The 115434-nt window shown below is 32.5% G+C and overlaps 11 protein-coding genes across 15 annotated transcripts; 8 read left to right on the forward strand and 3 right to left on the reverse strand.

Annotated features, from left to right (window-relative positions):
- Window positions 1-10579: 10579 nt before the first annotated feature.
- On the forward strand, window positions 10580-11679 carry LOC7470385 (glycine-rich protein 2). The gene has a single exon (XM_002305466.4). The coding sequence runs from the start codon at window positions 10664-10666 to the stop codon at window positions 11285-11287; it is 624 nt and encodes a 207-aa protein (XP_002305502.1). The 5' UTR covers window positions 10580-10663; the 3' UTR covers window positions 11288-11679.
- A 5994-nt stretch (window positions 11680-17673) lies between these two features.
- On the forward strand, window positions 17674-19759 carry LOC7470386 (7-deoxyloganetin glucosyltransferase). Of its 2 annotated transcripts, none has more exons than XM_002305467.4 (2): window positions 17674-18405; window positions 18485-19759. In XM_002305467.4, the coding sequence occupies exons 1-2, from the start codon at window positions 17877-17879 to the stop codon at window positions 19399-19401; spliced, it is 1446 nt and encodes a 481-aa protein (XP_002305503.2). In that variant the 5' UTR covers window positions 17674-17876; the 3' UTR covers window positions 19402-19759. The 2 variants fall into 2 exon arrangements, with proteins under 2 accessions (XP_002305503.2, XP_024454938.1); XM_024599170.2 differs by having other exon boundaries at window positions 17676-18405; window positions 18488-19759.
- Window positions 19760-28535: 8776 nt separating this feature from the next.
- Window positions 28536-32961, reverse strand: LOC7470387 (auxin transporter-like protein 5). The gene is made up of 8 exons (XM_002306139.4): window positions 32567-32961; window positions 32273-32458; window positions 32012-32124; window positions 31703-31886; window positions 31361-31458; window positions 30234-30441; window positions 29860-30117; window positions 28536-29129 (listed from the first exon to the last, which is right to left on the reverse strand). The coding sequence occupies exons 1-8, from the start codon at window positions 32720-32722 to the stop codon at window positions 28857-28859; spliced, it is 1476 nt and encodes a 491-aa protein (XP_002306175.1). The 5' UTR covers window positions 32723-32961; the 3' UTR covers window positions 28536-28856.
- Window positions 32962-40390: 7429 nt separating this feature from the next.
- On the forward strand, window positions 40391-42566 carry LOC7453638 (uncharacterized protein At2g29880). Its single transcript, XM_002305468.4, has 4 exons — window positions 40391-40510; window positions 41234-41578; window positions 41652-41724; window positions 41801-42566. The coding sequence occupies exons 2-4, from the start codon at window positions 41246-41248 to the stop codon at window positions 42283-42285; spliced, it is 891 nt and encodes a 296-aa protein (XP_002305504.4). The 5' UTR covers window positions 40391-40510; window positions 41234-41245; the 3' UTR covers window positions 42286-42566.
- An 18477-nt stretch (window positions 42567-61043) lies between these two features.
- On the forward strand, window positions 61044-64008 carry LOC7470389 (thaumatin-like protein 1). The gene is made up of 3 exons (XM_006384506.3): window positions 61044-61517; window positions 62083-62755; window positions 63519-64008. The coding sequence occupies exons 1-3, from the start codon at window positions 61445-61447 to the stop codon at window positions 63799-63801; spliced, it is 1029 nt and encodes a 342-aa protein (XP_006384568.2). The 5' UTR covers window positions 61044-61444; the 3' UTR covers window positions 63802-64008.
- Window positions 64009-65375: 1367 nt separating this feature from the next.
- Window positions 65376-68478, reverse strand: LOC7470390 (endo-1,4-beta-xylanase 5). Of its 2 annotated transcripts, XM_024599118.2 has the most exons (9): window positions 68323-68478; window positions 68156-68246; window positions 68012-68046; window positions 67766-67922; window positions 67328-67503; window positions 67082-67183; window positions 66805-66951; window positions 66048-66686; window positions 65376-65953 (listed from the first exon to the last, which is right to left on the reverse strand). In XM_024599118.2, exons 2-9 carry the CDS (start codon window positions 68241-68243, stop codon window positions 65615-65617), a joined length of 1683 nt encoding a protein of 560 aa, XP_024454886.1. In that variant the 5' UTR covers window positions 68244-68246; window positions 68323-68478; the 3' UTR covers window positions 65376-65614. The 2 variants fall into 2 exon arrangements, with proteins under 2 accessions (XP_024454886.1, XP_024454885.2); XM_024599117.2 differs by lacking the exon at window positions 68323-68478 and having other exon boundaries at window positions 68156-68316.
- A 4389-nt stretch (window positions 68479-72867) lies between these two features.
- LOC7453639 (protein NUCLEAR FUSION DEFECTIVE 4) lies at window positions 72868-76800 on the reverse strand. Its single transcript, XM_002306141.4, has 3 exons — window positions 76307-76800; window positions 75269-76149; window positions 72868-73591 (listed from the first exon to the last, which is right to left on the reverse strand). Exons 1-3 carry the CDS (start codon window positions 76640-76642, stop codon window positions 73114-73116), a joined length of 1695 nt encoding a protein of 564 aa, XP_002306177.1. The 5' UTR covers window positions 76643-76800; the 3' UTR covers window positions 72868-73113.
- Window positions 76801-95441: 18641 nt separating this feature from the next.
- On the forward strand, window positions 95442-99095 carry LOC7453640 (peptidyl-prolyl cis-trans isomerase CYP21-1). 2 transcript variants are annotated; one of them, XM_024598592.2, is made up of 7 exons: window positions 95442-95762; window positions 96396-96477; window positions 96693-96740; window positions 97432-97455; window positions 97576-97758; window positions 98291-98366; window positions 98641-99095. In XM_024598592.2, the coding sequence occupies exons 1-7, from the start codon at window positions 95661-95663 to the stop codon at window positions 98693-98695; spliced, it is 570 nt and encodes a 189-aa protein (XP_024454360.2). In that variant the 5' UTR covers window positions 95442-95660; the 3' UTR covers window positions 98696-99095. The 2 variants fall into 2 exon arrangements, with proteins under 2 accessions (XP_024454360.2, XP_002305507.3); XM_002305471.4 differs by having other exon boundaries at window positions 95453-95762; window positions 98725-99095.
- Window positions 99096-101933: 2838 nt separating this feature from the next.
- Window positions 101934-104938, forward strand: LOC7470391 (uncharacterized). Its single transcript, XM_002305472.4, has 3 exons — window positions 101934-103161; window positions 104003-104348; window positions 104544-104938. The coding sequence occupies exons 1-3, from the start codon at window positions 102122-102124 to the stop codon at window positions 104802-104804; spliced, it is 1647 nt and encodes a 548-aa protein (XP_002305508.2). The 5' UTR covers window positions 101934-102121; the 3' UTR covers window positions 104805-104938.
- Window positions 104939-106020: 1082 nt separating this feature from the next.
- LOC7470392 (26S proteasome non-ATPase regulatory subunit 4 homolog) lies at window positions 106021-109697 on the forward strand. Of its 2 annotated transcripts, none has more exons than XM_024598653.2 (10): window positions 106021-106189; window positions 106273-106386; window positions 106462-106567; window positions 107068-107182; window positions 107271-107480; window positions 107843-108134; window positions 108265-108388; window positions 109013-109116; window positions 109208-109276; window positions 109358-109697. In XM_024598653.2, the coding sequence occupies exons 1-10, from the start codon at window positions 106178-106180 to the stop codon at window positions 109406-109408; spliced, it is 1197 nt and encodes a 398-aa protein (XP_024454421.1). In that variant the 5' UTR covers window positions 106021-106177; the 3' UTR covers window positions 109409-109697. The 2 variants fall into 2 exon arrangements, with proteins under 2 accessions (XP_024454421.1, XP_024454422.1); XM_024598654.2 differs by having other exon boundaries at window positions 109361-109697.
- Window positions 109698-113863: 4166 nt separating this feature from the next.
- On the forward strand, window positions 113864-115210 carry LOC7470393 (actin-depolymerizing factor 5). Its single transcript, XM_002305474.4, has 3 exons — window positions 113864-114004; window positions 114110-114369; window positions 114898-115210. The coding sequence occupies exons 1-3, from the start codon at window positions 113984-113986 to the stop codon at window positions 115046-115048; spliced, it is 432 nt and encodes a 143-aa protein (XP_002305510.1). The 5' UTR covers window positions 113864-113983; the 3' UTR covers window positions 115049-115210.
- Window positions 115211-115434: the final 224 nt, after the last annotated feature.

The following is a 115434-nucleotide window of genomic DNA, read 5'->3' on the forward strand; positions in this document are numbered from 1 at the left end:
CTTGCAATGTAGGTTTCATCTCATAGATACGAAGGTGAAAAATATGAGTCTGATGTATTAACATGAATTATAGGATAATTGGCACAATAATTAGCCATCCTTGTCAAATGAAAAACAAACATACATTCACATTCCATATGGCCTTTGATTTATGTAGCTCCTGCAAATGTAGAACATAAAGATTAACCGAACCAGGATCCATGTACTGAGAAACTCTACGTGTATATGAAAATGACGCACCTTACATTTATGGCATTCTAACCATGTATACCTATAAAATTAAAAATATAATTAAAAATTAGAAAATAAATAATAGAAACAAACAATTAAAATTAAATTACAAGTAATAATAAATACACATGTAGTTGTCTATCTTATCACATACATTATTTGTATTCAAAAGTTTTTTTTGATATGCCCTATCAGACCACATATGTCATATATATGTTGTGAATGCCCCTCTCTTGCGTCCATCTCATTATGTAATTAAGTTGACTTTTATCAACTCCGGCTATGTTTTAATCTTGAAAGGTTTGAATGTGATAATTGTCTAAGTGGCTAAGCAGATATGGGTATATAAATATATTATTATATCCATGCTTCACATTATATGAGTTACTAAGTTTAAACCGTCTACTCGCATATAACTCCATTATGTTCGTTTCATTTTGGACAAACATTCCCATCACATTTCTAAAATCCACATCACATGTAATTGGTATTGAAAAACATTAATGTTCTCAAACAAGACACCTTTAAGTGATGCATATTTCAATATCATTATAATTCAACTCAAATCTTCCATATATAACTTTTTTGATATCTTCAAATAACATGCCTTTAGTACCATTTAAGAATACAATATTTTAGTCAATATAAGTAATACTATTATTTGTATCAGAAACAATAATACCTCCATAAGGACACGACATAAAGAAGTTTGAAGACGTATTTTGTAGAATAAAAATACTTATTTCATCATAAACAAATTATCTCACAATTCAACAAAAAAGATAATTGTTATTACTTTGAGCATAATAATAGCAATAAAAAATAATTAATTAATTGCAAAAATTCAATTACAATAATTTTAGTATTAAAAATATCAATCACAACAATTGAATATTAATTAAAAAGTAAATGATCTCATTGAACAAAATCTTCAACATAAATTTTTTTATGAAAATTCAACGCAAACTCTAGTTGCTATAATTTCGACCATAACTTTATTAATAACATCAATTAATTAAAATCCTATCTAATTGCATTAATTAAAATAAAACTTATATCAATTCAAACAATATAATTAAATATGAAAAATAATCCAATAATCAATTTAACCCTTAATTTCTCTAATTCAAATCTAATTGATTCCATAAACAAGATTAATTGTATTAAAAACACATAATTACAACATTCAAAACCTAAAATTATCTAATTATCAAACACAACACGAATATCTAATTATCAAACACAACACGGTACATAATTAAATCAAAATATAAAATTTATCAATTCAATAATAAAACTCATCAAACAAAGAGACAATGCAAATGTTGTACATTGATTTTTTGATGTCTTGATGACAATTCCACTAATTGTGGCGGCTATCAAAGAAAGCTTGGGTTAGCGGTCTACAACAAAAAATTTTTTGTAGAAAGTCTCATGGAAACAAGGAGAAGATAATTCTAGTGTTTTGCTGGAAGATTGGATAGTGTTTTAGATGATTGGAGGCTTGTATTTTCGGTTTCTAGGGTTTTTTATTTTGCAGGAGCGGTGGTCTTGATGAAAGAAAAGGGGGATTATATATGCATCATAACTGGGATTCAAAATAGCAGGAATATCAATGTTTTATAATCTTACCATATTTCCCCAAAACTTTTTTAAAATATATAATTCTCTGGTAACTTTCTCACGAATGGCGAATCCTAAACATCAATCCAAATATTAATTTTAATATTTTATAGATTAAATACACCTGCGACCATCTTATCAAGTAAATACTGATCTTATTCTTGCTTCCGTGTCAGTTTGAAATTAACGTTTTCCGTTGAACTTGAAGGTTTCTTAATCACATTTTATTAGTGCTTAATTACAATCAAAATAAAAGGCAATGCGCCATAATCATTTCACTCTAAAAACCCATCAATAAACTACTTGATGACAGTGCTGGGGCCAGATAGTACACTGCCACTTTAACTTTCCTTTAACCCTTCTTTGAAAAGAACAGAGATGGGAATGGAGAACCCTTTGATTTAATATTATTAATTATTAAATATTTTCTGTGAAAGGGAAAAAGCTGTTTCTGATAGCTTTTTGCTCTTCTGTGGCTCTGTTACCCAGACTGGCTCTCTTAAATAGTACATTTTGACCACTCTCTGTCCTGGTCCTGGACAAGGTTTGAAACTTGCAGCCAAATATCTGCCTCCTCAATTATTCATCACTAGCATAGTTTATGACTACCATTTGGGCTCGTGCTTCGCTGCCGGTACACCGGGAAGCTAATAATTGTATAAAAATACGAGCATTGCTATTTTTACCTCAATGGGGTAAAATAAAACGACGATTAAAAACTCAGATTAATTTATTAAATAAAATTAATTAATTACTATAAGTATTAATAAATAAATAGTAAGTTAGTGTATTTTTTTTCCATGAGTGAATTGATCAACCCATTTAAATGGTGTCACAATTCACACCGTCGTTGTTTTAACATTATTTAACTCTAGTTAAAATGTAAAACAATAAAATGCGATGGGATTAAATGAAAAAACTCAAGAAAATAAAATGAAAAAATAATATATTATATTGATCAAGATTAACATATGAAATTCAAAACATGAATATATTGACCAAGATTATGATGAGTTAACCTGTATGGATAATATTTCTCTTCTCTTTTTCTTCCTTTATTTTTTTTATGGATGGGCCTTGTTTGAGTCTTAATTTATCATGAATTGGATTAAATTTAGAAGTAAATTGAAGAGTTGTAAAAGAATTGAAGATGAAATTTAAAAAAATATATCATATTATATTGGCTTTGGTCAACTTAAATTGATCGACAAAATTTACAACCCTAGTCATTGACATAATCTCAACTAGGAATAATTTCTTTAAGCTAGATGATTAAAAAAAAATTGTATTTTTTAATTTTAAGTTAAGTAAAAAATAAAAATGATAGCAAAAGGTTAGATTGCATCTTAAAAAAAAAAGGAAAATGAATTGAACAAAAAAAAAAAAAGGGTTTGGCTGTTGTGTATTGACTTGTCAAAACTTTGATTTGTGTTACGGGCCAAACCGGGTCTAATGATTTATTTTTCTTAAATTTACTATGCATAAAAAAGAATGAAAAAAAAAAAAACAAAGCCCTAAGAAGAGCCTAGGAGTGCGAGCTTGGTGGCTCAACATGTCCGGGGCATTAAAAAAAGAACTTAGGTTACAACCCTAGTCATTGACATAATCTCAACTAGGAATAATTTCTTTAAGCTAGATGATTAAAAAAAATTGTATTTTTTAATTTTAAGTTAAGTAAAAAAAAAAATGATAGCAAAAGGTTAGATTGCATCTTAAAAAAAAAAGGAAAATGAATTGAACAAAAAAAAAAAGGGTTTGGTTGTTGTGTATTGACTTGTCAAAACTTTGATTTGTGTTACGGGCCAAACCGGGTCTAATGATTTATTTTTCTTAAATTTACTATGCATAAAAAAGAATGAAAAAAAAAAAAAACAAAGCCCTAAGAAGAGCCTAGGAGTGCGAGCTTGGTGGCTCAACACGTCCGGGGCATTAAAAAAAGAACTTAGGTTACAACCCTAGTCATTGACATAATCTCAACTAGGAATAATTTCTTTAAGCTAGATGATTAAAAAAAAATTGTATTTTTTAATTTTAAGTTAAGTAAAAAATAAAAATGATAGCAAAAGGTTAGATTGCATCTTAAAAAAAAAGGAAAATGAATTGAACAAAAAAAAAAGGGTTTGGCTGTTGTGTATTGACTTGTCAAAACTTTGATTTGTGTTACGGGCCAAATCGGGTCTAATGATTTATTTTTCTTAAATTTACTATGCATAAAAAAGAATGAAAAAAAAAAAACAAAGCCCTAAGAAGAGCCTAGGAGTGCGAGCTTGGTGGCTCAACATGTCCGGGGCATTAAAAAAAGAACTTAGGTGCACTTGACTGGTTGCCTGCATCCGCTCGCTTGAGCCTTGTATTTATTTTTTTTCCTTTTTAAAGGGTAGATAACTTATCGTCCACCTCTATTTTTAAAAAATAAATAATAATCAAAGGACATATCGCCTGTTAAAACAGATGACATGTCGTTTGCCTGTTTAGATTTCGGCCACCACAGTGGTGGCTGGAAAATCAGGGCAGGCCCATTTCCTCGCCTAACAATCCATTTAAACCAAGCAACACCTCACAAACACCCTCAAAACACCTATAAACTAATTTATCAACCTAACAAACCTTGGAAACTATCATAAAACGTAAAATCAAACCGAAGTAGATTTTTATTCCTCAACTTCAATCTAGTTTTTTAGTTTATATTGAGATTTTAAACAATTATTATCGAGCTACTCTCTTAAAATAAAACCCGTGAACACCATGATAAACCAATTTAGTGGCAAGAATAAGCAAAAATAATAAATTTTTCTCTCTACATCGGAATCCGACAAAACTCTCTTTCCTTCACAAAACAGGGACTTGAAAATAATAAAAATAAAATCTTGTATCAAAATTGAATCTTGAAAAGAATAAAGGACCGAACATTTATAATTTTAAAAATTTAAGGACTAAGTTGTACTTTTCACACTAAATTTAAACATACCGCCTGTATTCAATATGTTTTCTATGCTTGGCCCTCCTCCTTTCAATTTTGCGACACAACCAATGGTTTGCCCCCAATTAGTGTTTTATAGTGTTTGATAAACATTCAAACCTCAGTTTGGAAGTGGCATGGGCCATCAAATCTAAGGTTGAACCTAAGTTTTTTGTGCTTTTGGATTAAGACCCCACTTCCAACATATCGAGGAGTGTGATAATTTTTTAGTGTGATAAAAAACAGTTTGTAAAATAAATTAAAAAACAGTTTTAACTAAATAAATAATTTTTAAAATCTAATTTTCCAAACCAAACAAACCCTAGTTTGTAAAATTAATTAATCACGCTATTCCATCGCCACATGATGCTTAGAAGTTTGAAGTCTACCTTGATGGAATAGAGGGACAAGACCTCATCGATAAGTCCAATCCAACAGATGCTTTGACTTTGAATTGACCGCCTTTGACTAGTCTTCTAGCATTCACAGTTAAAAAAAAATAAAAAATCTACTGCTACAGAAGTGGTAAGATTAGAAAATGCAAATGACGACAAACAACGGTTGTTTCAATCACTACCCGACAAAGGTCTAGATTGTCACAACCGAACTGACTTGAATGTAGCCCTCTCGAGAGGAAGGCACCTTCGGCCTGGTGCTGTAGACGTGCAGAAATTGAAAAATGAATTTCGAGACACACTTAAGAAGATGAATTTCGAGATACACTTCCTGGCCGAAATACTGTAAAGAAAAAAAAAATTTAGATTTTAATCTTTTAACATTTGAATGGAATATAATTGCAAAGGAAAAGGTATATCTCATAAACTTGCTAACGTGAAAGAATTCGGTATGTTATCCTGTGCAGGTTTTCTTGACGTAAAAAAATAAAATCAAAACTTGTTAACGTGTTTTTTATTAAAACAATTAATTATAAATTTAAAATATAATGCATATTAAATGATATATTTTTTTAAATATTGCCTTAACTATATATTAGATAATATTTTTTTAAAATATCAAGACTGCAACGTGCTAGTTTGATCTTGGTTAATCTGTTAAATTTACAACCCGGATCATGATACCATAATAACATTTGTAAAAAAACAAATTAAAATAAATTATGAAGTTCAATTCCTAATCATTTCAATAATAAAAAAAGAATTGAAAAAAAAATATTAAATCAAATAAAGGACAAAAAACCAAATGAATTGACCCGAGTTAACCTGCTAAAGCCTCAACCCAAGTCATGAAATTGAAATAACCCTATAAAAAACAAATCTAAAACAATTATGAAGCCCAACATTCCAAACCAACCCAATGTTCAAAGATGAGATCGCAAAAATAAAATTAATAAAAAATAACAAAAAAAATCCAAGTCAATCGGAGCTAACATGCTAAACTCGTGACCTAAATCATGAGATTGTGATAACTTTATAAAAAAATTAAATAAGATACGAAGCTTCCTTTCCAATAGATTTGAAGTTGATGGTTGAAACCGAGCAAAAAAAAAGAAAAGATTCCATTGGACCAAGATAATTGAAAAGAATTATGAAATTCAATTTCCAAACAACTTAATATTGAAATATTAAATTGAAAAATTAAAAATATAAAAAAGAAGGTTGAGTTGTTGGAGGGTAAAATTGAATAAAATATATTCAATTAAAAATATAAAAAACATAACGGAGTTAACTCGTTTCAACTTATCAAACCGTGATCCAGATCATGAGATCAAGATAACCTCATGATAATCAAATTGAAAAAATTATGAAGCCCAATTAAGAAAATATTTAATTAAAAAGACAAAAAAAATAAACAAACAAACCTGTCAACGTCGCGGCTCGGTGATGAGATCGAGATAATCCTATATAAAACAAATCAAAAAAGATTACAAAGTCCAGTTTCTAACTAACTCAATATTGAAGTATGGAAAAAATTTAGAAAAAGCAGAGGGAATGACTTTAGACGACCCGGGTTAACTTGTAAAACCTGAGACTTGGATCATGAGATCGAGATAAATTCATAGACATCAAATAAAAAAATATAAAGCCCTACTTCTAACATATGTAATGTTGGAGGTTGAAATCGAGAAAAAAAAAAACTAAATCCATAAAACTGATTTATAACCTAGTAAGATAAAAGTGAGAAAAAATTATTATGAATAATTCATAAAACAATTTAATATTAAAAAAAAAAAAATATTACGTTGTTGAAGGGTAATTAAAAAATATATAATTTTAATGAATAATATTTTAGCCATGTTGCTCTAGTATTTTACCGCAACTTTTAGTGATTTTCTTTTAATTTAATTTATACTTGATTTCTTCGGTCATGCTATTTATTTAATGATGTGCAATAACAGGGAGGAGAGGGAACAAGAAACCAACTTAAGGTAACCTCATCAGAGCATCTGTAACGAGAGAGCTATATGGACAACCAAAAAAAATTAACTGCCAAGATGGATTTTTATCTATTGATTTTGGGTCTCCAGCGAGATAGCTGTATGGGATACTAAAATCTTCTTTGTCAAAAGCAGAGTATTTCCTACCAATCTAATGTTCTAAAAAAAAATTAAAATTAAAAGATGATTAAAAAAAATATGTCAAGCTAATCTTATCTATTAAACTCGTAACTTGAATCATGAGTCTGAGTTAACTTCATAAAAAAAAAGATTAATGACTCTTTATTTACAACATATTCAATGTTTAAAGTTGAAATCCAAAAGAAAAAAATAAGAATTCATGAGACCAGTATAAACTACACATAAAATAAATTAAAAATAAATAAAAAGTCTGATTCTCATAGATCTAATATTAAAAGTTGAAATTGAAAAAAAAACTGGATAAAAAGAAGAAGATTGAATTTTGAGGGTAAAATTAAAAAAAAATTAAATTAAAAAATGACAAAAAAAAGAAATCAACTTAGGTTAACTTTTCAAACTCATGACCCAAGAGGATAACCCCATGAAAAGAAAATAAAAAAAAATACTACAAGGCCCGATTAAGAAAATATTCAATTAAAAATGAATCCATGAAAATGAACAAAGTCAACTTGGATCAATTTGTCAGCCCTGCAATCCAGTCATGAGATCAAAATAATCTCATAGAAAGCGAATTAAAAAAAAAGTCCAATTTCCAATCTGAAAGTCTCATAGAAAGCAAATAAAAAAAATTATAAAACCTGGTTTCTAACCAACCTAATGTTGAAAGATGAAATAAAAAAATCAATTAGAAAAAATAACAAAAAAATATCTTGAGTTGACTCGGGTTAATTTGTTAAACTTGCAACCCGGGTCATGAGATTGAAATAAATTCATACAATGCAAATAAAAAAATTACGAAGCCTCACTCCCAACACATCTAATATTGAAGGTTGAAATCGAGAAAAAAACCCAAAAATCATGTGACCAGTATAAACCAACAAAAAGAAATAAAAACAAGTACATAGTATAATTTTCAAGATAATCTAATGATGAATAATAAAATTAAATAATAAAAATAATAAAAATTAAGTTGTTTTTAGGGTTAATCGGAAAAAAACTACAAAAAAACATAAAATATTATTTCAATAGTGTTTTATAGGTGTTGTTATGGTAATATAGCTACATTTTCTAGTATTTTTTTTTTAATTTAAATTTTTTTTTATATCTTCGGTCATGCTATTTGTTTAATGATGTACAATACCGGGAGGAGAGGAAACACAAAGGGAAACTAATTTATTAACCTTTGACACGTAAAAAAACTTCAAAGGAGACGAAATTGGTTCTTTTAACCATGGATATAAAACCGATTTGATTTTGTGGGTCAACGTTATCAGAACACCTACAATAAAAGAGCTATATAGACAACCAAAAAATATTAACTACCAAAATAGCTTTTTATTTAAAATAGCTTTTTATTTATTGATTCAGAGTCTCCAACGAGATAGCTATATTATACAATATACTAAAAAAGATCAATATTTCACTGTTTATCAATTTATTATTCATCAAGACACAAATTACTGTGAATTGAAGCAGTGTAATGATGTAATTGTTCTTGCTCAAAAAACTTGCTAAGCATGCAGTTGGAGGTGAGATTGTCTTTTCCATGAGATATATTTGGTATTAAAAAAATAATTGGAGATAAAATGATCAATTCAGGTTTTTTGAGCTGCAATATAGATACTGATTAGCTTTTCAGGACAAAAAAATTTTAACCTTTGAGTTGGATGCTTCTTTTGTCTTTTCAAGAAAAATAAACAGTGTAGATACATCCATTCCACAAAGAAAGGGAAAATATATAACTTTGTTGAGGGGCTTATGGAGAAATGCAAAAAATGGAGGAAATTTTTGAACTCCCTTTTCTCTTCAAACTCCTCCCTTTCTCTCATGTTCTATGTCAAATATAAAATTACTTGTTAATATGTCATTTTCTAGGAAAAAAGCTAAATTACACTATTTGAAAATGCTATATTGATAATCTGTCTCTTCCAAATGGTTTTTGCCATTAATTTAAGATGCCCTAGCATATTTACATGTTCATCCAGTATCTTATTCTAGTGAATGAGTGAAAAAACCGAATTTTTTTTTATTTTTAAAAATAATTTCAAACAAAATCATTTTATTATTATTTTTTTAAATATTTAAATTAATCTGAATCAACATCTTTATCCACAATTTAAATCCTTAAGGTTTCATGGTTATGCTTTTAAACCATGAAACCTTAAATGAAGGCAATAAATATATAATTACATGTTTTCTTTTCCTTTTCATTTTTTAAAAATTAGCTATCATGAAGATAATAAATTCCCTTCATAAATTTTGGATTACTCTACTAATTATATTTTTTTTTCTTACCTGGGTATCCTTACATCCTTTTAAAAGGTGAGACTAATCCCGTTCGGAGTTCGTGGCTGTCCCTCTCAATAAGTACGCTTCCTGGGGATCGAACTTGTATTTTCACCCTTATAGGAATATAGTAGTGCCTTAACCGTTAGACCAATACTTCATTGGTCTCAACCGATTATACCTACATGTTTTTTTTTTTTTATTTCTTTTCAATAATAAATGTGTAATCTTAGTGCTTTTTGATCTTGAAATTATACATGCATATAATCTTAGTTTTTATTTTATTTTATAAAAAACATTAAAATGATGTCTTAAAACACAGGTTGAAACGTATCATAGGTGCAATATTTATTTAATATTGATTTTTTTCCCTTCACAATCTCGTTTTGAAACCAACCGTTAGAATCATTTTTATTTAATACCACTCATTTTACTCTCATACAGGTAAAGAAAAATAAGTTGATTTCCATTATCTCTTAAAAATTCAAAACTTTTTTTTAAAAAATTAATTTTTTTGATGTGTTTTGGATCGTTTTGATGCGCGGATCTCAAAAATAATTTTTTAAAAAATAAAAAAATATTATTTTAATATATTTTAATATAAAAAATACTTTAAAAAACAACCGTAATTATAATTCTAAGCTTATTGATGTAAACAAATAAAGGTTTCCTGCCTTCCCTTTTCCTTTCCCTCTCCGTTGAATCGAACCTGTGATCGTCCTAACTTTCCCTCCGCTTGGAATTTTCCAAACCCACTGTAAAAAAACAGAAAAAATTACTTATCAATTACCATAATAAATACACATTAATTATTAATCCAACGGTCACAAACTCACCACCCCAAAAATCCCCAACCATTAGATCTCCTCCAATAGCCGTCTCTTTGTTATTCTCAAAACAATCGGACGTGTCACTCACACCCCTCCCCCCCTATATATATACGCCTTCACCCACATCCCAAAGGCCACGCAACCCTTTCTTGTATCTCTTCTTTTCAAGATTAGGGTTTTTGTTTTCAAGAAAACGGCATGGGTGAGAGGCAAACTGGGAAGGTCAAGTGGTTTAGTGACCAAAAGGGTTTTGGTTTCATAAGCCCAGATGATGGCAGCGACGATCTTTTTGTCCACCAATCTTCCATCAAATCCGAAGGGTATCGCAGTCTCGGAGATGGTGAAGAGGTTGAGTTTGTGATTGAAAACTCTGATGATGGCCGTACTAAGGCTGTTGATGTCACTGCCCCTGGTGGAAACCCAGTTCAGGGTATCAGATCCGGAGGCGGCTTTGGCGGTGGCTCTGGGGGCCGCGGAGGAGGCCGCGGCGGCGGCGGATATGGAGGTGGAGGAGGATATGGAGGAGGAGGTGGTGGGTATGGAGGTGGAGGTTATGGTGGAGGTAGGAGGGGTGGTGGTGGTGGCGGGTACGGAGGAGGCGGCGGGTATGGCGGAGGCGGAGGCGGCGGTGGAGGGTGTTATAGTTGTGGGGAGTCGGGGCATATGGCTAGAGATTGTCCACAAGGTGGTAGTGGTGGTGGAGGCGGCGGTGGAAGGTATGGTGGTGGAAACGGTGGTGGAGGAGGTGGAGGAGGTGGAGGGTGTTATAATTGTGGTGGGTCTGGTCATTTTGCTAGGGACTGTCCTAATAGTGGACGTTGATTTTAGTGTGAGGATTGGAAATAGTAAAAGAAGATGTGATTTATATCATGTTTTCTTTTACTAATTTATTTCTACCTCTTTTTTTACCATTGTTTTTTAGTTCTGTTGTCTTCTAGGTGGTCTTATCGTGGTCGCTCATTTTGGTTTCCATTGCTGTTTTTCTAAGATTTTAATGAATGCTTTATGGTGGTGATTTCTGCATGTGTTTGGGTGCTTCTGGTTTAATTTGTTTTGCGGTTTCAAATCGGTATGATGGTGATAGGCCTTAAGTAGTAGAGAGGGATTGGATCTTGTTGAAGGAAAGAGTATCTTGCTTCAAGCTGTAATCTCTCACTCTTTTTCTAAAGTGTTTATACACAACATATATGAATATACATGCTGGTTTGATTCAATGTTCGCTCCTTTAATTACTGTTATTCATGCTCGAGAATGCGATGCTTCTCGGGGTGATTGCGATCTTTGCATCTGTTGATGAATAGTTTTTAGACTGTTGAGAGTCAAGAGCCATGAGGATGAATCTATTCTTTATTGACCAACTTTTTACGCTGGATTGGTCCTGTGGGGGCAAATTGCAGATCTGAAGGTGCTATTAGTCTATGAGCCATTTCCCTTTCTCTCTTTTGGAAAGGATGGAACGCGTCGGTTCATAAAGCTCATGAATAATGCACAGCTTAAAGCCATCGCCAATTATGGAGCTCCCTGTTTTGTTGTACCTTCTTCTGTGCGTCCCCATTTCAACTGGCGGTCCACTGCTTTTGAGACCCTCTACTTATTCGTTTGATTAGTGGTTAATCCTAGATATATGCTCTCTTCATTAGTTTCATTGGATAATGTTTGTGTTGAAAACGGGCTCTATGAACAATGTTGGCCCGCTTGGCTCTCTAACATGACAAGAATGGCCTTCCAAGTCCACCTGAGAACTGGCTCATTTAGGTGGTCTTGGAAGTTCTGCAATCCATGGCTTTATTTTCTACGTCGGTGAAATAATTTTGCGTAATTAACATGCCATCTTGGATTCAAAAAATGCCTCCCATAACAGGTATGGGGTTGTAATGGGAGCAATTCAGGGAGGTTTGTGGCGGAATTGCCCGTGAACTGCTGTGCCTTGTTTGGCTTCCTCTAAAATTGAAATGGGACCGAAGGAGGCTGTCCACTGACATGAAATAAATGTGCTCTGACCAATCTTGAGTGGCATGTAGAAGCATCCTTCCAAATGGTGGACATGCTACAAAAAACTACGAACATTTGCTGAGGCTGTCAAGTACTAACCATTTATATCTGAGCTGTTTAGCTTTTATTTCTCTGTGTCGAGTAATGCTCTCCTTCTCATTGTTGTGGCGAGGGGAAAATTCTGCTTTTTTTTTTCCACCTCCGTCAATTTCAAAAAGAAAAATTGACTTTAAGGTGGACCTGGGACCGTTCTCAAATTATTGTGGGCCTCACCAGTGAGGTCTCCTTTTTGATAAGCTTGATCCACGATGAATCCATGTCGATTTTTTTATTTTCCTTTTTGAGCTTTTTGATATTTTAGAACAAGTTCATGTTGTATTTTTTCATGGGCCCAAGTCCGCTCTCCAAAAACTCATTCTGGGCCTTTTGGTTTTGAGTACTGGGTTCCCATAAACCGAACAACAGAACATTTGTATAATTGCCATGACACTTGCCCATTAGTCAATGCTTATTTCGAGAGATCAAATTTCTGGTTATTTGGGCTGGCCGTTAGCTCTGCGTGCACGTCTTGACATATGTCTTGGTATAGTTTTGAAACCCGGCTTGGTAGGCCGACTTAGAGTTGGAATTGGACCAGGTTTAAAAAAAATAAGGAAAAGAAAAACCCGGAGTGACCCGGCTAAAAAGCCGTTTACAATCCGTTGTTTTTTGTTTTTTATTAAAACAACGTCGTTTTGATTTAAAAAGAAAAAAATTGACCCGGGCGATCCGGTAACCCGGTCAAAACCCGAAACCTGAACCTTGAACCGGGTTGAATTTAAAAACTATGCCTCTTGGCTTGACTGTCATGGTAGCCACCAGACACTTCAGAATACACGAGTTTCCAAATTTGATGTGATGATAAAACTTGTAAATGATGGCATTTTTAGAACCCTTAATTCCATGTTCTTGGTTGCTGATGAATTAACGTGTTATTTTTGTAAAATCCAAGTTTAAAATAATCAAAAGAAAGGTGAACACCTAACATGTGCGAGCCCAGCACAAATATATTTGAGTTTAGCAAGCTATCAGATTCAATATCCTAGAACTTAGTATCTTGCTGAGCCTAAATGGATGTAAAACTAATAATTTTTTCAGGCTTCATATTAAGCCACAAGACCACTTGTTTTTTTTCGTGACCCTTAATGTTAAGGTCAAAGATATTAATCTCTATATATCTTTAGGTGTATAAAAGTCTTTAAAAAGCTCAACAACTTATCCCTAATTAATTATATGTAAGAGATATTTATCACTCTTTAATGTTTATGTCATGGATATTTTTCTTCGTTAATGTTATCAGGGCAATATAACACTCCACCCCTTCCTTTTCATAAAATAGAAAGATTCATGGACTATAAAAATCTTATTGATCCTTCAATCAACATGTTCACAATCTTCATTATTTACTGTATATTTATTTTTAAAGTATCTTTAAAATATTATTATCTTCTCTCAAAAATATACTTTCTTAAGCATTGCAGAGTCCTCAAATTTATAAATTTTTTTTTTCAGATATCATGATCAATAAAAATAAATCAAATTTTTAGAACTAATAAATTAGTCAATAATCCAAAGCATAAACCTTATTTCTTGGATAATTGAATTTTTTAAAATATCCTCATTTACTAGCCTCAGAGTTTTCATGACATTATTAGCATGTCATTTCAGTAACTTATCAGTAAAGTTTTTTTTTCCCCATGAAAACTGATGATGATGTATGTTATATAGCCTTTCCATCAAACTAACTTTAGCTACTCAATAAATAATTCCCCAAAACAATTGCAGCAGGTGCATTTTGATTTAGAGATCGAGTGTTTTTATTTCATCCATTCAAAGTTCAGGTTTTTACTGGATTGGTGCTCACAGTAAGTTGTTCGTCCGTATTATTTTTCAATAAAATATTTAGCCATCATCAACATATATTTTTTTAAAAATCTAATACCTCATGTTATAGTCTAAACCAACCAAATAAATTGGCTTTATTTGAGTTATATGAAAAAAAAAAAAAAAGATGTCGATGGTAAACAAGAAAATATATATATAAAAAACCAACAAATAATGAACAAAATAAATAAAAAAAACAATACATTATCAACTTGAATTGAAGGCTGATATTAAAAATAGTAAAACTTTTATAAAAAAGTTAAGGAAAAAAATCATAAGAATAAGCATCAAATTAAAAATACCAATACGTGATAAAAAACTTAAACACATAGAATTTTTCAATGTTTTATTTTACATAAAAAATCATAAATGTAAATCAAAATATTTATGCACATATCAAAGTAAATAAATCACAAACCATTGTGTAAATCAATGAAAAAAAGTAAATAATGATAAATAAAAGCATAATTGGAAAAATAAAGAGATCAATGTAGATCAAGATATTTAATATCATAACATGGATCATTTATCTGATTGTGTTTAATGAATTTGTTTATGAAAATTAATTTGTAATAGACATTGACACACACATAAAATTTATTGAATAAAATAAAAGGAAAAAAAATATTATGCAAGGTTGTACTTATTAAAAATATTATAACATATAAATATTTAATCTACATGATATATACAAAAATAATTTACAGATGAATCATACTAACCTATAAAAAATTAAACATGCTCAATATAATTAAAAAATAATTGTTATTCAATGAAAGCTAAAAAGCCTGAAAACATCGTAGAGAATGGATATTAATTAAAACATAAATTTTAAAATTGTTTTTAAAAAGCACATAAAAATCCATTAATATAAAAAATAAAAATTTTGAAAAAGGAAAAAACGATTAGGCCAGGCGCTACCAAGTCTAGCGCCTGGCCCAATCAAGCAAAGGCCTGCGCGCGAGCCTTTATTTTTTTTTAAAGTTTAACCTTGGTTGCCTGAAATCCCAGAATTGAGCCCTTAGTGTGACTAGTAAAACAAGGTTTTTTTTTTACCAAAAAAGAACCTTGTTAAGGCAATCTATGGCTTCTAAAAAAAAAAAAAAACTGTCTCAAAACCCGAAATTAAAAACCTTCTCAAACCCAAAAATCTTCAAGGGCTCAAATATGTTTTATTATGTGTTTTCATGGTATAAAAATACCTAATCTTAACCATCTCATCATTTGAAACCTTTTGACATGAAAAACGACGGTTTAGGTGGCCAAAATCTTCCCAAACAATAATTTTATCTCTTTAAACCAGAATCTAGCGACGCCCTCTCTCTCCTCCACCAAAAAAAAAACTAAAAAAAAGAGGAAATAAAGTTTTGATACGAAAATGTATTTTTTAAAAATTATAAGGACTAATCACCTAACGGCTAAAAAAGACGAGGGACGAAAAAAACTTTCAAAACATATTTCAAATCAATCATCTATGTTATATGTGTTTTTCACTTCTTTCAATTCAACCCTCCCTCCCAAAAAAATACAATTGGGTGTTGATTTGGGTTCAAAGGGGCTCACTTGTGGAAAGAAAGTGTTTCTGGACCAAAATGAAATTTTTTGAAAAAAAACAATATTACAATCAACTGTAAATTGTGAGAGGGTGAACAATAAAATGGCTACAATACTTTACCCACCAGCTTTAGTTTCTGTTAACTATCCTTTTAAACCGGGATTCGCCGCGGGTTATAATTTTATTTTTAAAAAAATACACGGTATGCATGTTACTTGAATGTGTCTTTTTATATAAAAAAATTTAAAGTTAAAATTGAAAAGCCTATGTAAGAAAGATTAAGATATTCAATAACATAAAATGAGACATGCATTCGATTGTGTTTACTGAACTTATTTATTTTAATAAATAAAAGATAAATCTACATTCTAAAAAACTCATGACTTAAAAGATAAATACAAATAAAACTGAATAAATAAACTCACACCATAAAAAAATATGACACAAGGCTGAACACATCAACAATATAATTTAAAAACAAATGTTTTTTATTTTTTAAAAATAAACTTCAGTTGTATAAAAAAAAATATAGATGAATTAGAATAATACCTTGAAAAAAGAAATAGAAACAAAACAACTAAAAAAAACTTATATTACAAAAGGTATGTAAAAATCATGACTTAAATCATGAGACTGAGATAAACCTATAGAAAGAACTTGAAGATAATCACAAAACTAATATTAAAAAAAATACTAATATAGAACAATAAGATTGTACGAAGCTGAATTCCCAACAAATTAAATGTTGAAAGATAAAATCAGGAAAAAAAATTAATTACACAAAAGTATTGAAAAAATGAGGGTGAGAAAAAACATAATTAGAGGGATAAAAATTTTCAATTGGAGGGTTTAATTGAATTGAAAGAACAAAAAACTTTAACAAAAGTGTTAAGGAAAAAATTAGAAATTAAAAAAAAACAAGGATTGAAATGAAAAACCAAACACATGAGAAATTGTAATTGAATGACTAAATTGAAAAGAATAAAAACTTCTATAAATAAAAAAGGAACGAAACAAGAAATTCATAGAATGAAAAATGAAATTGAAAAGTAAGAAATGAAAAGGACAATAATGTACATTACCTGTGAGGAGAGAGAAAAGAAAAGAAAAAAATCAAACAACCATCGACAACAATTCACAACCGTCAGTTGCCACACATCACTCCAAAAGAAAAAGAACACGACAACGCATCTAGAAAAACGAAGGAATGCCAATTACATCAACCGGGTGAATGGCGTGGACGCTACCTACATGTTGGGGCATGCCGAGCATGCGCCTAAGCATTAAAAAATTTGAAAAAACCAAAATACCCCACTACCTCAACAATCACACAAAATATCCATATGAAAGTATAAAATTACCTTCAAATGCTAAGCTTATATTTTGTCTATTTAAAGTTAAAGATGTAATTGCATTATATATTAAAATTTGAACTCTCTAAAATATCATTATCGAGCAGCACAATAATTTTTTAATTCTAGGGATAAATATATATTTTTTCTATTAAAAAACTTATGATTCTATATTTTGTTGCTTTTAAGGGTGAAAGAATATCTTCGCAGTGAAAAAAAGAAGAAGACATCGACACTCATAGTCTATACGTTTATTTTTTAAAAACTAAAAGGCACAAAAGTGATTTTACTGTGCCCATGACATATTTTAATGTGTATTGGGTGTTTTAAGTAATTTTCACTCTTTTCAAACTAATTATAAATCAGGAAAAAATAATTTCATCATCAGATCTCTCAACTTTTGAAGTTCATTTTATTTTGTGTTGGCCCGATTGCAAGTAACCATACGGCCAGTTTGAAGTTAGGGTGCTCTATATATGTGCGTGTGTGAGAGAGAGTTGAAAACTTTCAACATTTCTATAAATCTCTCCTCTTCTTCTTTCATTCTGTCATTACTGTTGCATTTTGATTTACCCATATTACCAGCACAATGGAATCCAAGACAGGAGCTTATAATAGGCCTCATGCTGTGGTCATTCCAATTCCATTTCAAAGCCACATAAAAGCAATGCTTAAATTGGCAAAACTACTTCATCACAAAGGTTTTTACATAACCTTCGTCAACACAGAATTCAATCACAACCTTTTCCTGAGGTCAAGAGGCCCTCGTTCTCTAGATGGTTTGCCTGATTTTCGTTTTGAAACCATTCCTGATGGGCTCCCTCCTTCAGATGTTGAGGCCATGACCCAAGATGAAGCTTCTCTTTTCAACTCCATTACCAAAAATTTCCTGGCTTTCTTTCAACATCTTCTTGCCAAACTCAGAAAGAATAGCTTGTCTTCGAACTCTCCTTCAGTAACTTGTATTGTTTCTGATGGTTTCATGTCGTCATTCACCATCAAAGCTGCTGAAGAAATTGGAGTTCCTGTGGTCATGTCTTTTACCATGTCTGCCTGTGGCGTTATGGCATTTAAACAACTCAATACTCTAAGGGTCAAAGGGTTAACTCCACTTAAAGGTACTTACTTTGCAGCTGAAAATGTGTTTTTGAATTGGGGAGCTTGCTCTAAACTACAGTTTCATGTGTTTTTCTATAGCAGATGAGAGCTATCTTCACACAACTATTGACTGGATTCCAGGTATGAAAGATACATGCCTTATGGACTTTCCATTTGCTCGAAATACGAATCCAGATAACTATGCATTTAGATTCTTGATGGATAGTGTTGAGGGTGCCGTTAGGGCTTCTGCAATTATTGTTCATACCTTTGATGCATTAGAGCCAGATGTTTTGGATGGCCTGTCATCCATATTTCCTCATGTTTACGCCATTGGCCCTTACCAGTTACTTCTTAATCAAATTCCTGAAGATGGTTTAAGGTCTATTGGCTACAGTTTGAGGAAAGAGGAAGGAGATTGTCTCCAATGGCTAGACACTAAGGAACCCAAATCGGTGGTTTATGTGAATTTCGGCAGTTTAATAGTAATAAAAGCGGAACAGCTAGTTGAGTTTGCAATGGGACTGGCTAATAGCAAGCATCCATTCCTTTGGATAATAAGGTCAGATTTGGTTATCGGTGATGCTGCAATTTTGGCAGCTGAATTTGCAGGAAAAAATCAAGAACAATGTTATATTGCCAGTTGGTGTCAACAAGAAGAAGTACTAAATCATCCATCAGTGGGGGTTTTTTTAACTCATAGTGGTTGGAATTCAACTATTGAGAGCTTAGCTGCTGGAGTCCCAATGATTTGTTGGCCATTCTTTGCAGACCAACCAATGAATTGTAGATATACTTGCAAGGAATGGGGAATTGGCATGAAGATTGATGATATTGTCAAGAGGGAAGAAGTGGAGAAGCTTGTAAGAGAGCTAATGGAAGGAGAGAAGGGTGTGAAGATGAGGGAAAAGGCCACGGACTGGAAAAAATTGGCTGAAGAGGCAGCTGGACCAGATGGTTCATCATCCATTAGTATAGAGAAGTTGGTCAATGAAGTGCTTTTGTCAAACAATTAGTTTCTGACTTTTGACAGAGCTGGAAAAGTCAGGGAGGAATAGTTATGTATCTTGCTAGACTCTACTTTATAGTATAGATGCCCGCGCTTCGCAGCGGCCGTCTTTCTGGAGCCTCGGCGGAGTTTTGCAAATGGGCAAAATGACAAATGGTGTGTGTTTAGTTAGCGTACACAAAATTGTGTACGCCTCGTTTCAAATCAAGCAATGAGGACTGCAAGTAAAAAATGACAGAACATGTCTCGCTTGCTAGATCAACAATAACAGTGACAGAGTTGGAAAAGTCAGGGAGGAATAGTCATGTATCTTGCTGGTTTCTATTTGCTATAGGAAAAGAATAAAAAGAAAAGGAATTTTATTTTCTTGTCATGTCCTTAGATACAAAGATAGAATTGATTCAATCTTGAAGTTTCTTTCTGTCGATCTTGCTGTTATTTCCATATCTTGAGAATGGGATGCTTCTCTGTGTGATTTTGATTCGATTGAGAAAGCAAGGCAGAAGGTGAACTTGACGAACAGTACTAGGACTCTTAAAAGTCAAGGGCCACGACAAAATGTGATTACTGGTGACCCACTTCTGATTTTCCGAGCTCCATTTTAGTATTGTTGTGACAAATTGATTGGAGGATATTATCATTTTTGACCTTCGCTTTCTCCGAAGATTGAGACACGTAGAGATCATACAGGAGATATTTTTAAAAATAGCTAGACTAATAAAAATAATTTATAAATTAGTTGCATTGCTTATCAATTAGATTGTGATTCTCCCGTATCTTATTGAAATTTTGGAATTAAAGGTAGAGTTAAAAGAACTAGATCATTTTACGTGTAAGCTGCGGGTTAAATAAAAAAAAATTTAATGGAAAAAATATTTATATGTTGTTAATGTGTCTTTTAACTAAAAAAATAAAATTAAACTATAAGAGGATTGATCTTATATGATCCGGTTGATTTGATAGATTAAAAAACAACTCACACCATCCATAAAAAAATAATTTAACTTTAAAAATATCAAGACGACATTTATTTTAAAAAATTAACAAGACAATATATTAGTTCAACTTGGATTAACTTTGATTAACATGTCAAATACGCTACCTATGATAACCCTATAAAAAAAAATAAAAAAATATTAAACTTAATTCTCAATCAACCCAATATTGAAGGATGAAATTTAAAACAAAATTCAACAAAAAAAAATGAGTTGAATCAACTCGGGTTAACCTGTCAAATATATGTCATAAAACTGAGATAACTTTATAGAAAAAAAATAATTTTTTTTTATAAAACTCAATCCTCAATCAACTCAATGCTGAAGGGTGAAATTAAAAAGAAATAATTAAAAAAAAAGACATAAAAAAACAACCTAGTCAATCGACCAAACTCTTGACCCGGGTTATGAGATCAAGGTAATCTCATAGAATACAAATTGAAACAAATTATGAAGTCTAATTCCTAATCAACCCAATATTGAAGGATAAAGTTCAAAAAAATACAACTAAAAAACGGACAAAAAAACCCTAAGTCAAATGGCCTAAGCAGTCACTCGGGTCATAAGACTGTAATAACTGCATATAAAGCAAATAAGAAGATTATAAATCTCAATTCCTAATCAACCCAGTTTTGAAGAATTAAATTGAAAAAACAATAACAAAAAAATAACCCAAGTCAACCCGGGTTAATCTGTCAAACTCAGGTTAGAAGACTGAGATAATTTCATAGAAAACAATTCTAAAACAATTATAGAATTTAATTCCAAATCAACCCAATGTTAAATATAAATATGTCACATAAATATAATTTATTTATATAAAATATAAACGTAAAAAATTAAAAATATTTACAATAATCTCTTTGAAGTATTATAAAATTAAAATTAAATATTAAAAAATGAATTATTATTTTAAGAAATTTAACCAAACAATATAAAAAATAAGTGATAAGGTATTAATTAAAATTTAAATAAAAACATTAATTAAAAGTATTAGGCAAACTCGCTTGGCTAGGACCACATAACCTAGGTCCGTGCACTTGTATCTTTTATCTTTTAGGTTCTAAACGGATTCATCTGCTCCAATTATTTTTTTGTAAATGAACGAGAGGTCGTCCACTGGAATATATGATGCTTCATCATCTACACCAATTTATGGTTACCTCTAGTGATTAAAAAATTCAAGTTTGAGTTTTGGGACCTTAAAAACTTATTTTCAACCTTTTTAATCTAAAAAACCTTTGCAAATCTATTTTTAATCTCAAAATAACCTTTAATCTCTCTAGAAAATAAAAATTAAACAAATAAAAATACATAAACAATCCCAATCTACCTTTTCTATTATGATTAGAGGGTAATATCACCTTCATCGAACTTTCCTAAAAAAAACAAACCAATTAACACCAAGATTATCCTTTGTTGTGACTAGAATGTTCACACCCAACCACTTTCTCTTCCTTAATATTTTTTGATTATTTTTTCTCTTATCTCTTAACATCCAGAAATTGAAATGGAAAACAAATTAAGCTTGAGACCAAAATTTGAAATGCTAAAATAACAGGAGATTAATGAAAAACTACACAAAGAAAATATAAGTTTTCCATGCCAATATCCAAATGGGATTTGTTTTGTTACATTTTATCATTGTTATTTTAATTTCTATATTTAGCTACAAGATTTATTTTGCAAAATTGGTATTTAAGCCATAACGAAAATATCCTTGGAATACCCTTCGACACTTTGTATATGTAAGAAAATACAAATTGAAATAAATATCAACATATAAAACCAAGCTAATATAATTTGAGAGGATAAAATTGCAATTAAAAAAATTCAATGACTGAAATGCAAGAAATAAAATGGGGTTTTACTGTTTATATTAATAATAAAACCTCCTTTTGTTTTAGTACTAGATCATTACTTGCGCTACGCTACAAGTTTGATCAAATTTTTTTTTTAATGTGAAAAGAATATTTAGGTGTTGTTAATGTGTTTTTTTTTTTAAAAAAAAAACTATATAAGGATTGATCTTATATGATCTGGTCGACTTGACAAGCTCAAAGATAATACACATGATTGATAAAAAAGCAATTTGACTTAAAAAAATCAGGTTGATATTTTTTAAAAAACATTGAAATGAAAACATATTAGATCGATCTGAATCAACTTTAATCTATCAAACCCTCTACCCAGGTCATGAGATCATGATAACCCTATAGAAATCAAATAAAATTTTTTTATTAAATCCAATTCTCAATCAATACATTGTTGAATGATGAAATTTAAAACAAAATTCAACTAAAAAAATGAGTCGAGTCAACTAGTGTTAACTTACCAAACATGGATCATAAGATAAGGATAACCCCATAGAAAACAAGTCAAAAAAAATTATAAAACTTAATCACTAATTAACCCAATGTTAAAGGGTAAAATTAAAAAATAATCAATTAAAAAAAGGACATAAAAAACCACATGAGATAAGCGACCAAACCAGCAACTCGGGTTAAGAGACTAGGATAATCTCATAGAATGCAAGCCGAAGTAAATTATGAAGCTTAATGCACAATCAACCCAGCATTAAAGGATAATTTTTTTTTAAAAAAAAATCTACTAAAAAAAGAACAAAAAAACTCAAGTCAACCTGCCTAACCTGTGACCTAGGTTATGAGACTTTAATAACCATATAGAAAGAGAATAAATAAGAAAAAAATAATCTAAATTCTCAATTAATCCAATTTTAAAGGATTAAATTGAAAAAAATGACCCGAGTCAACTGGGTTAACTTGTCAAATCCGAGTCAGAATATTGAGATAACTTTATAGAAAGGGTTTTGAAAAATAAATTATAGAGTCCGATTTTCAATCAACCCAATATTAAATGATGAAATTAAAAAAAATAATTAAAAAATAATTCATATCAACATGGTTAACCCGCAAAATTCGCTACCAGTGTTATAAGACTGAAATCATTCCATAAAAATAAAATCAAAACAAATTATAAAACTCTATACATTGGTTTAGGATAAAACTAATATATATATATATATATATATATATATATATATATATATATATATATATATATATATATTTGAAATAAAAAAAGGCCTCAAATATTTGAGGACAAAAAAATTTCCTTATGAGGAGCTTATGAATCATGCAACTTATAATCTCAAATTAGAGGAACTCACTGTTTTGAAGTAGTTGTCTCGCATATGGTTTTACTTTTACCTGGTGATGCATTCCTTTAAAGATCCCTGCTTGTTTTTTTTTTTTTTTTTTTTTTTTTTTTTTTTTTTTATGAGCAGCAATTAATCCTTGATACTCTCAATTATCTCCAGTAAATTATGTTGATGAAACAGGAAGAGCTTAAGTTATTAAACTTTGGTTCGGTCCAAAATCACGGTCATAAATTAGATATATTAATCTAAGTTAACTAGAATAAATTCATAATAATCTAGTTTTAAAAATAAATTAAAAAGTTAAAATTAAGTTTTGACCGACTTTAATCGTCGAATTGACTAGAATACACCAACTTGATTCTTACTCCATATAATTTCAAACTCAGCTCGTACTCATGATCTGGTTGATGGGTTACCGGATTAACTTGTTGGATAGGTTGGGTTTAACAACAATGGACCCAACAAGGCCTAACATAACAAGAAGAATGAGCTTACTTGATACACCTGAGATGTTTGAATCATTTATTATTATTTTTTTGTTTTTTAGTTTAATGTGGGTGTCCGGGTTAGCTTGCGCGCACCTCGACTAATCCCACGGGCCCTGAAGTTAACGACCATATAAGCCTCCAGTGGCCATCATATGAGCAACCACAAGGCTCGAACCTGAGACCACAGAGAGAGCAAACCTCTTGATCCCAAGTTCTTATCACTGGACCACCACCTAGATGGTTATTTGAATCATTTATTTGGTTTTACAAGTTCTGGCTTCTGCCACGCTTTATCATATTTTTCCTTTTCAATTGCCTACAAAAGGAATGATACGCCATCTCGGATTCACTGATATTTGTTTGATTTGAGCAGAATAGAGCTTAATACTACCTTAGTCAATCTGAATTGGACCTTGAAAAATCGAACCGAAACTGATGGTTGATTGCCCATGAAAGTTAGGCTTTGAAGACTGGGCTTGTAATTTCCATGAACCAGACAAAACCAATTGAAGTTTTTCGATAGAACCTCTTAATGATCATCTAATTCTATTACAAACAGCCTTTACCCACTACTAGTTTTTGTGTAGACTGTTCTGGGTAATTTGGTCTCTGACTCTCTGGGCCAATCCAACTAGTAGACTTATCAGTGCTGTCACTATTAACTAAAGCTTACCTAGCTAATTAAAGATATACACAGCGAATTATGGACCTTCATTAACGGGCATGCATTTATTTAATGCTTCTGTAAGTGCTGCAGGCTCCTTCATTGCGAAGGTAAAGCGGGAGTGTGCAGAGCGCAACAGTTTCATCACCCATCAAGTCCCCGTCGTGGCTGGTTAGCTAGGTTTACAGTCATGTTAGCACGTACGTATGATATGTATCAACGCAAATTGATATATATTTTTTTGGTTAAAAGGTAAAAGAAAGGGAAGTTTTTTCTTTCTTTCTTTCTTTGTGAAATGAAATCTATATACTTTTTATTGTGATCTATCTCTAATTAAAACAATCGAACATTTTTTTTTTGTATTATTTTTTACTTATTTTGGCACATCAACTAATATGTTGGTTCGTGTTCTGCCGTGATTAAATATATTAAAAATATGTAAAGTTTTTTTTTTGATAATATCATTAAACATAGCTAATTGGGTTAGTTTTAAAACCTCATGTCAAGTTCAATTAAAAAAAAAAGGAAAAAAAACACTCTATCAGACCCGTAAAACAAGGCAACTTGGGTTATTCTAGTAAATCTATAAACCATTTTAACCATTATAATTCATAGTGTAATGAGTATAAGTAAATAATAATTTTAAAAAATTAAAAAAATAATACACTGAAGATTACTAATGTAATTTAAAATTTATAGCTTTTATGTTAATGGAAAGGTTTGATCTGATGCTTTCCAGGCCTCTGGCGGTGGATGATGAATACGTATAACTAAATTAAGTCTTGAAATATAATCATCTCTTATACAGGGCTTGGTGATTGACTCTAAAGTGGCTAATCTGTTTCTTGGAAACAAAGTGGATAAATGTACCAGGAAACAATTCCAAAGTTATAGGAGACGGTGCTATCTTTCACCTAGCCCCGGCTCAATCCTCTATCACAGCGTTTTTATTTCAGGACATCTTCAACCTAGTCTAGATCAACTCCGAGCGTCCTGGTCTTAGCCTTCAATCCCATTCTTGGTTCAAGACGTACCGAATATATCTCTATTTCTTCAATCCTTCAATCCCATTCTTGGTCTTGGGTCCATTGAAGCCCGAGTTTCCCCGCACCTGAGACTCTAGTCCGCCCTCACCTTTGGACTTTGGAGTGGCTTGTATCCAATCCCTCACCAACCCGAGTGTCTCAGATTCAGTCTCGACCAAAGTACCAGATTAAAATTGTAAAAACAAGCTTTGAAAACCAATTCTTTTAGTTTTCAAGTGATTTGCAAAAGTTTGTTGTCAATTTTTATCCATTGAAAACAACATTTTTTTATATCTTGGTTTCAATTCCTAAATAATAATAATAATAATAATAAAATAGAAAACAAAATTAATACAAAACAACAATAAATTTTATGGTGTCTATAGACCTTTGGTTTGTTGTCAATTTACATCCTGTTAGTTATCTCTTGGGGTCATTTTATTTTTTAAAATAGATATAAATAGAAAAGAAAAATTTTAGATAAAGATATTTTTATTATTTTTTGGGGGTCATTAATTTTATTTTACCTCTTATTTTTATCTCTGTTTTTTTTTTTTAAGGTGAGTATCAAGAGTAACTAATAGGATGTTACTAATAACTCATTAAATACAATAATATTTTCCTAAAAAATAGTTAAATTAACAAAGTTTATTATGAAAAATAACAAAATATTTTTTCCAGCTGCATTACAGAGCCTGTAGCATTTTAATTAAATGCAACTTTAGCCCCTGAAAATCACAAAAATATAGATTCTGATTTAGAAATCAAGAATGTTTTTACTCCATCCTTGTTCAAGAAATTTAAAATTCACTTTTCATCACCACCTTCAACCAGTTGTCAATTAAACTAGATCATTTTTAAAACTTCGTTTGAGAATGTAGTACAAATCATATTTTCTAAAAATTAATTTTTTTTGTTTTAATAAAAATTAATATTTTTTATGTTTTAGATCGTTTTAATGCGCTTATCTCATAAATGATTTTTAAAATATAAAAAAAATATTATTTTAATACATTTTGACACTAAAAGTACTTTGAAAAATAACTGCAACCATACTTTAAACTTTAAAGTAGCTTTCTGCATATGCATAAACGAAATCATCTTGTTGGATATTGTTAATGCAATTCTTAAATTCTCTCTGGTTTTTTTATTTTACTATGAATTTGAGAAGCAAAAGACATTTTAACAGAACTTGATTACTCGCTAATTGAACAAGGTACGATTAGAGTTCTGGTTTTTCAATCGCTTGATTCGAAACAACTAAAACCAAGAAGAATGTCTCCCTCACATATATTATTGTCTTCTTCTCTGTCGAATGAAGGAGGGAACCATGTAAGAACCTAACCAATCTTTACAGAAAAGATTCGAAGCTTTGTTTTTTCATGGGCTCGCATGCTCTTATAAAGGGATCTTGGTCTGTCATAAAAGGTAACTTTGAGCAACTTTGTGACTGTGCTGTTATAAGCTTTATAAAATCGATGGCAGATTATAATTACATTCCTGCATCACACACTACATGGTATCCAGTTCTAGCAGCCTTTTGCTATCAAAAAATTGAGCTACAGTTAGCTTTCAATCCTTGCGTCATCCATCCATCTTATCATCAAGTCAAGTCACCCTCTCCTATCATGGAACGAGCTCGGTGTAGTTTGCATAGAAAGTAACAAGGTCGTGACTTTGCTGCATGACATATCATTTTCAAGATCGATCTCAACACCCCCGTGGCTTGTTCCGGGGGGGAAACCGGAGGTAATTTAAGGCAACGTGAAAAACTGATTAGTCATTCTCAGTCCGTGAAAAATCGATACACTAATTGTCATGAAAATTCAGAGAAATAAACTAATTAATTTGACGAGGCATCGTGGAGAATAGATGAGGAAAAGAACAATTCCAGTTCTACGCTGTAGATTGAAGAAGAACGTTCTATTTAATCCTCAATTTACAAGTCTCAGCGGCCCGAATTGATGGTTATATGAGATGATGGATTTCCTTCTTGGCCACCGGAATTTCAATATTTCATCATATCATGGGTAGTAAAATTAGGAATTTTTTTTTGAAAAATAGCATAGTTTGCTAAAAGTTTTGGGAAATAACATAAATTAAAAAAACATTTGGAAAATAGCACAGTGTAAACATATTCACATTTTAAAATATTATTTTTGTATATAATCGCTATTTTAAATAGTACTTGTTTAATTAATCAAAATATACAGGGGCATGGCTAGAGTGAAATAGGGAGGAGCTAGGGGCACAGGGGAAAAAAAAGAGGGTAAAAAATAGAAATAAAGGAAAAGGGACCTGGCCACGAATCAACATAAACTATATGTAGTGTCTTATTGAACAAACCCTTAAATATAAGGATAAAATTGTGTGTTTTAGGAGGGCCTTGATTAAAAGTATTCTTAAATAGAAGGATGAAAATGCACAATATAAAAGGCAGGGGGGGGAGCTGACCCTTTAGAATAAGTGTAACTCAGCCCTTCGAAACATATATAGTTTTGACTAGACCAAATACATGAAAATTAGCCCGAAAACTCTACCTGACAGCAAACAAAAAAAAACAAGTCTTCGCTGATCAGTCGTCTTTATTTCCATGTAGTCTCTGTTATAACTTATTTGGCATCATTATTCATTCTCACAAATTAAGACCTCTAATTAGGTGAGACAACCTTAAGTTTTTAGAGGGTCTATTCAAAGATATCCCCTTTAATGACTGTTTCTTGACTCCTGCAGAAGGATGCTGGAGGAGAATGACAATGGTTGGAGGTAGGATCTTGGCTAAGGGAGGTGCGAAACATTTTGGCATCTCATATCTAAATTTAAAAAATGTTAAAAACTTTCTTGCTACTGCTTTTTTTCCCTCCTTGTAGAACACAAAACAACTCTCTAAGCAGATTAAAGACAGAGAATGATTACAAAAACAGGATGGAACGTGTTTGTTTTATGAGTACATGACAAATTTGACTAGCCAACCACGTTATGAGTTTTCTACCCTCTCTGTCCACGGCCTATCGAGCAAGCTGATTAAGATGGCAAGGCCCTTGATCAAAGGGTGGAGTGGAGATGAATATGGGAACTTCGGAGTAAGCAATTTCTTATGCGGCCAAAATCAAGGGGTGCGAGTATGGTTTTGTGGGTGGTGAAGGGGCGGAGGAGCTGCTGTGGCATTGAGGTGTGGCAATGGTGGTGGCAGTGTCTGAGGTGGGCATTGGTAACACTTTGTGAAGAGCCCAAAAGTATCAATTTGGTGTATGAAATTTGTCATGCTAGCCCATCCACCGAATCCGAACCCAACAATCAGCACCCACACCACCACAAATGTATTGATCATGTACGCTCCTACCCATCTTCCCGTGTACTTTGATGGCTGCTCCACTGCATTCTGCAATCACAACGATTAATCACAAAAACAGAAAGTCACACAGTGTCCAAATTGAAATTTCGAGTCCAGTATGAACGTATTGAGACTTCCTGTTCTTGTGGGACTTCTATTTATATGTTACTGCTTGTAGTTGTACAGAAGAAAAAGGTGCATCAAGAGAGACAATTTAATAGAGTAGAAACAACAAGATATGAAGAATCTCAGGTACGAATAGATACTCTGAGACGCCTGCGTTTTTGCAAGCCGATTCCCAAAACAATCGTTAACCATATTTTGCTTCTCCCTTTCCAATTATTAAATTTAAATCTAGTAAATGATAAAATATACTTTTCATCCTTTTAAATTCATCAATAATTCAACATATAATTATATATGACTTCGCAATATGATCATAATCATATCATTATCCGTTTAGGAGAAAGATCCGGGTCTGGTCTGCTAGGAAGTGACCACACGCTACCACTCTGCATTTCTTGATGTTTACTCATCGCCATCATCCCTAGTTAATAAAAAGATTTGGACAGGCTTAAATATTGAATTTTAATTCTTTCACTAGCTACTACTGTTCAGTCAAGCTTCGACATCATTTGGAGTCTGACAAAAGCAGGCATTTCAGCCTGCTAGCATCCTCTGGCTAATTTGCTGGCTTCTCCATGTTTAGGTTTAGTTCTAAGAGATGAGTGGACAGCAAAGTAAAGCAGTACCATTAGGAGTGAAGAAGGTGGAGTACCTCTCTTGCAGCAGATGATTTGAAGGTGAACATGTGGGCTAGGGCAGGGATGATATAGACCGTGAAGCTAACAAGGAGTGATCCAACAGAGGAATTGATAGGTCCAAAGAATGGGAAGATGATAGCTAAAAACCAAATGGGAATAACCACAGGCAATCTAGCGGCAGCCCTTTTGCACAAGCTCTTGCATTCATGCATCCCTATCGCTTTCTCCCACACAAAGTACAACGGTGTGCATGCAAACCCAAATGTAATAAACTGCAAACACATGAAAGAAACACTACTTCGTTATTTATGTATGTGTGTGTGTGTGTGTGTGTGTACACTTAAGTATAAATATACGTATACATAAATGCATGTGTACAGGTGCGTGCCTGGTGGATGAGCATTAAAATGACAGCCATGTCTCTGGAGGAAGATCTTGGGAGGAGAGCAAAGGCATTGGAGTGATTGAGAAGCATGTCACCAAATGCCCAGTATACTGCTGCTCCTGAGGGAAGTGTCAAAGTCAGAACATACAGAGTAGCCAGTAAGTATATGGCCTTGAATTTCTGAGGCTTCCACATAGCGTGCATGATTTCCCTGTCACACCAAAATTCATTTCTTTAGTTAATTTAATTGTTTTGTAATACTTTAGTTAAATTAATAAAATTTCTATTATTTTTTCCTTCTGGTACATCTCTGAGCCAGATCCAAATTTCTTTTGAGTCTGAGTAAATTTGAATTGGGACTAATTGAGTGGTAATTTTTTCTGTACTTCACCTCATCCCATTTTGTTCCTAGCTTATTAGCTATTGAAAAGCCCATTTACAAAATCTAGCAATGATCTTAGTTCCCAACAGTAATCAGCTTTTAGGACAAATTCCAGGACAACTAAAACATTTGAAATCAAAAGATCAGGAATTTAATGAAGTTCTTGCATTAATTGAGCAGTAAAGGAGTCACTGGACAGTTGTCTTTTTCCTTCTCAGCCAGAAATCTAGCACAGGAATCCCTGCTAAAACTGGACCCCTCCTGGCATCTTCTAGTGATAAAAGCAAAAGAAACAAGTAGAAAAGATGATTGGCTTCGGTAGATGTAAAGTTTTTTTTTTTTACTGTAACATATTAAAATAATATTTTTTTTTTATTTTTAGTTTACTGTAACATAAATAAGTAAAGTTATTAAACCTGCTATAATAGGTTCAGGGAAACAGAGAGCCTCCACGTCTAAGAAGGGCAATTTGAGCATTAAAAAATTAGCCATAAAAGCTCATACTCAGAGGTTGGCCATTAGATGATCACTCGAACAGATAATGTCCTGGCAATCGAAGGATCAGTCATTTTCACAGTGACGTTAAGCCCTTCATTTTATCCTCTTAAATTTTATCCCTTTTTCCCGTTTACTTTTATGACCAAGTTCAAAAGAAAAGACATTAATTAACACAATTCATAGAAATTCAGAAACATTAATTCTGTAAATAACGTAGAAGACACGAACTATAAATCTCGGTTTGTCTTACACAGTAACGGCATGTCCCCCAAATGTGTAGAGAATGTTTGTGGCCCCAGTGAAATATAGCACCATTTTTGTTGGACCCGAATGCTTAACACCCTCCACCTACACATGATGATTCCATTCATTACCATCATCAACACATTATAATATCAATTAAGAGCTTAATATAACAAAACATTATTCTAATTCTTGACAAGAAAGGATTTGGTTTAACAGAGTTCAAAGACAAATAGCATGTGAAGGGCACGTTGTCCTAATGTGATGGGAAACGTGTCATATATGGCTCTATTGCATGCAATCTTAGCTCGGTGCTTAAAATAATAAAATGGTGGGAGAAAATAGCTACCTGGCCATGAAGGAGGGAAGCAATGGTGAGGTACCAAGCGGTGTAAGTAGTCATAATAAGACCAAGAAATGACCAGATTCTGTAATTGTGAAATGAAGGGATGAACACTGTGGTAGCGCAACAAGCCCCAAAGATGTAAGTCCAGGTCCTCTTGTCTAGATTATCATTTATGTAATATATGTTGCTGCAACAAAATTAAAGAAACCCAATGGTCAGGCTGGTGATTCTTTGCCGTGGAGAGTTCCATATTTAACTATTGAAATGATGATAAAGATGATTAAAGAAGGGGTAGGTTTTTGTAGCCCGAACCTTGCACAGGCTATGAGTTGAATGACAGATCCAAACAGAAGAAAAGTGCAGTTAAATGCCAAACCCACGTTCCTCCAATATTTTCCAAGGAGTCCATCAAGAACTTCAAACCACTGCTTGGTTGATGATAATAAAATTAATACACAGAAAAACATGGTAACCCATGTTAAGACATGGATTTGATCAACAAGTTGAAAGAGTTTAAGAAAACTTTGTCTTGTATTCTCTGTATGTGTAGAGAGTGAAAATTAATTTACTAACCTGGATGACATGGTTCCTGAAATCAACCTTCTCTCTTTCTTTTCTTGTTCTGTATTCTACATAGAGTATGCTGATTAGATAAGCTGTCCAACTGCCCAGCAATCCATAGAAGAGCTGAAAGCAGATGCCTGATACCATCCCTAGTTGAGAAAACGAGTATGGTAATGTAAGCAATACTTGAGCCACCTGGGAAAAAGAATTAAGAACAAGCAAGCAAGCAAACTGATTAACAAAAAACTTACTATGCTAAAATAAAATTAATGAAAGATTGTAAGTAGGAAATGCATATAAAACCTGGTTTGAAGCACAGCTAAACCAGGCATCATAAACAGAACCACCATGCCATAAGAACTTAGAAAATCGTGTTTTCATGTCGTTAGGCTTCCCTTCAGTCTCCATCTCCACATAGTTACCTACTATCGCTGTCTCCACAACCTTATCAGCAGCCATTGCTCTCTCTATCTCTCTCTCACACACACTTGTTATTAGTTCAAGTGGTGACTATGTAGATATAGCAGTAGTAACTGCGATAGATAGTGTGTCAATAGTAGTAAAGAAGGTTTCTGAGATTAGAAATGGAAGTGAAGAGAAGCATGTCTTAGTAGTGGCATATATAGATAAGACAGGAGAGGTATTCTTGAAGGTTGGGAAAGGCTGAGTTGAAAGGTATTTTAGATAATCGGGGTTTTGGGAAGAGATCGTCCTATCAACTTTTTGGAGCTTAAAGTTAATGTTTTTTTTAAGAGATATTATGTTTTTAAGCACCCTTTTCTGAGTATGGTTTTGCTAGTGATTTTTATTAGGTTGTTCAAGTTGGTTCGTGGATATATCAAATTCTCATCATGTAGAATTAGATTTGTGTGTTTATTGTTTTTGTGAAACAGAGTATATTTTAGAAATATATTTTTATTTTAAAATATATTACAATGTTTTTTTATGAATAAATAATTTTTTATATTAACATGTTAAAATCATAAAAAACAATAATTTAATTATTTTTATAAATAAAATACTTTAAAAAACAAAATTACTACAATATTCATGATAAAGTTGCAAGTACTTTCGGTTGAGTAATTAAAAACAAGTTGAGTCAAAAGTAAGTGTTTAATAACCTTTTCAAAAATAAAGTTTTGAAAACTTATTACACTTAAAATATTGGTTTTGATAAAGCTAAAATTTGATTTTTTTTTAATTCATGTTTTTGAAAACATATTTTCAAACGGAGCCTAAGAATTCATAATATTAAACCCAACTTAAATTAATAAATTAACTTGAATTAAATTTTAAATTAAATCAGGTGATAGTTAACTTAAGATGTCACGACCCGAATCCTAAGTTTATAACCAGCAATGCAGGAGCGGTGTTATAAAAACACCTCATATCTACGCTCAATCCCAAAACATTCATATCATAAAATAAATTATATAAAGATTTCGCAGCATTTCAATATTTTTCATAATATTATATTCTTCAAAACTAATAAAATTGAATAACACTTAAAAAATTCTCATCATTAAATAAAGCAAAACAAATAATCCATAATACTTAGAGACAAAAGCATAACTATAAAGTCAAAATCATACACTTGATTGATCCCTAACATAACCTAAACTGATCGAATCTAATAAACTCGATAAAATGTTATTGTTGGGTCAACTGATTGACTACTATCACAAGCCAACCGATCAGCCAAATTGGACCAACCGGTCGAGCGGTAGCATTAAACCAACCCGTAGATCAGTTTGGACCAATCGATCAATTGGGATTTCTAGAATCCTGAATTGCTCTTCAAAATTATAGACCCCAAAAATTAAGTTGTTCCTCTAAAACTCATAATTTCAATCTGTAATCAGTTTGTTTTAAGCCAAAATTAACACCTTAAACACTAATAAAAACATTTAAATCATTCATATATCAAATCAATATATTAAACATCATAAAAACCCTAAAACACTTCTTTAATCCACCAATATCAAGTCCCTAATCGAAACAACAGAAACGGAAGTTATGATACTTGCCTTTTCAACCCTTCTTAATATCAAAAAACTTAAGTTTAAAACTGAATCTCTTCGTGAATATGAGAGGGAAGTCACCACAAGGAAGGAATAGAGGAGAAGCGATAAATATCAATTTCCTGGCAAAAATCCTTTTTAAATACATAGGTTATGTTGGTTTTTTAAGTTTTGAGCTAAATACAGGCTTGGGTTTGATAAGCCAAAAAATAGGTCTTACATAAGATAAGTAGATAATTTGACCGATTCAACATGTTAATCCATAATCTAATTAAAACTTAATTTAACTTAAAAAAAATGATATCATTTAACATCTTAAAAAAAATATAGAAACAACATTGTTTTAAATTTAAATTAACTTAAATCAATAAACCTACTTCCTTCAATAGTTGAATTATAAATCAGGCTAGGATTAAGACTTTGATGAGAATGTAATTTTTCATAGTTTTTATTGCCTAACATTGATAATAATTGATTTTTAAATGTATTTGGACTCTGGAAAAATATTAAATTAATACTTTTTTCAAGTGATTTTAAATAGTTGTTATATATTGATTATCAAATAGTTAACAATAGATTTTTTGCTCATATTGTGCCACGATTCGAGTCAATTTTTTTTTTAATCTAAAAAAAATATTCAAATAATGATAACCTTAGCAAACCTAGGTTAACTTGACTGATTTGCAACCTAGGATAATCCTAGAGAGAGGAAAGGGGGGGAAATAGGAAGCTCAAGGCCCAACAAAATTAATTTTAAAGGATAAAATTATAAAAAGAAATTTCAAAAAATAAACTTGAAAGAAGAAATCTTGAGTTAACTCGGGTTCACTCTACCAATCAACAACCCATAACATGAGATTGATATAAGAAAATTATTTTTTTAAAATGACCAAGAAAAAAAATCAGAGCTATATACATAAAAAAACATATTGAAAAAAACTTGATTCACACTTAGTTAACCTAACAAACCTGCAATCCAAGATAACCCTATTAAAGGAAAATCAAAAAAATAAGAAATCTCAAGACCTAATAGCCCAACATCAAAGGATAAAATTAAAAAAAAAATATTGAAAAAAAATCCAAAGCAACTGTGTTAACTTAACTAACCCGCGACCCGAGATAACCTCAGAGGAAGAAAAGAGAAAAAAAAAATAAATCTCAAGGTTTAATAGCCTAATGTCAAATGATTGAATATATATATAAAGACAGAATTTAAATTTGACTAATCTTTGAAACCAATAACTTTGGTCATGAGACCGAAATGACCCTATAAAAGACAAAAAAAAAATTGAACAAGATTTTTAGCCATGAAAAAAAACAAGAAGTAATCAAAACAATGAGGATCTATTCTAATATAAAAACTAATAAAATAAAAGAAAATAATAAAAAAAATAATAAAAAAAAGGCAATGAAAAGAATGAAGATCAAAATTAGACAAAAAAACAAATGAAATAAAATGTTAAGGAACTAATTAAAAGAAAATAATAAAAAAAAAGAAAAGGATAAAAAAAAAAAGCAATGAAGAATGAGGACTGAAATTAGATAAAAAAAAATTGAAATAAAATGTCAAGGGACTAATTAAAAGAAGAAAGACAAGTTAAGAAAAGGGTAAAAATACAATAAAGAGAATGAGTATGATATTTGATATAAAAACAAAATAAAATTATATGGAAATGAATGAAATTTTAAAGAAATCTAAAAAGAATCCAAAACAATAAAAAAAGGATCATAATTGAATGACAAAATAAATGGGAGGATAACTCTAATTTTTGGTTGACTTGACATGAATTTCAAGGGGTTGAGAGAGAAAATAAGGGGAGAAAAAAAAATCAATCGTCGCTAAACTGTCATGATTTGAGCAACACGTGCCGCCCAATAAATTTCATCTCCAATAGACACTTTGAACGACACAGTGATTAGAAAATTTTGATCGCAGTATGCATTGCTTGAAGGGCATGAATGACCTCCACTCGAGTCACGTGTTTTTTAACTGTGAGGAGTTTTTTATTATTTTTATTTTATTTTTAATCCAAATATAGTATAATTCAATAATTAATATAATCAAGGTACATCAGTACAGGGGGGATAATTCAATAATTAATATTGAAATTAAAAAACCTCCCGAAAATTTTTTTTGTTTTCTAGCTCTTAATTGAAAATTAATGGTGTAAAGTAATCGCTTTTCTCCAAAGCTTAATTATTTAGAGAGCGTGGGTGGCTTCTCCGCACGAGTGGGTCTCCACGCTTCCCAAGTTGATGATTACTGCAGTAATTTTGTATATGTCTAACTTGCCCTTGTTTAATCTTTATAACTCCACACTTTGCGTTTCATTATTTAATTGATTAATTTCAATATCCATGTACAAGGAAGGGGACAAATAATTTCTAGTTCTTGATGGCATGATAATTACTCGATCACGAAAGGTCTTTCTGGTAAGAGTTGTGAGGTAAAAAGCAAGCAAGTGTGATTTAAACAAAAATATTTGTATAAGAACAAGGCACATAGGGGGGTGAAAGAAGATTAAAAAATAATAATTATTATAAAATTAATAATAATAATAATAAGCAAGGGAATGTGTGAAGAGAAATTATAACAAAGGAGACCGCATGATTGCAGCGAAACGGGCGTTGTCGCTTGACAAGAAGAAGAAAGCTGCTTTTATCACATGGCCTAAGCTTTGTGAACTCGAGAATCCTACCCTCCCCATCTTTCCAAGCCCAAAACCCAAAATTCCTTCTTCATTTGCATGTTGTTACTAAAATAATCAAGAACACTAGCACAGATATATAGACCACATAAGAAACCAGTGGAGACTTCGCTAGATCATGCGTCCTAGGAAACTTGCTTCTTTTAGTATTTTATTGTTTTAATTCTTTGGATATTTGCCAATGTGCTTGACTGTTTGCGTTCTTCTTTACATTTCTCCTGTTTTCTCATCATTTGGATTCTCTTCACTTCTTCCTATATAGTTGAGGACAGCAAGATGTGCTCCTCGAACTATTTTTGCTACAGCATAACCACATTTTGTATGACCATGGATTAATGGTTGGGAAAAAAGAAGGTAAAGAAAAGGAAGAAAAACAAGAGTGTGCCGAACCACAGTACTGCTTTTTTAAAAGAGAGACAGGAGGTGATATCAGAAAAATCCGAAGAGAGAAATTTTATGAGACCTACCACAGAAATTATGCTCAAGATCCCTACTGTACATTTTCCACATTTCCTTGAGACTGCTCGGTGTATTTTCTTCAACAGCCCCTTCTTTTTGAATTTGAAGGACTCGCCTCGAGAGATTATTGATTACCTATCATCTCATGATTATACATCACAATGATTTTGTCTTTTTATAAATTATTTAGAAAAGAAATATCCATCTACCTGTTGCTGAAATTATTAAGAAAAGGCATGACATCTCCAGGTGTAAAAAAAAAAAAAACCTTTATTGTGTTGATGTTGTGGAACATATTCATGGGGTTTGTTGGGGCTCCATGTTTATACACTCCTTAGTATAAGTCATGCTTGCAACTTGCAAGCCACTGGGACCAGAAACATTCTCTGTGAGAATTGTGTCTCCTTTGACCAATTGTAGTTAGTGCAAAGCACCGCATATTGTTGCCTGCTTGTTTGCATCTGTCCTCCATCAGAACATACAAGCATTTCGACTGTGTAGAGGCTAGCTATAATCTCTGATATGTCTATCAATCTGTCTTGGTTCACATGAATTTGGATGCTCATTGTCTGTGGGAGCTACAGTGGAGGTTTTTAGCCATTTGTTGGCATCATTTCTCAAGGTTAATTACGAGCTAGTTAATATTTACATCTCACTGTCTACCAGAAGTAATTTTGTTTAATCCCATGATGCCATCAAAATATAATGTTACTTTATGACCATTCCCAGCAGTTGAGGCAGGTGAATTCAGTATTGCTCGTATGTTAAATAATCTTCATCTCATGAGCTGCTTCAGGGCTCTCTCAAACAGCTAGATTGTGCAGCTGAGACAGAGAAAGATGGAGGGTCCTAATCTCTTATGATTGAAACTAACATCGATGATATGGACATGACAGGCTAAAACTGTGTCTTTGAACTGTATTTTGGAGTCCTTAAAACGGGGAACCATATATTAGACAAGAGATACATGTCGGATTTTCTGTGATAATTTTGGTTAAGAGACAATAATTCTTTTCCAAAATTGTGCCTCAAGCTCAAGCCATACTTACAATGGACACAAAGACAAAACCTAACTAATGATATAAGATTAGCATGTTGTGGGATCTAGCACGCCATGCCTGCAGAAAGAAATGAATCACAATTGTGATAGGTCATGCTAAAGTTATAGCTTATGATGAACAATAATCATCCCTTGCTATGATTTTAATTGCAAGAACCAACAAGTAAGAACACAAAACATGTTGGCTATGACGGATTTGTTTCTCCTTGAAGGAAAATTAATCATCATAATCATGAATTAACTTGCAACATTAATCCTCTCTCAATGATGTGAATGCCACCTGAGACAAGATATTGGCTAGGTTTTATGAGTAACTCCCTAGATTAACATTTTATGTCCTTTCTCAGAGTTCCTTTTTTTTCCGGCCAGATCCGGAGAGATTTTCATTGAAGAATTTGCACATAGTTTCTCTTCAGCAATCATTAAGGTCCCCAACCGTATCAAACTTTAGGCATTTGTTCAACTCCTTTTACGATGAACAATTTTTATGAGTCTTGTCTATCTCTTATCAGAGCAGCACGCCCATGTTTGCCTTTCTGCACTCAAAAGAGGGATGAAATTAGAAACTACAAGCTTCATTTCATACTATCGTTGTTTTTTAAAAATATTTTATATTTAAAAATGCTTTAAAATAAAATTTATTTTTAATATTTGTATATTAAAACAATTTAAAAATATATAAAAAATAATTTTTTTTAAAACACTTTTAAATAACAAAAACAAACGGGTTCCGCATGTACTTGACTTAGAATGCAATAATAGTGGGTGAGTCTTTAAGAGAATGTTTGAGAGTGTGATAACAGTTATTTTTCAAAGTGTTTTTTACTTAAAAATACATCAAAATAATATATATTTTTAAAAAAATTATTTTTGATATCAGCATATCAAAATGATCTGAAAATACTAAAAAAATATTAATTTAAAGTAAAACAAAATAAAAAAAATTAAATTCTTTAAAAAATACTTTTAAAATACATAAACAAATATTCCCTTGAAAATCTTATATGCTGTCCTCATTGATTTTCAATTGTAGTCAACTCCATCACTTATCATCAGCTGCCCATATTGATTTTGAATCCTTTTATCAACAAACACCATCATGCAAACTTCCCTTTATGGTCACCGTATTGGAAGCAATTTTTGGAATCAAAGAATCCTCCATTGAAAGAGCATAAGCTGCATTTTTTTAATGCAGACTATATATTTGCCATTTTTTTGCTGTACCTTTTCAAATGTAATTGCCAAAACATTAATAAAATTATTTTCTCCCTTTAATCATTATAATGTTTTTCTTTTCATATTTTTTTTTCATTTAATCATCTAAGTATTCTTAAGTTATCCATGTCGATTTCTCGAACTAGTATATTCATAATAAATCTCTTCATTACAAGTTTCACCTAGATTTAAATCTAAAAATTTATATGTTTAGCAAACTTATTTAAATCTTGTTTAGAGCCTGTTTGATACTGTAATAATAGTTATTTTTCAAAGTTTTTTTATTTAAAAATATATAAAAATAATATTATTTTTATTTTTTAAAATTTATTTTAATATCATTAAGTAAAAACAATTTATTAATTTTATCAATTATAAATAACTTGAACAGCTCAATTAATTTGCAGTCTAAAATGTAGTTTGAACTCAAATGTTCAAAGAAAAAGAGATCGGCCTAAACTTAACGTCAGAGTAGTAAAGAGAAGTGCTCATTGCCCACTTTATAGCCAGGCCCAGTTATATTAATTTCCAAACTTAAATGGGCTATTATTAGTGGCCCATTTAACCACGGGTCTATTTTTTTAAGCCCAAACATGAGATTCTGACTTGGCAACATTAATTTACTTTTTACTTTATCCTCTCTTTACTTAAACCATTATTTAGCTATCCTCTAAACTGCCCACTTAAAACTAAAACCATTTCAGTTAACACCGTTTCGGTACTTCCCGGTCACCGGAGTCACGGTTTCCGATCTCTACTCCGTCATAGGTTATTGAAATTACAGGTACTTTAGCTGCCTCTATGTCCATATAGCTCTTACAAGAATTAACGTTATCTTTTCGTGTCTGCCGAGGAAAAGTTTGCGTAGGTAGGAAAAACTGAGTGCTGAACCTTAATTGAACAAAGAATCTAGTATAGTGTCTTTAACTGTGCCTGTATGAATGTTTTTGATACAAATGAAATATTTTTAATGTGGGTTTTTGCTTGTGTGTACAGTCATGGACTTATTAGTTTTCTTTCCATTGCTTGAACTAATCACTGCTTAGATCGTCATCTGAGTTTTAGGGGTATTTAGGAGATTTTAGATACTTGGTCGGCAATACTGTGTTGATGTAATGATCTGGAAATCTCTATTTGGCGACACAACTCTGCATATGAGCTGTAACAAAGCACTGATATTAGTGTGTGTAGTAGTTTTGTTGTCATAAATCAATAGGACAAAATGTGAACGAATTTGAAGCAGTTAGTTTGGTGATAAATCATTAGTTGTCTACATTTAATCGTTTAAAATGAGGTTCTTAACAGCACCTTGGGTTGTGAAATGTGGAGTTCAATTTGTGTAAAAAGTCTTGAGGAAATGGTTGTCAACGACAAATTAAGTCACTGTCATCTAATCCAAGGCTAGCTGTAGTCCTTAATCGTGTCGGGTTTGATTGTGTTTGTTATTATTGTTCCATTTGTATTAGATATTTTTTTTAATAACTTGATTGTGTTTTTTCCTTTTCAGCTGAGAGATAGGATGTCTGCCACACAAGATGTGATATTAGGTCGGCCGAAGGCAGAATGGACTCCAACTCGTGATGCATATCTGGTTGAGCTTTTCATCGATCAACATAATTGTGGAAGAACTGCTTACAATGAGTTTAAAAATGAAATGATTAGATCTGTCACCCGAGATTTTAACAAGAGGTTTAGCATGAATTTAGAGGAAAGCCAAGTTAAAAACCGCTACAATGTGATGAAGAAAGATTATGGTGTTGTGAAAACCTTGCTGACTCATACTGGATTTGGCTGGGATGAAAGTCGGCAAATGGTCGTGGCTGATGATAAAGTTTGGGACAGCTACATTGCAGTATGTAACTATTTCTGCAGATTGCTTTTAATGCATTGATAGAAAGTCACAGCTTGTTAAGTTTTTGTTGCAGGTGAAATGTGAAGCCAGACCTTTTAGACGAAAGAGCTTTCCACTGTACAAACAGATGTCCATCATATTTGAAGGTAAATTTCATATCTTTGTTGTTATTATTTGTTTATCTTTTTGAAGTTTTGATGTATTTGGTAATGTGTGGTATAGGAGAAAGAGTTGCTGGCAAATTTCAGTTACCGAATGGAGTTCCCGTTGAAATCGAAGAGGGAAATAGCAACACTGAAACAGTGCAGTCATCGGAACCTGCCAACCTGCCTACTCATCTAGTTGATGGCACTCTCGATTCTGATTCAACAGTCCGTGTCAATGACAGACACCTTAAGAAGCGAAAATCTATCGGTCCATCGGCATCAGGTCATAAGAAAAGGGCATGCGAGAACATTGGAGAGACATTAGAGAATGCATTATATGAAATGTTCTCTGCATTTACATTCAAAGCCATACAAAGGAATGCATCAAACGAGAAAGCCATGTATCAGAAATGCCTGGAGGAGCTGCAGAAATTGGACGAGTTTGGTGATACAGAATTTGTAAAGGCAGTTAATGTTCTCAGAGATGATAAGAACGCAATTGCTTTCATGACAATCAAAGGGCCTAGACGTTTGATGTGGCTAAGGTCTCTATGGCAGTGACCGCAGTTCATATTCCACAGGATAGGAAACCTCTTATGATCTATAACACACAGATTGTTCTAGTGTTTCTGTAGTTTGTAGATGCTACTCTCAGTACCCGGCTAGTGTTTGTTCTTTTCGAGTCTGGTGTGACTTTCTTGTTTAATGCATGGTTAAATGTGTGACCTAACTACTTTGCAAAAATTATTGCGGTCCATATGAATCAATTTTTCACTGTTGTATTATCTATTTATTTTATATTTTGTATAATGTATATGAATCAAAACAATCTGATTGGCTAATGTGATGGATTTCCTTTATTGTTGGCAGGTACTAAATTCTTTCTTTCCCGTATGATTCTCTATTCTTTCAATAAATTCACTAAATCTAGTAACTTAATTATATTCATTATCTAATAAAGCGTATTCATTGTTTTTTATATATATATATTGGTTTCCAAAAATGGAAGGCAAATCTTCGGGAAATTTTTTTAACCAAAAATCCAATGAAAAAAATTAAAAATCAAAAGATCAAGAACTAAATTGAAAAAAATAATCAATGACAAATTATAATTAAATGAATAAATTAAAAACAAACAAAAATTTTATAAAAACACCAAGATCAAAAATAAAAAATCAAAAGAATAAAAATTAAAATTAAAATACAAAAAACAAAGAGGGTCAAGGTATGTCTTTTGAGGTAGGAGAGAAAAAAGAAAAGCACAAACGATCAGTAGCAACAAATCACTCATCAATCGTCATCGCGTGTCGTAAAGTGTGGCAGTGCTTCCAACAACACAATTGAATAGCAGATTTGGCTAATAGAAAGTGTCACGCACGCTGTCCAAAAGATATGGATGCCTCCCACACGCTAGCAACTTTTTTATTTAAAAATTAATTATTAAGTGAAAAAATTCCAAAATACCCTTCATGAAGAGTCTTTCCCCCTATACTAAATTGATCAAAAATCAGTCTTCACAAAAAACCTATGTAAAAAGATAAAAACACTCTGTTGCCCACATCCCTAAGTTTTTTTTAAAAATCTAAGGTAAAAAAAATCATTTAAATGTTTTTGTAAAAAAAAGATAGAAATACCCTTGGTTAGTAGTTCTAATTTTTATTTTATTTTAGAATAAATAAATCATTTTACTGTTTTAAAAATATTCAAAATAAAAAAAAATAATCGCTAATAATTTTTTAATGACCAATAAATCATGGGAAAAAATCAAATTACCCTCCACACCAAAGATGTTATATTTTTTTTTTAAAGAAAAAAATCATAATTTAACTGTAACAATGAATAGTTTTTTTGTGTTTGTGTGGAAAATGTTTTCTACAATAATTTTAGCTACATGTTTTATTGTTTTGTTTAATATTTTTAAGATCCATAAGGCCCAAATTTAAAGGAGCCTATCTCAGCTCAATATTAACAGTTTTCAAAGGCCCCAACAACACCACAGAAGGCAAAATAAACCGCCGAATATAAAACGGTTAACAGTCAACTTCCATGACCACACAGCTTACACACTTAACAAGAAAATAGTAAAGTTCTTTTTAGTCACTCTCTAACGCAAAAACCTCTCCTTTCTCCAATCTTCTTGATCTTTCATTCATCTATCATCTCTGTCTCTCCATCACTCTTTGAACTCTCATCTCCCACTCTTCATTCTCAGGTAATGAACGAACCGTATTCAAGAACCCATGATTAATTTTTTTCAAATTTAAAACTAAGCCAGTTTCTTGATTTTCTTGATTCTTCTTCTTGGAGAAGAACCAATTACTTTCAAGTTTAATAACAATTGTAGGGTCACGACATGGCCTGGTTTGATCTGGCGTCCGGACGGCACAGCTCCCTACCACTGGGTTTTACCTCGAGTGGTGAATCAAGAACATTGAGGATTCCAAGGCCGGGTCTGGCCTGGGGTCGGATCTTTTGTACTCAGGACCCGACTGGTAAAAAAATTCATGTCTTACAGGTGACTGCGGGTCTGCTAAAGTAGAGTTTTTAGGCAGTGGGCCAGCCAGCTGCCACGTTGGCAGAGTTTACCTTGAACGTTGCTGGAGGATTAGTTTTCATGAGGGCAGATTAGTTGACGGTTAAAATTTAGCTATGCTGGTGAGGATGTCCGCCGCGTCTTCTGGTTGTGTTGGTGGTGGGAAGGGTGAGGTGGTGTGTTGGAGCGCGTGTGAAGTGTTTGTTGATCCGAGTTTTTCCGTATTCTACGCCCAACACATGTGGACCATCTCTCTATCAGAATGATTTTGGGACGACTGATTAATTTAAGAAAAAATTGCTATGGTCAAGTGATTGTATCACCCCGAATATTGAAAAAGAAGGCTGTTTTGCTTTTGATATTACAGCAGAAGTTGGGATTATTTAAGTCGGCAGCGCCAAATTGAGGTGTTTTCTTCCTTCTCCTTGAATACTTTGAATTGTCCCATGAAGTTTGAAAAGCACTAGCAGCAGATCAGTAAGATACTATTCGCTCCATCAGAATCATTGCCAATGAGGTTGGAGAGTTGGAAGATTTTGCTATCTTCGACTCTCACTAATAAGCTTCACACCATGATCATCTAGGAGATCGATACTCGAGAGTTATATTGCCTGAATTTCACACTGTGAAAGGTCAGCCTAGAAAGAGTGGAGCTGGGGATTGGATTGAGATCATAAGAGTCCTAGAGTGGCATAAAACTAAAGCTGTTGCATCACTAGAGATGGGCATTTTGTGTATTCGTCTGAAACTGGTGTAGGTCACTAAAGGAGGGCAATTGGCAAGACTTTTATGGTATCCTATATGTTCATGTGGAGATTGACCGATGATTCCCACCTCTCCGCTTGGGATATTTCACGAGGTGAACGTGAGAAATACGAGTAAGCACGCCGCGTCATTATTGTTTGGGTGGAAAAATACTGCCTTTGGAGTGAACCGACTCAGTGTTGCAACGCTAACATGGCGATTGTCAGGGTCCTTGAAGATCATACTGTTAAAGAAGAACTTTCCTATCAAGATCATTAATCTACTCTCATAGTCCTTGAGCTCCTTAACACTCGCATTATCATCCTCAAATGGTTCCATAACGCAAAAATCCTTGGAATACCCCGATCGAGACATTCACTACGGTTGATCTAATAGTCTGGTAGAGTCCGTGCGAGTGCAGTTTCAGATCCATAGATGGAAATGGCTATGGCTGGACAATCATTAAAGGGACCATATATAGACTTCAACATAATTACTGTTGTACCAATACAACTTCGCATTATACGCAACAACAATGAGGAGGTTGCGAATGGCAGTAGGGTTCCCTCCTCCTAAGAGATCTGAGCCTCTCTTCGTAATAATAATAATAAAAAAAAAACAACAGTACTGAGGAAAGAGTCCTACTCTGAACCGGACAGGAGATTTTCATTCCATTGTCCAGTCTCGGAACAATAAACATCCATATAAGCATCAGGAAATTAATAACGGAGTTGTACAGCATTAATCATGAAGATTACCTCAAATGTTGGGGTTTTTTAGAGTCCGAAATGCGGTGACTGGTTCTCTATTTTTTTATTTTTTATTTTGTTAATTAATATGAATACTCAGGTTTGTTTGTGCGTAACTCGATTAATTTTACGGGCTTGAAATTAACAACCATGTAAGTTTCTAATGATCTTGAAATTTATAAGATTCGAACTAGTAATTTTTAAAAAACAAACTTATAACCTAACTAATTAAGCTAATTTTGTAATTAAATAATAGGCTGGAGTTGCTCGTTTTGCATCATGTATCAAGATATTAGGCCCTTTACTGGCTTATCAATCCGAAGTTTTTTTTCTTTTCCTTCATTGGAGAAATTGCAAAGAAAGTTTGGAAAACATGGAAGATTTAACTCCTTCCATCTCTTGATCTCATCTGGGAAAAAATGTGAAATTAAGATCAGACTCGTTGTACATAGCATAAATCAATCTGTTGTGATGATCATCTTTAGGATATTCATGTTTATCGGAATCTTTATTGGGCTGTAAACTTTCCAGCCCATTGAGCCACTGAGAAGTTTTTTTCGTTTCGTCTGATGCCTACACACCTGTTCTTGGGCCGGCTGCTTTCAACGGTTTCCAGGTGGGCTTAGCTTAAAGCCTGGGAAATTTACATCTGCATAAAGCCCATAAGTTTTTTCCTTCTTTTTAGAGGATAGCTCACGGATATACTTGGTACTGGTATTTTTTTTATCAGATTGTAATGTATTTTTTTTATACCATTTAGTGTTTATTGAGATTAAGTATGTGTTAGTATTGTGGGTTTCTATTAAAAATATATATATTTTTAGTTATGATTTAAAAATATATATATTTTATTAAAACTATTATGTGATAAATTTTTACCTGCAAAATAAATTTTAAAAAATAGATCTCTATGAATAAAACCAAATTATTTTAATTTATAAAAAACTAAAATTTAAAATGCAATTATATGCAGGAATCATTGTAAAAATAAAAGTTTAATAGCTAAACAAAATGTTTTTTCTACATTATTTTATAAAAAATAAAAGTTATTATAAAAACAAAGGGTTACTAAATCTTCTTTTTAACCATACTAATCTAATTTAAGGGTTTTCTTTATATTTTTTCATGGAAAAGAAGTAAATTCGTAAGTTTAATTTACCAACAATATATTTTGTAGTGCATAATTGGAATCGCATCACATCTGCTAAAATTGAAGTTGAAGTCTTGGGCTAAACATGATATCCAGTTGATGCGACCTTAGCAATTGTCCCTGTCAAATTGCACGGCTCTACGAGAAGAATTGGAAGGCGTTAGCCGACCTGGTGTTGGTCACGAAAAGCAAGTGATGTATCATTCAATTGGAATTGTACTATCAAGTCCCCGTAACTTAGAGGAACACAATTATTAAAATCATAGGTTTAGTTAATTTGTGTTTAGTGTACAAAATCAAATAAAAAACTTAAAAAATAATAAAATTAAACTCCACTTGCATAAAATCAGTATTAAAATATTGTAAACTAGTGATTTTGTATTAATTTTATAAGTTTTAATGGAGTATCTTAATTAATTCTTTTTCTTCCAAATCTAGCACACTCATCCCCCCCTCCCCTCCTTTTTTTTTTTGTTGTTCTAGGATCAAAAGGCTTGGTAAAAGACAAGTCTGAGGGTTATTACTAGTAATAATCTTTTTTGTTTATGTGATTTCTTAATTTTGTTAATTATTTTATTGGTGTGTACTTTTTAGATGTTCATATAAATGCCAACTTTTGTGCAGGTATTTTAAGATCTAAAGCGTTTTGTATGCCGAATCATCCATCAACTGGTACTGGTTTGTGTTTTGTTGCTGTGCTAACTCGCTATTCATAATATAATCTGACTTTAAAACAACCTTGTCAAGTTATCCTTATGTTTTAGACTATTTTCTCTATCAAGTCTCTAAAATTATGATTTCATCTTTAAATAAAGGAATTATATCCAAATATCATGTTATACTTCATTCCATCACCCGTTGTTGTTAAAGTTCACATGATTGTATCACATGTAAAAGACACATATAGTCTGTTTATTTTTTTAATGGAAAGAATGTCCTTTAAATTAGGAAACTCAAGACGTGCTTATTAATATTTTGTAGTTATATATATGAAATATTGTTGATGCAAGATAAAAACTTCAACTCCACGTAAATCTTCATAAAATAGCTTGTTACTTCAATCCTCATTATCATTATAATCTCAATTATAACGCCAGCATTAAAATTGAATTATATCAATGCTCTGGAATGATGGTGATTGATGTAAGTGAGATGTGTAAAATTGACTTATAACTTGACTCATTTAAGGATGAAAAAGGGTTATTTGGCATTGAATTTACCAAGACAACGAGGAATAAAACTCTAGCTAAATGGTTGGATTCTTATGGAGATGAATGTCTAGAATTACAAAGGTTTGCAATCCAATTCTAAGCTAGACTTGTAGTTCATCTAGATATGAGCGTATCTGGAATGCATTTTAGATAGTAAGTGTTTTATTTTTAATGTTTTTATATTTGATAAAAATCTTATAAGTTATAAATTTAAATTGCTTGCTTAGGTTCATACAAAATGAAAAAATCATTTGCACCAGAAAAATAAATGACTTAGTGTTTGTAACGTGCAATTTGAAATTAAATGGCAACCAAGTCAAAATGCATGCTAATAATTTTAATGAAGTTATAGATGATCTCTCATTTGATGATAATTGGATAACTAAAGAAAAAAATCATGGTAATTCATTAAACTTTGCTTTAATTAGTGTCTTTGATAATACACTACGAAGAAAAAATAGTAAAAATGATAAAAAATGATGAAGAAGAATTTTCTAATGATATTGAAATATAGAGTTATGGAGATGGAGATGATCTAGAGATTCAAATTGATGTCAATGCAAAGAATTCATAATAATTCATCAAACTTTGATTTGATTAGTGTTATTAATAGTGCAACACAAAAAAAAAATGGTAAAGAAGATAAAAGTGATTAAAAAAAAATTCTAATGATGTTGAAATGGAGAGTTATGGTATGATTTAGAGATTCTAATTGATGCTAATTCAAAAAATTCAAGGATTTTTGGGTTAAATACTATTGACAATATTGATGTTGGTACTAGTAATAACATTAATGTTCAAAATATTGGTGTTGCTACTAGTAATTCTTTGTATGATAATGTTCTTCATGAATGTCTTAGGAATAATGAGGAAGATGAAAACAATGATGTTGATCTTAGTTTACATGACAGACCAGCAAATTATTTGTTTTAAATTTGTTTACTGTTAAGTAATGAAATTTTATGGACATAATTGTATTGTAAGGGATTTTTAAGTTAAATTAGAATTTTTATTTGGACTATGTATTTTAGAGTGATTGTTATTTTATTTTTGTTTTAATTGTATTATACTTTTATTTATTATTTGGCTAAAATTATCTATATAACTAATTAAAAAATATATTTATAATTTTATAATATGAGTCTACACTGTAGTTTTCGTGTCGTATTCAATTTAAAAAGATAAACGTTTTTAGCAATAATTAATGACCACAAGCATTAAAATAGTAACCACCACGATAATAAGCACCAATCAAGAAACATACCTTAGGTGAAAATGAGAGAGGCACATATACTTGATAGTCCCTAAACAGCGGAGAACCACCGTTTACACATGATTTCCCGGGCGGCGCAATTGTTCCTCTTCATACAGAGTTCCAGGAGGTGAAGATATCAATTGGCACAAAGCCACACAACCCATAAGCTGCCCATGCTTTGACCAAAGCAGAAATAGAGTCAGACTGTGGTGCTGACTTGCAAAATCTCCCATATAACATGATATGTTTTTTTACGTTGAAACTAAAATGCTCAACTTATTTATTTATTTATTTTGTAAAGAACACGTAGCTCGAAGTTACAGCAATAAGCATCAACAGATTGCATTGAGGTTATATTTTACAGTGTGGTTGTGGGTGCTTTTTAAATAATTTTTCATGCGAAAATGCATATTAATAATATTTTTTTATTTTTAAAAAATTATTTTTGATATCAGCATATCAAAACAATCTAAAATGTACAAACCATATTAAATTTTAATAAAAAAATAAAATAAAATTCAAATATTTTAAAAACACAGCTTCAAACACGTTTCCAAACATTACCTGAATCACCAAACCGTACAAAAACCCTTATGAAGTGGGAGTTCTCTATTTGTCTTATCATCCACGCTTTGTGTTTAAATTCAAAGAAAAACCAAAAAAATATATTATTTTTCCTCCCCGATCCGTGATCGGAAAGGGGCTTAATTTCAGTTATTGGGAATAGGCTTAATCTATTTTAAAAAAGGACTGGGTTTCCTTCTTTTTTTTAGGAACAGGTTTGATTTCAGTGAATAAACGTTGATGTAAACACGTTCATACAGACCATGTTCTAAAAGAAAACCATCATAAGAAAGCATGCTTCAATGTTCATACAGACCATTAAAACCATGGATACGAGTTTCTTTCTTCTTTTTTTCAAAAGGAAGATGAATGACTGAAAAGGGTTTTTTGAGAAAACGGAGAGAGGAATGGGTCCAAGAAGGAATGTCTTCATTCTTGACACTAATTACCGCTACAGTTGATGCTTTTGCTGGGTTCTTTTGACAAAACGAAAGTTACAGAAAGGAGGAAAAGGAGGAATTCAAAAGCTTTGTTCGTCTCGAGAAATGCATAAAAAGCAAAGCCTGATCCACAATTCAACATTTCAAATTTTTAATAATTTACAGGCACTGCTGGGGTGGCCCTGGGGCCTCCCTTCCAAAGTTTCACTGGCCCCAGGAAGGATGAGACAAGCTAGATCATCAAAAACAGTTCCACGTAAAGCATAGAAAGAATTATACAGTTCAAGTGCATAGCTTATGCCGAATATCTCTTGGAAAATGCGTAGAAAATATACTCCATTGTGAAATTTATTCATACTAGTTAGAGATTGCTATCAGAACTTCAGTTTTAGAAATTCATGTTTTTTCATTTAAAAATTATTGTTCCTCCTAATTTCTTATAAAGTCTAGATTTTAATTTGAGGAATTTATTTTATTCTTCCACTGCTTATTATAATGATTTTTGTATATGAATATTTATTAAAGAATATTATTGTTTTTATTTTCATAATTGATGTTGGATTAGAAAAAGCTACCTGTAAATTTCAAAAACTACTGCCATGCATACAAAATTTAAAAATGTTTTGATGTGAACCATTTAATAGATGGTTTAGTGATAAGAGTTTGGGACTAAAGGGTTTGCTTCCCCTATAGTTTCAGATTCAAGCTCTGTGGTTGCTAATATGATGGTCACTGAAGACTTACATAGTCGTTAACTTCAGGGCCTGTGAGATTAGTCGAGATACGTGCAAACTGGTCCGGACACTAACGTTAATAATAATAATAATAATAATAATAAAAGAATGCTTTGGTGTGGCCCAAACCGAGGTCGTGACACTGCTAATTGATCATGATTTTTTTGGCATTGTCCAATTGATTTATAATAGCCGATTGATTTTTATTTTTTTTGGAATAGTTAATTCTTAAATTTGAATACTTCTAGAGAATGAAGTCACCGTGAGTTGAATCTAGATGGTTAAGTTGAGAGATTAAAGTATTGATTCAAGATTAATCATAAGTTCTCCAATAATAGGGGAGTATTTGTATAGGAATGGAGACTTTAAAATAATTAGTATTTTAGTCTATTTTCTAATATATAATAATTATTGTTTATATGTTCTTAAGCATGATTAAAATTAAAGTTAAGAGCATAATATATTTATGACTATATGTTAGAATATTCATGTTTAAGTACTATGTTTACAATTTGAAATTTATATTATGTCTGGTTTGTTAATCATCAAAGTTGTCAAATCATTAAGACAAATGAGTTTTGAATTGTATAATGTTTTTTCTTTTCAATGACCCATGAATTTTATGTTTCTAAATGTCATGATAATTGTTTATTTATGCGTAAATTAAAGTTCATTGTTATAAAGTATTTTAGGATCACCTAAAGATCGACTAGTTGTTTTTATAATTAATGAATATAATTAATGCTAATCAATATGTGTGGTTAGTTATGTTTATATATCCAAAGATAGTAAATTCATCTAATTAGTGCATATATAATTATCAAATCAAGTTAAATTTTATTATTATCATTATGATTATTTTTTTGTATATTGTTGCATCACCTAAAGAAGATTATATATATATATATATATATATATATATATATATATATATTTGGATTTGTATAATATATTTAAGTTTTGGTTCAAAGCATTAATGTTTCAGTATTTTTATAAATCTTTGCAGTAAATGTTCTTATTTCCCTTTATTTGCATGCTTCATATGTTCTAATATTTAATTTATTTGATTGGTGTGAACAAGTTCAATCTTAGATGTTGATTTAGAACTTTAAGTTAAGAGACCCGCTGCTATTACTAATATTAGTAGTGCCGAAGAAGAATCTTTCTATAAAACTTGGGAAATATCAAAGAGACAACCTAATGTTACTGCGAATGAGTATAGCTAGTGACATCAAGTTTTTTCTTCCCAAAACTAAAAATACTAGGGGATTTATGATTTATGGTTCTCCTATCATGCATGAGCATGTCATTTAAATGACAAATATTGCATCAAAACTTAAGTCATTAGGAATGAATGTGGATGTGAATTTTCTTGTGCCATTTATTATCAACTGGTTACCTCATAGGTATGGTCCTTTTCAAATGAACTATAATACAATGAAGGACAAATGAAATGTACATGAGTTGCAGAGCATGCTTGTTCAAGAGGAAACGAGACTTAAAAGTCTACACGAGACCAAAAATTTTCTCTGTAATACCTTTGAGATGAAAGACATGGGAGAGGGAACATATGTGATTGGGATAAAACTATTCTGAAATAGATCACAAGAATTGTTTAGGTTGTCTCAAAAAGCTTATATCAATAAAGTTTAAGAGAGATTTAGAATAAATAAATTCTTAGCAAATGTTGTTTTCATTCAAAAGAGAGATGAGTTTAATCACATTCAATGCCCAAATAATGAATTGGAACACAAAAAAATAGAAAGACTTTCATATGCATAAATTATTGAGAGCTTGATGTATGCTTAAACTCGTACCAGGCTAAACATTAATTTTGATGTTGGAATGCTAAGCATGTACCAAAGTGATCTAGGTTTAGATCACTGAAAGGTTATAAATAAAGTAATGAGATGCTTGTAAGGACAAAAGATTACATGCTCATTTACAGAAAATTTGATCATATTAAGGTGATTGAATATTCAGATTTAGATTTTATTGGATATATGGATATAAGAAAATCCATATTTGGTTATTTATTCCTTTTAGCCGGAGGAACAATCTCATAAAAGAGTGCAAAGTAATATACTATTGTTGCATCCATTATGAAAGCTGAATTTGTGGCATGCTTTTAGGCTATAATTCAAACAAATTGGTTGCGAACTTTATTTCAGGACTTCAGTCAACAATATTGCCAAGCCACTGAAAACTTATTGTGATAATTTTGCAGTTTTTTTTTTTTTAAGAACAACATGTATTCAAAAGGTACAAAACACATGAAATTGAAATACTTGTCGTTAAAGAAATTGTTCAAGAACAAAAATTATCAATTGAACATATTAGCATAGTTATTATGATTGTTAATCCATTAACAAAAGGAATGTCACCCAAGATTTTCAATAATCATGTTGAAATAATAGGTACCATGGAATATAATTGTTGATATTATGTCATGATTTTATAATGATTATGTATTTGATACTAAGAGCTCATTTATAAAGATGTTTCTTGTATTTATTGTTTTCTATTTGGTATACATGATTGAATTAGAATAATGATTACATAAATTGTTTTTGATAGAGATATTATTATTGGACCGATTAAGGGCTTCTCATTTATAAATTATATTAAGTAAAGACTAATATTGTAGTACATAAAAAGAACTATGTCGAATAAATGATGTATAACTGTCACGACTCTTATTAGTTCTTACTTAATTATAATACATGCGAGACCATTATATGAATCTTGCTTGTATTAAAAATAAAAGTTCCCTTGGTCATGCGATACAAAGCTCATGGAGGGGGGAAAAAGGGTGATGGAAAAAAAAATACAAGAGTGGAAACAAGAGACTGTGATTAGAAAACAAAGGTAGACTAGACAATATTGTACATGTCCAGGAAGACTGTGAGCTGCCTTCACGGTCTCTTATGCATTGATGTTCGTGATCTCACAAACAAATGTTGCAATCATGAATAAATTACAAGAAAGGGAGAATAAAACGCATATGGATTTGCTCGCCCTTGACAGATATGGCCATGGCAATTGCACATTTGCTGTTCCTCCCGTAACTTTCTGGTTGGCTTTTCTCCCATACTGAAGGCATAAAACAAAATTGTGGGAATTTAATATTCTTTTCTCGGCTGGGAATATCAAAGAGGAAATAATCTGATTGTCTTGATAACAAAGAAGGTCACGAACTCAATATACTTGCATCTGCCCATGATTCGGAGAGTTTATTTAGTACTGTGGTAGTAATTATTTTATAAAATATATTAAAATAATATAATTTTTTATTTTATAAACTGTCGATTTCTCCCAGACCTGCAGATAATTGGATTTATTCATTTCCAATCCCTCGAGTTTGCACATCGGATGCATCCAGCATTTCCTGAAGTAGCTCATGGTTTCATATTTGATGAGCGGTTTTGTTGCATCTCATTTCACCAACCTGAGTTCTCGGGCCAGTCAGCACATAATTATAAGTGGGGGGTTGGAGGGATTCTACAAAATCTTACATGTAAGCCAAAAAACTTTCGATGTTCAGCATTTTTCACGACCAAGCCTGTTCCGAATCAATTAAAGCACATCTTTTATAACTATACAACACATAATAAAAGCTGGGAATTTTGGAATCCGTACATCCAAATTAACTGGCATGAAATATTATGTCCATGAAATAATTATGAAAAGTTATTTTTAAATTATTTTGATGCGCTGATATCAAAAATAATTTTTAAAAAATAAAAAATATATTATTTTAATATATTTTTAAATAAAAAATATTTTAAAAAACAACCGCAACCATACTTCCACGTTGATGACTGAGTTATTAAAATTAATGGGAAATAAAAGTATGCTACATGTGTGATCTCATGTATGATTTGTAGTAAGGCTTTCTCTGCTCATTAATATTAATTTCATGGATCGTGAGGTATAAATTTTGTTTCGTAAGCTTTATTTAGGATATAAAAATCTAATTTGTTACGTGTAAGAGTGTAAACCGACCAATATACCTTATATATATATAAAATAAATAAATAAATAAATAATACATGGTGACAAAAGCAAAGAATCACTCATCTTTTATTATGTTTTTGTTTAAACCCTTAATTATTCGTATGGGGAGGGGAACAATGAAGCGGTACGCTTTTTATCATGGAAAGTGGTTTGAATGGTCTTCAAAATCCTGTGGCGTGGACCTACGAATGATGCGAGTTTTCTGCCACTACCATATTTATAAAGCTAATCTCTATTTGTTTACAGAAAAATTGTTTTTTTTTAAATAATAAATTTCGGGAAAAGTAAATTACTGAAAAGTAAATTTCAAAAAAATATTTTTTAATATTTGGTAGTGTTATGAAAAATAAACTGAAAAACTTTCCAGTGTTTGGTTATGTTATGAAAAATAAACTAGAAAATAATTTATTAATGAATTAATTTTTTTTTCAAGTTTATCTAATATATATAAAATATTTAATATAAATATTTAATCACTTACAATAAAAAAATAAAATCTAAAAAGTATAATGATGAATTTTTTTTATTATATCTTATATTCATACATAGCTTATTTTATAAAATATAACTATATACGTCATATCAGAAATAAGCTTGTGAAATATTTTTTAAGTTAAATCTATTATTTTTTTTTCAATTTTAAAAGCTTAAAATAAGTTTTTTTTTTTCATATGAAGAAAGCCAAATTAGTTTATGGTAAGAGTTATATATTTGGTTTTTTTTTGTATGAAGAATTCTCTCATTCCGTTGTCATTCCCTCCTCATTCCCCTTTCATTCCACTATCATTCCCCTCATTCCCCTTTCATTCCACTATCATTCCCCTCATTCCCCTCATTCGGTTTCCCCTCATTTCCCCTCTCATTCCCCTATCATTCCCCAGTTCATTCGGTTTCCCCTCATTTCCCTCTCATTCCACTGTCATTTGGTTTCCTCTCATTCCCCTGTCATTCCCCTTATTTGGTTTCTCAAATTCCCCTGGGTTTCCCCTCATTCGGTTTCCCCTCCTGCATACCCAGTTCTCTCTCGGCTGTTCTCTCTCGGCTCTCTTTCTCTTTCCCTGTTCTCTCTCGGTTCTCTCTCGCCATTCCCCTGTTCTCTGAAGAAGCAGGACAACATCACAGATTCAAGGGGCAAGGGGCAGGAGGGCTAGACCTCAAGGATCTGCTCCTCATTCCTAGTTCTCATCCCTCTCTCCCCCGGCAGTTTCCCCTCCTGTTTGCGTCTCTCTCTTTGTTCTGGATCCGGTGACGGGGAAACCGGGTAGAGACTGGTTGGGGAAGTTGCCGAATGTGCAAGAAAAATTGTGTTTTTTATGGCTTGCTTGTGATGAATTTGGTTGGGTTTTTGTGTGAGCTTGTTTGAATGTGACGAGGAGATGAAGAAGAAAACTGGGTATGGGAAAAAAATTGATAGGCAGCTTCCCCAACCATGATGGATTGTTTGCACAGCAAATACAAATACAGAGAAATAGTTTTTTTCGAAACAGACAACAAATTAAACAAGATCAAGGATTTTTTGCTATAATTCTTACAGATCTAAAAAATACGAAGAAGAAAAAAACATAAAGAGAAATAATAGAGAAATTTGAGGGAAAAAATATATGAAATGTAAGTGTGATTCTCCAGATCTTCTTTGCTTTTCAACTGTTTTCGGAAAGAAACACAGAGAGGGGGAAATATGTGTTTTATCAATAAAGGAAAGTGTTTTCCTTTTGAAAAGGAAAGGAAAACACTTCTCTGCGGGTAAAGGTTGTTTTTTTGTTGACCGGAATTAACTTTCCTTTGACTAACTTTCAAGATGGTTGCCAAACATGAGAAAACGAGGAAAATGAATTCCTGGAATTTGGTTTCCTTGAAACAAACAAGGCAAAAGTTTCACTAGGCCCACACCTGCTCACAGAACCAAAAACATTGTGTATAAGCTATGTATTTTTTAATAAATTATTTTAGTCTTTAAATTTTTATTTTATGCTATTTAATTTTTTAGGAAATAATAGAATTGAATGGAGAGGAACTGAAATTAAAAAGGAGTTAAACATGGTGGGTGTGCTATAAATTTTTTTAAAATACATCTAGGTTCTCAAACTTTAAAAATAACACAAATTAGACAATTTAGATCATTTTAGATTTCAAAAAAATCAATTTTGGTACAGAAATTTATTTATAATGTTTTTCAATCCCTGGTTAGAGAAAGGAAAGAGAGAAAAGTCGTTGGATTTTGGTGATGAGAGAGAATGTAGTCATTCAGGTCATTTTTTACCACCAAAATAAGTTTTTTTTTATCAACGGGTTCTATTAGATGAGAGATGCTAGATCATGGTTGTTTAGTACCTCGATGTTGCCTGAAAAAACATATTTAAGTCGATGAATATAAACTTAACCAACTTTGATTTCGTGTTTTTTGACCCTTTTTAGGTGTTTTGAGTTAATATATTGATTTATGGGTGTATCAATGATGTTGGTGGTGTGTTTTTGGGTTGAAATGACTTTAAAATTAGGTTTTTTGGACAAAAAACACTGACTTGATTTTTTAGCCATCATTGGATGAAATCTAGAATTGCAGATGACACGACATTATCATCTGCATATTTTGTTTCAAAAAAATAGGGGCAAGTCATCCACCCCATTAAAATGGTCTCTGCGTCATTCAGGTGGCGCATGAGGTCCCTTCTGGTTGTCAAAATTCTACCCTCGTGGCGGCATTGGGAGACGAGTCATTCTCTTTCCAGTGATGTGACGCATGCTTGTATAGGAGGTTCAGTTGGGTTGCGTTGGAGGGTTTTTTTTACTTTCTTCTCTATTTTCTCTCTCATTTCCTAGAAATTCTCACATGACTTTCAAAAAACAATCGTGTCCTCTAGTTTATGATTTTGTTGATTTTGACCCTCCTTTTGATTATTGTTTATTTGACTTTTGATTCTTTTTGAAGTTTTTTTTCTTTCAATTTCTTACCTAAGCATTTTATTCAATTTGATTTCTTATCCGATTTGGTCCCTCTATTTTTGATGGCTCTATTTTTGTGTTTTATACTTTTCTTGATTGTTGTTATTTTATACAATATCATTCTTTTCAATTTTATTGCATTTTTTTTCTTGATCTATTTTTTATTCTCATTCTTTTGATTTCTATATTTTTATCCTTTTCTTAATTTGTTTTTTTTTTAATTTTATCCCTCAACATTTAATTTAATTTTTTTTATCTAGTTATAGTCCCCATTCTTTTGATTATTTTTTAATCATTTTCTTAGTTTTTTTAATCACCTTCTTAGTTTATTTTTTTTATTTCAATCTCATGTCGCGAGTGATGGGTTAATCGATTCAACCCAGGTTGGCTTTATTTTTTTTTCCTTGATTTTTTTATGAGTTTTTTTTCCCAGTTTCATCATTTTGTATCAAGTTATCTGCACTTGAACTTTGTTATTTTTTCACTTTTCTTTCTATTTGGTTATTTCAGGAGCGGGTTGGTAAATTAACTCTAGTTAACTCAGTTTTTTTATGTTTTTTTATTGAACTTTGGTCTTTTTTACTAGGTCTTTTTTTTAAATTATTTTTTTATCTTGATTTCATATCGCGGGCTGTGGGTTCGTTAAGTTGGCTTGGTTTTTTTTTTTTTTACATTTTTGTACTGAACTTTTATCTTTTTTACTAGGTCATTCTTTTGAAAAATTTTTTTATCACGATCTTATATCGCGGGTTATGAATTCATCAAGTTAGCTCGAGTTGAACTCAGATTCTTCTTCAACGTTATATTTTTTGATTTTTTTTTTGTTTTTATTTTTGATATTAGAATATTAAATCTTGAATTTTATAATTTTTTAAACTTTTTTTTCCATAAATTATTTTAATCTCTTATTACAGATCACGTTTTAATAAAATGAATATGATTTTTCTAGAATTATTATATCATTTGAGAAAATTTGGTCGCATCCTCGGAGGAGCGCGGACGACATATTTGATGTTCTTGAACATTTGTATAAAAACCATTAGAACGAGGACTGAGGAAATATCTTGCTCAGACGGGTAACAAACAAGATTGATTGTCAGTATACTTCTTGATAGTTCCAATTAATTACACTCTTAATTTTTAAATAATTAAAGTAAATAATATTTTCAGCTTCCAAAGAATCAACAGTAAATCATGAAAAGACGAGAGAGTATACAGTCAAGAATCCTATGCTCTTCCCATAATTGCACTGCAAAAGCGAGGACCCCAAATCAGGACTTACCACGTGGCACAAATCAACCGTCATATTACTCGTCGTGGCAGTTTATGAGCCGATGATCGGATGGACACACATCTAAATAGTCTCCATCCCAGCCTTGTCAGAGCTACATGGTACTGAATCAATATTTTTTTTTTCTAGTTTTAAGCAACTGTTGCTGATGTGAAAAATAAAGTGGTGGCAAAATGTGATTGGTGGGGCCTCTAATCTTAAAAGTTTTGCTTCTTTTTGACTTTCTTTTTGTATACGAATCAAACGGTTCCCCGTTATTTATGCTATGGGGTTTCACGTACTGGAACAGCCATTGTCCCATGGGAAACCCACTAAAATTTTTAATTAATTAATTTAGTTTTTTCAAGTAATGAAAAGTTATTTTTGCAGGATGTTGAAATAGTTGAATTTTAAGGGCTTCTTTCTGACCTTCTTTTGAAAATTTCATAACTTTATTATTCTGACGTTGAAAAAAAATCAAGAATAATTTTTTGGGGTGTTAAATCATAAATTCTGTAAATTAGGGGCTTGGATCTAATATATTGTAGGAGAAGAGCATTCTCGTTAGGAGAAGTAGGAACACAATAAAAGGTGATTGATTTTCTAGTAACGTGGTTGTTATTGTTTTTTAAAGTATTTTTTATGTTAAAATGTATTAAAATGATATTTTTTTATTTTTTAAAAATTATTTTTAAAATCAGCACATAAAAACGATAAAAAACATATAAAAAAATTAAATTTTTTAAAAATACAAGTAAAATCACAGTTATTCTAGACATTTTGTTAGTCACGTTTGTTATTCAACATTACAAAATATATAAGGTAATATTGAAAAATTTAAATTAATAAGGGCTGACATGGAGCATTCAAAAATTAAAACATCTAAACATAATTCATAAAAAATCTAAAGTATAACCACAAAATCCTATTAATTATATATAGGTTAATAATAATTATTAATTTTTAAAGTATTTTTTTTATTTAAAAATATATTTAAATAATATTTTTTATTTTTTAAAATTAACACATCAAAATAATATAAAAATATTAATTTCAGGTAAATAAAAAATAAAATAAAATAAAATTTAAACTTTTTCAAAATTATTTTTTTCAAATTTTTTTTAAAACATAAAAATAAACCTCCTATTAGCTGTCCACTCCTTCTAGAATTGCCAAAAACCACAGGTGATTTGGACACTAATTGGATCAAAGTACTGTTAAATGAAAAAAAAAACAAGAATAATAATTTAATTCAAACTCATAAATATTAATTCAAACAAACATGAATGAAAGAATTTTTTTATAATTATATTATTTAATAAGGGGTTTTTTGTGTTTTAAAAGTGTTTTAAAAAATTAATTTTTTTTACTTTAAATTAATTTTTTTTGGTATTTTTAAATAATTTTGATTTGCTGATGTTAAAAATAATTTAAAAAATAATAAAAAATATTATTTAATATATTTTTGAGAAAAAAATATTTTTTAAAAAAACTGTAGTTAAACTTTCAAATAATTTTTAAAATATAAGTAATATATAAACAGTATCAGGTGCACATATGTAGTGTGTGTATATATAGATAACATTTCATATATATAATAATAATAAAAGGTAGTCTCCATTGAGAAAAAAAGGTAAAAACTACAATATGCTGTTAGAAAAGCTAAGCAAGATTTTCCCTGAACTGATGATAAGAAATTGAGACCTTAGCTGCAATCACTTTCTTTTACAGTGTCCCTGACAACAGTGAGATAGAGAGGGCCAGTCTGTCTGTCTCAGAGAGAAAGAGGCTCTATTATACCTGTGAGCCAACACTCATTCACCGTCTCTCCTGCTTTTTTCTCCTCTCTGGTTCTTCCCAGAAGCTCATTTGTCTGTTTATGGGGCATTGAACCCTCAATCACACCACTCCCTTTCTTCACTCTTTACTCCTCACCACTTTCAGGGCATCATCAGTCCCTTCATTGTCTTCTCCATTGCCATTACCTCAATGCGCCATCACCTTCATCCTTATCACTTCCTCTAACTTAAGCTGCAATTGTGCCAACTAAACCAGTACTCAAAGTAAAAAGAGAATCCCAAAAGCCATAAAAAAGAGACAAACAAACCTCATGGGTTACTACTCTTGCTGCTTCCCCACTCTTATTTCCAGCTTTGTTCTTCTTCTTCTTGTGAGTTATAAAGGTAATGATCCCACAAAAAATGCTCTCTCCATTGTTACTTTCTAGTCCCTCTCTCACATTTATATTCACATTAACAAAGCAACAGCCCTTTACTAGGCTCATTTTGTGGTTAAGCACTCATTTCTTTGTTAGGCTTAAAGAGTTTTTGAATTTTAACTTCATTTTGCCTAAAAGTCCCAATCTTTACACCAAGAAACCAAATCTCAACAACATTTTCATGTTTGTATGTAGTTACTAATTAACATTCTGATCCTATTTTCTCATCAAGTCACCATTTTTTCTCTTCTAAGAACAACCTAAAAGAATGCCGGAGGAATTCTTGCTATTGTCTGGATTTTCCTTCAAGGGTTTTGCATTTCGTGCTTCTGTTTGTTATTACGGTCCAATCATGTCTTAAATTTTTTAATTTTATTTTAGTTTTAAATTAATCTTTTTGTTTATGTTTCTAGATCGTTTAATATAAAAAATAAATCTTAAAAAATAAAATAAAATATTATTTTAATACTTTTCCAACCAATAAACACTATCATTATCACATTCTCAAATAGACCTCCATGTTTTTACAGGTTGTGTATTAGCTGCTACGTTCACATTTGTAAACAAATGTGAGCACACAGTTTGGCCTGGAATTCTTGCCAATGCGGGCAGTCCTAGACTTGACAGCACCGGATTTGAGCTTCAACAAGACTCTTCTCGTTCTTTTATAGCCCCAACTGGCTGGTCTGGTCGTTTTTGGGCTCGAACTGGGTGTAATTTCGACGAATCCGGAGCCGGGTTATGCTCAACAGGTGACTGCGGGTCGGGTCAAGTTGAATGTAACGGATTTGGAGCTGCTCCACCTGCTACATTAGCAGAGTTCACACTCGGGTCGGGTGGGCAGGATTTTTACGATGTTAGTCTTGTAGATGGGTACAATTTGCCCATGGTTGTGGAAGGTAGTGGGGGGTCGGGCATGTGCGCTTCAACGGGCTGTATATCGGATCTTAACATACAGTGTCCACAAGAACTGAGGGTTGGTGAAGGCGACGCGTGTAAGAGCGCGTGTGAAGCTTTTGGGAGCCCGGAGTACTGTTGCAGTGGCGCGTTCAATACACCCGCCACTTGTAAACCTTCTGTTTATTCAGAGATGTTCAAGGCTGCTTGTCCTAAATCTTACAGTTATGCTTATGATGATGCAACTAGCACTTTTACTTGTAGCGGTGCTGATTATACAGTGACCTTTTGCCCTTCATCTCCAAGGTAAGGAATTGTCTCTCTTGGGTTAGTATTGTCTTTATAATTTTGGGTTTTTGTTTTTTTCTGGTGAATCTTCCACTTGTTTGAAGTTTTTCTTTGTTTGATTAATATAGAATTGACGCTTATTTTTTTGTCTCGTTGAAAGTTTATTCTTTCTTACATGGATGTTGTCTAAAGATAAAGGTAGTCTAGCGGCTAGCCCTTTTCTTTTGCGAGGAGGACCAGGGACAGCCGGGGCTACTTGCAGTGGTGGATCCTAGCCATATGTATGAACTAAAGCATCGGACACTCGGCTAGGATCTTCTTCAACTGCATGCAGCCGCGGGTGTCTTTGGTAAATCCCTCCTTTGCGTGCTTTAACAATGATCTGGGTGAAATCACAATGATATTATCCACACATGGGAATATCGAGTATCGTGGGCTGCTTTGTTCTGGTTTACTGTTTGTGGAAAGCAAAATTATGGTTTTAGTTGTGTGTGACGGCAATTGTACTGGTTTTTTTTCATTCTTTGGTGGTGATTGTTTATGTTTAATTTCACTTTCTGTTCGAGTGGAGCTAGATTGAGGCAAATTAGCAACGCCAAAGATCCTCTTTTGAATGATTAATTTATTTCATTTGTTAATTGTTTTAGTGCTCTAGGATTAATTGAGGTTGCAATCAAAGTTGTCATTTATATTATACCAGAGAATCTGACCCGACCCGTAATAATTATTCCTGTTAGTTGATTTTGTAATTGATGGTTTTCTTTTACATGTGGTGTTGCAGTCAGAAATCTTCAAGCTACTCAACGCCAACGACAGAAGGAACAACAACATCACAGGGGTCTGGCACGGGATCCGGGCTGGAATACACGGGCTCTGGTTCAGGCATTGATTCTGGGGCTGGATCTGGGACTGGATCCGGAGGAGAAACCATGCTAGCAGATGGGTCATGGTTAGCTGGTTTGGCCATGGGAGACTCGTATAAGACAGCTTCTCCTTCTGCTCTACAATCAGCAATAATGGCTTTTACGACTCTTGTCCTTATTTTTGCCCTTCTTCACTCGTAGCTCTAGGACCTTTCTCTTTGTTTAATGGCTCCTGCTCTTGAATGTGATGAATTTTCATTACAGATTTGCAGCCTTGATGGATTCTTGGATTTTGCCTTTGTTAGGAAAAGCTGACAGATTCTCTCATCCAGATTGTAAACCACCCACTTCCAAGATTCTCTTCCACTTGAATTTTAAATGTTATATACGTAGAAAGTGTTTGTTTTCTCTGTGTTATTTCAGGATTATTAGGGTTCTCTTTGCTTTCACATGTCTAAGCCTTTTTTGCGAGAGTTAAAGCAACCAAGCACAGATCAAGGACAAGGCCTTGATCTGTGCTTGCATTTTTTTTGGCTTTTCACATCTTGTGTCCGGTTGATTGTAAAGAAAGAAAGAATTTAGGTATGTATTGAGAGTGATTTGTGTAGTGTGAATGTGAATAGGTTTGCTGGCAGGTGTTTTTTTTTAAAAAAAATAATTTGAAAATATATAAAAAAATAATTTGTAGCAAAGAAAAAAATAAAAATAAATTGTTTTTTTTTTTTTAAAAAAAAAATGGGATGGTAATATGGTATCCCTTTGCGGGGATTGCAAGTTTCTAGCTCATCTCTTGTCTATGTTCGTCATGGAAATGGATTTCCTGGAAGACTATCGTGTCGTATTAATTTGCAAATAATGAGCATACATCTTTCATGAATCAATAATCAATAATCAATAATGGTTACAGGGACTAATTATACAATAAAAACAAATAACACCCACCAGTTAATGAAGAGAAATTACTACACAAGTTCAAGATCACAATCTCATTTTGCATGCTGAATCAACAGAAAGCAATCATCAATCTTGCGAATAAATCTTGTGTGCTGAAAGGACTCCATCATGTTTCTTCTGGGCCCTACCACTACTGATTGTCATCATATTTGCTGGCCCTTCATGTTACCCGGAGAAGTTTTTCAACAAAGCTTTGAATTATTTGCAGCCATTAGAAAGCTCAAGATATTATAAATTCAGCAGCAGGAGTTAAAAATTTCAACTTGCACTGTTAAGCGGCCACAAGAAACAAGAAAGCCAATTGTTCTTGAAGAACTTTAATGGGAAACCCGAGTCTGCTCAAGGCTGTTGAAGAGGCGGAAAAGTGTGGCACAAGCCGCCTGCTAGAGGTCCATTACAGGATATACTATGCTTTTAATTTATTAGTGTTGGTCGAACAGCTTGAAGGGGCACCATCAACCCACTACAAAAATTACAAAAAGAAAAAGGGAAGGAAAGAAACCTCTCCTGATCTTCTTGCTGAAGATTATTGACAGGTGAGAAATGTTTCCATCCATTCTTTAGCTATCTACCGTTACTTCAAGGGTTTTTTTTAACGATTTGATATTCTTTGATCACTCTTAGCAAGGAGACGATGGTGATGTATTAACAAAAAACTTCCCAATCTTAACTCCTTAGATTTGAATTCGAAATAATATTAGCAGAACAGTTCCACTGGCCACTTGAACTAACATCTTAACGTTGTAAGAATCTGTAATGACATTGGGCTCATAAGATCTAAGTTCCCCGTTAAAAGGACAAGTATGGCCAACCTCAAGCCCAACCTTTGAACTTCTCCCATGGCCTTTTCATAAAGAAACAAAAGTCAACAATATTTAACTCTTGTCAGTACATAAATTACTGTACTCCGAAGCCCAACATTGCTAGAAATTCCAAGTTCAGCACAGCACAAAGCCGAAGGCCATTGCAAAGATTTTTAACTAGTAAAAAATTTCTGACAATCTACCTTGATTGTTCGGTTGTTCCTAGTATGGTGATAAGATTATAGGAATGGTGTTGGTCACAACTGAATGTTAAAATGCTTCGTTTCATCACTTTGACTGAGTGACAGTGTTGAATTTGTAGTTCTGTTGCCATATTGCACCATTATTTTGTATTCACCTAAGAAGCCAAAGAAGCTGTATGATCCATGATCATCTGTGCGGCCATTTCCTTCCCCGGTTTCCCATTCTCTTAGGAGCTTGTCAACTGTATCACCGGCCGGGAGGTTTTGAAGATTATAATCTGTAAGGCACATTTGGTAGCACCCCCCATTAGGATGGATTGCAGTCCAAAGCATGATCCCATCCACTGCAGGATGCGAGAAGCCTTCTCTTAACACCTGCTCTAGATAAATAGCCTGCAGAGTTGACACCATAAGGAAATGTTAGGATACAAATATTCATTTTAGATTCTTTATTAACTGAGAATAAATGATGAATACCCTAGTGCACCTGAGTTTCTTTATCAAATTTATTGCTGATATCAACTTCTGTGAGCCAAATGGGAAGCTTAAGGGTAGCCAATTTATCTAGAATAGCCCTCATTAGAGGAAGATTTGGCTTAGAAAAGTGACTCTCTAGGCCAATTCCATTCATTGATGATCCTCCGCGTTCAAGTTCTCTTATCTTATCAATGTAGGTATCTACTGTTGTACTCACATCAGTGCAAGTCTCCACCACATTAAATTCATTCAAAAACAATGATGCTAAGGGGTCTGCTTCGTGTGCTGTCTTGTAGAAATGTAAAGTGGCATCCGGACCAAGCCTTTCTTCATAGAAATCAAAATGTAGCATTTCATTGCTAACATCCCAATGTATAAACTCTTCTTTGTATTTGCTCATTAGGCTTTGAATCCGGAAGTTGACTGCTGATTTTAGGTCAGGACCTGTGAGATCACGAACCCAAGCTGGATTGTACTTGGGGTCTTCCCAGAAAATATTGTGGCCTCTAGCAACTATTTGGTTGGCTAGAACGAATTCCAACATTTGATCTGGTATGGTGTAATTGACCTTCCCTTGTTCGGGTTCTGTCGCATACCACTTGAGTTCATTTTCAAATACTGCTGCATTGAATCTCTCAACAAACCAATTCTGAAACAATCAGAGCAATTTTCTTAGTCAGCCTTGTCGCCAGAAATTAGTACTCTTTCCTGTTTATTTAATTTCCAATCTTCTGTAACTGTAAGACTATTACATGTACTGAACTTACCTGATAGGGTAAATTTCCAAGAATTGTTCTTGCTATTGCTGATCCAAATGGGAAATCTTTTGAGATTTGCTCTATTGTAATGGATGCTCCTTGCAGCCTATCTCCATGACTATCTGACACATGTATTGTCACGGCACGCTTTCTTTCCTGGTGAAGGAGTATATAAGAAACCGAGCTGCTTCTTTCAGTTCAAACTATTTCTTAGATCTGGCAATACTAGGCTTAGAAAAACAGACACTATCAGCCCATGAAAACACAAGGTGTTAACAGTGCTTACAGTGTTAATTATGTATTGCTGATTTGTTCTCCATTGCTGCTCAGTAAATGGCTGTACTGAAGCACTTGCAATTGCGACATTGATACTTTTGTCAGTTGTGCCCTGCATGAACAATTCAAAAACAGAAAATAATTTCATCAACATATAGACATTATACAATTTGTTTAATCTTAGGACAACCCAACATTGATAGGTCCAGACAATGAACAATTAATAGAAGCAGCTTTTAGTCATAAACAAGTTAACCTGAAAATATAGTATTGATACACTTGAAGGTGAATCAAGAATGAATCCTCCCTTGAGAAACGACCAGCATCCACTCTTGGCCAAAACAGTCCCCACGCAATCATATGTGGAATTATTATTTGCCATTAGGCTTGCAGTTACTAGAGTTGAATCTGCACCCTGTATCTTGACCCAAACTGCATCACACCAAAAACTACACAGGCCTCAGGGAACATCTATCAATTATAGAGCTCATAACAATGATTTATATCAAGCTTTTACCAAAACATTCATGCCAGGAAAATGATTCCTAATAGCTTAATTATGGAGTTCACAACATTCGTTTTTGCACAATGGCTTGCCGTGTTGAACCTGGCCCTTTGATTATGCAATAAAAAATCAAGACTATAGTTTTATAGGAGATGGAACATTAAAGCAATGAAGATACGATCACTCAACTGGAAAAACAATACATGGTGTTTTGAGCTAGATTTTGCAATATCAAAGCTGGTGTATAAGAGCCATCTGAAGAAGTACTAATTCTGTGCTGGGTAAGTGGTGCTTGATCTTTGAATATCCCTCCATTATATAGTGGCTTCTCTGGCACTGATTTACACTGCCAACAAAACATCCATAGCCATGGAAAGGTAATGTAAATTTGAAGAGGAGAATTCATCAATGATCTCCTAAATCATACCAGTTTACCTCGGTGTAGGCTGTGAAGTCATACAAAGGTCCATCTGCATTAACCACGCACAAAAAAGAAAAGGAAAAAAAAAATAGTGATTATAGGTCAAACAAACTTGAATTTAAAAACCCAAAAGCAATGCAAAGAAATTGAGAAAGCACCGTAAGAAAAAGCCAAGAAGGGGATCAAGAAAACTGAGAAGCCCAAGATAGGAGCCTTGTGCATGCTCTTCTTGCTTAGAAAAGCCATGGACTGCATGAATGGAATGGATTGTAATTTATATAGAGAAATGTTTTTATGAAGGACTGGAATGGAGGCTACAACTTACAAGAGTGAATGCCACTTAAATTTGAGGTGGCTCACAAGGGTACAGTGCTACCTTGTCTTTCATAAGCCTATAGGTGCCCTTGTTCACATGTTTTTTTGAGATACTCATGTGAAGACATGCCATCCATTAATTAAAACTCAATCTTTTGTGTATGGATTCAGTATCTTTTTTGGATCTTTCTTAATTACCTGTAACCTTTGCTGAATGGTCATTTTTAATTATCATCTGTGGCCTCGAGTCCCTAGTTACGTACGTAGGGTGGATGTTTATTATTCCATTATTATCTGGCTTTATTGATCCTTGCCTAATCAATAGTCTCCCCCTTTGCTCTGATGGAAATCCCAGCAACTGTAAGTGTTAAAGGATCATCATCACCTAATTAGTGAAGCTGATCCTGCTATAATTTAGTGGCACGATCCATGTTCTGTGGCTTTTAGTCAGTGTTTTAGGGAGTAGAGGACGGGTTGGTTTGTTTCAGAAGAGTGGTTACAATTGCCGTATAATTTATGGCTTGCGAAGCTGAAGCTGGTAGAAAAAGACTGACAAAGAGGTATTGACAGTGACTTCGAAATAGAAAGGTCCTGTACGTTTGATGAATTAAGATGGTGCATGCTTTGACTTCAAGCTGCCGTTCCCTGTATGCCTTGCAGTCTAAAAAGTGGGAGAGCTTTCATGGCTTCAACTGGCACGCCTTCATGATGCAGCATACCATGGAGATCAACACGTCCTACAAAGGTCCCTTATTTTCCTTGTCCAATGTCAGCAAGACAAAATTATTCGAAGCACGGGGAGAAAATGGTGCGCTGTGGTCACGAGGGTAGCTAGGATTCAAAGATAAGGGCGGCAGAGAGAGACTCTTGAGAAATATGAGGGCAACTGTCTAAAACTGAGTAAATTTGAAATGCTAAAACTAAAAGGTCTAAAATGAATTTTTTTAAAATAAATTGAAGGGGGCAATTACCCACCTTCTCTTCCATGTAACTAAGTCTTTGTTGGTCAAATTAATTTTGCTAATATGATAAGAAATCCTCTGGAACACAAATTTGAAACCTCTTTTTTTCTTAAAATATGATAAGCTACATAGTTAGTTTTTAATGAGTTTTATATTCTTCATGGGTAGTGTTTAGATTGCAGTGAATACATGAAAAAATCACCTATATAAGTATAGATTGGGGTCATTCCTATAAGATATGAGTTAAATTTTTAAAGCACTCATAAACAACTAGGAGCTCGCATGGTCTACTAAGTATAAAACCGAGTCAAACAGTAAAAAGTTGTGCGGGTACAATATGATTGATTGGTGATATACCTCCTTACAATAAGAATTTTTAATTTATAAAAATAAAAACAAATCACCAATAATTCTCAAAGTTAAATCTCATTTTTTATATTATTTAATTTATAATTCAAAAGATATCAAATTATATACATTACACTTAATAGATAAAAATTCAATAAGTATATTTTTATTTTAAAATTTTGTTGAAATATGTGGGGAATTGTTGTAAATAATAAAGACTATTAAATATTTTTTTTATCCCATATTAAGAAAATAAAAACAAATAACGACATCAATGGATTCTCTATTCTGGAGTTTTCAAAAGAAAAGTTTCAACCTTCTAAAGAGAGACAAACATGAGCATAAATGTCTTACAGAATACCCAGCTTCCATTTAAGTGTACGGATACATATTAAAAAAAAATCCCAAAGTGGAGGGATTACTGTGTATGGGGGGGGGGGGGGGGGGTGCAAGGCATTTTTTTTTAATTTCTAGATAATTAAGTATGAGGAAAAGTAATATTTTTTATTTTAAAGAGATGAGCATTAAATTAAGTGTTATTTTACTTTAATTTTCTTTGAATTTATTCTTGACCTACATGGAAATAAAACAATACAAAAGCATTACTTTGTGAAATAAAAAACAGAACCATCAATTTATCCTAATATAAATCCTGCAGTCGATTAAAAATAAAAATAAAAACACAAATCGCGAGTAAAATTTTTCTACAAAAAGATTGAAGTAGAGAGCCACCAATTAATTTATCTTTCATCAAACAAAATAAGGTAACTTAAATTTAAAATCTATTTTTGTTTTATTTTGAGATGTTTGTTAATAATTTGATGAGTTTTTTTATAATTCTACTATTTTTGCTCTTTTTTTTTCTCAGATCTGCTAATTCTACCAATTTTTTTTTGAATTATTGTTATAGTGATTTTTTTTCTAATTAATTAGATATATTTTATTGGTTTGTTTTGATTATGCTTGGATTTTTTTATGTTGTTTTTAGCAGAGCCACTAAAATTATTAATTTTTTCTTACTATATATGTTTTGATTTTAGATTAAACCATGAACAAAATAAGAAGAATTAATATGATAATCGATTATTTCTATTCTATGAAAGAACTACGAGCACAATTAAAATAAATATGTAAGAATCATTCTTTATTATTATTTTTATTTATTTCAAAGTTTATCAAACATAAATAATGCTTTGTTTTAACTAATGTTTCTTATATACTTTGTATGTTTATATTTGATAGATACAATGACTAACAACATTAAAGTGATGGATGCATTATGAAGATAAAATTAACTTCATTGCTTTGATTCAATTTGGTATTGTTTCAAACCTTTTACCTTATATAAAAGATCATTATATTTTTATAGTAAGTTATTTGAATAAAACTAAATTGAATAAAACTAAATTATACGGGTTTTGATTTGCAATTCATGTACAATAAATTAAAATAAATATTATATTTTATTATATTAATTTTGATCCCTCCAATAAATAATCTTAGCTCCGCCCTGACTGTATATTTTGGAATGTACTCATAAGACATTGTTTGGCAATTGTATAAATTAATTGTACAATTATGTATGCCTTGAGAATAAATTTGTTTGTTCATGCTAACACAAATTCTTTCTTTATTGGTAGCTAGTGGCTTGTCCATTAAGTTCGTACTGTGAATTTTTTTTTATTAAAAGAAAAAGTCTTGTTATTATTTCCACTGGCATATTTATACGCGCTCTTTGATTAATTTTTTTTAAAAAATTTAAAAAAATGTTAAAGTATAATTTTTTTTATAATAATATTATTAAATCCAATAAAGCAATTTAGTCTTAAAATCTGCCAACTCAGCTCCTTGCCAAGCTTTAATTTTAAATTAAATCATATTGAAACTGATCCAAAGTGAATTATTCAATTTAATAGGTCTAAAGACAACTTGGATGATCGATAAATCATGACATAGTTTTAAAAAAAACTTTAAGACAACAATTTTTTTTTTATACTGAGACGATGCTGAATTGGATTGACCTTAATCACCCCACGACCTGAGTTATGGACTTCAATAGGTTTAATAACTTTGTTTTTTTTAAAAAAATTATTTTTATTTAATTTTATGATAATATTAGATGCTTTCGAAATCGAGTATCAACCCTAAACAAATATTTATTTGAGATCATGATAACCCTATAAAAAATAAAAAATAAAAACTATGAATTTTATTTTTCAATCAATCTAATAGTAAATAAGAGTGTAATAAAAAAAATACTAGAATTATTAAAAAATAAAGGTTTTTTTGGATGGAGAAGCAAAATCACAATGCCAATAGATCTTTAGCTACAGGCCAATGAGGTTTTGTTAATTGAAATTAATTTGTTCAAGTATAAATTTATTCAAACACAACCAAGAAGCATTAAACTTGTTCGTTGTAACATTGGTGCTCATAGTATAGGAAAGAGGTTTTGGTCACAAAGCTCGTCATCACTTTAGAGAAAGTGTGACCCATCATAAGCCCGATTATTGAACTTCTTTTCATGGACTGATCATGCTAGAATCAAAGCTCAAAACTATAGAATCAAAGCCGAAAAGATTTTCTGCTCTACAAGCAAGATTGACAGTGTAGGAGTTTTATGTCAATTCAGTAAGCACAATCTGCCTAGTAGTTCGTCGTATGCTGATATTGTTATACGGTTCAAAATTGACTGTTAAAATGTTTCGTTTCATCGCTTTGACAGAGTGACAGTGTTGAATTTACAGTATATGATATTAGACGGGGAGTAATTCTTCCATTACTCCCACTTCCATTCTGCAACTAACAGGCAACCACGTAAAATAAAGTTACTTGAAGCAGAGGCAGAAAATGATGTGCCTTGGTGCTTTGCTAAGAATGGATTAGCGTCGGCTAGTTCTTCATCGAGAAGAAATCCTTCAAAACCCAAATCTACAACTTTATTATTATTATTACTTGCATTCACCCATATTAATCTATTCACAGGAGAAATTTCTGCCAGCCTTCCCTTGACTTTGAGCCAAAGAAGATAACCAAACCAGAGGACCTGTAAGTTGAAACTCATCATCTATTAATGAGGTAACCTGCCGTCCATTTATGTCACTGACACTTGACAGGTTTTTATTGCACAGCTCATAATTCACTTTGGAAAATTACTATTTGACCATGGTTCACGAAAACCAAATCAATCGCCATACAGGGGATTAAATTCCACCACAACTTTTGGTCTACTTGGATCTGGTCCATGTAATAATAATCATTATTGATTAATATGGAAAAAAAGGAATTTACAATCTTGAACAAAATTGCTTGCACAGTCTAATTGGAATACAAATCAGACCATAATGGAATATTCGATTGTACAATTTACTTTTTAACCAAAAATAAAATGACCAACAGATGAACTTTGGATGTCATTGGGCAAGAAGCCCTTCAATCCCACCATGTATTTTTATTTTATTTTTTATCTCGCAGCTCCAAGTAATTTCATATCATTGCAGATTGGATGCTGCAGCCAATTTCTTTGATCTTCTGCTCATGTAGATCCTGTTATAAATCTTCTTGGTTCTGATTCCCAGAAGAACATCCAAACCAAACCCAATGACACATGCAATGGCCATGATAATGAAAACAAGTCTATAACAATGGGCACCAACACAAGTATTGCCACCTCCTGGTGCTGGGGTAGCTTCTGCGTCGTATAAAAATCCAGCAAGCAGACCAGAAAATAGGAAGGAGCCCAGAGGAAGATTGAGGATTAAGATGTTGTAAATCAGACCAAAATACTTGAGACCAAATAGTTCGGAGGCTGTCGGGACTGTGACAGCTAAACGAACTCCGTAGCAGATACCAACGACTATTGAACCGACGTATAGCGACCCAGGCAAAGCCACAGCCATGAGGATGTAGCCAACAGCCATTAAAATCTGAGATGCTGCATTCCAAAGAGGCCTTGGTATTCCAGCTTTCCTGCAAAAACGAAAATGACCACAAGGTCAGAATATGTCCCCGTTTTAACTTAAAAAGGCCCTATTTACGTTCGATTTAACACCCGTTTAACCATCTTTTCTCTGCACCACAGAAATTCTCAACTCAGTGGTAACATTTAACTCTCTTGACGCAGACTCAACAAGAACAGTTAAAGAGCTCTATCAGGGGGGGGGGGGGGGGGGGGCTTGGATGATAAGACGCCAGAATAAATCCAAGCTCAACTATGACAATCGTGAAGCCGACATCACCCAGGAAGTCAAGAATTGGACCCAGCCTTGTGATGGGGAATATTACCCAAGCCACTTGCACAAAGCAAAATTTACTTGGCAATTAAGCATTGTGACGGGGTAGCAAAGGAAAGAAGAATTCATATCTGGGGCAAAGCGGCATAGCAGGTTGATATCATGAGTCATGACCTTGTAAAGACTAGCATATTTGAACTAATCCAACGAGCTCGTCCTAATAAAGACTTCTCAGGACTCAACGGAGGCTTGATGCGTTAAGCACGATGCCAGATAAATACATGACAAAGGATTAAAGGGAGAGATCGACACCAAAAACACAAACTGTATATTTTTTCTATTAGATTCTAAAAAGCAAGGGGTCCATGGTTGATGGCTGCCATGAGCTCTTAGCAAGGAGATTCTGCACTTAACCCTAACCTATCCCTATAAATGGACCATCCTAACAATTACATCCGAAAAATTTGACCCTTCAATGTGTCAAGGTGTAGAATTTAATTGAGTAGTCTGAAAAAACAAAAAGGAAGAGTTATAAAGGTGCTCAACTATCTCTCAAATCTCTGTTTTTTTGTCTTAACCAAATCACTTAACCATGTGGTACTTTATCAGCGAGACAATAATATATTTTTATTAAAATGGCAAGTGCTTTTAGACCTCTGGGACCTAAAAAATTCTAGTGCTGAATTAGTTAGCTCACTTCTAGAATCAATCAAATACTAGATTCAAGACAAGTGGGGGTGGCATGGAATCGTATAAGATTTTTTTAAAAGTGTTTTTTCAGTTTAAAATATATTAAAATAATATATTTTTATTTATAATATTAACTTATGAACAATCTCAAAATACAACAACAATTAACTTCAAACTATAAAAAAATAGATTTTTATAAAAAAATACGGATATATTTTGTTTTCAAAGTATTTTTAAAATTTTATATTTTTTTTAAAATTAATATTCTTTTGATGTTTTCAATCATTTTAACATGTTAATATCAAAAATAATTTTTAAAAAATAAAAAAAATATTATTTTAATATATTTTAAAATAAAATAAAATTTAAAAAATATTTTAAAAAACAATATACCATACTCTCAAACTCTTAAACACACTTTAAGAGCCTAAATCTTGAGTTCAGTCCACAGCGTGCTTCCAAAATGGGGACTTTTGAATCAATTAATAAAAAATATATCCACGAAAAGGAATAAGCAGCCGTGTTTTAGCAGGCACGGCCCATTCCAAGAAGTAAAGATATCTCATTGTTCGACGGAAAAAGAGAAACAGAACGGAAAAGGAAAAGGAAAGCAACCGGGTGTGGACGGAAAAGGAAAAGGAAAGTCAACTAATGGAGAAATTATGGAGAAAAAATCCCAATTAATCCAACTTTTAAGAAAATAAACCAGGATCAAGAAACTTACTTGATGTAGTACTCAGACACCGAGCCAGAAACAATCCTTCCGAAGAATCCCCAAATACTTGTCATGGAAATGAAAAGAGAAACGTCAGCATATCCGAGAGCCAAGCCAATCTGTCCCATATTGTTCATCACAGCCAAACCTGTGCCAACCCCACAAAGGAAAGACACAAACAGAACCCAAAAATCAACGGTCTGCATTGCCTCAAAAATTGTATGATCCTCTCCAATCACCGGCCTCCTCTTTACCTCCACAGCTGCCTTCTCCTCCTCTACAGCTTGCGGTTGCTCCACCACTGCTGAAGCCGACTCTTCAGCGGGCTTTTCTTGAATCTCCTCCTGGGCTTTCTCTTCTATCAATAAAGGTTCTTGAATTTGCCTTTCAACATCCGCTTGGTTCTTGAACCGGTTCAAAGTCCAGCTCTTAATAAAAGCATGAACTGGAGCTGCTAATGGAGAAGCTAAAAGAACCAGCAATATAACCGAGAACGCCAATGAAATAGCATGGCTAGGATTTGGAATAAAACCGTAAGCCATTAAATAAACAGCCACAATAACAGCAACAGCGTTGAAGATATTGAAGTATTTGCTTTCTTCTTTTTCTTCCTCTATAGTAGCGGCAGGTGGGGTTTCTCGGAGGAAAACTATGGCGGTGAGACAGACAGCAAAGGGGATGACAGCAAGCATTATGAGAAACTTTGCAGGGTCATAAGCAAATAGAGCTGCACATAGGTCGGTGAATATAGCCGTGCTTAGACCAACATAGCCCTTCAAGATTCCAGAGACAGGGCCACGGTTGCGGCGGAAGTTGCGGATGCAGGTTACTAAAACCGCCGTGTTCATCCATGTAGTGCTGTTTCCTCCTAGACATAGGAAGATGCACATCTGCATTCCACATTAGAAAAATAATTATTCGGTAAGATCATAACATCACTAATGCACCGAAAACTAATTATGCACCAAATCCCGGCAGAATCCTGAGCTACAGTTAAATCTTAACCACAAATATGGTTACTGAGACTATAAATTTGGTAAGATTTACCTGCCAATAAGGGAGAGGTTGAATTCTCCCACTAACAACAAGCCATTGAGTACCATAACCGATAAGACCTTCAATTGAACCGATAAGAAGAATAACAGGAGTAGGCAAACGATCAGAAGCAAGACCAGCAAGCAAACCAAAGGCCTTGCCAACATCTTTAGCAACAGATAAATTGTTGAGTTCAAGTTGGGTCAAGTTCATTAGAGATTTAAGTGCATCAGAGTAGTTTGAGAAGGTGTAGTTGTTGCCTGAAATAGCTTGGACCCAAACAGCAGTCACAAAGCCTAGCCATTTTGTAGCTGAGAAAGAAATTGAAGAGGTTTGATGAAAACCCATCAATCCAATCTAATCTTAACCTGTCTACCAGCCTTAGACACCTCAAAAGAAATCGAATGGCAGAAAGAAAGAAAGAAACTAAAGTGCTTGCTTTGAAGCTCGGGCACAGGGGGCATGTATATATAAAGAGGATTTTTTTTTTTAAAAAAAAAATGTTCTTTGACGACCGTAGTTCTTAAAGGACACGGACGGTGTAACTCGTTCTAATACATGGCATATGACATCATGGATGGCTGTCTTGTCCGGTGGGAGTGGGATAATAGTTAAAAGACTTCGTGATTTTTTTTTGGTTGTGCGTGGTTTTTGAACCGTTAATATATTCTAACCTTGATTTTTTGTGTTTTTATATACGTTTTTTTTGGGATTTTACTGGTATGTGAATCGGGACGGCCATAGTTTGGAGTTTCGCAGGAAAACAGCTTCCTTGATTAGGCAATTGTGCGCAACTGCTAGGGTTATGGATTCTTCTGTGAATATTGGTGGATCTTCTTCTTAAGATCGAGAATGTTAGAACAGAGTTAGGATTCTGATTCCCATTTTAATGAGGATTTGTGTTTTGATTTTATTTGGGAATTTGTAGCAGAGGTTTGATAAGGATGGGATAACTTTTATTTTATCTTTACAGTGTAATTTAGGATATCAGATTTTTATTCATTAATTCTCATTTCTGTGGCAGACATGATTTTAGAAGAGGCATTTTATTAGTGGTGGTGGGTATCAAGATCTCTAGAGAAAAATTGCTGTTTTAATTCTCTTTTTCTTTCATTCGATCATGCGTTTTTGACCCTTCAATAGGAAGATGATTTCAAGAAAAAGAATATTTTTCCTCTAAAAGAATAACAGCAGTACTTTGTATGAGAGAGAGAGGGAGAGAGAGAGAGGAAACAACACTTTTAGGATAGATAAGAAAAGAACAAACTTTTCTGCAATTGCCTAGCAGGTACCAAACCCTTCCGACAGCTCCTCCAATTCCCAATGAAAGACGCTATTTAGAATATTTAAATTGGTAATTTATTTTTTAATAGTATAAATATGATTTTTTTATTATATGTACTTTAGTGATAAAAATACTATTTAAAAGAGTTTATTATATTTTAATATATTTGATATATAATTATTTGAATAATTTACCATAATTAATATTAAATAATAAAATTAAAAAAATCAATTTAAATCAATTGAGGTGAATTCTTTAAACCTATGATACGAGTCATGAGACCAGAATAATCTTATGAAAAGTAAAAAAAAAACATATATTTTTTTAAAAAAAATCAAAGGAAAAAAAACTAATAAAAAAATATTATTACAATAAATAAAATTTTGTGAGGTTTTAACATTTTTGTAAGATATATATAAATAATATTTTTATAAGAGAAATAGTATTTTTGGTATTTTATTTAGCATTCTTCTTAGAGCATGTAAACCAAACATTGAAAAGCTAAATTATTTTTTTTTTTAATTTTTGACTTTTTAGTTAGCACATCTTTTGGAGATACCTGTGCTGCTGGAATTTATATTTTATAAAAAATAAATTTATGAAAAGTGAAATTTTTTCATGATGTTTAGTAGTATTATGAAAATTAAGTTTGGAAGCTGAAAAATAACTAATTAATATTTTTTTAATATTTTATTAAAAGAATATTGATTAAATCTGATAGATAAAAAAGTTGATAAATAATAAAATTAAAAAAAATCAAGTTAATAAATTATTTAAAATAAAAAAAATACTAATTAAAAAATAAGGACAAAATCTGACAGATAAAAAAGTTAAAAAATAATAAAATTAAAAAAAATATTTTCATAAATTGTTTTAAATAAAACAAATAATAATAAAAAAAATGAAAACTACCTTGGTTTTTTTTTTAACTTTTGAAAAGTGTTTTTTAAATAAAATAAAAGAAAAATAGTTTGTTTTTAATGCTAATTTTTTATTTGACTAAAAAGTATTTTTTGATTGACTATTTTTTTTAAGGTTTCCAAACGTCAAAGAGTATGTGTAATAGTTTTTAGTAAAAACAATTTCCAAAAATAAACAGAGTCTAAAAGTTTTGTCGTCGTTGTTGCAGTGTTATTGCTGCATGCGTCGTTCAATTAGAACTCTCATGGTAAACCATGTATTTTTAATTTGGGAGGCCTCATTTTCTTTCGCGTTGCATTATTATGTTAATTCATTGAATTTTTTTATTGAATACACGACCCTAACTAGCTTACAAGGCAGAGAGACATACTCCGTTGTGTTTAGTAATGTGATTTAAAAGTATTTTTTTTATATTAAATTAAATATTTTTGAAATTTTTTTATTATTTTGATACGTTGATATCAAAAATATTATTTTAAAATAAAAAATACTTTAAAAAACAACTGTTATCGTAATTCCAAACAGAATTTAACCAACGAACTACTAAAAACAGAACGGTTCCCTCTAGTAAGGCAACGAAGTGGATGGGAATTAATTAAGCTAAGTCAGCCCACAGCTTCGTTTCCATTATGGGAAGAAGATGATTATTGATTCTTTGATAATTGACTGAAAGGTAGTCGTCTATTACACCAGACGACTCACCGCAAAACGGTAACGTTTCAGTTTGGAAAATTATTTTCGCTAGTAATTGCTGGATGAGCCGGCTGCATTTGAAGATTTGGTACGTTCCTCGTATGGATACAAAATGCAGTGATTCATCAGAGAAAAAGGGGACAGAGCATCCTAGAGACCAGAACAACTGTTGTTTGGCAGAAGTTTCCTGGAAAGTGCGACTATTCAACTGGGCTCACGGGTTTTTTTAAGATAAGAATAATTCAAATTCCTTGGATAAATCCCAAATGGATCATTCTTCTTCTTCTTCTTCTTTGTTTAACTGGAATGGATCATTTTTCGTGATTTACACAAGAAGCAATTTTCATCATGAAAACCTCGCCCGACAAGTCACACGCAAGTGACGGCACGTTTTGTAGTCGTGAGATTGCGTGTGCAATTTAGTCAAACGTGTGGGCAGTGCCAGATGCCTTTTCTTCTGGGACATTTCTCCCGAGCCGTACAATGGGGACAAGGAAATATTATCTCTTCTTGTGCTTTCAGCCAAGCTTTTAATCCTTTGCTATGAAAAAACAGAACAAAAAGATTTTTACTCCCCGTGGTGATTACTTTTGAAAGTTGTTTTTATGTTAAATATTTTTTTATTTTTTAAATTTATTTTTATATCAGAATATTAAAATGATTTAAAAATTAATTTAAAAAAATTATTTTTTAAAAAAAACACTTAACACCACAAAAATAAATGCTTGTCTTGATTATTTAAAATCATAGCCTAATATTGAAAACCCATTGTTACTTTTAAAAGAGAAGGAGGATTTTTATCAACCGTGACTCGACATCATTGCTCACATTAATGGAAAATTCAGATGGACTTTCCTAGACGCACTCACTCGCTAGCAAAAGCACATTTTGTATATTAAACTCAACATGGAGTTCCGAGTTCCCATTGGGCAAATTGATCTACTTTTTTAAAAAATATTAAAACAATATCATTTTAATTATTCTTTTCTAAATCAACAAGGTACAAAACGTACAACCATGGTTTTGCCAATCTTTCAAGAGGTATGGCTGCCGTTCAGAGTTTCAAACCGCGTTGAAAGTGAAAAGGAAACATATTCTTAGAAAAACAAAAACGGCAGAAAACGAAAAGAAAGGCTAGACATGGCCGACCTACCTACCTTTACCTTGCAAATTTAGCTTCGTTGACTTCGTTGATCTTGTGCCATTCATTAACTTCTCAAAATTAACAGCACCAGATGGGTATCTTGTGCGTGGAAGCTAAGCTCAGACTGCAGGTAGCGAGTGTTCCTCAAGCTGAACAGCTGGGGACTTGCTCTTTTTGCAAGTAAAAAGCTTACCTCCTCCTCTCTGTAAGGTAGTATTTAGTTACTGTATTAGGACAACATGAATAGAGGTGATAGAAGTAAGAAATATCTCTTACTATGGACCACACAGCGACTTCTCCTTCATGAGGTGAACAGCTCAACAGCCCATTAATTCCGAGCACTATATCAATATAAAATGTGATATCACGTTAGTGGGCCTCTTGGAAGCTCATTTTCCGTACAAATGATAAAAAAAAGGTGAATATGTCTGTGTGGTGTTTGCATTTAGTTCCGTGACCATTTTCGCATTCTACACATTCAAGTAGTGTTCATATTATCTTTTATATAAAAAATAAAGAATCTTGATGGGGGCAAGTAACTCCTAGTCTCCCTAAGAGAAAAATGTCATATATAACATGATTCCATGCTGTCTATGTTCATCTATGTATATGTTTGACGTTAATTAATTGGTTATACGTGATGCTGATTTTTTTTTTATGTATGGATATTTAATTTATTAATAAATATTTATTTATCTTCAATATTCATTAAATATTTCATTAATGAATCTAATATTTGATTAATAAATCTATAGTAAAGATAAAGTTCTTGGGATAAAAATGATCTCCAAAAGAAATTATAAAATTGTTATAATTATGAGATTCTTATTGCATCAAAGCATTGTTTCTAAATATTCATAGTTAATGCTCTATTAAAACTGAATATTAATTAGAGTTGTTAAGACTGATACATATTATATTCTTTTATTTATATAAAAAAAGGGATTATTCTTATAAGCTGAGGTATGAGAGATACCAAGAACTAATATGTAGGTGCTTGTCAGATGATATGTACACTGAATTGACCTGCATGAGAATTACATATGGAGATATCACTTGTGTCTATGAAAAGTCTCATGTGACAGTTGTGTAAGTGATCATTTGACTTGAGATCACTAAGTTATCTTATATAAAGAGTGTTAGGTTTGATCCTGCTACACATTGTCCTAATCAATGGTAACAAATGAGAAAATATTGAGTATAACATGGACAGTGTGAAAGTATTTATTTAATTAGAAGAGGATTCGTCACCCTAGGTGAATTAGAAAAAATATTTCATTTGTTCTCAAATAGTATTCATTATAAGACCTTGCATAAGGTGGTATAAGACTTGAAAAAAGTTTCAAATCTTATTCAAATAACCAATGACTATAATGTTGAAAACAAATATGATTTGACAGAGTAGGCACACTCTATGCTATAATGTCTAAATCAAAATATTGTTCATGAAATGATAATAATTACACCAAGAAACTGGTCACTAAAAGGTTAAGTCAAACCACTTGTGACTTTTCTAATATTTGAGGGATCATGACAGGTTGTTAGACATTATGTTTGATCTTCAAATATAAATCAATCAATTATTGAATTGATAATAAATTAATTTATTTAATCCTATTTTATTTAAGATTATGATTTATATTTGGGTTAACTTATTAGGGAACCTAATGGGTCACATACAAAATAACCATTGATCATAAATTAAAATGCGATGATTAATCAAGTGTGACTTGATTTTAAATAAATTTTAGAAATTGAGAGTTAGAATGTAAATAATAGAGTGGATTACAATTCTATACTTACAAACAATTAAGTAAGGACAAGATTAAATAAATTTCTAAAATTAGTCTAAAATAATATATGTTATACTATTTAAGGTGCAAATTAATATTTTGATATTTATAGGGTTTTTAGATTTCCCTATAAATAGAAAGCTATGCCTCTTATTTCACTACCAGAAATTCAACGAATACCAACAGAATTGCAAACAAAATGTTTCTGTTGGTATTTTACGGTGATATTTACCGACCGAATTACTTTCATCGTTAAAATCATCGGTTTATATTGACAAAAACATTTCATCAGTATATACCAAGAGAATCACATACAGAATATAAAGAATTTTAAAAAACAAAGTAGTGCGGTGACATGAAAGTTTTTGTGGACAATTTTACTATCGGAATTACAGTGGAATTCAAACTAGATTGTTCGTACAATGATATGTTTAATTCATCGACAACATGACCAATGGATTTACAAACGAATATATTCCGTCGGCTATTCCATCAGAAATAATTAATAAATGACCTGGCCATCGACCCTCCCTTCCCCTATTTCTCTTCTTCTTCCCCCTGCAACTAAACATCCACCCCACTGCAAACAACCACCCCCTAAAAAAAAACACCCTCTCTCATCTCAACACAACTCATTATTCTTTAACTTTTGTAGTCACAACATTCGTATTATGATTTATTATGGATTTTTTTATTTTAGTAAGTAAATCTATCTTTTTTTTTTATTTTAACACAATTTTAAAATGTCAATTTTATTATTATTGAATGTTTACTTGTTTTATTGTTTTTTTATCAAACAAACTTGTAGTATGGATTTATAACTTTGTACTTGTTATGATTTGTTTTAGATTTTATAAAATAATATTTGTTTGTAAATTATTGAAATTTATGTCGATTTACCGACTTAGTGTGTTGTGATGAAATAAATAATTACTTGTTTAACGGGTCCCTTTTAATTTTTATCAATTTTATTGCCGAGTTGAAATTTCCGTAAATTAATGTGTATAAATTTGAATGTATGTAGATAATTGATAATGAATATTTAAGAGAAGTTTGAAAGTAAGTTAGATATTCTTGAGCTAAACCAATATTTTTGCAAATTTATTTACTTAACGTAGTTAATTAATACATGTTCTCATCATTATTTTATAGAGGTTCGATAGAAGTCATAGATGATCGTTCATGGATATATCGAGATTCACCCCAATGATTGTGAAGGATGGATTATTGTAATGGGGTTTAGAGTTTTATTAATTTTGCAATATCTATAATGAGAAATTTTAGTAGAGGTGGTATTAGGTGTCCATACTAGAAGAATAAAAATAAAAATAAAAATTTTCTTTATCCAGATGTTGTAACAATGCATCCTCTACACAAAGGGTTCGTGGAGGATTACATGTGTTAGTATGCACATGGAGAACTATTTGTTCATAACGAGAGCATGGTAAAAAGGATGGTTGGGACAATTTCTAGAGCTAGCAACGTGCATGAAGTTGTAAATGACAACAATAATCCTTAAAGGAATATGGTTATGGATGCAATAAGAATTAATCAAGGTAATGTCAGTCAATGTCCAATCGTAGAAGAAAAACCTAATGCAGACACGACCATGTTTTTTGATCTGTTGAAAGATTTTGATGAACTATTATGGGATGGCTGCATAAATCACAGTAAATTATTGGTCGTTGCATAGATGTTCACTATCAAGTCGGATTATGGATTGACAAAATTGTCGAATGGGTGAGAAGCATTTTACCTGAAAGGAACGGGTTGAAAGAGAACTTCTATGCTGTTAAGTCCATCATGAAACTTCTCGGCTTAGGATACCAGAAAACTAACATGTGTCCAAATTTCTTCATGTTATACTATCTTGAAAATGATGAGTTGACTGGGTGCATGTCATGTGGGCATTCCCGTTACAAACCCAGAATTTGATGATTTCTTTTTTAATTTTCAAGAGTGAAGATCGCCAAAAGGGGGTGCAACAGTTCGTCGACAACCACGCTCAACATATCTTGGTATGTTTGTTTAACCAATCTCTTTCGTAAGTTATTATTTTTTTGAATTGAATTTGATAATTCCTTTTTTAATTTTTCAGGAGACATAATAGCTGGTTAAGGGAGAGATACGGGGACGATCCTTCAACCCACTTGAATTTCGATCCAAATTTATGGATGGGGGCAGGATGTCTGATGGACCTGATAGAAATTAGATGTACAGACTCTCCAACACTACGACCGAGAATTTACGGGCAGCCCGTAGTGTCTTAATCGTTGGGAGCTCTCAATCGGTATTGAGCACCCAGTCTCAGGAGTTCATGGCCTTACAACAACACACGACTCATCTCATCGAAAAATGTAAGCAACTCTTCGCGGATTATGAACAACTCCGCCAAATGATCATGGACATGAGATCATAGATGGATGGTCCGTGTGCACCCCCTTTTTGACCGTATGGTCTCGGGAACAACCAACCTCCTCTTCCTCCTCCTCCTCCTCCAACGCCGCCATTGTTCTAGTTTAATTTTTATTTGTATAAATAAAATTTTAATGAATATTAAGATTTTATATTATTAATTTTATGTTTACATATTTCAATTTTATATAATTTTATTTGTTTAATTATTTTCTTTTTTATTATTCTATACAATTTTATTTTTCTAAATATTTTTTAATTATCACGAACGGACTTACAGATGGAATCAATCCGTTGGTATTTTCCAGAGAGTTGAAATTTTTTTACTGCATATGCCACAATTACCTACGAAATAATTTCGTTGGTGCTTTACTGGTGGGAATACAAACGGAATCAATCCGTCGATATATTCCAGAAAGTTGGAAAAAAATTATTACATATGCCACTATCACTGATGGAAATATACCAACGGAATAATTCCATTGGCATATTTCCAGCGGGAAAAAAAAATTTGTACGCATTTTCCGTCTGTAAAACCATCGGTTTTAAAATTTTTTATCAACAGAATTAGCAACATATAATGGAATTACTGATGAACGTTATACCAATAGACGAATTATATTGGTGAATTAGTCGGTAAAATGTTCATCGACGGAATGGTAATCTCACGCCGACAGAAAAATTCCGTCGGTAAAATTGTTAAATGTTGTAGTGTTTCCTGTGAGTTGAGTACACTATATAAATACCTAAAATATAAAAGAAAAGAGTTAGCACTTAAAAGTATATGAATTATTCTTCCCTAAAAGGATTTAGGAGACTTCTCACTAGTGGTTCACGTGGATTACCGTTAAAAGCCAGACACTTGAAGGACCTGTGGTTTGCAGCAACTTAGCTTCAAAGCAAAAAAAAAAAACATTTAATCTTCGGATAATATTTATATAAACTCTAAATAAATTTAGATCTATTTACCGAGATCTTTAGACTTAAAAAAAAAAATTACAATTTCCAGTGCTTATATATATTTCTTAAAACTCAACAATCTATCCGTACTTCCCTTCTCCGATAAACTAAAAATCGAAAGCCATGGAACCCTTCAAACTGACTGCTTACCAATATTGATTGAAATCAGAAGTTGGATGGGCGTTGATAACTGTGATATCTACCACAAAATTAGTAGACGGAGAATGTCTCTTTCTTATAATCTCTATCGTTTCAAGGACCAGCTTGCTTATCATAACTTTTGATAAGATGTGAATAAATTTGAGTGGTATGTACGGTGCTTTATACACATGCTGTGGTCAGTTCACAGCCTGTCTACAAATAGACAAGTTCTTGTCTTAATCCAACCTGTGGTCATGAGGAATTTGTACACGATATTTTCCATAAGGAACATATTCAGCTCTCAAGTCGTTGTTTACAGCTTTGGTCCTACTCAGTTTGTCATGAAGTGAAGTTTCTTTTTTCATTATGTTAGGTTTGCAGAAGAAAATATTTATAATATGGTTTTGGTCAGCAATGGAGCTAATTATCTAATCATATATCTTGTATGAATGGCATTACAAGAATCTTATTATTTCATGGAAGGGAGCTCATTTTTTATAGTAGGCATGGGATGCCAGGTGAATATATTTTGTGAGCGGGAGGTACGGCCATTACTGTGGGCAACTCTTCTTCACATGCTTCAAAACTTTTCATGTTTTGACAAATTTTGCCTAACGTACTGCTAGTCCCGCGCTGTGTAGGGTTGCGAAGAGACATGTTAAATTGAGATTTTTCGGAGCTTAGTGGTAATATTCCTTTCACTTTCCTTTTCACATATCACCTCAGACGTCACATGAGCTGCCATTAATGATAAGGCATGCACTGTGAGATGTGAATAATGGCTTTTATGAACATTGAGTAGTGCCGACTGCTTCAATTCTTGGGTGGCTGCTATCAAAAAATCGAACCCTGCCAAAAGTTCAATTGAAAACACTGATGTATCAACGTTTCCTACGTGGATCCTTTTGTTCTTTGCAAATTTTCTCGCCGTGCTCATCCACAAGTCTGAGCTTCCTTAGCTACCATACAAAAAGCCCTAAGGCCCCAATCTGTCATCCTCTCCGTTCAAGTTGTGTGAGATCAATAGTTCATGGGGTGTGCGCACGCGCCTTTGAACTTGATACAAAACTTCTTGATTTACAAATTTCGTAATTATGCGAAGAGATTGGCAATTTTCTTGAGCAAAACGGAGATTCTTTTAGGGAAGAGTACGGGGTTTATTTTTTGTCTTTACAATGGAAAAGGGAGGACGTCTTCCACTAGGATGATATTCGTCACTAGTCAGTAGCAAATATGGACAACAAACAAATACAATTCTTACCGCCCAAGTTAATTTATTCCCCGAACATGTTTTGAAGCATCTAAGTAGCAAACTGCATCTACCTTCCTGGAATCATAAACAAATAGTAGCAAGTTGATGCATAAGCCATTCAATATACGTACCAAAGAAAAGAAATGCCAACTTGTGTCATAATTAAACGTAGTGGTTACTTTGTTTTATAATATGATACATAAAAGTAAAGCAATTGAATACTCTAATTTACTTTATAAATGAATAAAAAGATAATTCTTTAAAAACAGTATTTTTATCCTTCTCAACCAATTATTTTTACTATTTATTTGATGGTGCCTTCTCGATGCCGTATTACTGTTGGACGCTTTAAAAAAAAATCACAGGGTAGATGATATGCCCTTGTCAAAGGTCAGGTCACGTCTTGCTCTTGGAGAGCCATGATCGGATTTCTTAATGATGACCGGATGTTCAGACATCCTGTCACCTTGCAATGACGATGTCTTGGATCTCTGCAAATTAAGCTTCAAGAAAAGGTTTCCACGTGAAATACATTATGTTGAGAACTTCTTAATGACGGATCACGTTTGTGAGTGATATATATTATAAATTATAAATTATTATTATTAATCAATACATGATTTAAAACGGCGTAGCATATTCACATTACTGTGTCTTGTTCTTAGCCTCATGGATTAGGGATTTGATTTGGAAATGTGTTGATCCATCATCCAGCAATTTTAGGCAAAGTCAGCACGTTTTTCCAATTCAAAACATCTATCAACCCACCCTTCTTACATGGATTCCTTGTCCCTGTCCTTGTCCTTTTGCATATAATTTCTTGTTGGGATAACACAAGGAACATAGCACCCCACAAGTTTGAACTTAACTACCTCTGAACCATCTCTTTTTGTGTGACAGTGGTTGTAAAATTCGAATTGATTTGACAAGTTTATCTAAAATTTAAATTAGTCTGAATTGAAAAATAGATATATATAAAAAAACTAAGTTAATCTGTGAAATTCTTAAATCAAACATACGAGTGGTTTTAATCTATTTATTTAAATTTCTTTTAAGAGTTAATCTGGTTAACTCTTCTGACCCATGTATTATCTTTTAATAACTTTTCGCGAGACCGTCTTGTTTATGTGTGTGTGGGGGGTGGTACTATGACCCGTCGGTCTATTCAAATCTAAAATAAAGTTGTCAATGTTCAAATTAGTTGTGCCAAAACTGAGGATTGGCAGTTTGCTTTTCTTCGGCGCTTTTCTTCAAATTAGTAGAGAAATTGTCAATATTCAAATGGTAAAATAGATTTTCTTTCGAAGGCGGCAACATGTTTTTTCTTCGGTGGCGGAGGAGTAGTAAGAGTTTGACGACTCCCTCCAGAAGAGGGAAACCAGCAGCCTCTTGCATGCAGCGGCGCTGGTTGTGTATTTAGGTGGCGATGGCCTACCAAGTTTTCTTTGAAGTAAAATTTGGTCCTCCGAAATCAATATTACCATATTGATCCTCCAGTCATTCAAATTAAACTTGTGCATTTGACTAGGCAATTGTAACTATGCCAAGGGTTTGTTCCTCTTGCATGCTTGATAAGTTGGTAACGTTAAGAAAATGGTTGATAATTTTTTTTCATCTAAAAAATTTTGTTGATATTCAGGCATTGTAAATTTTTATCAACTGCAGTTGGTAAAAATTTACCAACTAATGTTTGTGGATGGTAATATTTAGGTAGTGTTTGACATTGTGGTAGAAACTATTTTTTAAATGATAGAGGTTATTTTTAAAAATATTTTTTATTTAAAAATATATTAAATTAATAGTAATATTAAAAATTAAAGCAGTTGAAAATAAAACAACATTCTTCCGATATATATACTGCAAGGTGAATGTTGATAAAACAGTTGAAAATAAACACAATATTAAAAATTATTCAGAGTTGAAAGTTGATACAAATTTATTGCTTTCAATAGAAATTTTTCAATCGATAAATTTGTTGATAACAACATTCTTCCGATACACTGCAAGTTGCTATTACATGACATTAACACACATATTAAATCGGGGGGGGGGGGGGGGGGGGGGGGACACAGTGATTCTTCTCCACTTTTTTTTTTATTTTTTTATTTTTTTTTTCGTTTTTTTTTTCAAATTTTTTTTTCAAAATTACTTTTTTTTTTCAACTTTCCTAATTTTTTTTTTCATTTATTTTTTCTTTTGTTTTTTTCAAAATTATTTTTGTTGATTTTACTTTTTAAATATTGATCTGGTTAAAATTTTTGCTTTGTAATTTTTTTCTTGAAAATACTGTGGATTGCTGCGATGTTTTTCTACATAATTTTTCTATTTTATTTCTTTATTTTAAAAAATTATATTTTTTGATTTTTTTTTAATATGAAGCTGATTGAGAATTTAGTTTTGTAGTTTTTTTCTTTAAAACATTGTTTATTGCTACAGTGTTTCTCTGCATGATTTTTTTATGATTTTCTCTAAAATTATTTTATTTTATTTTATTTTTTAATATTGAGCTGGTTAAAAATTACAGTTACAATATGTGAGGAAAGCACTTTAACTTTCCTCGAAAATTACTGTTGGTTGCTACAGTGTTTTTTCCCATATGGTTTTTTTCTGTTTTCGTTATGTTTTTCCCTAAAATTATCTTTGTCAATTTTATTTTTTAAATATTAAACTGGTTAAGAATTGTAATTACAAGTAAATACAAGTTTTTCCTCAAAAAACACTATGGATTGATACAGTTTTTCCTCACATAGTTTTTTTCCAGTTTCTTTTGTGTTTTCTTTTTTTGTAATATTTTTTTCCAAAATCATTTTCGTCGATTTTATTTTTTTAAATATTGAGTTGGTTAAAATTTAACTGTGTAATAAAGCTTAATCATGTGGGGAAAGTATTGTAGCTTTGCTCGTAAAACATTGTGGATTGCTACAGTGTCTCTCCGCATAGTTTTTTTTGTAATATTTTTTTCCAAATTATCTTTTTCAATTTTATTTTTTTGATATTGAGTTGTTTGTGAATTACAATTACAAGTCATTACAAATAAGGCTAAATCATGTGGGGAAGCACTGTAGCTTTCATCACAAAACATTGTGAATTGCTACAGTGTTTCCAACATGATTTTTTCCCTTTTTTTTGGTGTTTGTTTTTTTTTTCTAAAATTATCTATGTTGATTTTTTTTTAATATTGAGCCGATTAAGAATTTAGCTTTGTTATTTTTTTTTTCTTTAAAACACTGTGAATTGTTGTAGTGTTTTTCCATGTGATTTTTTTATGATTTTTTCCAAAATTATCTTTGTTGATTTTTTTTTAATATTGAGTTGGTTAAGAATTATAATTACAATAAAGCTAAATCATATGAGAAAAGCGTTGTAGTTTTTCTCACAAAACACTGTGGATTGCTATAATATTTCTCTAAATAGTTTTTTAGTTTATTTTATTGGGGAAAACGCTATAATTTTCCTTACAAAACATTGTCAATTACTGCAACATCTTTTCTCATGGGTTTTTTTCCTTCCAAAATTATCTTTGTTGGTTTTTTTTTAATATTAAGTTGGTAGAGAATTTAGCTTTGTATTTTTTTTTTGCTTTTTATTAACTGAAAAGCTAAATCATGTGGCGAAATCACTGTATCTTTCCTCACAAAACACTGTAGATTGCTACAAATCATTTTATTCAGTCTCTAAGTTTTTGATCACCAGCACAACTTCTTTTTCCGTCATGAAATATTTGCTCCATCATACCTTTAATTTCTATTACTTATTTAGCGCTGGTTCACAATTATAACACTATCAAGTACATTTATTTTATAAGCCCGCGGCAGCACGCGGGCAAATCATCTCGTTAGATATGATAAGAGGACGCTTCTTCTTCTTCTTCTTATTCGCATTACTTATGGGGTTTGATTAGCATGGGTGTGATCGTGTAATGAAGAACAGTGAATTAATGTTGGGATTTGTATAAAATAATATCTTTCTTTGCATCGTACATCATATATTTTGTGGTTAATAACTTAATATATATGTGTGTGTGGTCTTTTATATGTTCATTGCTATGATTAAACTGGTATCAGAATCCCTCTACATTTCAAGATTCTCGTATAGTATATGCCAAAACAAGTATCAACTTGTGCATTAGTGCTTTTAAAAAAAAAAAAAAAAAAACCGGCGGGACGAGAGAATAGTCGAAAACTACGTGCCGATATACTGCAAGTTACCACTGAAAGTTGCAATATAAGAGTTTAAAAATCATCAAGGCCATAATTTTGTGATGGTTTTAGCCGTTGAACGTGACTCACTCTATTTAAATTATTTCCAAAGTTATGCTCCAGAAAGCGATGCAAGGGAACAGGGACTATGACATATAGGGCTGGAGATCGAGGGAGAGAACGGGGGCCAGGATATCACTTTCTTGCACTAAAATTTTCTTAATTTTCTTGGCATTTTAACTTGAATTATCATCTTTGATGCTCTTATAGTTTAAATACAATATAAACGCAGTCTAAATAATGTGATCGTTGTGGTTTTAGCTCTGATCTAACTGCTGCAACCGAGATCTAGTTAAATATATTTTTAGTCGCTAAGAAGAGCAGATACATCTGAATGCATGCAGGTGGTAGGGTGCTCACCTTCCCATGCTGAATGGTTGCTGGGTTTTTACGAGTTCTTTCCCTTGTTTAACGAGTTTTATTGATCATGGTGTTTTGCGAGTAGGCAGAGTCGTAGCAGAGGCTTTCTTTTTTCTAACTTCCTTGTTGGTGAGAGCCATTTCTTTACTCTATATTATTGTCGCTGGGCTCCGTTAAGAAGAGATGGGGAGTCTGTAGTCATGTGCTTTGATCACCAAATCCCACATGGTAACTCACATGGCCACTGACTCTTGATTAAATATTGAATAATCCCGACTGGTGCACCGGGAAATCTTTGGAGTGTAAATCATGTGATCTTTTCTAGCTACCAGGTTTTTGGTCAACATCTCTACATGTTTAATTAAATTACAAAAGAAAAATCAATTAAAAAAGAAACAGTGAAATGAGCCCATGAGAAGTTATCATACCTGTGAAGAATGCAATAACAAAAAAGCAAACTAATGTTTGAAAAATCATATATGAAGAATCTTATAAAAAATATATATATGTGTTAAAAATAAAATTAAAAAAAATCATATGAATCATGCATATCCCTTTAAAAACTAAACATACCAACATCAATAAAAAAATCATCACAAACTAATTAAAATATAAACCTAAAATTTATTTTTAAAAAAAATCAACTAATGCATTATTTTTTAAAAAAAACTCAAAATTAAAAAGAAAAAAAATCAAGTTAGGCATGCCCGGGCCTATATTTGTTTTTAAATGTAATGGGACGGATGACGGGTTATCTGTTCATCCCTATAATCTGGGTTTTTTTAATTTTTTTAGATTAAACCAAGTAAACTCGTGTGATCCAAAACCCGACCACCTAACTTCTTAACCGAGTCAACCCTGAATGATCAGATTTAATAGCTATGCGTCTAAGCCGAACACCAGCATCGTTGATTCTCATGTACAGGAGCAATAGATTGGTAGAAAAGAAGGCACGGGGATTATTGCTGCTTTGTTTTAATAGAACGATCACACATGATTTGTGTGTATTAAAAAAATTAACATGGCAGACTGTTTGAATCTGGCACCATATGAAGGGGTGGACCTCATTTTTCTACCTTGTCTCTGCTTTCAAATTATTAATAACCCATCCTGTATTCGAAGGATCACATCAAAGTGGCGTTTATCATGCTTCGATCTTTAGTTTTTGGGTTAATGTCTTCATCGACAGATTTATAATCTTATAGACAATCGATGAGCTGAAATCCAAAAGATTTCTGATCAGCGGGTAGTTGTTGATAGCCACTTCACCCTGATTAAAAATATATTATAAGATATGTGGACGGACCATATAGTATACATACAAGAAGGATTTAATTTCAATAATGCAAGAAATCTTGCTCGAGGAAAGAAAGAAAGAGTCAAAAGAAGCAAAATACAGGTGTTCGGCCAGTCCCTAAAGGCTCCAGATATTCAAGAGATTTTGATTCGAAAGAAGCTACAATATATTGGCACATGATTTGCCATGGAAGAAAATTCAATCAATTTTTTTCTTGGTGAATCTTCTAACGTTTATCTCTTTCAGATTTGCTTGTCGACTGATAACATGTAGTCGTGTGGACATAAATACAAAAGGTGATGAGACTTTTGTGATTTTTTTCGTCAGAAGTCGGCCCCTCTCTCCCTCCAAAGGATATCTCGGTGGCTAAAACTCGACCTAACAAGGGAGTGGTTCATCAGTTAAACAGTACTTGTCTACCTTGCAATAGAGCCTCAGTTTGAGCGATGAAATTGCAGATCTTTGTTGGTGTTCAACCTTTACCTCTTTGTTGTCCAACTCCAGTTATCCCACCATAACATGTGAAAACCTGTTACTCTAGAGCTCAATTCTAATCATACCGTCTAAATCATTAATCTAGTTGAACTCGATAAATTCCAATACTTTTGATCACGGCGATTTGATTAGAACACATTCGAGACACAAATAAAAATAAAATTGACCTTTTTACTTCTTTTTTTCAAGAAAAAAGAAGTCTTATAGATTAACAAAAGCTATTATTAACCTTGTAAATATGTAGTCATGTAACCTACATTAATAAGATTGACAGTAAATGCACGAAAGTCAAAATAAATTTATTAAGAATGTGACATAATAAAAACATGTTCTTAGACACTAGTATTATTGGAATAAGAACTTCCATCCTATGAATATTATTTCGCGAACAAGAAATATAAAAAAAATCTCAAAACCAGCTAATTTTTGATAAGTCAATTTCAGCTTTTTAGAGAACCAAAGAATACGATAAATCCTCTCAACACTGAAGAATAGTAGTTTGACAGGAATATTGATTATTAAACTTGATAAAAAAAGTGTCTTCCAAACAGTTTTTATACTTCAAACAAAAATATCCTAATAGATCTATCTTGATAGGCTAATTTGAACCCACTTACAAAATCAACCTAAAATAGATGAATAAACTCGAAATCTTAAAAGAAACTATTAAACTCAAACAAGACTTGGATTGTACTTAAAAACAATTAAAACCAAACATAAGTTAAGTCCAAGCTAGCTTTGGATTGTAGCTAAAGCAACTAAGACTATCTAAGCTTAACTAAACCCATAAAATAACAATTTTAGTGTTTTAACAACTAAACATACTACGACAAAAACCAAGGTTATCGTGACTTTGATCAACCTAAAAGAAAAATTAAATCTTAGACAATAAGTTTATATAAACAACCAAATTTAGAGAACTAAAAAGAAATAAGAATAAGTATGAAACCTTGCTTAAATAATGTTTAGTAGTCGTCCTTTATCTCCCTATAATCAAGAAAAATATGCTGCTTATAGTCTCCTTGGAATTGAAGGAGAATTTGTTGCCAATGCACCTCCTCTTCTCCGCCATTTATTAGTCCCCAAATCATTAGGAAACTTTCTTGTTTGTAGAATAAGGATTGATGTTGACCTCTCTTCCTTTACAACTTTAGAATTCGTGGTGATCTTGTATTTTCTTGTATCACTAGATCCTTGCAAAAATATATAAGTAATATGTTGTCACATGTCTCCAAATAAAATAAGAAATCCTTTTCAAGTATAGAATCCAAAAATAATAAGGAAAGATAATTCCAAATTAATTAGGAAAAATAGCGTGATTTTCATACAATAACTTTTAACTTGTATTATACTACTTTACTGAACTATGATTGACCTGAAATTTTATCCCAATATAAAATAACGCATCTGGAATTATATGGTAAAGTTTTAAGTTGATTCAACATTCAAATTTAGGGTTATGCTCAATATCATAAAACCGAATAATAAGAAACATTAAACCCAAAACAACATTTCTAGTCAATTTGATTCTTGGACTTATAATAGTCTTGCTCAGCACCTCAATCTGATTCGTTGATTTCATAAACTGATATGTATCATATTTGCAATTAAGAACTTGTTTAGTATTGTAGTAACCATTGTTTTTTTAAATGTTTTTCGCTTGAAAATATATTGAAATAATATTTTTTTTTAGTTTTTAAAATTTATTTTTAACATCAGCACATCAAAGCAAATTAAAAATACATAAAAAAATTTAAAAATAAAAAATATTATTTTTTTTAAAAAATATTATTAAAATAATAAAACAAAGACTCTAAAACAAGATCTACCTGTTATTCAGGGCGTGTGCCGTGTGCCGTGTGCCTTCAATCATTAAGAAATCCTAAATTTTATAGAATTCTGAGCTTTGGGACAAATGTAAACAAACATCGAAAAATGTGACTAGGCCCAATCGACACATACAAAACCAGCTGAAACCAGCTCTCCACAGCCCAAATCGTTCAGTATAGCTTTTCTTTGTTGGTCTTATTGGGCTTAAGTGGCCTGCCAAGTGACATGACAGCCTGGCAGCCTCGACCCTAACTCCATTCACATGCCATCCTGAGAGAACCACCAACGCTGTTCTAGCGTAGCGACATGTCGTTTTTCAGCTTTTTACAAATAAATAAATAAATAATAATCTGTTCTTAGCAATCACTACAGGTTTTTTGGACGCTCTCCAGCTTCTAGACCAGAAAATATAGGCAATCAAGGTGTGATCTTTCTTTATATTTGCTGAGAAGATTTAAAATTTCTGTGACCCATGAAGGAGAATAAAGTAAGTCAATGAGAAATTAAGCGAAATCAAAACAATGGTTAGAGATTGTCCAGCTTGGGTGGTTCAACCTAAGTGCCTCCTTCTCTTCTTTGTCCTGCTTATTTTTCTCATCTTTGCCTTTACCAGTCCTAAACAGGTATATTTCTTTGTTGAAGTTTTGTTTTTTTTCTTTAAGGTTTTGTTTTTCTTAGGATTATTTGGATCCAGACTTGTGGGTTTTGCTTGGATTTTGATTTTATGATTTGGGTTTTGTTTATGAGGTAATTGGTTTGTCAGTGGTGGTTGTGAATTTATTGAAAATTGAGTGGACTACTTTAGAATGCAGCATTGCCTGATCTAAAGTAGCAATCTTGTATGTTTTGTCTGTGAATTTTAGCTCTGATATATAGTTGAACCATAAGCAGGAAGTAGTTGTTGTGGTATTCTGGTTCTGCTTTTGGATTGTGTACCAAAGCTTTCCTGATGTTAGCATCTTGTTTGAGCCTTCAGTTTCTTGTGGCCAAGCTCTTACGTAAATTGGTAGATCAGGCAAAGTGTGTCATTGTATTTTATGAATCTTTATAAGTGATCCATAGTCTCAAATTAACTGTTATGATGAGAAGCCGAATCAATATCATTAGTTACTTGTCATGCTAGATATTTTCTCCGTTCTTTTTTGTTCAGTGCTGTTTGATTTGTTTAATAATTCTTTCAGTTTCCAACAATGCTGCAATGCTGGTTGTTTTGTGTTTGTGAAGTGTTGAGCTACCGTTTTCAATTTGTTGCTTAGGATGAGGTGAAGGAAGAAGAACAGGAGTATGAGATAACTCATAGAGTATACTTGGATGTTGATATTGACGAGCAACGTCAGGGTACAGCTCTTTTATCTGTACTATTGAAGAACATGCAATAAGAAGTAATATTTTGCAAAATCTCCCTTCTTTTCTCTAAGAAGAAACAGAAACAAAAAAAGCAATTTTCTAAAGTACACTTATCTATTGGCGGTTATGCATTGGATTGATGTCCCATAAGTTTGTTCTCCGTTTTATCTCTTATTAATTTCAATAATTTGTCTGGATTTATGCAGGTAGAATTGTTATTGGATTATATGGAAAGGTTGTATCAAAAACTGCAGGTATGTTTTTGATATACTGTGCATGAAAGACAATCTACCTTCATTTTGCAAAATCAGAATTCGAGAGATAATCAGCATCTCCATGATGAACTATTTGAGGTTTAGTACATTTATAATTTAGATGGTTAAATTGGTGATCTGAGCTTTAAAACTTGTAGTGAAACTTCCTCCAGTCTTTGCGAACAAACAATGTCATAGTTGCATTGGCTTCTTTACAAGCTTCAGATAACTTGTTTAACAGCTCCTTGTTCTTGTATATAAGATCATCCGGGCATTATGCTTTTATAGAGGCTCTTTATCTTCTACTCTCTGTTATCTGATATATTATATTCCCATTTGTTTTCTCTGTTACTCTCAATTAAGTAAATCTTGTTCAACACTATCCTTTTCTAGCATTGACCAAAAAAAAATTTGTCTATGATCACCACTTCCGAAATTCTTGATTCACTTTTCAAATAAGTACTTACTGGAACCAAGTTTACCCTTGAACCAGTTCAGACAAGTATAAATTGGGACATAGTCTATATTATTCCTTTTGCGCTAGCCCTAACAAGCAACTTGATTTAAAGAAAGAAATTGAAAATCTTATCTTGATTTATTTGGAAAGCCAGATTGGGCTGTTGAAACTGACCTTTATTTATCAAACCCATTACCAAAGTGTGTTTAATGATTGATTTTTTCTTCTTTCCAGAAAATTTCAGGGCTTTGTGCACAGGTATTTTCTCTCTTCTTTTTATTAACTTCTCATTCTATGAATCCTTTTGCTTCCATTGTCAGTGATGGAAGTCATTTCTATAATTTACGTCTTAATATAATTATCACTATTCCCTTGCAGGGGAAAAAGGTAAGGGTGCGAGTGGGAAGCCCCTCCATTATAAGGGAACACCTTTTCATCGGATAATATCTGGTTTCATGATTCAAGGCGGTGACATAGTTTACGGTGATGGGAGGGGAAGCGATTCTATATATGGAAGCATCTTTCCCGATGAGAATTTTAAGATAAAACATTCACATGCAGGTAATTGAATTCATCATTATGCTGATTTCTGATTGCTTTACATGGCCACTAGGCATGAATGGGTCGTGTTTGGTGGTGGTGGGGGTAAATCCCTTGAATATTACGAGGGTAATTTTTACTTGTGTTTGGTGAAGGAATTGAGTTGAGATTAATCATTAAGGGAGGATAATATCTACCCTCCAAATGGCAAAAGGGGGTTTAAATTTTACCCTCTAATTTTCGTTCTCTTTCTTCTTGTTTGTCTCAAAAGTCTCACCTAAATAATTTTTTATTTCCCTCTCCCCGATCATTACTGGTAATTTGATTGGTTTCTGTCTCTTTCCACTAACAATTTACACTTAAATTTACTAACGTTCTGAGCATCTATAAAAACTAATTTTTACACCCTTGACAATTACCTTTGAAAATTTCTTGTCTAATTCTTAACCTTATACCAAATGCAACCTTAGTTGAATCTGCAGGTTATTCTCGAGTTTGAAGTCTGCTCTTTATTATCATCATTTTTCCCACTTTGTTTGTTCCTTTTCTGTAGGAGTTGTTTCCATGGTGAATTCAGGACCAAATTCCAATGGCTCTCAGTTTTTCATCACCACCATTAAGACTAGCTGGTAAGTTATTGAGAGATGTAGATAATATAAAGAACAATCTGGCAGGGTCAAAATAGCTGTTTTCTGGCAACCTAGCAAGACCCGAGTCTGAACATTTCTTAGCTGTTTTGGATTATCTAGTTGTAATGCATTTCAAGCCATAAGATAAGTTCTCTTTACCACCCACAACAAATCTGTCTCTGAAAGAAGCTATTTGCTTCCGCAATAATGCAGTTTTATCAATCAGATTTAGCTAGTTATCCGATGAATTGCCATTGACAAAGTAATTATGCAGGAATTTTGCATCATCAATGATGCACGAGACTAAATCTATACCAGACCTGTACTGATCTCTGGATGCATATGTCAACTTATGTAGGCTGGACGGAGAGCATGTTGTTTTTGGAAAGGTTATCCAAGGAATGGATACGGTTTATGCAATTGAAGGGGGAGCAGGAACTTACAGTGGAAAACCCAGAAAAAAAGTAATTATTGCTGACTCAGGAGAGATACCTAAGGACAAGTGGGATGAGGAAACTTGAAGCTCCTTTAACACCAGCTAATTTGTGTACTCTGAGTTTGTTAATTTGTGATTAGATAATCAATTAGTATGCTTTTCCTATTCGATAACTGTTGTTAATAGAAACATGCCAGTGGTTTAGCAACCATATAAATTGTTCTCATCTCATATTTTACTTCCAAGCTTGTTAACTCCACCTCAATTTTTAATCTTAAATATGGTATTATATTTATGGTTGTTTTTTAAAATATTTTTTGTTTAAAAATATATTAAAATAATTTTTTTAAAAAAAAAATTATTTTTAATATCAATAAAAAAAAGTTATAATAAAAAAATAACTTTTTTAATAAAATGCATAACATGGTTTTTTGCAATCCTAGAGATCCGTTCGTGAGTCTTGTGGACTTTATGAAGGTTTAATTTCTTATTGGCTTACTGATGCTCATACCTAGACAAGATTAGTTAACGGGTTAAATTAATTTTCTTTTAATATAAATAAAGATGTTTGGATGATGTTAGAATCATTCCAGTTTAACTTGATTATCATGCGATCTGGAATATAAAATTAGGATAACTTTACATAAAAAAAATTATGCTTGAAGCTCAACAATTTAATATAAAAAAGATGAAAATTAAAAAAATTAAAAGAAAAAAAAATGTTAAAGAAAAAAATTGAGTCAATTCGAGTTAACTTTACTAACCCGTCAAACGCGATATGAGATCGGGATTAAAAACTTCAAATTTTTTAAAAATAATCTATAAAAAAAGATCAAAGTAAAATCAATAATAATAATTAAAAAAAAAACTTAGCCAACATGTGATAACTTGACTAACCTATACTCAGGATAATCCTGTAAAAAAAAAAGTGAAAAAAATTACAAAACTCAATGATAAATAATTTAATACTAAAGAATAAAATTGAAAAAAAAAAACCTGAGTTAACCCTATATAACCTGACTAACTCGGGATATGAGATAGTGATAACCACATACAAAAAAAGCATAACAAATCACAAAGCTCAAAATCCAAAAACTTAATGTCAAATGATGAAATTGAAAAATAATTAATTTTTAAAAAGGACTTTAAAAAAAAAACAAACTTAAACCGAGTTAATCTTCGAAACTGGTGGCTCAGGTCATAAGACCGAGATTACCTTGTAGAAGACGAACATGAAAAAATAACAAAGAAAAATTCTCAATCATAAAAAAATAAAATCAAAATAAATAGCAATCAAGACAATGAAGATCAAATCTTGTACAAAAAATAAATGAAAGAAAATGAGGACCAAAATTAAAAAAAAATTAAATAAAATGTTGAAAGATAAAATTGAAAAAAAATCAAGTAAAGGATAACAAAACATAAATCAAAAGATTGAGTACTAAATTTGATACAAAAATCAAATGAAATAAAATGTTCAAGGATGAAATTGAAAAAAAATAAATTTCAAAATGCATTAAAATAAAAACAAAAATAATAATTATAAAAATAAGAACCAAATGTGAAATAAATGCAAATTGGAGGTTACAATTGAGTTTTTGAAGGCTTGACGTGAATATTGAGGCCTGAGAGAGAGAAAAGAGGGGAAGGAGAAAAAACTTCTCCGTCGTCGTCGAATCATTGTGGATCTGAATACACGCGCCACCCCATTATCTACACTATATGTGGACACGTCAGATAACACGATGATTGACAATTTTTGATAGTCATAGAGCTCCCCACACACCGTTAAAAAGCCGTGAGGGATGACCACGCGCAAACGCACGCATTTGCAATTCTTTTATTAATATTTTAATATATTAAATTACTAAATAACCCTAAGGACATTTGAATATTACAAGGAAAAAAAACATAGTTTAAAGATTAATATGTTTGACAGTGTGGTAGCGGTTGCTTTTCAAATAATTTTTTGTGCCGAAATACATGCCAATGATTTTTTTTAAAAAAATTATTTTTGACATCAGCACGTGAAAACGATCCAAAACATACAAACCATATTAAATTTTAGCAAAAAAAAAATTAATTTTTTTAGAAATGTGGTTTACATCATGTTCCCAAACGCTTCCTAAAATGCCTTTTCAAACCATGATTAGAGGTTTTTTAAGGTTAAATATGTCATTTTATTATGCGGAAAAGAAAAAAAAAAAAAAAACTCTCCATCGAAGTTCAGTAATTTTTAACTTTTAATGGTATTTACATCATTTAAATATGAAAAAAAAAGGCCTTAAGACAAAATTATCCCCACTTAATTTATTAGTGAATATCATATGGAGAAAAAAACGATTTTACCCTTAGCTAGGTAAACGGTTTTCGCAGAGAAGGGAAAAAAAAGAAGAAAATGCACTGTGCTAATCCACAATGCATTCTCTTAGGCTATGCAGTAGATTACTTATCTATTTTAGGTTTTTTTTTTTAATAATTATAATTATAATTATAATAGGATGAATGAAGAAAAACGGAAACCTTGTATATCGTTTTCTAACAGTGGAGATCGTTATAGTCAGCTACCTGGGCATTGGGACGTGCAGACAAAAGAAACTGGATCGGCTAAAATATTAATGGATATCATGACACAGCAAATAAACTTCTCCTTCACATGGAAGGTTTGACTTCCACAGAAATAATCACAAGAACAAACAATTAGACATGGCAAATATTCAGTATCTTGTTTTTGGTGTTACCTGCTGGGGATATTCGCATCAACTTTCGGTCCCTGAGACTAATTCTTTTATACGGATCTTGAATTTAATCCTTCCTTTGGTCTGGAGGGGGGAAATTCCCTGGGATAACACGTGATTCTCACAAAAAAAACAAGACATTATACTATATCTATCCTGAAACTGTCTAGAACATCAATGCTTCTTAATAATCTGGATGTGATGATATTAAAAGATTTTTAAAAAATTATTACAATATGTTTTCAAAATTAAAAAAAAAAAAACAGAATAAGAAACCATCGACAAATGGTTTCACCAAGAATTACTACCGTTTTTCACTCTCCAGGACACCAAATGGTGGTCAAAAATGGATAGTAAAATATAACTAACGTGTCGTAGTTAATCACTTACATCCCCAACATCTTCCACACTGTACAGACTCAAAATCCATCAGATCGTACACAGCACATTCAGGGACAGCCGACAACAAACAAACCCAAAAAGAGGGATGCTCTCTTGCTTATCACCACCACCACCACCACCTTAACCAGCGTCTAATAAAACTGCCACGGCATCCTCCGCCCCCCCCCCCCCCCCCTCTAATGGGTAGCGCAGAAGAAGCCAACAAACCTACTTCACCCTATGATTCCTCTTCGCCATCCCAACCTCTGCTCTTCAAACCTCCTTCAACTGAAGAGCCAAACCAACCTGACCAACCTGAATCTGACCCTACTCAGTACCTCCAGATCTCTTACAATTATGGTCCTAGACCGTTCAAGGACCTTCCTTTTCTAATCCTTTTTGTTCTTGTTGTTCTATGTACTTTTGGGTTTGGTATCTTCTGTGTTTTTCACAAGAATCCCAATTACTCTAATCTATCTTCATATAAATATGACTTGAATTCTACTTCTTGTGTAAAAGGTTCGAACTTTAATGGGTTTTATGAGTCAAGATTTGATTTTTATGTTTTGAGTTCATCAGGTTCAGGTTTTTTGAAGTCTTTGATATGGACCCTTGTAGTTACTTTGATTTTGAGTGTGCCCATTTGTTTTCTTCTGCTACTTTTGCTTAAACATTACACTAAACAAATTGTCTATGTGTCACTTCCGTTCTTTATTGTTATACCTATCTTCTTTAACGTGTACTGGTTTGTTGCTTGTACGGTTAGTTCTTCTTGTACTGATGCATTCCCTCTAGTCTATAGGATTTTGGTTTTTGTTTTTGTGTTCTTGATTATTGGGATCATTGTGTGGATTTTTGTGGCTAATTGGCATAGAATTGAGTTAACAGTCATGATAATTGGAGTTGCCTCTGATGCTTTGTCAAAGAATCTGGGTTTGTTTGTGGTGATCCCATTGTTAACACTTGGATTAGTGGCGTATTATGTGCCTATCGTGGTATTTTTAGTGTTTGGGAGATTGAATGGGAAAATTGTGCCTAAGGAATCAAATGGAGAATATAGGTGTGCTTGGAAGCAAGATAGTTGGGTGCCAGCGTACTACACTCTGGCAATTCTTACAATGTTGTGGTCTTTGACTGTGTTGGTTGAAGCTCAGGTTTATGTCATAAGTGGAACTATTGCACAGTGGTACTTCACAGGGGAGGACTCGAAACCTAGAAGGAGTATAAGAAGTTCTTTGAGGTGATCTCTTGCTGCTAATTCTTTGTTTCACATATTAGATGCACATTGCATGTGTTTTTGAATTGTTATTTGTATATCATATGGTTTACTTGATTTGCATTCTGAATGTTAGGACGACTCTGGGACATGCTTATAGGTTATTATTTTTGGAACATGATTCTTATGTTGAATAGTCTCTCTTACGAGTTCTTAATGAGCGAGGCACCTGTTAATGATGGTTTTTTTAATAGAGATCGGTTAATAATTAGGAAGCCCAAGAAAATGGAAGAAAATAATGAGCGACTCTTCTGCAGAGGCAAGCATGACACAAGAACAGTCCAAAATTAACTAATTTTTTGGTCATTTTATATGATTTGTGTGCATGCCCATTTTATTTAAATCACCTGTTACTTTGGATCAAGCTGAACTTAGTTCTTGAACTTTTTTTTTTTGTTTGTTTGAGTACTTGGAACAATTTTTTGGAAGAAAAAAGTAGGCTCTTCCATTAATTTTGACTGTTGATAATATTCTAGAAACACGACGGTGGGGTAAAAACACGTGATTTGAAAATAGAAGGGAAAAAACTAATGGAGGGGGATGTCTTGATGATTGATCCTACTCCTAGCTATCTTGAAGCTTTTCTTTTGCTGGCTGGAATTCAGATACACCTAAATTGTGGATGTACCTTCAACTAGATAAAGATTTCACATTAATCAATCTCTCTAATCATTGGCAACATCCTTTTATTGTCCTCAATACCAGTATCTCAAGGCACATTTCCTAACCTGCTCAGAACTAGGTATTTATGATTGTAATCATGACATGATTATCTTTTTGACCTTTGTGTTTTAAAATTTTGCAGAAATGCCTTTGGTCCTTCCTCTGGCACTGTATGTTTATCTGGATTGCTTATTTGTGTTGTTCGCTTTGTGCGTGCTGTGGTCGATAGTGCAAGACAGGAGGATATTCCTGGGATGGTGAACTTTGTCTTGCGGTGTTGTGTCAACGCATTACTTTCAGCAGTAGATTTTCTTAATAAGTTCACAATCAACTTTGCAGCCATTACCGGTGAAGCCTACTGCACCTCTGCGAGGATGACATATGAGCTGTTAAAACGTAATCTGCTCTCTGCTGTTTTTGTTGAGACTGTTTCCACTCGTTTGTTGGCTGGAATTGCGTTCATACTTTCATCAATATATGCAATTGTGGTGAGTAGTTATTCTAAGTTCTGTCACCTTTTTATTACTAGATTGCTAGTTGATGGTGATTTACTACATGTGGTTTCTGCGTAAATGTCCATACTAGTAATTTACTATTAGCTTGGATGTTGATATTTTAGTTTTAGATGACGTAATCTAATAGTCTAATGCGAATCTTTTTCTTGATTCTATATCTGTAAACAGGTCTGTGCTATCCTGAAAGGTGCAAGCAATATTGGGTTTTATTCATATGTTGTAGCTGTTCTTGCATGGGTGCTACTGATTATCGTGCTGGGTTCCTTTGTTCATGTTCTGGACAATGTGATCGAAACCGTTTACATATGCTATGCTGTAGATAGGGACAGAGGGGAGGTTTACAAACCAGAGGTTCATGAGGTTTATGCTCTCCTAACTAGTAGTAGAAATCATAGATCACCTACGGCTCCCACTGCTCCTCTTGTATAATCAAAATATCATTGTCTAAATTTTGTATTGTCGTTGGCTATATAAATTTTGTATTATAGCTGTTAGTTGGCAGATTGAGCATAACTTGCATTGGTTATGAACTTTATTTAATAAAGAGCAGGATTTTCAGGCAACTCAACGTGCTGTGATGGTAATATGCCTAATGACATGGTCTTAATGTGGTTTACTTAAACATGTTTTAGTGGTGTATTTCATTTTCATTTTAACTGGGGTATGATCTCTTGAGATGTATTCGCAGATGCTTTCAGATTGTATGCCCTCGATCTAGTTGTATTGTACGGAAGGCCATCGGTAGCCATGGTTTCATCTGTGTGGGACTCGTGCCTTGCATTTGTTTAATTCGTCTTTTCCCCTGTATGTTCTAACAATCAGAGACTTCAGGTTTCTAGACCATAGTTATGACATCCAATCGAAGAATGGCTCTAGCTTGTTGGTTAGTCAGGTTAGCTTGTTGAAGAGTCAATCTAATTTATGATTTACATAAAAAAAAACAAAAAGAACATTATTTTCGTTAAAAAAATGATTTGATTGTTTGCTATTCGGTGTGCTCATGCTTTTTAGAAAATTAAATTAAAATTTTTTGTTTAAATGTTTTGATGGTTTTAGATTATGTTGAAAATAAATTTTAAAAAATAAAAAAATATATATTATTTTAATATATTTTAAAATAAAAAATATTTTAAAAAACAACCAATACAACAATATTAAATATTATTTTAATTAACATGTCAAAGAACTTATTCATGTTTATCAAGAAAACATATAGTTCAACCAGGTCTTTGCTAACCCTATTTCATATGGGCAGTTTTTGCACTCCAATAGAAAATAACATGCTACTTTAGTGTTGATTTGCTGGTTTGATAGGTCTTAACTTATAATTTTTAAGTATTTTTTAAATTATTTTTGCTCAAACTTCAAAGGAATATTTTATTTTAAATATTTTATTTATAATTTTTATGTGTTGGTATAAAAAATATAAAAAAATTATCTCTATATATTTTTAATTAAAAAATATTTTTAAAAAATATTATGATAAAATCATAAACAAAAATAACACGGTTTATGTTCCTTTAATTATTAAAATGATCTTTTGGGCCTCTGTAAATGGGCTAAATCTAAGTGAGAGTTTTGAGTCTTGACCCATCATGTGCAGAATTGGGCCCTGGACCTATAAATCCACATTCCTTCTTCTCTTAGACAAAGGCATCAGGCAAATTTAAAGTACCCACCCAGCAAAGCAGGCTGTTGAGTTTTGAGCAAGCAAGAAAGAAAATAAGAAACATCAACAAAAAGAAAAGCTCTTTCTTCTTATTTTTCTTCTCGCGCAAGCACAGCACAGACTAACAGCAACAATGGTTCTCGAGGTAAGTAATTGATTGAAACCCGAAAAACAATAACTTAATTATGAATCTAAATCTCGTTTAACGTTTGTTTTGACGTTGTTTAGGCGACTATGATATGCGTCGACAACTCAGAATGGATGCGAAACGGCGATTACTCTCCTTCTCGTTTTCAAGCTCAAGCTGATGCTGTTAATCTCTTATGCGGCGCTAAAACCCAAGTAATTTCACTCTCTTTTTCTCCTTTTTGGTTTTTGTTCGATAAGTCTGGTTTTGATTTTTTGGGGTAATTGTAGTCGAATCCAGAGAATACAGTGGGGATATTAACAATGGCAGGCAAACAAGTTCGGGTTTTGACTACTCTTACTAGTGATCTTGGCAAGATTTTGTCTTGTATGCACGGTGCGTTTATTTTATACCATGCCCTTTCATGCTTCAATTATTATTTTTTTAATTAATTAATGTGTTAGTTTTGTTTTTGATCTTGAATTTATTGGTGGGTTTTGTTTTTTTTTCTTATATATAATTTAGGCTGTTTTATGGTTACTGGTTATTATCAAGTTTGAGTATTTATGTATGTACTGTGAATGGCAAAGGTCACTACTCTACAACTGAGCTTTGTTAGAGTGTTTTATGGTTACTGGAGATGATTGAATTCAGATTTTTATGTATTGTGAAGGAAGAAGTTCAAACTTTATAGCTAATGTGATAAATTGCCGCAGTTATAACCATTTATAGGCGAAAAAGAATAGCAAAGCTTGTTTCTGAATGTGAGCAATACAATGCAATCTGAAATACCCTAAACCAACTCTAAGTTTTCAGTTAAATTCACAAGCACTTTCTTGCTTTTTTTTCAAATTATTTGATATTAAAGTCTATCAGTTAATTTCTTTGTTATGTAGATCTAGAAGTGGGTGGTGAGATGAATCTATCAGCTGGAATTCAGGTTGCACAACTAGCTCTCAAGCATCGTCAAAACAAAAATCAGCAGCAAAGAATAATAGTTTTTGCTGGAAGGTAAGCTTGTTTGTTGGTTTACTGCGACTAGCTTGTTCTTTTTTGTTTTTGATCTAAGTTTGTCTTTTTTTGCTAAATGTTTTTTCAGTCCTATCCAATATGATAAGAAGATGTTGGAGACCATAGGAAAGAAATTAAAAAAGAACAATGTATCTCTAGATATTGTTGATTTTGGAGAAGACAAGGAGGGGAAGCTGGAGAAGTTGGAGGCCCTCTTTGCTGCTGTCAATAGCAATGAGAGTAGCCATATAGTTCACATTCCTCCTGGTGGAGTTGCTATTTCTGATGCTCTTATGAGGTGTGATACTCTATCTTCCTTTGTTTCACTAGTTGAGGCTGCAGCTATCAGTGTGCAAATTAATGGTTATTTCTTTATGAGAATGGTTTCAAATATGCTGATTTGAAAGAGTGATTTTTGTTAAAATAGAGTTGATACGTGTTGTAATTGTGGATTTGATTTGGAGAGCTGAAGTAATTCACGTGTAATTGAAGAGCTCCTCACATTGTTTTTTCTTGTGATAATAAGCAACTGAATCGTATACAATCACTATCGGATATTTCTTGTCTCATAATGAAATGTAAGATATTGGATCAATCAATAATATTTTACCTCATTTGTGATGTTGTTCAAGTGATTTGAATTTTTTATTACGTTGGCAGTACACCTGTATTCACTGGAGATGGGGAAGGAGGGAGTGGCTTTGCTGTGGCGGCTGCAGCAGCTGGTGGTGGCGACTTTGATTTTGGCGTAGATCCTAATTTAGATCCAGAGCTGGCTCTTGCCCTTAGAGTTTCTATGGAAGAGGAAAGAGCTAGGCAAGAAGCTGCTGCAAAAAGGGCTGCTGATGAAGCTGCTAGACAAGAAAAGGGAGAAGAACCACCATCCAATTCACAGGATGCAACAATGGTTGACAAGGCTGCCGAAGCAACCAACAATGCTTCTGAACCAATGGTTGGTTTCATTTTGACTCTTACCTGTTTGTGTCTGTGGGTCAATACTTCTGCTGGACAAAGCTTGCTTTCTGTTTGGGTGCGTCTTTCTGATTTCTTGAATTTGCTTTGACAATTAACTGTGGTGATAGGATGAAGTGAATGCTCTACTTCAGCATGCAATTACTCTATCAATGGAGAACTCTGGATCTGATCCCTCAGTTCGTGATTCTGAAATGGCGGAGGCAACCAATGAAGATCAGGATCTGGCAGTGGGTAGGTTTTGTTCCATTTTAATAAACATGGCCTGCTAGTACTTCGAATTTCTCTCTGCTTCTCTAATTCATATATAATAAAGTGCTCCTGTATATTAATTGCTAATGAACACCTGGATGTGAGCTCAAAGCTCACATTTAAATTTCAATTCTCCTGAGATTCATGTATGACATATTTATGACATATTTACATTATTCTAATGTTTCATTATTTGTTTGTACTTGTGTCTTGTGTTGAGGATAAGAGAAATCAGAAAGGATAATGTATTGTTAAGAAGCCAATAATTTTGGGATTTACATGCAATTGAATGTGGAATCGACTAGCAAGTGCCAGTGCACCCAAAAAATTACTCAACGGTTCTTTTTCTAGTAGAACTTCTGATTGTATTGGCGTACTTATGAATTTTTTATGATTGGTTATTGGTTTTTCTTTCTGAACTTCCTGGTTTCTAGGTGAACTGCTATCATCTTTGCCCAAGTTACTATGAAATTGACACAACATTTTTTAAACCTTGCCATGTTGTGCGCCAAAGCTTCAAACACTAGTCAAATTTGTTCTGATGCCATGATTTTTAAATTAAATTGGTGAGCCTGCATTGACCCACTGAATATCTCTTGCTTGCAGCTCTTCAGATCTCCATTCAGGAAACTGCAAAAGATTCATCAAGTCAGTCAGATATGAGCAAGGCTCTGGAGGATCAGTCTTTTATGTCATCTGTCGTTGCATCAGTAAGTACACTTTGAACCTGCCTATAAAGGACTCCTTGATTGATCACCTTTAGCACTAGGTTTTCTTTCTGACATTTTATTCATCTTGCAGCTTCCAGGAGTTGACCCTAACGATCCCTCAGTGAAGGAACTGCTAGCATCTTTGCAAGGCCAATCTGAGGTGTGCTCATGCTTTTTAATTGTTTCTTTATGTCAAACATTTGCAATGCACATGTTCTAAATTTGCGATCATTATTATTAGCAGTCTGAACAGAAGAAGAATGAAGATAATCCACCAAGTGATGGCAAGTGAATGGCTCTTGATAACTCTTCATGAAAAGCATTGCGCTGAGGAGAATGAATAGAAAAGCAGACTTGATAGAAACACCTGTTGAATTTACTACCTATTTTCCAGTTCTAATGCTTTCTCACTTGAATAGGCTGAATATCGGGGTAGGATGTGAGAATTGCTGTCATTATGCTTTTAACGATATGCAATGGAATTGATGTCTTTGTTCTGCGGCTCGCTTTATGGTTGCCTGCATTGGGAAGAAAACAATGGCTCATTGTTAGTTAAAATTGGAGTTGCTATCTTTCATTCTTATTGATGTCACATTGACCAGTATTCTGCTTTTCGTTTCACTCCCTCGATCCTGATTCTATGTGAAATAACGTCACAGCCTGGTATCGGTCTGGTCAGTCTCTCAGGGTCTGTCTTGGACAGGGTAAACAATAGCAGGAGCCAGACTCTCTGTTCAGAAATTTCGAAGCAGTGTGCAAGAGGTGTTGTCATTGTGAGCAAGACTGGAGGCAAAACTGCTATTTGCTTTAAGCCTTCAGTGAAACCAGCACTTCGCTAAAGAGGGATGGATATGGGAAAGGATGCATGGAGTGAAGTGGAAGGATGAGGAGGGGAAATGATGAACGAGTTACTATCAATTGAGTGTCTTGCTAACGAGGAAGGAGAGGGATGATTCGAAATTTACAAAGGATAAAAATGGAAGTCGAAAGAACTGGAAATTATCAAATGAAGGATGTAAATAATAATGTTTTTCTTTCCATCCATCCTCCCCCTTCATATGGCCATATAGTGCTTGCAAACGAGACAGACAAAGTCACAAAAGGTCTGTTCTGGATGTAAAAGTTAGAAACTGGCGGTACAGACCTTTCGCCTCAGTTGAGTTAATTACCCGGTTCACCAGGCTGGGCCATTATTCTTGAATAATGCGACCCGGATGCATATTTCCTAACCACTCGAAGGATTAGGGTCGCCGCCAAATTGAGTAGTTCCATTAAGAAGAAGCCAGGAACCTAGCGGGGGGTTCGTGGGGTTGAAACAGGTGATAACCATTTCATAGCCACGCCTTGCCCTCACCATATTCTGCCATGCCATGACACTAGTAGTGACTAGATATTCTATGAACAAATAATCCATTGACAGTAGTTGTGGGACACATGTAGGGTTACTAATTTCCACAAAAGAGGGCCATCATCAGAGTAAATGACATGTCCCCTTTGCACTCCCATTTCTTCTTTTGCTTGTGGTTTCTGAAGATGTTAGTGTTTGTACTATCTTTAACACCAAAACTAGTCATCTTTATCACGAATAATGCATAGGTATATGTAATGCTATTCTATAGAAATATTTAAAAAATATTTAGGTTTAAAAATATAATTTATGTTATTTTTTAATATAAATCCTTGGATAAAAAATTTTTAAACTTGAAACTTGTATATATTCATCATTATCTTATATTTAACTTTATCAGATAAAATAAAAATTGTGAAATTTAATATCATTACTGTTTAATTATCAAGACAATGATATCATGTCAAATAATATATATATATTTGCTACTCGAGCTAAGAACCCTCCAAGGGTGGGTCAACTTCAGTGGTTTCTCTTGTACCTAGAAGCTTTCTCTTTAGTTTCGACAGTGCTCTTTCTGCAAAGTTCTTTTCTTCTATCCTCTTTTCGCCATTGCTTTTACGCTAAGACTTGGTTTTGAGGAACACAAGGACAGGGAGATAGGGATGTGGGTTTGTGATCCGAGATTGGGACCACCGTATTATCTGCATAGGTTATGTTCATATAGTAAAAGTACATGCCTAGTTTATGTGATCGAGCAAGGTGGTCAGCAACGCCCCTTGTTAAGTGTAGCCGCGCTGCTCCAATTCTCTACCAAGCCCGATAAAGGTTAAAAAAAGTTTTTTAAGAAAACTAAAAGTCATTTTTCGATAACCTAATTGGTGATTTTTCAATTCAATTTTATTTTTTAAAAAGGGATTTGTCTACGATTTCCATGTCACCTTCTGAGCTGTTGGGAGCTACAGATGATAAAATTTGAAGAAAATTAGGAGGGTCAACTTTATTGCCCTTACAGATTTATATCCACAAAACAGAATGCGATCCTACTCAAGCACATTGTTTTCGAATATCATGTTACCATATTGGGTCAATTAAAATATAAAGTATGAACATGAGGGGGTCTAGTTTAATTGGTTAGGTTTTGAGTTTGCTCCCTAGAGATCACCAGTTCGAGTATTATAAATTTCAAAGATACTAGAAGTTTACATGGTCGTTAACTTCAGGGTCCGTGAGATTAGTCGAGATGCGCGTAAGTTGGTCCGGACATCCATGTTAATCTAAAAAAATATATAAAGTAGGGGCAAATTGAATCTATAAACCTGGAAATTGCATTTGTTTCTCCAAGAAAAATGCTAGAATTTGCCATTATTATTATTTTCTACGAATACATAGTAAAAATTAAATTTTAAATCGAAAAAAACTCAATTTCAACACTTGATCTTCTAATTTAAGGGATTTTTTTTCATTCTTCCTCTTAGTCAGAACATATCAATTATTTGACTTTTGTTGATAGTACTGTATCACTTCATTCCTTAAAAATTATTGATTTATAGCTATTTACCTTAATATTCTAAAATAACGTGGGTTTTTTAATGGTATTTTATTATTCATGTATATGAACAATCTTAATATATTTTCTTAAACATATTATAGCAATTATGTATTCTAGCTAAGTTGGTTAGGGTCGTGGGTTCATGCATTTGCCTGTCATATATTTTTTGAAAAATAAAAGCTGACAACACAAATTTCATATTTGTTTTTCAAAATAATAGAAGCGAACAACATATCATCCTTCCCCTCAATAAAAAAAAAAAATAAACAGAGCTAGGCATGCGGGCTCAAAATGCTTGAGCCGGACTTGCTAATGGTGGGCTACGCCCTTGCATCGTGAGAACTAACTTGTCGCCTATGACTTTTTTTCTCAAAAAAGTCATATGCCATTCTAAATAGGTTTTAAACATGATTTTATAACATTTATTATTTTAATTTAACATTCAATCACACCAAATATGGACATACTATTTTGAGATTATTTGTCAACATATTTTAATAATCATAAAATATTTTGTCTTAAAAAAATAAAAATAATGATTCCAGTTAAAAATATTATGTTAACTAAAATAAACAAGAGATGTGTTAATAAAAAAAAAATTGTATCTTGATAAGCAAAACTCTAAACGACTATGTTTTCAAGGTTAATAACAATATTAATAAAATTTATTCCAGAGAGTTGAAAAAAATTACTGCAAATATCATTGTCACTGTTTACTCACCGATAGAATAACAGATGGTCTGTTTGATGATTACATGTCAAATTCACTAACGGGTATACCGACAAACGAAAAAAAATCACCAATGAAATAACATACAATTTTTCTATTAGTGATATGTTATATTCAATTATGGAAGTATCGACATAATGAAGTGGATAAATTTTTTTCTAGCACACCTTTTCTGTTTGTAAGTCCATCTTTAAAATTATATCGATAGATCACAAATCACTGGAGATGGTTTTTCCAACCAATTATTTATGTTCATATAGTAAAAGTACATGAACATATTGCCCAGATTTATATCCACAAAACAGAATGGGATCCTACTCAAGCACATTGTTTTCGAATATCATGTTACCATATTCGGTCAATTAAAATATAGAGTAGAAATATGAAAGGTGTAATTTAACTGGTTAGATTTTAGGTTTGCTCACTAGAAATTACCAGTTCGGGTATTATAAATTTGTATCTTGATAAGCAAAACTCTAAACGACTTTGTTTTCAAGGTTAATAACAATACTAAAAAATTTATTCTAGAGAGTTAAAAAAAATTACTGTAAATATTATTGTCACCGTTTACTCACCGACAGAATAACAAATGGTCTGTTTGATGATTACATGTCAAATTCACTAACAGGCGAAAAAAATCACCAATGAAATAACATATAATTTTTCTATTTGGTGATATGTTATATTCAATTATGAAAGTATCGACATAATAAATTGAATAAAGTTTTTTTCTGGCGTGTTTTGTCTGTCTGTAAGTCCATCTGTAAAATTATTACCGACATATCACAAATCACTAATGAGAGTTTTTCCAACCAATTATTTCTGTCGGTGGTCACATCGGCAAGTTTTATGCCGATGAACTGTGAGTATAAATATCGATGTAAAATTTCATCCATGAATCTAAAAAATCTGGCAGTAAAAATACTAAAAGATTTTATAAAACTTGTATATTTTTTTTGTTTAAATAAATTTGGTTACCTCGCGGACATACTGAAAGAATCCTATGGTCAAAATGTGGGATAAATAGATGAAATAAAATTAAATTTGTCAAATCGAGGATAATAGTTCATCCAAAAATAAAACTAAGGGTAATGGATAGAATTGTAATAATTACTAACACTAGTGGCCATTCAACAGCAACATCTTTATATAAAGGCTCATATACTCAAACCCACCATACCACTACCATTTGTCTAAAGAAAACAACACAGTACATCTCCCCTCCAATTCAACAAAAATGGCAATGGCTTTCAAGATGGTACAGTAACATCTTCTTCTCTTTCTTATATTCCTTACCATAACATGTTAATAACTTTTCCTTACATGTATTTGTTTCTTTGTTATGTATCTATGGCAATGACAGGCAACGACAGGCATGTGGGTAACTGATGAATGCAAGAACTCATTCCATGAAATGAAATGGAGAAAAGTTCATAGGTACATAGTGTTCAAGATTGATGAGAAGTCGAGATTGGTAACTGTGGACAAGGTTGGTGGCCCTGGTGAAGGCTATGACGATCTTGCTGCTTCATTGCCAGATGATGATTGCAGATATGCTGTGTTCGATTTCGATTTTGTCACTGTTGACAATTGCCGGAAGAGCAAGATCTTCTTCATCGCATGGTCCGTCCCCTTCTCTTGTAAACTCCTGATTAACTTATCATCACAGTAGGGTAAGTACAAGCCACTTTTTTACCCCTCATCAATCACACGCAAAAATTACTGAGGTACGAGTATTTTAGGGCAAGGTTTGGATCTGAATCGTCCGCTTACCGTGTTAAGAAATTAACAACGATAACGATGGTTAATGTGGATCGTAATTCTCAAATTTTCGAGTTTTAAAAACTTGGCAATCTTAGTAGGGGCAATTATTTTGATTTTGATCTTGATTAATCTGTAAGAACTTGTAGAGTTTTAGAAGCAAGTGGCCTGATCTTGACCAACGTCTCCTCCACGTCTCTAGACGATTAAAATTAGGTATGGCGTCTAAGGAGACTTGGGTTTCACATGTAGACAAAAAGGTTAGGTCAGTTTGGAAGTATAGTATATGTAATGATTCAAAACAATCCACCATGTATATGATTTTTCTTCGTTCACATAGAGATTATTAATGGGTTGCTTACGAGTCTTGTTAATTTGGGTTAATTTCAGGGCTCCAACAGCATCGAGAATCAGAGCAAAAATGCTTTATGCAACCTCCAAAGATGGACTGAGGAGAGTTCTTGAAGGCGTCCACTATGAACTCCAAGCAACCGACCCAACTGAGATGGGATTTGATTTGATAAGGGACCGAGCCAAGTAAATATGATTAGGGTTAGATAAATTATGTTCTGGCATCTTACTTTTATTTAATAACTCCGACCAGATGTGCTTTCTCGCTGTAACTTTTCGACCTTTATCTTTTAGACTTTTCGCACAAATGTAAGTTGATGTTCTAATTTGTAATAATACTGTGTGTGTCGTACATGGGTGCTAATTAATTTGACGACAATAACCTTCTTTTCTGGTCTCTTTTAACATGGAAAGCTTAAAAAGGGCATCTTAGTGTGATTATAATATGCTTAACACTTTAATTTCCACTAAAAGTCTGTTTGGTATGTATTGTAATGCATGGTTATTGTTTTTTTTTAAATCTTATTTTTTTTTATTTTTTAAAATTTATATCAAAATAATTTAAAATAAAATAAA

This window comes from Populus trichocarpa, chromosome 4 (genome assembly GCF_000002775.5).
Source record: "Populus trichocarpa isolate Nisqually-1 chromosome 4, P.trichocarpa_v4.1, whole genome shotgun sequence".
NCBI lineage: Eukaryota > Viridiplantae > Streptophyta > Magnoliopsida > Malpighiales > Salicaceae > Populus > Populus trichocarpa.

Bases quoted from the DNA above. Each gene is read 5' to 3' on its own strand.
- LOC7470385 (XM_002305466.4), top strand. From the start codon at position 10,664: ATGGGTGAGAGGCAAACTGGGAAGGTCAAGTGGTTTAGTGACCAAAAG.
- LOC7470386 (XM_002305467.4), top strand. From the start codon at position 17,877: ATGGAATCCAAGACAGGAGCTTATAATAGGCCTCATGCTGTGGTCATT. The intron at 18,406-18,484 runs GTACTTACTTTG...GTTTTTCTATAG, and splicing joins AGGGTTAACTCCACTTAAAG to CAGATGAGAGCTATCTTCAC.
- LOC7470387 (XM_002306139.4), bottom strand. From the start codon at position 32,722: ATGGCTGCTGATAAGGTTGTGGAGACAGCGATAGTAGGTAACTATGTG. The intron at 32,125-32,272 runs GTTAGTAAATTA...TCAACCAAGCAG, and splicing joins TCAGGAACCATGTCATCCAG to TGGTTTGAAGTTCTTGATGG. The intron at 29,130-29,859 runs GTACTCCACCTT...TTGTGATTGCAG, and splicing joins AATCATCTGCTGCAAGAGAG to AATGCAGTGGAGCAGCCATC.
- LOC7453638 (XM_002305468.4), top strand. From the start codon at position 41,246: ATGTCTGCCACACAAGATGTGATATTAGGTCGGCCGAAGGCAGAATGG. The intron at 41,579-41,651 runs GTATGTAACTAT...TTTTTGTTGCAG, and splicing joins TTTGGGACAGCTACATTGCA to GTGAAATGTGAAGCCAGACC. The intron at 41,725-41,800 runs GTAAATTTCATA...TGTGTGGTATAG, and splicing joins GATGTCCATCATATTTGAAG to GAGAAAGAGTTGCTGGCAAA.
- LOC7470389 (XM_006384506.3), top strand. From the start codon at position 61,445: ATGGGTTACTACTCTTGCTGCTTCCCCACTCTTATTTCCAGCTTTGTT. The intron at 61,518-62,082 runs GTAATGATCCCA...ATGTTTTTACAG, and splicing joins TCTTCTTGTGAGTTATAAAG to GTTGTGTATTAGCTGCTACG. The intron at 62,756-63,518 runs GTAAGGAATTGT...GTGGTGTTGCAG, and splicing joins TTTTGCCCTTCATCTCCAAG to TCAGAAATCTTCAAGCTACT.
- LOC7470390 (XM_024599117.2), bottom strand. From the start codon at position 68,252: ATGCAGTCCATGGCTTTTCTAAGCAAGAAGAGCATGCACAAGGCTCCT. The intron at 67,504-67,765 runs GTTGAGTGATCG...GGTGTGATGCAG, and splicing joins CACCATGTATTGTTTTTCCA to TTTGGGTCAAGATACAGGGT. The intron at 65,954-66,047 runs GTGCACTAGGGT...TCAACTCTGCAG, and splicing joins AATTTGATAAAGAAACTCAG to GCTATTTATCTAGAGCAGGT.
- LOC7453639 (XM_002306141.4), bottom strand. From the start codon at position 76,642: ATGGGTTTTCATCAAACCTCTTCAATTTCTTTCTCAGCTACAAAATGG. The intron at 76,150-76,306 runs GTAAATCTTACC...TGTGGAATGCAG, and splicing joins AACCTCTCCCTTATTGGCAG to ATGTGCATCTTCCTATGTCT. The intron at 73,592-75,268 runs GTAAGTTTCTTG...TCGTTTTTGCAG, and splicing joins GTGTCTGAGTACTACATCAA to GAAAGCTGGAATACCAAGGC.
- LOC7453640 (XM_002305471.4), top strand. From the start codon at position 95,661: ATGGTTAGAGATTGTCCAGCTTGGGTGGTTCAACCTAAGTGCCTCCTT. The intron at 96,478-96,692 runs GTACAGCTCTTT...GGATTTATGCAG, and splicing joins TATTGACGAGCAACGTCAGG to GTAGAATTGTTATTGGATTA. The intron at 98,367-98,724 runs GTAAGTTATTGA...CAACTTATGTAG, and splicing joins ACCACCATTAAGACTAGCTG to GCTGGACGGAGAGCATGTTG.
- LOC7470391 (XM_002305472.4), top strand. From the start codon at position 102,122: ATGGGTAGCGCAGAAGAAGCCAACAAACCTACTTCACCCTATGATTCC. The intron at 103,162-104,002 runs GTGATCTCTTGC...AAAATTTTGCAG, and splicing joins AGTATAAGAAGTTCTTTGAG to AAATGCCTTTGGTCCTTCCT. The intron at 104,349-104,543 runs GTGAGTAGTTAT...ATCTGTAAACAG, and splicing joins CATCAATATATGCAATTGTG to GTCTGTGCTATCCTGAAAGG.
- LOC7470392 (XM_024598653.2), top strand. The intron at 106,387-106,461 runs GTAATTTCACTC...GGGTAATTGTAG, and splicing joins TATGCGGCGCTAAAACCCAA to TCGAATCCAGAGAATACAGT. The intron at 108,389-109,012 runs GTAGGTTTTGTT...TCTTGCTTGCAG, and splicing joins AGATCAGGATCTGGCAGTGG to CTCTTCAGATCTCCATTCAG.
- LOC7470393 (XM_002305474.4), top strand. From the start codon at position 113,984: ATGGCAATGGCTTTCAAGATG. The intron at 114,005-114,109 runs GTACAGTAACAT...TGGCAATGACAG, and splicing joins TGGCAATGGCTTTCAAGATG to GCAACGACAGGCATGTGGGT. The intron at 114,370-114,897 runs GTCCGTCCCCTT...GGTTAATTTCAG, and splicing joins AAGATCTTCTTCATCGCATG to GGCTCCAACAGCATCGAGAA.